This window comes from Podarcis melisellensis, assembly GCF_964234715.1.
Source record: "Podarcis melisellensis genome assembly, chromosome: 13".
NCBI classification, from domain to species: Eukaryota; Metazoa; Chordata; class Lepidosauria; order Squamata; family Lacertidae; genus Podarcis; species Podarcis melisellensis.
The window spans coordinates 13200408-13336516 of NC_138545.1; the positions used below are offsets into that span (position 1 = coordinate 13200408).

At 41.3% G+C, this 136109-nt stretch overlaps 7 protein-coding genes across 7 annotated transcripts; all 7 read right to left on the reverse strand.

Annotated features, from left to right (window-relative positions):
• Positions 1 to 18717: 18717 nt before the first annotated feature.
• LOC309356041 (vomeronasal type-2 receptor 26-like) lies at positions 18718 to 19614 on the reverse strand (the record flags this gene model as incomplete). Its single annotated transcript, XM_081887223.1, has 1 exon — positions 18718 to 19614. One exon carries the CDS (start codon positions 19612 to 19614, stop codon positions 18718 to 18720), a length of 897 nt encoding a protein of 298 aa, XP_081743349.1.
• A 32988-nt stretch (positions 19615 to 52602) lies between these two features.
• LOC309356042 (vomeronasal type-2 receptor 26-like) lies at positions 52603 to 60223 on the reverse strand (the record flags this gene model as incomplete). The annotated part of the gene is made up of 6 exons (XM_081887224.1): positions 52603 to 53504; positions 54344 to 54470; positions 56389 to 56616; positions 57617 to 58417; positions 59028 to 59319; positions 60006 to 60223. The coding sequence occupies 6 exons, from the start codon at positions 60221 to 60223 to the stop codon at positions 52603 to 52605; spliced, it is 2568 nt and encodes an 855-aa protein (XP_081743350.1).
• Positions 60224 to 63162: 2939 nt separating this feature from the next.
• LOC309356043 (vomeronasal type-2 receptor 26-like) lies at positions 63163 to 74372 on the reverse strand (the record flags this gene model as incomplete). The annotated part of the gene is made up of 6 exons (XM_081887225.1): positions 63163 to 64061; positions 65759 to 65885; positions 69648 to 69875; positions 70775 to 71575; positions 72016 to 72307; positions 74155 to 74372. The coding sequence occupies 6 exons, from the start codon at positions 74370 to 74372 to the stop codon at positions 63163 to 63165; spliced, it is 2565 nt and encodes an 854-aa protein (XP_081743351.1).
• A 1880-nt stretch (positions 74373 to 76252) lies between these two features.
• Positions 76253 to 83254, reverse strand: LOC309356044 (vomeronasal type-2 receptor 26-like; the record flags this gene model as incomplete). The annotated part of the gene is made up of 5 exons (XM_081887226.1): positions 82965 to 83254; positions 80645 to 81505; positions 79328 to 79555; positions 78150 to 78276; positions 76253 to 77154 (listed from the first exon to the last, which is right to left on the reverse strand). Exons 1-5 carry the CDS (start codon positions 83106 to 83108, stop codon positions 76253 to 76255), a joined length of 2262 nt encoding a protein of 753 aa, XP_081743352.1. The 5' UTR covers positions 83109 to 83254.
• A 5181-nt stretch (positions 83255 to 88435) lies between these two features.
• On the reverse strand, positions 88436 to 102385 carry LOC309356045 (vomeronasal type-2 receptor 26-like; the record flags this gene model as incomplete). Its single annotated transcript, XM_081887227.1, has 5 exons — positions 102326 to 102385; positions 91983 to 92843; positions 90957 to 91184; positions 89696 to 89822; positions 88436 to 89337 (listed from the first exon to the last, which is right to left on the reverse strand). The coding sequence occupies exons 2-5, from the start codon at positions 92817 to 92819 to the stop codon at positions 88436 to 88438; spliced, it is 2094 nt and encodes a 697-aa protein (XP_081743353.1). The 5' UTR covers positions 92820 to 92843; positions 102326 to 102385.
• A 3927-nt stretch (positions 102386 to 106312) lies between these two features.
• On the reverse strand, positions 106313 to 110905 carry LOC309354508 (vomeronasal type-2 receptor 26-like; the record flags this gene model as incomplete). The annotated part of the gene is made up of 4 exons (XM_081884680.1): positions 110051 to 110905; positions 109312 to 109539; positions 108657 to 108783; positions 106313 to 107214 (listed from the first exon to the last, which is right to left on the reverse strand). Exons 1-4 carry the CDS (start codon positions 110885 to 110887, stop codon positions 106313 to 106315), a joined length of 2094 nt encoding a protein of 697 aa, XP_081740806.1. The 5' UTR covers positions 110888 to 110905.
• Positions 110906 to 116552: 5647 nt separating this feature from the next.
• Positions 116553 to 121134, reverse strand: LOC309354500 (vomeronasal type-2 receptor 26-like). The gene is made up of 4 exons (XM_081884670.1): positions 120268 to 121134; positions 119517 to 119744; positions 118374 to 118500; positions 116553 to 117469 (listed from the first exon to the last, which is right to left on the reverse strand). The coding sequence occupies exons 1-4, from the start codon at positions 121102 to 121104 to the stop codon at positions 116568 to 116570; spliced, it is 2094 nt and encodes a 697-aa protein (XP_081740796.1). The 5' UTR covers positions 121105 to 121134; the 3' UTR covers positions 116553 to 116567.
• Between the last annotated feature and the right edge of the window lie 14975 nt (positions 121135 to 136109).

Sequence of the window (136109 nt, forward strand, 5' to 3'; positions counted from 1 at the left end):
GCAGCGAAGACCAGTAGGCTGAATATGAACCTTGAAAAGCATGTGGAGCAGTTCCCATTTGTCACTATGTGCATTTCAAGCGAGATAAAGCAACTATGTCATGGCCAAAGGGCAGTGAATTGAGGAAGTGGCTTTGGGGACACCTGGGGAAGATTTCAAGGGCATTGCTGCACCCACATTGCTGACCCCTGCTGTGGTTCCATAGGAAAAGTCACTATTACCAAATGTATAAAATCAAAGGCTTTTGAAACCCTTTCATCAAGGGTTTTCAGCCCATTACCTGCCACAGATATTGATTCTGAAACTTCATTCCTCCCCTGATTATTACTGGTCTGTGTTTGCCTCGGGATGTAGACATGGCATGTAAAGCATGGGCCAAAGCATAGACAGCATTGTAGATGTTGTAGCTGTGGCTGGTCATGCTCATTTCAAAAAAAAGACCAGGAAGATTCTCCAGCTTCTCTTGCCCAGTGCAAATATCTCCCGTTACACTGCCAAACACATGATTTGGAAATACACAGCCAAATGCCTGTTGCCAGAAGTCCAGAATGAAGCCATCTCCTTTTGGGCTGGAAGGGGTTTTGCTCTTGACAAACTGACGAAATCCTGGTGGATCATTTGAGTGAGTTGTGAAAGAGAGAACTCCATGGAGTATTTCTGTATCCCAAGTCCGTTGAAAGACGAAAGAGGTGAGCTCCACCTGGGCTGTCATGATCCACACTTTACCTTTTGGGGTATTTGAAATTTGTTCCAGTTCTGATAGGTAAGGCAACCACCTAAAAATTGCCAGAGCATATGATTCTCCATAAAACAAGACTACATTGGCTTTGCTATCATTTATTTTGTCATGTATTTTTGCCCCCAGTTTAAACATATTGTTAATTTCAGTAACATAAGTAAATTTGTGGCTTCTTTCTATGAAGGCAAAACAGATGCCATTCTGGGAATAAAGTGGAACCACAGTTTGCACAAATCTTTCTGCATTCTCATCATAGAAAGTAAAAATCCCAATCCATATCCAATGGAAATGCAGGAGCAAAGACAGGATCCCCTTATACTGGTGGTCTTCCTTGGGCGCCATCTGGTAGAAGAAAAGGCCTGGGGTTTTATCATTCATCACTGGAGCAGGGCCATATATGAGCTAAACATAGTTGTGAGAGTAGGAGAAAGAGACAGAAGCAACAATAACTTTTAAATATTAGTTACAGATAGGTAGCCCTGTTGGTCTGCCATAGTCAAAACAAAATAAAAAAATTCCTTCCAGTAGCACCTTAAAGACCAACTAAGTTAGTTCTTGGTATGAGCTTTCGTGTGCATGCACACTTCTTCAGATACACTGAAACAGAAGTCACCAGACCCTTCTATATAGTGAGAAGGTGGGGAGGGGTATTACTCAGAAGGGTGGTGGGAATGGGTGATTGGCAGATAGCTGTGATGAGCCTGTTGACGACTCTTAATGACTGCAATAGGTCTTACAGGAAAAAGCAAGGGGTGAGAAGGTGAAAAATGGCTTTGTCATGTATAATGAGATAAGAATCCAATGTCTTTGTTCAGACCAGGTCTCTCCATGGTTTTGGTAATAAGTTGCAATTCAGCAGCTTCTCTTTCCAGTCTATTTCTGAAATTCCTTTGTAGTAGAACAGCTACTTTGAGATCTTGTATAGAATGTCCTGGGAGATTGAAGTGTTCTCCTACTGGTTTCTCTGTCTTGTGATTCTTGATGTCAGATTTATGTCCGTTTATAAATCTGACATCAAGAATCACAAGACAGAGAAACCAGTACCAAGAACTAACTTAGTTGTGCTACTGGAAGGAATGTTTTTATTTTGTTTTAAATATTAGATTTGTGTATTACCGGCAACACTGGAACAATTTCCAATTGGGCCTTCCATACCCTCGCTATTTGGGCTGCCCATAATATTTTTGTTTAACTAAGCGACACTCACATGCCACTCAGCTGTTATCATATATCAGGCATTGGCTAGGCCCAAAGGGACATCTGAAGCAATAACATAAGTGTTATCAATACTTTATTTTTAGCTTGAAACTGTCATTAGCATGGCTGACCTGATTATTTGAAATGTACAGATTTTATTATACAAATCTATCACGATGTGCCTAGTTTCCATGACATGTCAGAGAGATATATATCTCACCTGTGGAACCTTATAGATATCCAAGATCGTTGTCACGTGAAGAGAAGTTTGGGAGTCCAGTCCCCCAATGATGGCTATTAAGTTTTTCTTGAAGTCACAGATGTAGTTGGGGACAAATGTTTCCAGTGTGGATATGAGTAACATTGTGGCATGAGAGGTCCATTTGGCATTGAAATAGCTGTCATAGATGCAGAAGCCTAAAGTGACATTGGGTAAGAGCTGAGGGTTTTCGTTGATCTCCTTCACTGCAAATTCCAAAGCCAGGATGTGCTGGTAATTCTTAGGCACCACTCTAAAAAGAAAGTTTCATTTTCTATCACAAGGCCATGTAATACTTTCTAAATTTATCACAACTAATTTCTCCATCTTCCTCCTTAGTATTATTTATTACTGCCATTATGTAAGTTTTTTTGCATGTGAGGAAACTCTTGAACAGTTATCACTACAAGTGATCCTCCTCCTTGCCTACAATAGTAGAAAAGGGATGTAGGGGGAAATTCTATGGGAGTGGATCACAGATTTTAAAATGTCCCTGATGTACATTTTTAATGCAGGCTTCATAATCTGTGTAGAAGTCCTTCCCTTATTTCATTCTCTTGAGGCCCTGAAGCAAAAGTGATGCAGTTATTTCCACAACAATATTACATATCTTTATATGATCTCTGAATGTGTAATTCGGTGGGGAAAGAGGCAACATTTTTTTAAAAAAGCTAGTGGATATCCTCCTGACCACATTTTTCCTACATCACATCTCTTTCGACCCAAACAATAGTTTTGACTCTAGGTCAAGGGTGGAGAACCATGGCCCTCCAGATGTTGTTGTACTACTATGTCCATTATTATTGATAGAACTAATGGAGTGCAACAACCACTGAAGGCCACAGTAGCCACTCTTCTTCTAAAACTGATCGCTCCATTGTCCAAAGAAGAAATCAAAATGCAGAAGAGAAATTATCCAGGTCTTACTGTAGCTCTTCCCGCAATGTTGGTAGGGGTTTTTCGGTGAAGGCTATTGAAATAGAGAGGATGATGCTGTGAGAGGCTATGCCACCAATGATGAGGTCTCCTTCCCGATGATACTGATGAAGTGGAGTGTATGGATCATGGACATGGCATTTAACATTGGGAGGTTTGCATATTGCATTAGGAAGTACAATCATCAAGAAGACCAATGATGTCATCATCCTAGGTACATTTTTTCCCTATCCAGTAAGATAACCCTAATACTCTTACAGCTTTTGAGACTGAAGTAGTCTGACCTAGTTGTCTGCTTTTAGTCTGCTCATATTTCTGAAACCCAGAGTGTGAAAACAGGGTGGGGAATAGTGATGACACTGGTGGATCCTTGCTGGTTTCAGATTCCTAAGTCCAGCTGTGATTGCTGGAGATAATATATTTTTATCAGGTTCTCCAACCTTATATCCTTCAGATATTTTGAACTATGTTTCACAGCATTCAAAGCAGGCTGCAGGTGTTGGGGTTGTGATCCAAAACAGTCCAAGGGCACCAGACTTTGAAAGATTCAATTATGGCACCTTTCACAGACTTTCTCATTAGCTTCAAAAGTGTACTGTGCAAATCCATCAGGTGGTTTGACAAGAGGGAACATTAATTATAGTTCTTTTGATAATTAAAGGGAGGAAGATAGTCACTTGTGTGTCTTTCTTTACAGAAGTTTTTATTTCCTCTTTGCTGCATAATATTTTGAACAAGAAGGAAAAAATCATGGAAACACAACCCAACAGTGGGAGGAGATGAAAATGTTTGATCATAGCACTGGCCTCTTGAAATTCTGACCTGGAAAGAAGAAACCTATGGAGTGGGGGGGCTTACACTACTTACATTGCATTCAAAGTTTACAGAAAGAAGAGCAATCACATTAGTTGGTCAACTTGTCTTGCCAAGAGATGGGAGAAAAGCACCAGCTTTTATGCTGGAGTATTGAAAATGAGGCATGGGTAATGTCTTCGCCAACACATAAATAAATTTCTTTTCTCTTTTAAGAATGTTTTATTGAACAAGCAGAGTCTTAAAATACATGCAATACCAACGAACAAACATAGAAATCATTGAGAGTATACAAAGAACAAAAAGAAATCAAAAAAGAAAAAGAGAGGAAGAGTGGCGAAAAGGGAGGAGATAAAAGAAAGAAGAATAAAAGTGTGAACAGAGTAAAAAGCATAGTAATATCTCATATTTCAGTCAGCAAAGAAAATAAACTTCTGACTATACCCATTGTACTAATTTTCAAATAAACTATTATTTACAGTTACACAATGTTGTTTTTCATTAACTTAATTTAACTTTATCTAACATGTACATTGTATTTACTATTGCAGTACCCTTTGAGATATTCCTTAATTATTAACCAATCCTCATTTACTTCTTGTATTGTATTTCCTCTTACTGACCCCGTTCTTCTTGCTAATTGTAAGTACTCTATCAGTTTGGCTTGCCATTCAATCTTTGGCAGGGTTCAATATTTCCTCTTGCTATTCTTGCATCTCCCTTTCTATTTCCCCTTTCATCACTTTTTTTCTTTTTTCCTTGACAAAATTTAAACAGTTGTGCCAGAAATATTTTATTATTTTTCCCTTTCCCTTTCTATTTGCTTTACAAATGGGAATATAATTTAAGGGCAGGCAGGTGAGAAATTCCTGGGACTTCAGGGGCTCAGCTAGGCTTTGTGTTTCCTTTTGAAGTGAGGCACAGCAGAGACTGTGGCATTTTTAGGCTATATGGTTTATTTACACATATATACAACCTGAGCCTACGATGGAGGAGTTCACAGCATTAGCACCCATACAGGATCTCGTTTTCCTCATACCTGTAGCCTTGGATTCAACAATAAATCAAACATTTCTGTTTTAAAATAAAATAAAAGAAAGCTTGCTGCTTTCCAGGTCACATCACTGCAGACTCTCAACTCTAAACCCAGGCTTTGTCCTTCCACCCAAATGATGAAGGGGCTCCAAACATTTCCTCTCCCACATAGAGCCCCCTTTCCTTTGTTCTCTTAATGACCCATCACCCAGGCAATCACCTCAACACAGGAAGGTAGCCTGGCTTATATTTTAACACTTGTTGGGGTTAGGAGGATTTCACATGCAGCCTACTTCCCCTTGTCCAAGCCCAAATTCATAACACTATATAGAATGATATAATATAATATAATATAATATAATATAATATAATATAATATAATATAATATAATATAATATAATATAATTATAATATAATATAATATAATATAACATAATATATAATATAATATAATATAATATAATATAATATAATATAATATAATATAATATAATATAATATAATATAATAATAATGCCAAAATACACAACAGCAAGGACAAGAAATAGCAGATTATGAGTTGTTTATGTATGGTGAATGATTGTATACCATTAGAAAAAGTAATATTTGAAGGTAGCAGATCCCTATATAAGAATTTTATTTCATTAGCTGTATTATTATATGACCCCACAATTCTCCAAGGGGGATCCTACTTCCATGAAAGAAGGTGGAAATGTGGAGTTCATTAAAGTTTCCTGACCTTCTGCATCAAACAGTGAAAGATGTGCTCGACTCCTCTTTCCCTAACTCACTTGAGGATTCTCATTCTTCTTAGCTCAAAAAAGATCTGTCTCTCTTTCTCATTGATAACCTAGTGCTCTTTTCCTATCCCTATTGTTCAGTTCAAGGGTCAACAAAATATTGTGCCTAAAGAGTTCTAAACCCAGAAATTCACAACACAGACAATTTCAAAAGGAAACTTTCAAAAGGAAATAAAACATTTTTATTTCACAGCCAAAAAAAAGGAGATATTGCATCTTCTTCCTCCACCAGCAACTGAGAGCAGGAGGGTTTAATCCTGCTTGGTGCCTCTATCAAATACACAAGTTTGAAAATCCAACAAGACAGAAGCATTTATCCAGCCTCTGACTACAGATAGGAAAGCAACCTGAAGATTCAAACAAGAAATGGCAAGAATGCTTTGAAGACACCTGGCACTGAAGCACTGGCGGAGGAAGAGGCGAGCGGGGGGAGTGCACCACTGTCGGCACCACGATCCCGGTGGGGTGCTATCGCGGTTGCTCCCCCATGCTGGGCACCATGCTCCTGTGGGTGGCATGCCACACCCCAGAGACATGTGCCACGCCCCTGCAGGTGGCATGCCACACCCCCGGGTCATGCATTATGCCCCCCCGGGGTGCCAACCACACCCCGCTAGCTGTCCCTGTCCTGGTGCTGGAGCATGAAGCTCCGCCACTGCACTGAAGAAGAAACCATCCCATGCTGCCCTTCCTCATGCAATTCCCCAGCTTTATTTTTTGTTTCTTTTTATTTTTATTTGGGTTCGGAGCATATTGTGAAGAAGTAGAGATCATTATTGGACTAAAAACCAGAGGAATCCAGCCCAGCCAAAAGGATTGGAATCTCAAATAACTACTCATTGAGTGTTTTGGCATATTTCTTTCACGTTGAATGAGATGGTGATTTGTTTCTTTCTCTTTCTTGAATGTGGTCATGGTAATTGTCTATCTCTGCTGCTAAGGACAAATTGTTATAAAAAGTTTTTCTTAATGTTATATTTAATGAATACAACCTTTTCCCCAATTTAAAGTGGTGCCTTGAGTCTTCCTTGGTGTTGGAGTGACGGTAAAATATTTTTACCCAGATTATTGTCAGATTTACAGTTTAGAAGACAGCAAGGGGGGAAAAGAGCAGGTCCTTCATAAACCTTATAGAACTCAATGTTTATATTTTGTGACTGTTTTTGTGTGCAGTTTTTAAAGGATTTCCACAGACTTATCCTAAAAATCTTTACAGGGATGGGGCAGCTCCACTGGAATGGGGCAGGATTGTCATGAGTGATACAGCATCCAGGGAAGCTGAATCACAGGCAGCTTAATGAAGCAGGCAGGAAGAGACAGAGTTAACTGCCAGGCAGGACGGAATGAGGAGAGTGACAACTCCCCCACCCCTAGGAAAGTGACCTGATAAGAATGGGCTGGAGAGTGAGTCAGAAACATGCTAGCACTCTCCCAATGTGAAGAGAGAAGGAAGCAGTGTAGCAGGCGGGGAAGAGACAAGGGGAAGGCCCTCAGATTGGCAGGGAGAGGCTGGAGGTGCCCCTCCCAGTCTGAGGGATTGACGAATAGCGGGGGCTGCGAGATAGGAAGCAATTTAAGAGGCGTCCAAAATAAAAATTCAGCTATTTTCGGAAGAAGAAGGATTCTTCAGAAGGGTCATTGTAGTTCGTGATGGCAGCAGCTCTGTTAGAACTGCTCGGAGCTATCTGTTTGCTTTGGCAATAAAACTTTCTTTTAATAAACTGAGCTCGTGTGTTATCAAGAAACCCTGACAGAGATGCACATTAACAGAGCCACATGCAGAAAAATAAGATGGAATTAGACAGCATAAAATTGTTCATCTCTAGTGTGTAAAAGTTGAAGAGCATCAGGACGCAATAGTACAGTGCCAAGGCCTAAGAACAACAAATGCAGAGTTCACGGTGAGCAGAGGAAAATATACAGTAGCTCTGGACTTGCTGAATATGGGGGACACAGTGTATTGAAAGAGTGCAAGTAGTGGAGATTTGCAGGTAATAGGCATCTGCATAGCCTACCTGATCTGTGGGTAAAATCTGGGGCCCTGGATTGGGCTGGCGAGGGAAACAACTGCCCTGTCCTGTATGCATCCTCAGAGCAATTTGGGGGGCAGGGATAATATTTTACTGGTGTTTTTGAAAACCTGATTAATGTTGGAAGCAGGAAGGGAAAGGAGACACACCATCTCCTTCCCACTTTCCAATTGACAGCAGAGGAGGGTTAAATCCTGTGGGGTGGTAACCTAAAGAGGAATCTAGATGGTACTCTTCAGGGATACATACAAATCCCTGAACTAGATATTATAGCCAATTACACAGACCTTTGATTTCTTCAGCAATTTCTTCTTATTAGGTGCTCCCTACTGTTCAGCTCAGGCCTCAGCAAAATAATGTAACATTTGGGGGAAAAGATGCAACCCAACAAGCCAGCACTGGAGGCTAAGATAGAGAAGATCTCCACAGCCACCATGTATTTCCCCTTTGTGCTCATGTAGGAAGGAACAAAGGACAACCAAACACTGCAAAAGACCAACATGCTGAAAGTGATGAACTTGGCTTCGTTGAAACTGTCAGGTAATTTCCGGGCAAGGAAAGCCACAGTGAAACTGACCAAAGCTAGGAAGCCCATGTAGCCCAAGACACAGTAAAAGAAGGTCACCGTCCCCTCATTGCACTCCAGTACAATTTCTTCAGCTACTGACTTCATGTCAGCATTAGGGAATGGAGGAGAGATCACCAGCCATACAGTGCAGATGAGTGCTTGGAGTAGGGAGCAGGTAAGGACAATTGAGTTTGCAAGTCTCTTCCCCACCCACTTCCTCATCCGGGATCCTGGTTTTGTGGCCATGAAAGCCAGAACCACAGTGGTGGTTTTTGCCAGCACACAAGAAACAGCCACTGAGAAGATGATGCCAAAAGCAGTTTGTCGGAGGAGACACGTCACCTTGTCAGGATATCCGATGAACAGTAATGCAGAAAGGAAGCAAAGCAGGAGGGAGAGGAGCAGAGCGTAGGTGAGGTCCCGGTTGTTGGCTTTCACAACAGGAGTGTCCCTGTGCTTCACAAATATTTCCAGTACCAGTGCTGTAATGAAAGCAAAGGAAAGAGCAGAACAGGCTAAGCTGAGGCCCAGAGGTTCTTCAAAGGACAAGAAGGTTGCACGTTTGGGAAGACATAGAGTCTTATGTTTGTTTGGATACTTTTCATCTTTACATTCATAGCAGTCATTCATGTCTGAGAAAGAAAAACATGGTTCTTCAATCCAAAAAAATGACCAACATGCCACTCCACTTCCTCTATTGTTTCTTTCTTTCAATATTTTGAACCGGTTTTTAAAAATTAAAGTTTGATCTTGTGAATACAAAAGCATATAAGGAGTTCAAAACAATTAATATTGAAAATGATGAAACCATGTTGAATACTGATGGTGTTAAAATTCAAGGGGGGGGGGCACAGATACACTTCCTGATCTACATACAGAAGCCAACTCAAATTTTCCTGTCACTGTTTCCATTGCTCCCACTTACTTACTCCTTCATTTAGGAGTGATTGTGTATTTCAGTTTTTGCAAATTTCAACATTCAATAAGCTTTGAACACCTTTCAACTGTTTTCTGGATTGAAGTATTTCACACTTCTCCAAACATCACGGCACAATTCTCTGAAGTTTCAGGGCATCAAAGTAATTGTTTAAATTTGTTTCCAGAAAGTAAGTGGACATTGAAATATTGTTTGTAAGGGAAAAATAAATGTCTAAGCACATTTCAAGAGAAAATGCAGGTTTAAGTATATGATAAATCAACCAAATAATGGGCAAAAATATGTGAAATTAAAAGGGATTCTGCCATCTCTAGTCAAAGTGTCAAAACAGATTTCAAGGACTGCTGTAGAAGATGATTTCACAAATAAGCACAAATACTATGCCAAGATGATGGTGAAATGCAATCCTGGCATAAATTAAGACAGCATAAAGTGTACCAGGTGCAAAATGCATTCAGGATCAGGGCTGCCGCTGCTTGAGCTACCCAAAGCTTGTCAGATAGAAAACAAACTTCTAAACTAGTGTTGGGGTTACACCAGCCTTTTCATTAGCTTAATTTAGGTTGGGTTTCCAAATCATGTGACCAAGCTGAATAGCTTCCATGTGTTGTATGCTAAGTACTTCCCGCACGCTGGTCTCAACCCTATTTGATATTTCCAGCTGTTACAGAATGCTCATTCTGGCTCATCTGCAAATCTACTTTGTACTAATCCTGTTCAAGCTGCTGGAGTTTGCTATAGGATTCTTCCTTAATAATAGCATTCAACACCACAGATTATCACACACACACACATACTTTCATTAGGTCCCTCTTCTGCTAGATTTCTAAATATTTCATAAGCTGTAAAAAGGAACCTTGGTGATTGCATAATTTTATATGCATGTTCTCGATTAGAGACAACAAGGTATAAATATAGACAGTAAATTTCTTACCTTCCTTATCTGAAATCTTCCCTTCTGGACATGGGATGCAATCGTAGCAGCAAAATGCTTTCCCCTCCTTGACTTTCCTGCAAAAACCAGGGCGGCAGCTCTCAGTACATACAGACTTAGGCTGTGTCTATAACAGAAATGAAAGAGAGAGATGTTTAAAATAAGTGGACTCAAATAAAGGCTAAAAGGGGAGGTTAAGCTCTTCCTTAAAAGAGATTTACAAAACAGCAACAACATTCATTTCAGCAATTCACTTAATAGGTTGTTTCAATTCCAAATTGGACTCATTTTCTGACATTTCCCATTGACACAATGTGCAAACTCCAATAAATTGTTGTTTTTTGCAGTTACTGTTGTGGATAGTAATGTTTTTAACATCCTCTTTAATCAGGGCTCTGACAAGGTATGCACTCCTCTTTCTGCCACAGTGACATTAAAGGGTTGTGGTGGTGTCGTTTAATGCAAAGCTGACATCAGATAGAGTTATACACCTGCTATTCTAAAATCTTGAATTGTGGGGTGCATAATCTGCCTTGTGAGGTCTACAAATGTGTCAAAATTCATACGAATTTTTAAAAATGCGCAACAGTTTAGAAAGTGTTGAAAATTGACATATGGACCCCCCCTTTTTAACTGAAATGTTTATTTTATTGTAATATTTATACCTGCAAGCCATAGGTTTGCTTTCTAATTTTGGTGAAAACCACTGATGCAATTTATTCAGGCTTCTCAAAAATGACACGCTTTCATTGGCTTGGCAAAGGTCAGAGTGGTTGAAACATGACTAATGTTTTAATTTTTTATTATTTTTATTTGTGAATTCTGAAAAAGGAACAGTTCAACATGATTAATTATTTCCTTGCCCATTAAAGAATATGGGAGCTAGAAGCAATCATCTATTTTTTAAAAGATCTTTTTAATTAAACGAAATATTTTGTTTAAAATTCAATCCATGTGGTCTGATCAAAAGTGTTTTTGTGCAGTGTGTATTATAGCATCCCACATTCTTGCCTTGGGTCTTTTAGCAAAGCCACAATAGAGAGACATTGCTCTCTATCCAGGAGATGGTGGCATCTAATTCTCCACTCAGCTATTCATTTGTGGGCTTAATATCAGTATCGAAGGAGGAGCATTCAGATGCCCCAGAGAATGAGTCATAGTGACAGCCAAGGGGTACTGAGGTACAGAAGCGGGTAAGGACTTCCTTGTTGATGATATTGAAAAGACTATATTAAACACCAATGACTTTACATTGTTCTTTTGTTCTGTCTAGGAATATAACAACCAGAAGTTATAGGGATTAGGTTTTTGTTACGGGGGTTATGTAAAAGCTGATGTCACATCATGTTTCTTCCTTCTCTCAGCATTGTTATAAATATAGGCACAGATGTGTGGCAGCCCAAGTATTTGAGATACTATCTAGGTTGGCCCATTGGGTGCAATTTGCATTTATATTGTTATATGCTACACCAGGCTCTGAGCAATGAGAGAATCAGGACTTAGATTTCCTTTTAAGTAAGCTCAGTGGAGACCACAGTGTCTTGAGCATATATGGCTTTATTTAAACATTTAAACATATGGCTTTATTTAAACTAGTTCTGCAAGCTTCCCTTTATGTGTTCGCCTCTCACTGATGCAGGATCCCAGAAACGGAATGGGAACCAGGATTGAATCCAGACTGATCCTCCAAACTCATAACAATATATTCAATTGAATTCAATAGAATAAACTTCTTTAAGTTGTCAATTAATACATTAATTTCCAGTGCTAAAAGAACCAGTATAGAGGCTGTGCATTCAGCTTATAACATTAATACATAGCTTGCTCTATCTTTAATCTTTACTCCAATGAAATTATATTTGCATGTTATGTTAAAATGTTCATATTGACAAATGGCTGATGTTCACCTCCTACCTGGTTAAACCAATGGTGCCATTTTATGGCTCCCTCATTGATGGTCAACGCTTGCTGTGGAGGAGCCAGGGAATCCACCCCTCCTACCTTCACTCTCTGAAAAGATTGGTTGGAGGAAAGAATCCAATTGGTAATATCAAATCCAGCCAATATCTCCCCATTCTGGTCCAAGGAAATCTTATCCCCAACGCTGTTGTTAAATGAGATACCCCTCAGATAATGATGGAGCTGGGTAGAAAGAGAAAGTATAGAAAAGGCTTCAATTTAGCAAGAGATAACCATGATATTCACTTTTTATGGCAGGTTTTCAAATATCAATCTTGGAGAAAAGCAGATTTATTTTCATATATAGCCAGGTATTTCTCACATTTGGAAGTTCATTTCAAATTACAGATTTTAAAGATCTCCTGCAGCAAATGCACACACAGCCATAAATAATTTATTAACGCAAAGTGGGTGCTCTGTTCATTTTGTTGTCTAAAATACATCACGTTGCTCTCTATAGACACTATATGCTATGCTACGTGATATATTATTCCTTTTATACACCAACTTCAGAGGTAAATAGGAAAACAATCCCATGCTCATCTAAGAGGTTACTATTAATAGTTGAAGAAACAGGTTAAAGAAGTAATGGTGATAAAGGCAAAGTCTGGCTATGTCATGCTTGGATGGAATTCATTTTCTTTAGTTCTCTTCCAGTATTTCTACTTTAAGCTGAAACCAATTAAAAGAAGAAATTTAAAATATTTAAAATAATATAAATTAGCAGTATAATGTAAGCAGATTAAAATATGTCAACACCCATGTGACTTGCCTAAACAAAAATGTTTTAAGCAGGTGCCTAAATGAATACAGTGAAGGTCTCTGTCTGATATTAATAGGCAGCGAAGTCCAGTGGGCTGAAAGTGAAGCTAGAAAAGCATGTGAAGAAGTTCCCATTTGGCTCAATGTGCATCTCATGGCCAAAGGGCAGTGAATAGAGGAAGTGGTTTTGAGGGCATTTGGAGAAGATTTCAAGACCATTGCTGCACCCACATTGCTGACCCCTGCTGTGGTTGTATAGGGATAATGACAGTTAACCAAATGGACAGATAGAAAAGGCAAACAGAACATGTTTTGAACCTCTTTGAAGAAGGGTGTTCAGCCCAGTACCTGCCACAGTGGTTGATTCTGAAACTTCACTCCTCCCCTGATCATTACTTGTCTGTGTTTGCCTCGGGATGTAGACATGGCATGTAAAGCATGGGCCACAGCATAGACAGCATTGTAGATGTTGTAGCTGTGGCTGGTCATGCTCATTTCAAAGAAAGGACCAGGAAGATTCTCCAGCTTCTCTTGCCCAGTGCAAATATCCCCCTTCACACTGGCAACAACTTGATTTGGAAATACACAGCCAAATGCCTGTTGCCAGAAGTCCAAAATGAAGCCATCTCCTTTCGGGTTGGAAGGGGTTTTGCTCTTGACAAACTGACAAAATCCTGGTGGATCATTAGAGTGAGTTGAGAATGAGAGAACCCCATGGAGTATTTCTGTATCCCAAGTCCGTTGATAGACAAAAGAAGTGAGCTCCACCTGGGCTGTCATAATCCACACTTTACCTTTTGGCTTATTTGAACTTTGTTCCAGTTCTGATAGGTAAGGCAACCATCTAAAAAATGCCAGAGCATATGATTCTCCATAAACCAACACTACATTGGCTTTGCTATCATTTATTCTGTCATTTATTTTTGCCCCCCGTTTAAACATATCATTAATTTCAGTGACATAAGTAGATTTGTGACTTCTTTCTATGAAGGCGAAACAGATGCCACTCTGGGAAAAAGGGGGAACCACTGTTTGCACAAATCTTTCTGCATTCTCATCATAGAATGTTAGGATCCCAATCCATATCCACCGGAAATGCAGTAGCAAAGACAGGATCCCCTTATACTGGTGGGCTTCCTTGGGCGCCATCTGGTAGAAGAAAAGGCCTGGGTTTTTTTCATTCATCACTGGAGCAGGGCCGTATATGAGCTAAACATAGTTGTGAGAGTAGGAGAAAGAAACAGAAGCAACAATAACGTTTGTATATGAGATTTGTGGATTAAGAGCACTGTTGGGGCATTTTCCAATTGGGACTTCTAATCCTTGCCCTTTGGGTTCCCCATGCTAAGCCCTTTTTGCTAAGCCAAGTGATACTCACCTGCCAATGAGCTGTTATCATTTATCAGGAACTGGCTAGGCCAAAAGGAATGTCTGAAGTAATAATATATGTGCTATCAATACTTGATTTCTTAACTTGGATCTGCCATTAGCGTGGCCCACGTGATTATTTGAAATGTGCACCTTCATTTATCAGAATATATTTAGATGTGTTAAATTCCTGTAAGTTGACAAAGAGATGCATATCTCACCTGTGGAACCTTATAGATATCCAAGATTGTTGCCACATGAAGGGAAGTTTGGGAGTCCAGTCCTCCAATGATGGCTATCAAGTTTTTCTTGATGTCACAGATGTAGTTAGGTACAAATGTTTTGAGTGTGGATATGAGTAACATTGTGGCATGAGAGGTCCATTTGGCATTGAAATAGCTGTCATAGATGTGGAAACCTAAAGTGACATTAGGTAAGAGCTGAGGGTTTTCGTTTATCTCCTTCACTGCAAATTGCAAGGCCAGGATGTGCTGGTAATTCTTAGTCACCACTCTAAAAAGAGAGTTTCATTTTCCATTAGAAGAGCATGTAACACCTTGTAAATTTATCACAACATGGTTCTACACCATCCTAATTAGTTTTTATATTTTAGAGCATTTATTTAACTTTTTTTTAAAGGGGAAGAAATTGCCTTTAAAATGTCCCTGATACACATTTTTTAATGCTGGCTTCATCATCTGTCTAGAAGTCCTACCCTTATTTGATTGTCTTGGAGCCCTGAGGCAAAAGTGATACAGTTATTTCAGAACAATATTACATGTCTTCATATGATACCTGAATGTTTAAATCAGTGGGGGAAGTGGCAACATTTTCTTCAAATTTGTGGAAATTCCTCCTATTCACATTTCTCTTACAACTTATTTCCTTCGACCCAAACAGTAGTTCTGCCTCTATGTCAAGGACAGAGAACTGTGGCCCTCCAGATGTTGTTGTACTACTATGTCCATTATTATTGATGGAACTGATGGAGTCCAACAACCACTGCAGGGCCAAAGTTTAGCCACTCTTCCTCTAAAACTGATCACTCCAGTGCCCAAAGAAGGAATCAGAATACAGAAGAGAAATTATTCAGTTCTTACTCTATCTCTTCAAGCAATGTTGGTGGGGGGTTTTCAGTGAATGCTATTGAACTGGAGACGATGATGCTGTTAGAGGCTATGCCACCAATGATGAGGTCTCCTTCCTGATGATACTGATGAAGTGGAGTGTATGGATCATGGACATGGCATTTAACAATGGGAGGCTTGCATATTGCATGAGGCAGTAGAATCAGCAGCAAGAGGAACAATGCCACCATCCTTGGTACAATTGCTCAGTATAATAAAAAAAAACCCCTTGTAATATTACTTCTTTTGAGATGGAATTAATTTGACCCAATTGTCCTTTTAGCCTGCTCATATGTCTGGAATCTAGACTGTGAAAACTGGAAAGCGCTGATGGATCCTTGCTGATGGTTTCTGATTCCTAAGTCTAGCTCTGATTGCTGGAGATAATATATTTTTGTCAGCCTCCTCTAACCTTGTATCCCTCAGATGTTTTGGGCTACAATTCACAGCATTCAAAGCTGGCTACATGTGATGATATTGTGATCCAGAAAAGTCCAAGGGCACCAGACTTTGAAAGGCTCAATTACAGTACCTCTCACAGACTTTCTCATTAACTTTGATATTGTACTGTGCAAGTCCATGAGGTGGTTTGATAAATGGAAACTTTAATTATAGTGCTTTTGATAATTGAAGGGTAGATAGTCACTTGTGTGTCTTTCTTTATGGACGTTTTTATTTCCACTTAGCTGCATAAGATTTTGAAGAAGAAGAAGAAAAAATACTGGAAATGTAACCCTTTGGTCTCAAGAGAGGGAGGAAATGAACGTGTTTGATCATAACACTGGCCTCTTGAAATTCTGTCTTCTCCAACATGGAACAAATTTTTAATTCATTGGCAGTGCTCAATTTTACCTCTTGTTATTCTTGTATCTCCCGTTCCTTCTCTCCTTTTGTCACTTTTTTCCTTGCCCAAATTTAAACAGTTGTGCCACAAATACATTATTATTTCCCCCTTTCCCTTTCTTTGTGCTTTACAAATAGGAATATAATTTAAGGGCAGACATACTGATTCTTGCCCACCACCCCAATCTCTAAGTGGTGTTAGATTCCTGGGACTTGAGGTGCTCAGCCAGGATTTGTGTTTACTTTTGGAATGAGGCACAGCAGAGAGTTTGGCATTTTTAGGATATATGGTTTATTTACACATTATATACATCCTGAACCTATGATGGGTGGTGGTGGTTCACAGCATTAACACCCCTAAAGTCTTTAATTTTTTCTCTCTTAGCTGTAGCCTTGGATTCAAACAGACATTCAAACATTGCTCTCTGACCCTTTCTCCTGCTTGCTGCTTTATTTCTGGCTCGAATCAGTGCAAACTTTCAACTCTAAACCCGGGCTTTTTCCTTTCAACCTCTTGAGGGAGGGGCCCCAACCATTTCCTGTCTCACATAGAGCCCCCTTTCCTTTATTCTACTAATGGCCCATCAGCCTGGCAATCACCTCAACACAGGAAGGTAGCCTGGCTTATATTTTAACACTTGCTGGATCCAGGGATTAGAAGGATCTGACATGCAGCCTACTTCTCCCTGTCCCAGTCCAAATTCATAACAGTATATAAAATGATATAATATTAAAATCTAAATTGCAAGTCAGCAAGAAGAAGAAATAGCAGAATATGGGTAATTCATGTATGATGAATGATTTTATACCATCAGAAAGAGTAATATTTGAAGGTAGCAGATCCCTGTATAGGAATTTTGTTTCATTAAATGTATCATAATGTAGCCCCAAAGCTCTCCAAGAGGGATCCTACTGCCATGCATGAAGGTGTAAATGTGGAGTTCATTGGAATCCCCTGACCTTCTGCATCAAACAGTGATGGATACTCTGGACTTCTCTTTCCCTATCGCTAACTCACTTGTGGTGCCTCTTCCTAATTGGTTCCCCAGATCTTTCTCTGTTTCTCATTGATAACTTTGTGTTCAATTCCTTGTCATGCTGTTCCAGCTTGATCAGCAAATTTATGAGAGGTGGATCTGTTTTGAGAGTCAAGCACATGGTGCCCTGAAAATGTCCCTAAACAGTTCTAAACCCAGAAATTCACAGCACAGACAATTTCAAGAACAAACTTTTATTACACATAGGTTCGGGGAAATGAAATTTCAGACACCGCATTGCAATACAATACTTACATGGGTGCATTTTAATTCTAATATTCTAATTCATTCATACTTCTTAATCTGAAGAGATAAAAGTTCATTCAGTGTGGAAAAGAAAGTGATGAAACATAACCCTTAGTTATGGAAGCCCCTATGGTGTGAACCACTCCTGGGGAACCCCACAGGATCACTAGGAGGGGGCCTCTCTTCCTGCCCGTTGCCACTAAGGATCCACCCGAATGCCCCTTCTCAGTTCTATTTTTCTAGAAAAAGAATTGCCAAAACTCTACATGAATGCCTCCTTGTTTTCTTATAATGGCAATGGCACCTACCTGAGAGGTGCCAGAACTGAGTTCCAGTGAGTTCTGGCTGAAAAAAAGCCTGACCTCTTATGTCACTTATGTTGGTATCCTGTTAACTTACAAGCAAACCATGCATATCAGCAACCAGCACAAGAGGCCTTCATGAGTGCCTGCCAGCCGAAGTCATTGCTGGTTGCAATTATGTGTACATGGTGGTGACCATATTGTGTGTTCCACTACAATAAGGTTACAATGAGGAAGGATATATATTAACACACCCACATGCAGAAAAATAAGATGGGATTAGACAGTGTAAAATTGTTCATCTCTACTGCTGAATAGTTGTGGGACAGAGCCTAAGGGCAGAATAATACACTGCACTGACTTAATAATAACAAATGCAGAGTTCATAGTCAGAAGAGAAAAATTTAAATCAGGTCTGGAATTGCTGAATATGGGGGCATCAGTGCGGTGAAAGAGGGCAAGTAGTGGAGATTTGCAGGAAATAGAAATGTGAGGTGGGCATCTGCACATACTACCTGATCTGGGGGTGAAATCTAGAGTCTTGGGTTGGGCAGGCTGAGGGAACAACTGCCCTGTATTCATCCTCAGAGCAATTTGGGGGCAGGCCTAATATTTAATTGGTATTTTAAAAATTCTGATTAAAGTTGGGAGTGGACAAGAAAAGGAAACATACCATCTCCTTCCCACTTTTTGACTGACAGCAGAGGAGGGTTAAATTGTGTGGAGTGGTAGCCTGAAGAGGATTCTGGGTGCTTCTTTTCAGGGATGCATACAAATCCCTCAACTAATATTATATCCAGTGACACAGACTGTTGATTTCTTCATCATTTTCTTCTTATTAGGTGCTCCCTGTTGTTCAGCTCAGGCCTCAGCAAAATAATGTAACATTTTGGGGAAAAGATGCAACCCAACAACCCACCACTGGAGGCTAAGATAGAGAAGATCTCCACAGCCACCATGTATTTCCCTTTTGTGCTCATGTAGGAAGGAACAAAGGATAACCAAACACTGCAAAAGACCAGCATGCTGAAAGTGATGAACTTGGCTTCGTTGAAACTGTCAGGTAATTTCCGGGCAAGGAAAGCCACTGTGAAACTGACCAAAGCTAGGAAGCCCATGTAGCCCAAGACACAGTAAAAGAAGGTCTCCGTCCCCTCATTGCACTCCAGTACAATTTCTTCAGCCACTGACTTCATGTCAGCATTAGGGAATGGAGGAGAGATAACCAGCCACGCAGTGCAGATGAGTGCTTGAATAAGGGAGCAGGAGAGGACAATAGAGTTTGCCAGTCCCTTCCCCACCCACTTCCTCATTCGGGATCCTGGTTTTGTGGCCATGAAAGCCAGAACCACAGTGATGGTTTTTGCCAGCACACAAGAAACAGCCACTGAGAAGATGATGCCAAAAGCAGTTTGTCGGAGGAGACACGTCACCTTGTCAGGATATCCGATGAACAGTAATGCAGAAAGGAAGCAAAGCAAGAGGGAGATGAGCAGAGCGTAGGTGAGGTCCCTGTTGTTGGCTTTCACAATAGGAGTGTCCCTGTGCTTCACAAATATTTTCAATACCAGTGCTGTAATGAAAGCACAGGAAAGAGCAGAACAGGCTAAGCTGAGGCCCAGAGGTTCTTCAAAGGACAAGAAGGTTGCACGTTTGGGAAGACATAGAGTCTTATGTTTGTTTGGATACTTTTCATCTTCACATTCATAGCAGTCATTCATGTCTGTGAAAGAAAAACATGGTCCTTAATCCCAAAAATATGAGCAGCATCCCACTGCCAGTAAATACATAATTAAAATGATTTTAAAAGTGTACAAGGAGTTTCAAACAATAAAAACACAACTGATGGAACCGTTCCCTTCTCACCTATCCGATGTATAATACTGATTCAGGCAAAATGCAAGAGGTAGGACCACAAAGACCCTTCCTGATCTCCAGCTAGAAGCCAACTCAAATTTTCCTATTACTGTTCAAGTTGCTCACATTTAGTTACTTCTTCATTAAGGAGTGATTGTGTAATTGAAACTTTGCAAATTTCTACATTTGAAGATTTAATCAACTCCTTTCAACTCTTCTCTGGATTTATGTATTTCAAACTTCTCCAAATATTACAGCACAATTCTCTGAAGTTTAAGGGCATCAAAATACATGTTTAATTATGTTATCAAAAATTAAATGCACATTCAAATATTATTTGTGAAGAAAAATATATATGCCTACAGACATTTTGATAGAAAATGCATGATTAAGTATGTAATCAATCAAACAAATCATGGGCAAAAATTTGTGAAAGTTACAGGGATTGAGTCAACTCTAGCCAAAGTGTCAAAACAGATTTCAAGATCTTCTGTAGAAGAACATATCGCATTTAGGGAGAAAATCCATGCCAAGAATATGACATAATGCAAGCCTGGCAGAAATTAAGATGGCATCTGGGAATCATCATGTTTTTACATGAGTAGAATGTGTCCTTTTATTTAAAATGCATCTCTGGGTTATATGTGGGGCATAGGAATTCATTCATTATTATTTTTTTCAAAATATAGTCTGTCCCCCCACATGGTCTGAGGGACAGTGGACTGACCCATGGCTGAAAAAGGTTGCTGACCCCTGGCATAAAGTACACCAGATCCAAAATCCATTCGGGATCATGGCTGCTGCTGGTTTAGTGAGCCGTAGCTTGTGAGAGAGAAAACAAGCTTTTAAAATACAGTGGTACCTCGGGTTACATACACTTCAGGTTACATATGCTTAAGGTTACAGACTCCGCTAACCCAAAAAATGTGCTTCAGGTTAAGAAATTTGCTTCAGGATGCGAACAGAAATCGTACTCCTATGGTGTGGCAGCAGCAGGAAGCCCCATTAGCTAAAGTGGTGCTTCAGGTTAAGAACAGTTTCAGGTTAAGTATGGACCTCTGGAACAAATTAAGTACTTAACCTGAGGTACCACTGTAGTGTTTTACTGGCTTAATTTATGCGGGGTTTCCAGGTCAAGTAGACCAAGCTGAATGGGCTTCATGCATTGTATTCTAAGTACACTCCCCCACTCTGGTTTCAACCCCTGTAATCCTTCCCTTTCAAGGCTGACACCGGTTTAAGAAGCATATCACTCAGCTCAGCCTGCATGAGGGACATATAATGACAAATTTCCAGCTGTTACAGAAACCTCCTGGCTCATCTGAAAATCCACTTTATACTTATCCTGTTCAACCTGGTGGATCTTGCTATAGGATTCTTCCTTAATGATAACATTCAACATCTACAATCACAAATTATCACACACACTTTCCTTAGGTCTCTTTCAGCAAGGTTTTGCAATATTTCATGAACTGTCAAAAGGAATCTTGATGAATGCATGTTATATATACTAAATTTCTTACCCTCTTGGTCTGAAATCTTCCCTTCTGGACATGGGATGCAATCATAGCAGCAAAATAATAATAATAATAATAATAATAATTTATTATTTGTACCCCGCCCATCTGGCTGGGTTTCCCCAGCCACTCTGGGCGGCTTCCATAAAAACCAGAAATACACTAAAATATCACAGATTAAAAACTTCCCTGAACAGGGCTGCCTTAAGATGTCTTCTGAATGTAAGGTAGTTATTTATCACTTTGACATCTGATTGGAGGGCGTTCCACAAGGCGGGTGCCACTACCGAGAAGGCCCTCTGCCTGGTTCCCTGTAGCTTTGCTTCTCGTAATGAGGGAACCGCCAGAAGGCCCTCGGCGCTGGACCTCAGCGTCCGGGCAGAACGGTGGGGGTGGAGACGCTCCTTCAGGTATACTGGGCCGAGGCTGTTTAGGGCTTTAAAGGTCAACACCAGCACTTTGAATTGTGCTCGGAAACGTACTGGGAGCCAATGTAGGTCTTTCAAGACCGGTGTTATGTGGTCTCGGCGGCTGCCCCCAGTCACCAGTCTAGCTGCCGCATTCTGGATTAGTTGTAGTTTCCGAGTCACCTTCAAAGGTAGCCCCACGTAGAGCGCATTGCAGTAGTCCAAGCGGGAGATAACTAGAGCATGCACCACTCTGGCGAGACAGTCCGCGGGCAGGTAGGGTCTCAGCCTGCGTACCAGGTGGAGTTGGTAGACAGCTGCCCTGGATACAGAATTGACCTGCGCCTCCATGGACAGCTGTGAGTCCAAAATGACTCCCAGGCTGCGCACCTGGTCCTTCAGGGGCACAGTTACCCCATTCAGGACCAGGGAGTCCCCCACACCAGCCCGCCCCCTGTCCCCCAAAAACAGTACTTCTGTCTTGTCAGGATTCAACCTCAATCCATTAGCCGCCATCCATCCTCCAACCGCCTCCAGGCACTCACACAGGACCTTCACCGCCTTCACTGGTTCTGATTTGAAAGAGAGGTAGAGCTGGGTATCATCTGCATATTGATGGACACCCAGTCCAAACCCCCTGATGATCTCTCCCAGTGGCTTCATATAGATGTTAAAAAGCATGGGGGAGAGGACGGAACCCTGAGGCACCCCACAAGTGAGGGCCCAGGGGTCTGAACACTCATCCCCCACCACCACTTTCTGAACACGGCCCAGGAGGAAGGAGCGAAACCACTGTATAACAGTGCCCCCAGCTCCCAGCCCCCCTAGACGGTCCAGAAGGATGTTATGGTCGATTGTATCAAAGGCCGCTGAGAGATCCAGCAGAACTAGGAAACAACTCTCACCTTTGTCCCTAGCTCGCCGGAGATCATCAACCAGCGCGACCAAGGCAGTTTCAGTCCCATGATGAGGCCTGAATCCCGATTGGAAGGGATCCAAATGGTCCGCATCCTCCAGGCGTGCCTGGAGTTGTTCAGCAACCACGCGCTCAATCACCTTGCCCAAGAATGGAAGATTTGAGACTGGGCGATAGTTGGCCATACTGGCCGGGTCTAAAGATGGTTTTTTAAGAAGCGGTTTGATGACCGCCTCTTTCAGCGGATCTGGGAATGCTCCCTCACAGAGGGAAGCATTCACCACCCCGCAGAGCCCATCGCCCAGCCCTTCCCGGCTTGCTTTTATTAGCCAGGATGGGCAAGGATCCAGGAGACAGGTGGTTGGTTTCACGCGTCCAAGCAGCCTGTCCACATCCTCGGGGGTAATGGATTGAAATCGATTCCATGCAACTTGACCAGGCAGAGCTCTAGCACTCTCCCGCCCCAGCCCTGCTCCCACGGTGGTGTCTAGCTCCTTCCGAATATGAGTGATTTTATCTGCAAAAAACTTTGCAAAATCGTTGCAGGAGATCTTGGGGTCTTTACAAAGCCCCGGTGGTAAAGGTGGTTCTGTTAAATTACGAACCACCTGAAAAAGTCTCCTGCTACTATTTTCTGCAGATGCAATAGAGGCGGTGAAGAAAGTCTTCTTCGCCGTCGCTATCGCCACTTGGTAGGCTCGACGTTGAGCTCTAACCTGTGTCCGGTCAGATTCGGAGTGAGTTTTTTGCCACCGACGCTCTAGCCGTCTCAGCGATTGTTTCATCGCCCTCAGCTCCGAAGAAAACCACGGAGCTGTCCGGGCTCCATGCAATCGGAGAGGGCGCTTCGGAGCCAGACAGTCGATAGCCCTGGTTAACTCCGCATTCCAGCGGGCCACCAGGGAATCAGCTGAAAGGCCATCAACATGGGATAAGGCATCCCCTACCACTCTCTGGAAACCATTTGGATCCATTAAGTGGCGGGGGCGGACCATCTGAATTGGTCCCACCTCCCTGCAGAGGGGAAGGGTCGCGGAGAAGTCCAGTTGCACCAGGAAGTGATCTGACCATGGCACTTCTTTTGTTTCACTTTTACTTAGTGTCAGATCACCCACGTCACTAGAGGTGAACACCAGGTCTAAGGCATGTCCATGACTATGAGTTGGGCCAAACTTATTCAGGGACAGCCCCATGGAGGCCATGCTTTCCACGAAGTCCCGAGCTGCCCCTTGTAAGGTCGTGTCGGCATGGATGTTAAAATCCCCTAGGACAACCAAACTAGGTGTCTCTAGGAGAAAATCCGCCACGACCTGAAGCAGCTCAGACAGGGAATCCTTGGTGCAGCGGGGAGGTCGGTACACCAAAAGGAATCCTGTACTGCCCCTATTGCCCAACTTCCAGAACATGCACTCAGAGAACTGGATCTTCCCAGTAGGACGCCTGGTGCAAGCTAGTGACTTCCTAAAAATCACTGCAACCCCCCCTCCCCGCCCACATGACCTGGGTTGCTGTGCGTAAGAGAAACCTGGTGGGCAAGCAGCAGCAAGGACAGGCCCATCTGCTTCCTCCAACCAGGTCTCTGTCACACATGCCAGGTCAAGTCCTCCATCCACGATCAGGTCGTGGATGGCAGTGGTTTTGTTCATCATTGACCTGGCATTACACAGCAACACCTTCAGGTCATGTGGGTTTCCCCTGTTGATTCCAGTATCCATCCGGTCAAGGCCAGACCCGGAGGCAGGGATAGTCTTCAACCAACGACTAAACCTGCCTCCTCGGTAATGACATGGTCTGGTCTTAGCGTAACTCCGCCTCCTGCCCATGATCACCGAGATCGGATGTCCTATTGCTTCCCCCCCTGTGGAACTTGTCCCAGCCATCGTGGGGCCCCACTCCCAGGCAGCCCTGATCTAGCCCCTTCAGAACACAACACAAACTATACAGAACCAATAAAACAACAACAACAACAAAAAGGAACAGAACAATTATACTAAAATTAATCCCCAACCAAATATCCATCCCACCCACCCCCAGCAATGGAAAAAAAGAAATAAAACTTTAAATTGCCACCGACTGTTTGAGGACATTTTATTTTTTTTTTTTTATAAAATTTTTTATTCATTTTAAACAGTATAGAAAACAAAATAGACAACAAAATAGAAAAGAAAAAGAAAAACATACAAACAAACATACATGACTTCCCCAAACCTTCCCATCACTGCACCCTTATTTTTTAAATTAGCTTTAAGCAATCCTTCTTTCAATTTTAAAAGAACAACTTTCTTTAAATTTTCTTAAGTTTAGATTTTAACAGCTATAAATTCTCTAATTTCATAGCCCTTGACATCTTCTCATTCCAAAATTTTACAAGAATTCTTAAGATACACTTTAAATTTTTTCCAGTCCTCTTCCACCGTCTCTCTCCTCTGGTCGCGGATTCTGCCGGTCATCTCTGCTAGTCCCATATATTCAATCACCTTGATCTGCCATTCTTCCAGAGTAGGTAACTCTTGAGTCTTCCAATACTTTGCTAGAGGAATTCTTGCTGCCGTGGTTGCATACATGAAAAAAGTTCTATCTTTCTTTGGAATCGTTTGATCGACCATGCCCAGGAGAAAGGCCTCCGGCTTCTTTGCAAATGTCCACTTTAGGACCTTCTTAATTTCATTATAGATCATTTCCCAGTAGGCCTTAATTCTTGGACAGGTCCACCAAAGATGATAAAAGGTTCCTTCACATTCATTACACTTCCAGCACTTGTTATTGGGCAGATGATATATCTTTGCAAGCTTGACTGGGGTCATGTACCACCTATAGATCATTTTCATTATGTTCTCTTTTAAGGCAGTACATGCCGTAAATTTGATGCCTGTGGTCCATAACTGTTCCCAGTCTGCAAACATAATATCATGTCCGATATCCTGTGCCCACTTAATCATTGCTGACTTTACTGTTTCATCTTGAGTGTTCCATTTCAGCAACAAATTATACATTTTAGACAAATTCTTAGTATTGGATTCCAATAGCTCTGTTTCTAACTTTGACCTCTCCTTCTGAAATCCTAGTCTCCTGTCTTGCTTAAATGTCTCATTAATCTGATGATAATGTAACCAGTCTCGAACTTTAGATTTTAGTTTCTCAAAGCTCTGTAATTTAGGCTTTTCACCATCGTATTCTATAATTTCATAATATTTTGGCCAATCTGATTCCATATTAAGTTTTTTTACCGCCTTGGCTTCCATGGGTGACAACCACCTGGGGGTTTTATTTTCCAACAAATCCTTATAACGAATCCATACATCATATAATGCTTTTCTGACAATGTGGTTTTTAAAGCCTCTATGAACCTTTACCTTGTCATACCACAAGTATGCATGCCAGCCGAAGTTATTATCATATCCCTCCAAATCCAAGACATCTGTATTCTCAAGAAGTAGCCATTGTTTCAGCCAGCAAAATGCTGCTGCCTCATAGTAAAGTCTTAAGTCCGGCAGAGCAAAGCCCCCTCTATCCTTTGAGTCAGTTAAAATCTTAAATTTTATTCTGGGTTTTTTGCCCTGCCAGACAAATTTAGATATATCTTTCTGCCACTTCTTGAAACAGTCCATCTTGTCCAAAATTTGTAGTGTCTGGAACAAAAACAACACTCTCGGCAATACGTTCATCTTAATAACAGCAATTCGGCCTAACAAGGAGAGTCTTAGTCTAGACCAAATGTCAAGATCTTTCTTCACTTCCAACCAACATTTCTCATAATTGTCCTTAAACAGATTCATATTCTTAGATGTTAAATTCACCCCCAGATATTTCACTTTTTTTGTTATTTCCAAACCCGTTTCCCTTTGGAAGCTATCTTTTTCCTCCATTGTTAAATTTTTTCCCAACACCTTTGTCTTCTGTTTGTTTAATTTAAAACCTGCCACTTGACCAAATTTTTCAATAAGTTCCAATACCCTTTTTGTACTGGCTTCTGGTTTTTGCAAAGTCAAAACTAAGTCATCTGCAAATGCTCTTAACTTATAATGTTTAGCTCCGAGCTGTATCCCTTCCACCAGCTGGTCTCTTCTAATCATGTTTAACAGTACCTCCAGGACCGATATAAACAATAGGGGGGATATTGGGCATCCCTGTCGTGTCCCTTTTTCTATCGGGATCTCATCCATCACCATACCATTCACAATTAATTTAGCCTTTTGCTCAGAGTATATTGCACCTATACCATTTTCAAATTTTTGGCCTACCCCCATCCCTTGCAGATTCTTCTTCATAAAACTCCAACTAACGTTGTCAAAGGCTTTCTCCGCGTCCACAAAGATCAAAACTGCTTTTCTGTTTATGTTCGTCTCTAAAAGCTCCAAAATGTCTATAATGTTCCTCACATTGTCTGACATATGTCTCCCTGGGAGAAAGCCTGTTTGGTCTTTATGAATCTCATCCAATAACACTTTTTTCAATCTTTTTGCTAAAATGTCTGCAAAGATTTTATAATCCACATTTAATAATGAGATAGGGCGGTAGTTCTTAACTTGGTGCTTCTCAGTTTCTGTTTTCGGTATGAGTGAGATAAATGCTTGCTTCCACGATTCAGGAGCCTTTTTCCCCTCCATGATTTGATTACACACTTCTTTCAACGGTTGTATTAGCCATTCCTTAAGTGCTTTATAGTACCTCGCGGTCAATCCATCTGGTCCTGGTGATTTCCCCAATTGCATACCCTGAATGGCACCCTCTATTTCTTGGTCTGTAATTTTCTCATTCAAAATCCTTTTATTATTTTCACTAATCTTTGAAAGTCCATATTTTTTAATAAAATCTTCTATCTCTTGTTCGTTCTTTGGCCCTTGTGCATATAATTTCTTAAAAAAACTTTGAAAACAATTACTGATCTCGTTTGGTTTACTGATGAGTTTCCCCTCTACCTCGAGGGATGTTACCGTGTTCAGCTTTTGCCTCTTTTTCAATTGCCATGACAGTAGTTTCCCACATTTATCTGCTGACTCAAAAGTCTTTTGCCTCATTTGTTTTATTTTCCATTCTATTTCTTGATTTATCAGTTCCATATACTGGGTTTGTTGGTACTTTATTTCTCTTAAAATCTCTTGAGACTTGGGTTTAGATCTCAATTTCTTTTCTCCTTCTTTCATCTGTTCCCAAATTTTTTCTTTTCTCTCATTCTGTTTTTTCCTTTTTATAGAATTTTGTTGGATTAGGAAACCACGCATCACGGCCTTGCTAGCATCCCACACTATTCTTCTTTCCACATCTGATCTTAAATTCACCTCGAAGTAGTCTTTCAATGTCTTTTGGGCCTTTTTGTAAATAGCATCATCTCCAAATAGGGTGTCATTCATTCTCCATCTGAAGTTTCCAGCTGTTGTCAGTTTCATGTCCATCCTTATTGCATTATGATCGGAGCAGGTTTTTGGGCAGATTTCTGTCTTTTTAACCCTTGGTGCCAGATTGCTAGAGATCCAAATTTGGTCAATCCTGGTCCAGGTCATCTTTGCTTCAGAGAAGAAGGTCCCCTCTCTTTCCAGGGGGTTCCTTGTTCTCCAAATATCAATCAAGTCCATGGTATCAGTCAGCTCGAAAAAGGTCTTTGGTAATCTCCCATCTTTAGAAATTATTTGTCTTTGCGCTTTGTCCATATTTGTGGAGACGACTCCGTTCATATCGCCCATCATTATGATTTTAAAGTCCATATAGTCCATTAAAGTCTCATGCAACTTCTTAAAGAACTCTGCCTTCCCCTCGTTAGGTGCATAAACTCCTACAATCAAGATCTTTTCTCCATGTATTTGAATTTCCACTGCCAGATATCTTCCTTGTTCATCCTTAAAGATCATTTTTGGTTCTAATCTTTCTTTAACATACATCACTACCCCTCTTTTCTTAACTTTGTCTGACGAAATGAATTCCAATCCTAATCTCTTGTTTATCAGTAATTTTCTATGTATCCTGGCAATGTGGGTTTCTTGCAGACATATTACATCTAGATGTTCTTTCTTTAATATGTGAAATACTTGACCTCTTTTTCGGGGGTGGTTCAGACCATTACAATTCCAACTCAGAAGTTGCAGAGACATTTTGTTACTGGGCTTCTTTTCCACCGACTGCCCCAAGTGCTTGCTCCTCGTCTGTCGGTGCTGGGGTCAGGCCAAATGATAAGTTTGTTATATCCAATACCTCCCTCTCAGTCACGGTTCCTTTTTGGAAATCCTCAGCGTTTCTTTCGAGGAATTGATCTTTCTCATGGATTGTTTTGATTTTAATTTTCTTCCCTTTGAAGTTGAAGGACAACCCCTGTGGGAACTCCCACCTGAATCGGATGTTATTTGCTTTCAGTAGGTCCACTAGGTCTTTAAATTGGGCCCTAACTTCCAAAAAGTGTTTAGGGATATCTTTGAAGATCTGTATTTGGGAATTTTTGATGATCAAAGCCTTCTGGAAGTGAAGGTTCAATAATTTATCCCTTTCTTCTTTGGATCTCAACGTGATTAAGCAGTCCCTTGGTTTCTTGCCTTGTTTCCTGCCAATCCGGAAGGCTGTGGTTATTGCAAATTCATCTTCCTCTCCTTCCAACTCATCCGTCCAGAATTCTTGGAATTTGTCTGTGAGAAATTCCCCAAGGTTGTCCTCTTCCTCCTCTGGTACCAATCTTAATTTCAGATTCTTGCTTTTTCTCTCCAATTCCAAAAGTGCCAAAGTAGCATCGTGTTCATGTACTTTCTTTGCAATAGGTGCAAATTTTCCCCTGGTTTCCTCGGCAGTGCTCCTAGCGGTCTCAGCTATTCTCCTTGTCTCAGTACTCTCCTGAATTAAACGGTTAATAGAGTCAGTATTTGAAGATATTGCCGTTGTGTTCAGGTCAAGTCTTGTTGTCAGCTCCGTCAGTTTCTTAGAGTTCTCTGTTGATTGCTTGGTAAGTGCTTCTAAGGATTGATTTATTCTGAGCAGAGCCTGTGTCATAGAATCCATTGATGCCGATGTGCCTTTTTCCTGTGCAGCTGTAGCTCCTGTTAAAGAGCCTCTTTTTTGAGCTTGCTTTTGAGCTTGTTTTGTTTTGCTTCTTGTTGATATCTCTTCCAGTGGAGTGCTCATCTCAAGGTCATTCACACAGGAAAGTTGTAAATGGAAAGTCCCACTTTCCTGCCTTGATTTTCTGTTTTAGTCCTCTAGAGGGAGAAGTTGTATCCAAATAACTGTAACAAAGAGACAGGGGAGCCAAAAGCCATGCAAAGTCCCAAAAGAAAAAGTTTATCCAACAGTCTTACTTTGTTGCTACTGAAAAGTTACAAATTTTGCCCTCTAAAGTCCCGATACTTTTGTTTCAAAAGAGATCTTACTTTGTAGCGCCGCTTTCTTTTGACAGTTCTCTCCAGGCGCTCACCTCTCAGGCAGCCCGGCCAGGGGTATCGACAGCGGAGAGTTTTCCTTTCTAAACTCTCTTCAGTTAGCAGGTTAAATTCAGTCAATCTTCTTCCCCCCCTCTCCCGCTCAAAAAAAAAGGGGGGGAGATCACCTCAGATGTCAGGCTTAACAGTTTTCAAAATAAGGGTTCCTTTTAAATATAGCTAGTTCCTTTCATTGCTACTTAAGTCGTGCAGTTCCGGGAGGCTGACTTCCTTACTTTTTTCGCCTTCCCGTTTTCAGCCAAATCTTCTTAATTTACTGAGTCCGTTAACTTTATATTTGCCGTTCTTACTCACGGGTTGTTGTTGCCAATTAGTCGTTTCAGGAAGGAATCGGCGCTCTCCGTTAATGGCGACGCGGCTTCGCTCCGCAAGCTGGGTTGCGATCCTCAGCACCGCGCTCACACCCGGTGCCGTTCCGGAGCCTTTAAAAAGGCTCTTTCACGATACCGGGGGGCGCAAAGGTGCCCACCGAATCTCCTTGTCCACAGGCTTCAGCGCCTGTGATTTTAGGGGTCCCCCGCTCGCCGTAGCGGGACAGACCCGAACTTACGGAGCAGTCCTGCTTCAGAGCTTGAAGCAAGGACCGCCATTAACGCTGGCGCCGACCGGAAGTCTTTGAGGACATTTTAAAGCACATTGACCCCCTGGAACAGGGAAGCAATGGCAGAACACTTTCCACCCTTCCCAAGAGTTTGTTCCAAAAGTTTGTTCCTGGGCCACGCCCCCTGGGCCAGTTGGAAAAGGCCCTGGAAGGGAGCAGGCCCTGCAGTCCTCACCCAGCCGATGGTCCGAGGCTTCCCTGCAGCAGGAGTCCCTTTATAGCCAGGAGAGAGGGCTTGGGCCACGCCCCCTGGGCCAGTTGGAAAAGGCCCTGGAAGGGAGCAGGCCCTGCAGTCCTCACCCAGCCGATGGTCCGAGGCTTCCCTGCAGCAGGAGTCCCTTTATAGCCAGGAGAGAGGGCTTGGGCCACGCCCCCTGGGCCAGTTGGAAAAGGCCCTGGAAGGGAGCAGGCCCTGCAGTCCTCACCCAGCCGATGGTCCGAGGCTTCCCTGCAGCAGGAGTCCCTTTATAGCCAGGAGAGAGGGACTGGGCCACGCCCCCTGGGCCAGTTGGAAAAGGCCCTGGAAGGGAGCAGGCCCTGCAGTCCTCACCCAGCCGATGGTCGGAGGCTTCCCTGCAGCAGGAGTCCCTTTGTAGCTGGGAGAGAGGGCTTGGGCCACGCCCCCTGGGCCAGTCGGAAAAGGCCCTGGAAGGGAGCAGGCCCTGCAGTCCTCACCCAGCCGATGGTCCGAGGCTTCCCTGCAGCAGGAGTCCCTTTATAGCCAGGAGAGAGGGCTTGGGCCACGCCCCCTGGGCCAGTTGGAAAAGGCCCTGGAAGGGAGCAGGCCCTGCAGTCCTCACCCAGCCGATGGTCCGAGGCTTCCCTGCAGCAGGAGTCCCTTTATAGCCAGGAGAGAGGGCTTGGGCCACGCCCCCTGGGCCAGTTGGAAAAGGCCCTGGAAGGGAGCAGGCCCTGCAGTCCTCACCCAGCCGATGGTCCGAGGCTTCCCTGCAGCAGGAGTCCCTTTATAGCCAGGAGAGAGGGCTTGGGCCACGCCCCCTGGGCCAGTTGGAAAAGGCCCTGGAAGGGAGCAGGCCCTGCAGTCCTCACCCAGCCGATGGTCCCTCCTTCACTTTCCTGCAAAAACCAGGGCGGCAGCTCTCAGTACATACAGACTTCGGCTGCGTCTATTACACAAATGAAAGAGAGAGATGTTTAAAATAAGTGGACTCAAAGAAAAGCTAAAAGGGGAAATTAAGCTCTTCCTTAAAAGGGATTTGCAAAAGAACAACATTCATTTCAGGAATTCAGTTAATAGGTTGTTTCAATTCCATTTAGACTCATTTTCTGGCATTTTCCATTGACTCAATGTGCAATAAATTGGTTGGCTGTTGTTGTTTTTTGCAGTTACTTTTGTGGATAGTAATGTTTTTAATATCTTCTATAGTTAGGGCTCCGACTAGGTATGCACACCTCTTTCTGCCAAAGTGACATTAAAGGGTTGTGGTGGTGTCGCTTAATGCAAATTAAGCCTCATTTATACATCTGTTATTCCAAACCTTGAAACATGGCATACATAATCTGCCTTGTGAGGTCTACAAATGTAAAGCCTCAGTGTTATACACTTGCTATTGCGTGACCAGGCAGCGACAGCCCCAGCCCCCAGGGATCATAAGGAAGGAATAAAGACTCTGACAACGTTATATGGGATTAAAATTAGGCCACAACTGTATTAAACTTCCAAATGTAGGAAGACCTTGGCTTAGACCTTGGGCATGTATCCCTCCACATCAGGGTAAATGGGATATGGGGGTGTTCTGTGAGATGTAAGTGTAGTAGGCAGCCAAGCCCATATCTCCACACGCAGGGTAGTTCACAGACGACCTTTCAATGTATGGCCAATGACACCCATATATAAAACCCCTTTAAGAGGGGGGCCCTGGAATCGCCGCCGCAGGGGTGTGACTCACCACTTCAGCCCCCCGCCCCACCATATAGGGAAGAAAAGACTAAAGGATTCCACCTAAGGCTATAACCTCCAAAGTTGTGACTAATTGCTACGGGGGGAAACAAACCCTGCCAATGCAGGAAAATTTCTTCCCGGTCCTTCAACAGCAACCAGACTGCATCAGCACCCACTAAACAGGAAGAAAAAGTTAACGAGCAAACAATAAAACATTAAACTAACTTGAAGCTCCTGAGCCGACCGCCTGGATAATGTCGGCTCCACCCCCTTATATATATATAGGACTGGCTCCACCTCCCAGCAATGAAACTTGACTACTGAGCCTGGGTGTGAACCTCTAAAAATGAACATTGAGAGGAAGGCCAGTCCTTGTTTGCCGGTACGTTCCCTGGGAACTGTACCACCGCATGCGATCCCGCAAAGGGCACCCACAATGTAACATGTGAGTGCTCATTCTAAAACCTTGAAACATGGCATGCATAATCTGACTTGTGAGGTGTACAAATGTTTCAAAACTTTAAACCAATTTTGTAAAAAGAGCCACAGTGGAGAAAGTGCTGAAAATTGACATATGGACCCTTTTTAAACTGAAATATTTATATCTGCAATCTAACTAGCCAATCAAAGACATTACCTTGACAAAGGAACTAGTTCAGCAAACATCCCTTTATGTATTCTCCCCACACTGATGCAGGACCCCAGAATTGTAATGTGAACCAGGGTTTCATCCAGACTGATCCTCCAAACGCATAACAATATATTTGATATAGTCAAAATCTATTTAGGATTCAGTTCTTGAAGTTGTCAGTTAACATATTCACTTTTAGTGTAACGGGAACCAGTATAGAGACTGTAAATTTAGCTTATAACATCAATTCATAGCTTGTTCTACCTTTAATCCCATGTTATAAAGATTAAACACTGTACAGTGAAATTATCTTTTTTGTTATGTTAAAGGGTTCACATTAACAAATGGCTGATGTTCGCATCCTACCTGGTTAAACCAATGGTGCCATTTTATAGCTCCCTCGTTGATGGTCAACATTTGCTCTAGAGGAGTCAGGGAATCCACCCTTCCTACCTTCACTCTCTGAAAGGATTGGTTGGAGGAAACAATCCAATTGGTAATATCAAATCCAGCCAATATCTCCCCATTCTGGTCCAGGGAAATCTTATCCCCAGCGCTGTTGTTAAATGAGATACCCTTCAGAAAATGATGGAGCTTGATAGAAAAATAAAGAGAAAGTATAGATAAGGCTTCAATTCAGCAAGAGAAAAACATGATGTTCACTTTCATGTCATGTTTCCAAATAGATATAGATATAGATGATATCTATGCCATCTATATCTATATATCTATATATCTATATATCTATATATCTATATATCTATATCTATATCTATATCTATATCTATATCTATCTATCTATCATCTATCTATCTATCATCTATCTATAATTTAAGTCAATAATTTAATACATTTGGAAGTTCATTTCAAATACAGATTTTTAAGATCTCCAGCAGCAAATGCACACACAGTGATTTAAAACTTTATTAACAGGAACGTGGGTGCTCTGTTCATTTTGTTGTCTAAAATATATCACTTTGCTCTCTATAGACTTTATATGCTGTGCTATGTGATATAGAGTTGGAAGAGACCACAAGGGCCATCAAGTCCAACCCCCTGCCAAGCAGGAAACACCATCAGAGCACTCCTGACATATGGTTGTCAAGCCTCTGCTTAAAGACCTCCAAAGAAGGAGACTCCACCACACTCCTTGGCAGCAAATTTTCTACCTTAAGATTCAGCCTACTAGACGTCCCTGCCTTTTGAGTATACCTTTGATACTCCAACTTCAGAGGTCAATGGGGAATCAGCCCCATGCTCATCTAAGAGGTCGGTATGAATAGTTGAAGCAACAGGTTGAAGAAGGGATAAAGGCAAAATCTAGAAGTTTTTCCTTCTTTTGTTCTCTTTCTTTTGTCGTTTTCTTTTGTTCTCTTTCAGTATTTCTACTTTACGTTCCGACAGTTTAAAAGAAGAGATTTAAAAGATTTAAAATTAGAAGTAAAAAGCAAGGAACGTGAACACAAAATATGTGCTTTGCCTAAACAAAAATATTTTAAGCAGGTGCCTAAATGAATACAGTGAATGTGTCTGTCTGATGTCAAAAGGCAGGGACGTCTAGTAGGCTGAATCTTAAGCTAGAAAAGCATGTGGAGAAGTTCCCATTTGGCTTTAAATGCATTTCAAGAGAGATAAAGCATCCATGTGCATCTTATGGCCAAAGGGCAGTGAATAGAGGAAGTGGTTTGGGGGCACCTGGGGAAGATTTCCAGAGCATTGCTGTCCCCACATTGCTGACCCCTGCTATGGTTGCATAGGAAAAGTTACAATTAGCAAAGGTATAGAAGCAAAGGCTTTTGAAGCTTTTTCAGGAAGGATTTTCAGCCCAGTACCTGCCACAGTTGTTGATTCTGAAACTTCACTCCTTCCCTGATCATTACTGGTCTGAGTTTGCCTCGGGATGTAGACATGGCATGTAAAGCATGGGCTACAGCATAGACAGCATTGTAGATGTTGTAGCTGTGGCTGGTCATGCTCATTTCAAAGAAAGGACCAGGAAGATTCTCCAGCTTCTCTTGCCCAGTGCAAATATCCCCCTTCACACTGCCAACAACTTGATTTGGAAATACACAGCCAAATGCCTGTTGCCAGAAGTCCAAAATGAAGCCATCTCCTTTGGGGTTGGAAGGGGTTTTGCTCTTGAGAAACTGACAAAATCCGGGTGGATCATTAGAGTGAGTTGAGAATAAGAGAACCCCATGGAGTATTTCTGTATCCCAAGTCCGTTGATAGACAAAAGAAGTGAGCTCCACCTGGGCTGTCATAATCCACACTTTACCTTTTGGCTTATTTGAACTTTGTTCCAATTCTGATAGGTAAGGCAACCATCTAAAATATGCCAGAGCATATGATTCTCCATAAGCCAACACTACATTGGCTTTGCTATCATTTATTCTGTCATGAATTTTTGCCCCCAGTTTAAACATATCATTCATTTCCGTGAGATAAGTAAGTTTGTCACTTCTTTCTATGAAGGCAAAACAGATGCCATTCTTCAAAAAAAATGGAACCACAGTTTGCACAAATCTTTCTGCATTCTCATCATAGAATGTTAGGATCCCGATCCATATCCACCTGAAATGCAGAAGCAAAGACAGGATCCCCTTATACTGGTGGTCTTCCTTGGGCACCATCTGGTAGAAGAAAAGGCCTGGGGTTTTATCATTCATCACTGGAGCAGGGCCATATATCAGCTAAATGTAGTTGTGGTAGGAGGAGAAAGAGACAGAAGCAGAAATAGCTTTTATTTTTTAATTTATGTATTGAGAGCAACATTGGGGCAACTTCACACTGGGCCTTGTAATCCTCGCCATTTGGCCTGTGCATGCTATTTTTGCTAAGCCAAGTGACACTCACCTGCCTATCAGCTGTTATCATATAGCAGTCAATGGCTAGGCCAAAGGGAACGTCTGCAGCAAAACAATACATGCTATCAAGACTTTATCTCTTAGCTTGGATAACCATAGATAAGAATGGTTATTTGAAATGTGCACAGTAAATATCCAGTGCTTTTTTAAAAAGAAAAGTTTATGGGTACTGTCATTTTGACTCAGGAAAATCACCATTTTAAAGTTCAAATCGAGAACAATAAATACAGTAAATGGACAAAAGTACAAATATTCACGCAGGTGGCGCTGTGGGTTAAAGCCTCAGCGCCTAGGACTTGCCGATCGAAAGGTCGGCGGTTCGAATCCCTGCGGCGGGGTGCGCTCCCGCTGCTCGGTCCCAGCGCCTGCCAACCTAGCAGTTCGAAAGCACCTCCGGGTGCAAGTAGATAAATAGGGACCGCTTACCAGCGGGAAGGTAAACGGCGTTTCCGTGTGCGGCTCTGGCTCGCCAGAGCAGCGATGTCACGCTGGCCACGTGACCCGGAAGTGTCTCCGGACAGCGCTGGCCCCTGGCCTCTTAAGTGAGATGGGCGCACAACCCCAGAGTCTGTCAAGACTGGCCCGTACGGGCAGGGGTACCTTTACCTTTACCTTTTACAAATATTCACAAAATATTTAGGGGTATGAGTACCCCTGCATCCACCCAGAAAAAAAGAACTGTATATATCCAAATTTATCTTGATGTGCAAAGTTCCCATAAGTTGACAGAGGTATATATATATTACCTGTGGAACCTTATAGATATCCAAGATTGTTGCCACATGAAGGGAAGTTTGGGAGTCCAGTCCCCCAATGATGGCTAGCAAGTTGTTCTTGATGTCACAGATGTAGTTGGGGACAAATGTTTCCAGTGTGGATATGAGTAACATTGTGGCATAAAAGGTCCATTTCACATTGAAATAACTGTCATAGATGCGGAAGCCTAAAGTGACATTGGGTAAGAGCTGAGGGTTTTTGTTGATCTCCTTCACTGCAAATTGCAAGGCCAGGATGTGCTGGTAGTTCTTAGGTACCACACTAAAAGAGAATTTCATTTTCTATCAGAAGAGTATGTAACACTTTGTAAAGTTATCATTTCTCAGTTCTACATAATCCTCATTAGTATTTTTTATTACTGCAATTATTTAACTATTTTCTCAGTTGAGGAAACTATTGAACAGGTATCATTACAAGTCATCCTCTTTGCCTAGAATTGTAGAAAAGGGATGGACGTGAAATTCTATGGGTGTGGAATGCAGACTTCAAAATGTTCCTGGTCTACATTTTTAAGGCAGGCTTCATAATTTGTGTAGAAGTCCTGCCCTTATTTCATTGTCTTGGGACCTGGAAGCAAAAGTGATGCAGTTATTTCCACAACAATATTACATGTCTTCATATGATACATGAATGTTTGATTTAGTGGGGAAAGTGGTACTACAATGCCTATTATTATTGATTGACACTGTTGATGGGAACTGATGGAGTCCAGAGCCACAGTTTAGCTACTGTTCTCCTATAACTAATGGCTCCGGTGTCCAAAGAAGGAATCAGAATACAGAAGAGAAATTATTCAGTTCTTACTTTAGCCCTTCAAACAATGTTGGTAGGGGTTTTTCAGCGAAGGGTACTGAACTGGAGACGATGATGATTTGAGAGGCTATGCCACCAATGATGAGGTCTCCTTCCTGATGATACTGATGAAGTGGAGTATATGGATCATGGACATGGCATTTAAGAATTTGAGGTTTGCATATTACATGAGGAGGTAGAAACAGAAGTAAGACCAATAATGCCACCATCTTTAGTACAATTTCCCCCTATACTCTTAAGATCCCCCTAGTACTATCACAGCTTTTGTCCTTTTAGTCTGCTCTTATGTCAGAAATCCAGACTGAAAACTGGAGAGAGAAAAGTGATGACACTGATGGATCCTTGCTGGTTTCTGATTCCTAAGTCTAGCTGTGATTGGTGGAGGTAATAAATTTTTATCAGGATTCTCCAACCTTGTATCCTTCAGATGTTTTGGACTACAATTCACAGCATTCAAAGCTGGCTAAAGGTGATGGGGTTGTTATCCAAAACTGTCCAAGGACACCAGGCTTTGAAAGGCTCAATTATGGCACCTTTCACAGACTTTCTCAATTAGCTTTGATAGTGTTCTGTGCAAGTCCATGAGGTGGTTAGACAAGAGGGAACATTAATTACAGTTCTTTTGATAATTGAAGGCAGGATAGTCACTTGTGTGTCTTTCTTAACAGAAGTTTTAATTTCCTCTTAGCTGCATGCAGTTTGGGCTTACAATAATGAACTATAAGAAATAAAATTCTGGAAAGACAACCCTTTGGTTGACCTCTTGAAATTCTGACCTGGAAAGAAGAAACTTACGGAGAGGTTTCTTCCACTACTTGCATGCAATGTTCACATGAAAGTACAGCAACTGCATTAGTTTGTCTCCTTATTTTGCCAACGAATGGGAGAAAAACTCCAGTTTTTATGCTGGAGAAACTAAAATGAGGCATTTGTAATGTCTCCACCAACACGGAAACACATTTCTAATTCATTGGCACTGCTCAATATTACCTCTTCTTGTGTCTCTTTTTTCTTATCTCATTTTGTCACTTCTTTCCTTGCCAAAATTTAAACGGTTGTGCCAGAAATACGTTTTTATTTTTTCCCTTTCTCTTTCTTTGCGCTTTACAAATGGGAATACAATTTAATGGCAGACATACTTATTCTTGCACACCACCCTGATCTGTATGTGCTGTGAGAGTCCTGGGGCTTCATGTGCTCACCCAGCCTTTGTGATTCCTTTTGGAATGAGGCACAGCAGAGACGGTGGCGTTTTTAGGATATATGGTTTATTTCCACATATATACGACCTGTGCCTATGATGGATGTGTTCACAGCATTAGCACCCCTTAATGGTGTACTTTTTGTCATAGCTGTAGCCTTTGGATTCAAACAGATATCAAACATTGCTCTGTGCCTCTTTCTCCAGCTTTCTGCTTTATTTCCATGTCACATACGCTGCAAACTACCAACTCTAAACCCAGGCTTTGTTCTTCCAACCAATTGAGAGAGGAGCCCCAACCATTTCATGTCTTTCATACAGCCTCCTTTCTTTTGTTCTCCTAATGGCCCATCACCCAGGCAATCATCTCAACACGGAGGTACCCTCGCTTAAATTTTATATATTTCAATACTTGCCGGATCCAGGGGATCTTACATGCAGCCTACTTCTCATTGTCCCAGCCCAAATTCATAACAGTGTATAAAATGATACAATATTAAAAGCTAAAATACACAAGACCAAGACCAAGAAATAGCAGAATACAAGCTGTTCAAGTCCAATGAATGATTGTATACCATTAGAGAGAGTAATATTTGATGGTAGAAGTTCCTTGTATAGGAATGTGCTGTTTAAGGGATAGCCACCGACTTATCCTAAAAATCTCCACTGGAGTGGGGCAGGATGTATATTAACACAGCCACATGCAGAAAAATAAGATGGGATTAGACAGGGTAAAACTGTTCAGCTCTAGTGTGGAAAAGTTGTGGGAAAGAGCATCAGGGCAGAATAGTACAGTGCTGAAGCCTAAGGGTTAAATCCTGTGGGGTGGTAGCCTGGGTGCTTCTTTTCAGAGATACATGCAAATTGCTTTTCTAGATATTATAACCAGTCACACAGATTTTTGATTTCTTCATAATTTTCTTCTTATTAGGTGCGCCCTAGTGTACAGCTCAGGCCTCAGCAAAATAATGTAACATTTTGGGGAAAAGATGCAACCCAGCAAGCCAGCACTGGAGGCTAAGATAGAGAAGATCTCCACAGCCACCATGTATTTCCCCTTTGTGCTCATGTAGGAAGGAACAAAGGATAACCAAACACTGCAAAAAACCAACATGCTAAAAGTGATGAACTTGGCTTCATTGAAACTGTCAGGTAATTTCCGGGCAAAGAAAGCCACTGTGAAACTGACCAAAGCTAGGAAGCCCATGTAGCCCAAGACACAGTAAAAGAAGGCCACAGTCCCCTCATTGCACTCCAGTACAATTTCTTCAGGCAGCGACTTCATATCAACATTAGGGAATGGAGGAGAAATCACCAGCCACAGAGTGCAGATGAGTGCTTGGATAAGGGAGCAGGAGAGGAGAATAGAGTTTGCCAGTCCTTTCCCCACCCACTTCCTCATCCGGGATCCTGGTTTTGTGGCCATGAAAGCCAGAACCACAGTGATGGTTTTTGCCAACACACAAGAAACAGCCACTGAGAAGATGATGCCAAAGGCAGTTTGTCGGAGGAGACACGTCACCTTGTCAGGATATCCGATGAACAGTAATGCAGAAAGGAAGCAAAGCATGAGGGAGAGGAGCAGAGCGTAGGTGAGGTCCCGGTTGTTGGCTTTCACAACAGGAGTGTCCCTGTGCTTCACAAATATTTCCAATACCAGTGCCGTAATGAAAGCAAAGGAAAGAGCAGAACAGGCTAAGCTGAGGCCCAGAGGTTCTTCAAAGGACAAGAAACTTCTACTCTTGGGAATACATATATTCCTATTTTTGTTCGGATACTTTTCATCTTCACATTCATAGCAGTCATTCATGTCTGAGAAAGAAAAACATGGTGCTTAATCCCCAAAATTATGACTAACATGCCACTTCTCTTCCTCTATTTTTTTTTTATTTCAAAATTTTGGACTAGTTTTTAAAAATTAAAGTAGGACCTTGATAATACATAATTAACATGATTTACAGAGTGTTCAAGGAGTTCCAAACAATAAATATTAAAAATGATAGACCCATGCCCATTTCACCTATCCTATGTAGAATACTGACAAAAAGCACGAGAGCCACAGCGACACTTCTTGATCTACAGCTAGAAGCCAACTCAAAATTTTCTGTCACTCTTCTATTATTCATTCATTCAATTTATACACCCTGTTGTGAAGGTCTTACAAATAAGTTCAACCAACGGCCTGGTTAAGAAGGCATCCCATAGATGGGGAGCCACTGCAGAGAAGGCCCATTCTCGTGTAGCCACCCTCCGGACCTCTTGAGGAGGAGACGCAAGAAAGAGGGCCTCAGAAGATGATCTCAGGGACCGGGTAGGTTCATATGAGAAGAGGCGGTCCTTGAGGTATTGTGGTCCTGAGTCATTTAAGGCTTTATAGGTCAAAACCAGCACTTTGAATTGGGCCCGGAAACTAATTGGTAGCAGGATCGGTGTAATATGCTCAAACCGTCTTGCTCCAGTGAGCAACCTGGCATCTGAATTCTGCACTAGCTGAGGTTTCTGAACCGTCTTCAGAGGCAGTCCCACATATAACACATTGCAGTAATTTAACCTTGAAGTTACCAGAGCATAGACAACAGTAGTTAGGGTATCCCAGTCTAGATAGGAGCATAGCTGGGTCACCAGCTGAAGCTGATGGAAGGCACTCTGGGCTACTGAGGCCACCTGAGCCCTGAGCGACAGCAAAGGATCCAGGAGTACCCCTATGCTACGAATCTGCTCCTTCAGAGGAAGTATAGCCCCATCAGGAGCAGGTGACCTCCCAGCCATCTTGTCTAGGGAACCACCCACTAACAGTGCCTCAGTCTTATCTGGATTGAACTTCAGTTTGTTGGCTCTCATCCAGTCCATTACCAAGGCAAGACACTGGTTCAGCACTTCCACTGCCTCATCTGCAGATGTAAAGGAGAAATAGAGCTGAGTGTCATCAGCATACTGCTGACAACGTACTCCGAACCTCTGAATAACCCCACCCAGCGGTTACGTGTAGATGTTAAACAACATGACGGATAGGATTGAGCCCTGTGGAACCCCACATTGAAGGTTTCACGGGGCTGAAAAGCATCCCCCAAGTAACACCCTCTGGGAACGACCATCCAAGAAGGACTGGAACCACCTCAAAGCTGTGCCACCCAACCTTAGTTCGGAGAGTCGCTCCACAAGAATACAATGGTATTGAAAGCTGCTGAGAGGTCGACAAGGATGAACAGGGACATGTTTCCCTTGTCTCTCTGTTGACAGAGGTCATCATAAAGCAGTTTCTGTGCCATAACCAGGCCTAAACCCCAATTGAAATGGATCCAGAAGATCAGTTTCTTCCAAAACCACCTGGATCTGGTCTGTGAGAACTCGCTCCAAAACCTTGCCCACACTTGGTAGTTGTTCACACTTACTTACTCCTTAATTAAGGAATGATCGTGTAATTCAGTCTTTGCAAATTTCTACATTTGATGACCTAATCAACACCTTTCTGTTTCACACTTCATCAAACATTACGACACAATTCTCTGAAGTTTAAGGGCATCAGAATATATGTTTAAATATGCTACCAGAAAGTAAATGCAAATTCAAATATTATTTTAAGGAAAAATATATTATTTGTAAGCCTGGATGAGGGAGATATGATTACGTACTTCCAGCTGTTACAGAACCCTCCTGGCTCATCTGAAAATCTACTTTATACTAATCCTGGTGGACCTTTCTATAGGATTCTTCCTTATTAACAGCATTCAACATCCGCAATCACAAATTATCACACACACTTTCGTTAGTCCCTCTTCAGCCAGATTTCTCAATATTTCATGAACTGTCAAATGGAATCTTGATGAATGCATCATTTCATATGAATGTTCTCGATTAGAGGCAACAAGCTATAAATATATGTAGTAAATTTCTTACCCTCTTTGTCTGAAATCTTCCCTTCTGGACATGGGATGCAATCGTAGCAGCAAAATGCTTCCCCCTCCTTCACTTTCCTGCAAAAACCAGGGCGGCAGCTCTCAGTACATACAGACTTAGGCTGTGTCTAATACACAAATGAGAGAGAGATGTTTAAAATAAGTGGGTTCAAAGAAAAGCTAAAAGGAAAAGTTAAGCTCTTCCTTAAAAGGGATTTGCAAAAGAACAACAGCATTCATTTCAGGAATTCATTTAATAGGTTGTTTCAATTCCATTTTTCTGATATTTCCCATTGACTCAATGTGCAAACTCCAATAAATTGTTGGTTTTTTTGCAGTTACTTTTGTGGAAAGGAATTTTTTTAATATTCTCTATAGCAAGCACAGGCAAACTCCGGCCCTCCAGATGTTTGGGACTACAATTCCCATCATCCCTGTTCTATAGTCAGGGCTCTGACTAGGTATGCATATCTCTTTGTTCCAGAGCAACATTAATGGGTTGTGGTGGTGTCCCTTAATGCAAATTAAGCCTCAGAATTATACACTTATTCTAAAAACTTCAAAAATGTCATGTATAATTTGCCTTGTGAGGTCTACAGAGGAGTCAAAACTTTATGCCAATTTTGTAAAAGGAGTCACAGCTTAGCAAATTCTGAAAATTGACAAATGGACCCCTGTTTTACTGAAATATTTGTACCTGCAAGCCATAGATAGATTTCTTTCTAATTTTGGTGAAAACCACTGATGCAATTTGTTCAGGCTTGTCAAGAATGACACGCTTTCATTGGCTCGGTAAAGGTCAGAGTGGTTCAAACATGACTAATGCTTCACTTTTTTATCATTTTTATTTATAGATTTTTGAGAAACAAACAATTGAAAAAGATAATTAATGTTATCCTTGCTCATTAAAGCATATGCATATACATAGCTTGTTCTATCTATAATCTTTAATCCAATCCAATTTTATAAAGGCTGAAGAATGTATTATGAAATTATCTTTGTATGTTATGTTAAAGTGTTCAAAGTCACAATTGCCTGATGTTCGCATCCTACCTGGTTAAACCAATGGTGCCATTTTATGGCTCCCTCATTGATGGACAACATTTGCTGTGGAGGAGCCAGGGAATCCACCCCTCCTACCTTCACCCTCTGAAAGGATTGGTTGGAGGAAACAATCCAATTGGTAATATCAAATCCAGCTAGTATCTCCCCATTCTGGTCCAAGGAAATCTTATCTCCAGCGCTGTTGTTAAATGAGATACCCCTCAGAAAATGATGGAGCTAGATAGAAAAATAAAGAGAAAGTATAGAAAGGCTTCAATTCAGCAAGGGACAATGATGATGTTCACTTTCATGACAAGTTTTTTTTAATAAAAAAAATATTTAATCAATTTTTCGATACAAACATCAACTGCAAAAGACATATACTACAAACACCATAATAAGAGTAATAGCACAATTTGAGAATTCAGATTTGGATATACTGATATACCTATGACTATACCTTTTTAAAAACAACAACAATACTTCCCCCCCCCTTTCTCTCCTCCCTCTACTTCCCACCACTATCCCCCTTATCACTTAAATATTCGTTCCAGATTTCTTCATATTTATCCATTCTTATTTTGCGTCAACATGCAATTTGTTAGTATGTAGCTAATCTGTCTATATTATCAACCCATGTGATCAATGGAATCTTTTTGTGGCTCTTCCAGTTCATCAAAACAAGGTTTTTTGCTTCCAATATAGCATAGTACTTCCAAATTTTTTTGACCCCTTGAAATCTCCCACGTTTCTGGAATATAATTTAGAATTAAATTCAGTTCCTGTAAATAACAATTTCTTTTTATTCCTCCTCACCTCACACCAAAACGATCTTATAATCGGGCAGTTAATCAACATGTGTATTAAGTTCACATTTTTACTCCCACATCTCCACTTGTTAGTTTCTTCTGGTATAGTTTTGCTGGAGTCCAGTGGACTCTGAATATTATTTTCTGATGAATAAGTCTTAGTCTTAGATCCACAGAGGCTATTTCTGTTGATTTTATATTTGACTCGCATATATCATTTGTTATCTGTACCCCTAACTCTTCACTCCATTTTTGTCTATCATATTCTAAATCATATTTCTTCCTGTTGAGTAGAGTTTATATAGGGCAAGTGTAGGGTTTTTTGTTTTTGTTGCAGAGATTAAATCTTGTAGCAGCATGGGTGTTTCCAATGCTGCAATAGCGTCAGGGCCAAACTGCCTTTACAACATAGGTTTCAATTGGATGTATTGCCATTGTGTTTCACTGGTTAACCCGTACTTTACTTGCAAAGTCTTATATTCGACAAATTTGTAATTTTAATCAATTAATTGATTAAATGTCAAAATACATTTTCTTCATCCAATTTTGCCAAATCATTACTTGATTTCCAATTTTTAATTTTGGGTTGGTCCATATTGTTAATTTCTCATGCTGTTAGGGAGCCATCCTTATTATTTTTATTTACATTTATCCACATTTTTATAGGTGCTTTAATAGTCTCCAGGATAATAGGATATTTCATAAAATTGGAGCCAAGTTTAGTCCACCTTACAAGAGGTTCAAAGAAACTATATTCAGGAGTAGCCCAATTGGGAATCATGCTAGCTCTCCAATAATTAGTCTTACTCAACAGGTAAGCCTGGTGATACAGTTCCAGATTTGGGAACCCAAAGCTGCCTTCCTTAATTGGAAGTTGCATTTTATGTAGTGATATTTTTGGTGGCTTTGTACCCCACAGGCATGATCTAAATAGCTGATTTATTTTTTGTAAGTATAGTTTGGGAATATATTTTGTTAATCCTCTTAGAATGTATAAAAGCTTTGGAGCAACATTCATTTTGAGGACATTAACCTTTCCCCAAAGGGAGAGGTTTAGAAGTCCCCACCTTTCAATATCAAAAGAAATCTCATTTATAATTTGATTCAAATTTAATTTTACAATTTGGTCTATATCTGATGAAATCATTATACCCAAGTATTTAATAAAGCCTTTGATATCCTAAATTGATGGGTTCTATACAATGTAGCCCTTGGCCCTATTGGTAAAATCTCTGATTTTGTCCAATTTATGGAATATCCTGCTATCCTGACAAAGATTTTTATTTTCTCCATAATTTTTGGAATTATCAATATTGGAGTAAAGCTGTTTTTTTATTTCTTCTATTTTTATATCTATAATATTTAAGCCAAGACTTTCTCACATTTTGAATTTCATTTTAAATTACAGATTTTTATGATCTCCAGCAGCAACTGCACACAGAGCCATAAAAGCTTTATTAACAAAAAGTGGATGCTCTATTATTATGGAATTAAGAATAGGGCAAAATTCCCCATTGAGATGGGGAAAATGTCAAGAGCATGGGTAGGCAAACTAAAGCCCGGGGGCTAGATCCAGCCCAATCACCTTCTATATCCGGCCCGCGGACGGTCTGGGAATCAGCGTGTTTTTACATGAGTAGAATGCATGCTTTTATTTAAAATGCATCTCTGGGTTATTTGTGGCACAAAGGAACCCCCCCCCCCAATATAGCCCAGCCCCCCACAAGATCTGAGGGAGAGTGGACGGCCCCCTGCTGAAAAAGATTGCTGACCCTTGTTCAAGAGCATTGCTGCACCGACATTGGTGACCCTTGCTGGGGTTACATAGGAAAGTGACAATAGATAGAAAAGCAAACAGAACATGTTTTGAACCTCTTTCAGGGTGTTCAGCCCATTACCTGCCACAGGAATTGATTCTGAAATTTCACTCCTCCACTGATCATTACTGGTCTGTGTTTGACTCGGGATGAAGACATGGCATGTAAAGCATGGGCCAAAGCATAGACAGCATTGTAGATGTTGTAGCTGTGGCTGGTCATGCTCATTTCAAAGAAAGGACCAGGAAGATTCTCCAGCTTCTCTTGCCCAGTGCAAATATCCCCCTTCACACTGCCAACCACTCGATTTGGAAATACACAGCCAAATGCCTGTTGCCAGAAGTCCAAAATGAAGCCATCTCCTTTTGGGCTGGAAGGGGTTTTGCTATTGACAAATTGATGAAATCCTGGTGGATCATTAGAGTGAGTTGTGAATGAGAGAACCCCATGGAGTATTTCTGTATCCCAAGTCCGTTGATAGACAAAAGAAGTGAGCTCCACCTGGGGTGTCATAATCCACACTTTACCTTTTGGCTTATTTGAACTTTGTTCCAGTTCTGATAGGTAAGGCAACCATCTAAAAAATGCCAGAGAATATGATTCTCCATACACCAACACTACATTGGCTTTGCTATCATTTATTTTGTCATGTATTTTTGCCCCCAATTTAAACATATTGTTAATTTCAGTGACGTAAGTTAATATGTGACTTCTTTCTATGAAGGCAAAACAGATGCCACTCTGGGAAAAAAGGGGAACCACAGTTTGCACAAATATTTCTGCATTCTCATCATAGAAAGTAAAAATCCCAATCCATATCCACCTGAAATGCAGAAGCAAAGACAGGATCCCCTTATACTGGTGGTCTTCCTTGGGCATCATCTGGTAGAAGAAAAGGCTTGGGGTTTTTTCATTCATCACTGGAGCAGGTCCATATATGAGCTAATCATAGTTGTGGTAGGAGGAGAAAGAGAGAGAATCAGCAATAACTGATTATTGTAATATATATAAAGGTAAAGGTAACCCAGACCTTTAGGTCTAGTCGTGACCAACTCTGGGGTTGTGCGCTCATCTCACTCTATAGGCCGAGGGAGGTGGTGTACAGCTTCCGGGTCATGTGGCGAACCAGAGCAGCACACAGAAACGTCGTTTACCTTCCCGCCAGAGCAGTACCTATTTATCTACTTGCACTTTTGACGTGCTTTCGAACTGCTAGGTTGGCAGGAGCAGGGACCGAGCAACGGGAGCTCACCCCGTTGCAGGGATTCGAACTGTCGACCTTCTGATCCTAGGCTCTGTTGTTTAACCCATAGTGCCACCCGCGTCCCTTATTGTAATATATAGTTTGTTATATATTAGATTTGTGTATTATGAGAACCATTAGGCCATTTTCCAGTTTGCCTTCAAATCCTTGCCATATGATCTGCCCATGATATTTTTGCTAAGCCAAGTGACACTCACCTGCCAATCAGCTGTTATCACATATCAGGCAATGACAAGGCCAAATGGGACGTCTGAAGCAAAAATGTACGTGCTATCAAGACTTTATTTCTTAGCTTAGATCTGCAGTTAGCAGGGCCCACCTGATTATCTGAAATGTGCACCTTTATTTATCCAAATCCGGATGTGTTAAGTTCCCTTTACTTGACAGATATATATATCTGGGTATATATATATCTCACCTGTGGAACCTTATAGATATCCAAGATTGTTGCCACATGAAGGGAAGTTTGGGAGTCCAGTCCCCCAATGATGGCTATCAAGTTTTTCTTGATGCCACAAATGTAGTTGGGGACAAATGTTTTCAGTGTGGATATGAGTAACATTGTGGCATGAGAGGTCCATTTGGCATTGAAATAGCTGTCATAGATGTGGAAGCCTAAAGTGACATTGGGTAAGAGCTGAGGGTTTTCGTTGATCTCCTTCTCTGCAAATTGCAAGGCCAGGATGTGTTGGTAATTCTTTGGCACCGCACTAAAAAGGGAGTTTTATTTCTATCAGAAGGGCATGTAACACTTCGTAAATTAATCACAACTCAGTTCTCTATTATCGTTAGTTATATCCATAACAATATTACATGTCTACATATAATACCTGAATGTTTAATTCAGTGGGGAAAACTAGTGGAGATCTTCCTGACCACATTTCTCCCACATCACATCTCTTTCGACCCAAACAGTAGTTCTGCCTCTAGGACAAGGGTAGAGAACTGTGGCCCTCCAGATTTTGCTTTACTACAATGCCCATTATTATTGATGGAACAAATGGCATCCAACAACTGCATGGCTGCAGTTTAGCCACCCTTCCTCTAAAACCTTTTTTTCCAATGTCCAAAGAAGGAATCAAAATGTAGAAGTGAAGCTATCCAACTCTTACTTTAGTTCTTCCTGCAATGTTGGTGGGGGTTTTTCGGTAAAGGCTATTGAAATGGAGATGATGATGCTGTGAGAGGCTATGCCACCGATAATGAGGTCTCCTTCCTGGTGATACTGATGAAGAGGAGTGTATGGATCATGGACATGGCATTTAACATTGGGAGGTTTGCATATTGTATGAGGAAGTAGAATCAGCAGGAAGACCATTAATGCCACCATCCTTGGTACAATTTTCCCCTATAAACTAGGATCCCCTTTGTACCATTACAGGTTTTGTGACTGAAGTAGTCTGATCTAATTGGCCTTTTAGTCTGCTTATATGTCTGAAATGCAGACTGTGAAAACTGGAGAGAAAAAAGTGATGACAGTGATGGATCCTTGCTGGTTTCTGATTCCTAAGTCTAGTTGTGATTGCTGGAGGCAATATATTTTTATCAGGCTTCTCCAACCTTGTATTCTTCAGATGTTCTGGGCAATGATTCACCGCATTCAAAACTGGCTACAGGTGATCCAAAACAGTTCAAGAGCACCAGGCTTAAAGGCTCAATTATATTACCTTTCACAGACTTTCTCATTAGCTTGGATTGTGTACTATGCATGTCCATGAGGTGGTTTGACAAGTGGACACATTAATTATAGTTATTTGTATAATTAAAGGGAAGATAGTCACTTGTGTGTCTTTCCTAACAGAAGTTTTCATTTCCTCTTAGCTACATGACATTTTGGCTTACAATAATAAACAACAAGAAGAAAATACTGGAAATACAACCCTTTGGTCTGAAGACAGGGAGGAAAGGAACATGTTTGATAATAACACTGGCCTCTGGAAATTCTGACCTGGAAAGAAGAAACCTAGGGAGAGGGGTATCCTTCCACTACTTACACTGTATTCAAAAATAACATGAAAGAACAAAAATTGCATGAGTTGCTCTCCTTGTCTTGCCAACAGATGGAAGAATAGCACCAACCATTATGCTTGATAAACTAAAATGAGGCATGAGTAATGTCTCTGCCAACACGGAAAGACATTTCTAATTCATTGGCAGTGCTAAATATTACCTCTTGTTATTCGTCCATGTCACTTTCCTTATCTCATTTTGTCTCATCTTTCCAGGCCAAAATTTAAACGATTGTGTCAGAAATACGTTATTATATTTCCCCTTCCCTTTCTTTGTGCTTTACAAATGGGAATATAATTTAAGGGCAGACATACTGATTCTTGCCCACAACCCAAATCTCTAAGTGGTGTTAGATTCCCGGGTCTTCAGACGCTCAGCCAGGATTTCTGTTTCCTTTTGGAATGAGGCACAGCAGAGAGCGTGGCATTTTTAGGATATGTGGTTTATTTACACATTATATACACCCTGAACCTATGGGGGGCATTCACAGCATTAACACCCCTACAGTCTTTAGTTTTTTCTCTCTTAGCTGTAGCCTTGGATTCCAACAGCCATTCAAACATTGCTCTCTGACTCTTTCTCCAGCTTGTTGCTTTATTTACATTTCACATAACTGCAAACTCCCAACTCTAAACCCAGGCTTTATCCTTCCAACCAATTGAGGGAGGGGCCCCAACCATTTCCTCTGTCACATCGAGCCCCCTTTCCTTTGTTCTCCTTTTTTGATGCTTTTATTAACTTATTATACCAACACCAACACAGATGTCACTCAGAAGACAAGTATACAAGAAGATATAACTACACATAGAAAACAAATGAGACACAGACATCCCTATTTCAGTTCTTATTCATTTCTATTTGACTTCCTTACCCCTCAATGCGGGTCCAGTTGTATACTTAATAAACTGTTTCTTTCTCAATTCCTCTTCTCTATTTTTCCTCTATATATTACATTTTTACACCTTATTTTATTTTGTGAATATTAGTCTAGACAAGTCCAAGTATTTATTTGAGGGCACTGCTTTTCCAGGTATTCACTATATTTTTCCCATTCTTTTTGAAATTTTTGTTTGGATTGGTCTCTAATTGCCTCTTTCAGTTTAGCCAATTCTAAATAATCAAATAAGAGGGAAGCAGGTGGGTTTGTGGTCTAAACCAAAGAGCCTAGGGCTTACTGATAAGAAGGTTGGCAGTTCGAATCCCCACGATGGGCTGAGCTCCCGTTGCTCGGTCCCTGCTCCTGCCAACCTTGCAGTTTGAAAGCACCTCAAAGTGCAAGTAGATAAATAGGTACCACTCTGGCGGGAAGGTAAACGTGTTTCTGTGTGCTGCTCTGGTTTGCCAGAAGTGGCTTTGTCATGCTGACCACATGACCTGGAAGCTGTATGCTGGCTCCCTCGGCCAATAAAGTGAGATGAGCGCCGCAACCCCAGAGTCATTCATGACTGGACCTAACGGTCAGGGGTCCCTTTATCTTTAAATAATCAAATAGCTTTTCTTGCCATTCTTTTTGTTGGGATTGTTTCATTTTTCCAATTTTTGGCAATTAGAATTCTTGCTGCTACTGTCACATTAAAAAAAATCTCTTATTTTCCTTTGTAATATCTGGATCTAATTTTCCCAGTAAAAAGGCTTAAAAAAAAAAGTTTATTTAATTTTCTTCAGCTCTCCATAAACCATATACCCAAAACTCTTAATTTTATCTCAAGTCCACCAAATATGCAGCAATGTGCCCTCTACTTCTTTGCACCTCCAACAATTTTGATTTTGCTCTATACATTATCTATACATTATAGATAGTTTCTAAGGTGTCATATACCATCTGTAGAACATCTTGAGAAGGTTTTCTTTTATCACCTCACATGCCATGAATCTCCAATTCTCTTTCCACAATTTTTCCTTTGTTTCTTAATCTGAAGAGATAAAAGTTCCTTCAATGTGGAAAAGAAAGTGGTGAAACATAACCCTTCGTTACGGAAGCCCCTATGGTGTGAACCACTCCTGGGGAACCCCAGAGGATCACTAGGAGGGGGCCCTTCTTCCTGCCCATTGCCACCAAGGATCCATCTGAATGCCCCTTCTCAGTGCTATTTTTCTAGAAAAAGAATTGCCAAAACTCTCCATGAACGCCTCCCTTGTTCTCCTATAATGGCAATGGCGCCCACCTGAGAGGTGCCAGAACTGAGTTCCTGTGAGTAGAAAAAAAGCCTGACCTCTTATGTCACTTATGTTGGTATCCTGTCAATTTCAGCAACCATGCATATCAGCAACCAACCCACGATGCCTTCATGAGTGCCTGCCAGCTGAAGTCAGTGCTGGTTGCAATTATGTGTAAAGATGGTGACCATATTGTGTGTTCCACTACAATGGGGCAGGATGTACATTAACATAGGCACATGCAGACAAATCAGATGGGATTAGACAGTGTGAAATTGTTCATCCCTACTGCCGAATATTTGTAGGAAAGAGCCTAAAGGCAGAATAATACATGGCCATGACCTAATGATAACAAATGCAGAGTTCATAGTCAGCAGAGGAAAAGTTAAATGAGGTCTGTAATTGCTGAATATGGGGGCATCAGTGTGTTGAAAGAGGGCAAGTAGTGGAGATTTGCAGGAAATAGAAATGTGAGGTGGGCATCTGCACATCCTACCTGATCTGGGGATGAAATCTAGAGTCATGGGTTGGGCAGGCTGAGGGAACAACTGCCCTGCCCTGTATTCCCCCTCAGAGCAATTTGGGGGCGGCCTAATATTTAATTGGTATTTTAAAAATTCTGATTAAAGTTGTGAGTGGACAGGGAAAGGAGACACACCATCTCCTTCCCACTTTTTGACTGACAGCAGAGGAGGGTTAAATCGTGTGATGTGGTAGCCTGAAGAGGATTCTGGGTGCTTCTTTTCAGGGATACATAGAAATGGCTTTACTAGATATTATAACCAATGACACAGACATTTCATTTCTTCAGCATTTTCTTCTTATTAGGTGTTCCCTACTGTTCAGCTCAGGCCTCAGCAAAATAATGTAACATTTTGGGGAAAAGATGCAACCCAACAAACCAGCACTGGAGGCTAAGATAGAGAAGATCTCCACAGCCACCATGTATTTCCCCTTTGTGCTCATGTAGGAAGGAACAAAGGATAACCAAACACTGCAAAAGACCAACATGCTGAAAGTGATGAACTTGGCTTCGTTGAAACTGTCAGGTAATTTCCGGGCAAGGAAAGCCACAGTGAAACTGACCAAAGCTAGGAAGCCCATGTAGCCCAAGACACAGTAAAAGAAGGTCACCGTCCCCTCATTGCACTCCAGTACAATTTCTTCAGCCACTGACTTCATGTCAACACTAGGGAATGGAGGAGAGATCACCAGCCATCCAGTGCAGATGAGTGCTTGGATAAGGGAGCAGGAAAGGACAATAGAGTTTGCCAGTCCTTTCCCCACCCACTTCCTCATCCGGGATCCTGGTTTTGTGGCCATGAAAGCCAGAACCACAGTGATGGTTTTTGCCAGCACACAAGAAACAGCCACTGAGAAGATGATGCCAAAAGCAGTTTGTCGGAGGAGATATGTCACCTTGTCAGGATATCTGATGAACAGTAATGCAGAAAGGAAGCAAAGCAGGAGGGAGATGAGCAGAGTGTAGGTGAGGTCCCGGTTGTTGGCTTTCACAATGGGAGTGTCCCTGTGCTTCGCAAATATTTTCAATACCAGTGCTGTAATGAAAGCAAAGGAAAGAGCAGAACAGGCTAAGCTGAGGCCCAGAGGTTCTTCAAAGGACAAGAAAGTTGCACTCTTGGGAATACATATATTCTTATCTTTGTTTGGATACTTTTCATCTTCACATTCATAGCAGTCATTCATGTCTGAGAAAAGAAATATGAGCAACATGCCACTACTTTTTAATATATTATTAAAATGATTTATAAAGTGTAAAAGGAGTTTCAAACAATAAAGACTAAACTGATGGAACCGTGGCCTTCTCACCTATTGGATGTTGAGTACTGATTGAGACAAAATGCAAGAGGGAGGGCCACCAAGACCCTTCCTGATTTCCGGCCTGAAGCCAACTCAAATTTTCCTGATACTGTTATAGTTGCTCACATTTACTTACTCCCTAATTAAGGAGTATTTGTGTAATTTAGTCTTTGCAGTTTTGCCATTAGATGGCCTAATCAGAACCTTTCAACAGCTTTCTGGATTTTGATATTTCATGCTTATCTGAAGTCTGTCAGAGAGAAAACAAGCTTTTAAATTATTGATGTAGTTACAGCACCCTTTTGATTGGCTTAATTTAGGCTGGGTTTCCATATCATGTTTCAAAGCTGAATATTTTCATGCATTGTCTCCTTAGTAATGCCCCCCACCCTCCTGGCTCACACACTAAACTCAGCATGGATTAAGGAGATATGGTGGCATATTTCCAGCTGTTACGGAAACCTCCTAGCTCATTTGAAAATCCACTTTACACTAATCGCCTTCAACCTTGTGGATCTTGGTATAGGATTCTTTCTTATTAACAGCAGTGCACATTCACAATCACAAATTATCACACAAACACATACACTTTCATTAGTTCCTTCTTCAGCTAGATTTCTCAATATTTTCATAAGGTGTAAAAAGGAACCTTGGTGAATGCATGATTTCATATGCATGTTCTCGATTAGAGGCAACAAACTTTAAATATATACAGTAAATTTCTTACCCTCCATGTCTGAAATCTTCCCTTCTGGACATTGGATGCAATCGTAGCAGCAAAATGCTTCCCCCTCCTTCACTTTTCTGCAAAAACCAGGGCGGCAACTCTCAGTACATAAAGAGTTAGGCTGTGTCTAAAACACAAATTAAAGAGAGAGATGTATAAAATAAGTGGACTCAAAGAAAAGCTAAAAGGGGAAGTTAAGCTCTTCCTTAAAACGGATTTGCAGAAGAATAACAATATTCATTTCATCAATTCACTTAATAGGTAAAGGTACCCCTGCCTGTACGGGCCAGTCTTGACAGACTCTGGGGTTGTGCGCTCATCTCACTTAAGAGGCCAGGGGCCAGCGCTGTCCGGAGACACTTCCAGGTCATGTGGCCAGCGTGACAAAGCTGCATCTGGTGAGCCAGCGCAGCACACGGAAACGCCGTTTACCTTCCCGCCAGTAAGCGGTCCCTATTTATCTACTTGCACCTGGGGGTGCTTTCGAACTGCTAGGTTGGCAGGCGCTGGGACCGAGCAACGGGAGCGCACACCGCCGCAGGGATTCGAACCACCGACCTTTCGATCGGCAAGCCCTAGGCGCTAAGGCTTTAACCCACAGCGCCACCCGCGTCCCAATTCACTTAATAGGTTGTTTCAATTCCATTTGGACTCATTTTCTGACAATTCCCATTGACGCAATGTGCAAACTCCAATAAATTGTTTTTTTTTTGCAGTTACCTTTGTGGATAGTAATGTTTTTAATATCCTCTATAATCAAGGCTCTGATTAGGTATTCACACCTCTTTCTGCTACAGTGACATTAAGGGCTTGTGGTGGTGTCGCTTAATGCAGATTAAGCCTCAGAGTTATACACCTGTTATTCTAAAACCTTGAAACAAGGATCCTACATCCTTGCCTTGGGCCTCTTAGCAATAGAATAGAATAGAATAGAAAGCCACTGCTCTATATCCCATAGGTGATGGCAGCTAACTCTCCACTGAGCTATTCAATTGTGGGCTTAATATCCAAATAGAAGGCGGATTACTTGTTGATGACATTACACAGAATATTTTAAACACCAAAGTCCTTAATATGTTTGTCTAGGAATATAACAACCAGAGGTTATAGGGATTAGACTTTTGTTATGGGACTTAAGTAAAAGTTGGTGTCACTTCATTTTTCTTCCTTATCAAAGAATTGTCATAAAATTAGAATATAGGCACAGATGTGTGGCGGCCCACATATTTCAGATACTATCTTGGTTAGCCCTTTGGGTGCAGTTTGAATTTATATTCTTATATGCCACACCAGACTCCAAGCAGTGAGAAAATCTGGGGTGGTTTACCCAGGGGTTTGATTTCCTTTTAATGAAGGTCAGTGGAGACCACAGAGACTTTAGTATATATAGCTTTCTTTAAACACATATAAAACCTGAGCACTGGCAAGAGGGGTCACAGTATTGACACCCCAAAAATCTTGCATTCCACTTTGGTTTCCTACAGAACTTTGAAGTCTGGCACAGAGCAAGCATGTCTCTGTTTCTTTAGCTTCTGGTTTTTTTCCACCTCGAACACACTTCCACCTCTGCAGCAACTAGGAGAGGGAGGTGGGAGAAAGGCCCAACCATTTTTTCCATTGAACACAACATCATTTTTGGTTATGCTAAATTGTAGTACTTAACTAGCCAGTTAAAGCCATTACCTTGACAAAGGATCTAGTTCAGCAAGCTTCCCTTTATGCACTCTCCCCTCACTGATGTAGGATCCAGGGATTGCAAGGGGGGACCAGGGTTGAATCCAGACCGAACACCCAAATTCATAACAATATATTCGATATCGTCATAATCTATTTAGAATTCACATCTTCAAGTTGTCAATTCATATATTCATTTTCAGTGTAACAGGAACCAGTATAGAGGCTGTGCATTTAGCTTATAACACTAATTCATAGCTTGTGCTATCTTTAATTCAATTTTTTAAAGGTTAAACAATGTACAATGAAATTATCTTTGTATGTTATGTTAAAGTGTTTTCATTCACAAATGGCTGATGGTAACATCCTACCTGGTTAAACCAATTGTGCCATTTTATGGCTCCCTCATTGATGGTCAACGCTTGCTGTGGAGGAGCCAGGGAATCCACCCCTCCTACCTTCACTCTCTGAAAGGATTGGTTGGAGGAAAGAATCCAGTTGGTAATATCAAATCCAGCTAGTATCTCCCCATTCTGGTCCAAGGAAATCTTATCCCCAGCGCTGTTGTTAAATGAAATACCCCTCAGAAAATGATGGAGCTAGATAGAAAAAGCAAGATAAAGTATAGAAAAGGCTTCAGTTCAGCAAGGGACAATCATGGTGTTCATATTCATGGCAGATTTCCAAATATCTACCTTGGAGGAAAACTGTGTGTGTGTGTGTGTGTGTGTGAGTGAGTGTTGATTAAAGCCAAGCCTTTCTCACATTTTGAAGTTACATTTTAAAATTACATTTGTAATTAAAAATTACGGAATTTTAAGATCTCCAGCAGCAAAGGCACACACAGCCATTAAAACTTTATTAACAGAAAGTGGGTGCTCTGTTCATTTTGTTATCTAAAATTAATAATCTTGCTCTGTTGATTCTCTATGCTATGCTATGTAATATATTATTCCTTTAATACTCCAACTTCAGAGATAAATGAGGAATCAGCCCCATGCTCATCTAAGTGGTTGGTATAAATAGTTGAAGCAACAGGTTAAAGAAAGAAAGATGATAAAGTCTAGAACTTGGCTATATCATGCTTAGATAGAATTCACTTTCTTTTGTTCTCTTTCAGTATTTCTGCCTTAAGTTCAAACAGTTTAAAAGAAGAAATTTAAAACTTTTAAAATAATTAAAATTAGCAGGAAATTAAAAGAGATTAAATAATGTCAACACCCATTTGACTGGGCAGGTTTGCCTAAAGAAAAATGTCTTAAGCAGGTGCCTAAATGAATTAAGTGACGAAGTCTTTCTGATGTCACTAGGCAAGGAAGTCCAGTAGGCTGAAAGTGAAGCTAGAAAAGCATGTGAAGATGTTCCCATTGGTTCTATGTGCATTTCAAGAGAGATAAAGAAATATCTCATGGCCAAAGGGCAGTGAATAGAGGAAGTGGTTTGGGGACAGCTGGAGTAGATTTCAAGAGCATTGCTGCACCCACATTGGTGACCCCTTCTGTGGGTGCATAGGAAAAGTGACATTTACCAAAGGGATAGATAGAAAAAGAAACAGAACATCGTTTGAACCTCTCTGAGGAAGGGTGTTCAGCCCATTACCTGCCACAGCAGCTGATTCGGAAGCTTCATTCCTCCCCTGATCATTATAGGTCTGTGTTTGACTCGGGATGTAGACATGGCATGTAAAGCATGGGTCACAGCATAGACAGCATTGTAGATGTTGTAGCTGTGGCTGGTCATGCTCATCTCAAAGAAAGGCCCAGGAAGATTCTCCAGCTTCTCTTGCCCTGTGCAAATATCCCCCTTCACACTGCCAAGAACTTGATTCGGAAATACACAGGCAAATGCCTGTTGCCAGAAGTCCAAAATAAAGCCGTCTCCTTTCGGGCTGGATGGGTTTTTACTCTTGACAAATTGACGAAATCCTGGTGGATCATTTGAGTGTGTTGAGAATGAGAGAACCCCATGGAGTATTTCGGTATCCCATGTCCGTTGAAAGACAAAAGAAGTGAGCTCCACCTGGGCTGTCATAATCCACACTTTACCTTTTGGCGTATTTGAACTTTGTTCCAGTTCTGATAGGTAAGGCAACCATCTAAAAAATGCCAGAGTATATGATTCTCCATACACCAACACTACATTGGCTTTGCTATCGTTTACTTTGTCATTTATTTTTGCCCCCAGTTTAAACATATCGTTAATTTCAGTGACATAAGTAAATTTGTGACTTCTTTCTATGAAGGCAAAACAAATGCCACTCTGGGAAAAAAGGGGAACCACAGTTTGCACAAATCTTTCTGCATTCTCATCATAGAAAGTCAGGATCCCAATCCATATCCACCTGAAATGCAGAAGCAAAGACAAGATCCCCATATACTGGCGGGTTTCCTTGGGCGCCATCTGGTAGAAGAAAAGGCCTGGGGTTTTATCATTCATCACTGGAGCAGGGCCATATATGAGCTAATCATAGTTGTGAGAGTAGGAGAAAGAAACAGAAGCAACAATAACTTTTAGGTATTAGATTTGTGTATTACAAGCACATCCCTGGGGCAATTTCCATTTGGGCTTTCCAATCCTCGCCATTTGGCCCATGCATGCTATTTTTGCTGAGCCAAGCGATTCTCACCTGCCAATCAGCTGATATCAAATGTCAGGAACTGGCTAGGCCAAAAGAGATGTCTGAAGCAAAACAATATGTGCTATCAAGACTTTATCTCTTAGCTTGGATCTGCCATTAGCATGGCATGCCTGATTATTTGAAATGTGCACCTTTATTTATCCAAATCCAGATGCATTAAATTCCCATAAATTGGCAGATATATATCAGGAACTGGCTAGGCCAAAAGGGACATCTGAAGCAATAACTTATGTGTTATCAAGACTTTATCTCTTAACTTGGCTCTGTCATTAGCATGGCATGCCTGATTATTTGAAATGTGCACATTGATTTATCCAAATCTATCTGGATATCTTAAGTTCCCATAACTTGACAAAGAGATGCATATCTCACCTGTGGAACCTTATAGATATCCAAGATTGTTGCCACATGAAGGGAAGTTTGGGAGTCCAATCCCCCAATGATGGCTATCAAGTTTTTCTTGATGTCACAGATGTAGTTGGGGATAAATGTTTCCTGTGTGGATATGAGTAACATTGTGGCATGAGAGGTCCATTTGGCATTGAAATAGCTGTCATAGATGCGGAAGCCTACAGTGACATTGGGTAAGAGCTGAGGGTTTTCATTTATCTCCTTCACTGCAAATTGGAAGGCAAGTATATGCTGGTAGTTCTTAGGTACAACACTAAAAAGAGATTTTCATTTTCTATCAGAAGGGCATGTAACACTTTGTAAATTTACCACAGCTCAGTTCTACATCATCCTCATTAGTATTATTTATTACTGCAATTATTTAAGGGTGTTTTGTTTTTTTTGCAGAGGAGGAATCTCTTGAACAGGTATTACTACAAGTGATCCTCCACTTTGCCTAAAATGGTAGAAAAGGGATGTAGGAGGAAATTCTATGGGAGCGGAGTGCAGACTTTAAAATGTCCCTAATACACATCTTTAATGCTGGTTTCATAATCTCTGTCCTTTTCTCATTCTCTTGGGGCCCTGAAGCAAAAATGATGCAGTTATTTACAGAACAATATTACATGTCTTCATATTATACCTGAATGTTTAATTCAGTAGGGGAACTGGCAAAAATCTCTTCAAACTAGTGGAGATCCTCCTGACCACATTTCTCCCACATCGTATCTCCTTTGATCCAAATAGTAGTTCTGCCTCTAGGACAAGGGTGGAGAACTGTGGCCTCCAGATGTTGTTGCCCAACAATATCCATTATAATTGATGGACATTCTTGGCTGGATCTCATGGAGTCGAACAACCACTGCATGGCCACAGTTTATCCACCCCTCCTCTAAAATTAATCTCCGCAGTGTCCAAAGAAGGAATCAAAACATAGAAGTGAAATTATCGAGGTCTTACTATAGCTCTTCAAGCAATGTTGGTGGGGCCTTTTCGGTGAAGGCTATTGAACTGGAGACGATGATGCTGCTAGAGGCTATGCCACCAATGATGAGGTCTCCTTCCTTATGATACTCATGAAGTGGAGTGTATGGATCATGGATGTGGCATTTAACAATGGGAGGTTTGCATATTGCACGAGGAAGTAGAATAAGCAACAAGACCAATAATGCCACCATCTTTGGCACAATTTTTCCCTACAAATTAAAATCCCCCTTGCTTTTTTACAGCATTTGAGACTGAAGTAGTCTGACCTGATTGGCCTATTAGTCTGTCCATATGTCTGAAATCCATACTGTGAAAACTAGTGAAAACAATAGTGATGACACTGAGGGATCCTTGCTGGTTTCTGATTCCTAAGTCTAGCGGTGATTGCTGGAGGTAATATATTTTTGTAAGGCTTCTCCAACCTTGTATCCATCAGATGTTTTGCACCACCATTCAAAACATTCAAAGCTGGCTGCAGGTGATGGGGTTGGGATCCAGAACAGTCCAATGGCACTAGACTTTGAAAGTCTCAGTTATAATACCTTTCACAGACTTTCTCATTAGCTTGGGTAGTGTACTTTGCAATTCCATGAAGTGCTTTGACACAAGGGAACATTAATTATAGTTCTTTGTATAATTAAAAGGAAGATAGTCACTTGTGTGTTTTTCTGAACATAAGTTTTCATTTCCTCTTAGCTGCATATGGTTTTGACTTACAGTAGTAAACAAGATGGAAAAAATACTGAAAATACAACCCTTTGGTCTCAAGAGAGGGAGGAAATGAATATGTTTGATGACAGCACTGGCCTCTTGAAATTCTGACCTGTAAAGTTCTAATATTAATAAATGTTATAAATGTTACAATATTATACGACCTGAGCCTACGATGGAGGTATTCACAGCATGAATACCCTCAAATGGTCTAGTTTTTCTCATAGCTGTAGCCTTCGGATTCAAACAGACACCCAACGTTTCTGTTTTAAAAGAAAATAAAATAAAATAAAGGTCACATCACTGCAAACTCTCAACTCTAAACCCAGGCTTTGTCCTCCAACCATTTCCTCACCCACATAGAGCCGCCTTTCCTTTATTCTCCCAATGGCCCATCACCCAAGCAATCACCTCAAGGTAGCCTGGCTTATATTTTAACACTTTCTGGATCCAGGGAATAGTAGGATCTGACATGCAGCCTACTTCCCCCCGTTCCAGCCCAAATTCGCAACCATATATAAAATACACAACAGCAAGAACAAAAATGGCAGAATATGAGCTGTTCAAGTATAATAAATGATTTTATATCATTAGAAAGAGTAATATTTGAAGGTAGCAGATCCCTGTATAGTAATTTTATTTCATTAGATGTATCATGACCCCAACGCTCTCCAACAGGGAACCTACTGCCATACATGAAAGTTTCAATATGGAGTTCCTTGGAGTCTCCTGACCTTCTGCATCAACAGTGATAGATGCGCTGGACTACTCTTTCACTACTCTTTCACTATCTCCAACTCACTTTGAGTATGTATTTCTAATTGGCTCTCCAGGTCTTTCTTTGGTTTTCATTGATAACCTCGTGTTCAGTTCCTTGTCTTTCTGTTTCAGCTTGATGAGCAAATTTGATCAATGAGTTTGATATCATAAAATGACCCCCCTCTTCAGATTCCTCATTTAGACAATGTGACAATGTCGTGGATGGACGCAAATTTCTAGCATTCTTTAACACTTCCTTCTAATTAATCGATCTCTATCGTTCAGTTCAGGTCTCAACCAAATAATGTAGTACAGATGTACCAAAATGGAAGGGAGGGAGAGAGAGGATACTCACTTAATAACAAGAAGAATTCTGGCTATGCTTTTATCCTGATGCCCAGGAAGTGTTGGGAGATGCTTGTACATGTAATCTACCTATGAACCTCTATAAACATGCACGTATGAGAGGTGGCTCTGTTTTGTGAGTCAAACACATGGTGCCCTTAAAATGTGCCTAAACAGTTCTAAACTCAGAAATTCACAACAAAAGAATTTGAAAAGCAACCTTTTATTACAGTAGGGTGGTGGGAAATGAGGTTTCAGCCACTATGTTGTTATCATTGCAATGTAATGCTTTCATGGGTTATTTTAATTCTAATATTCTAATTCATTCATACTCCATAATCTCAAGAGATAAGAGTTCATTCAAAGGGGAAAAGAAAGTGGTGAAACATAACCCTTAGTTACGGAAGCTCCTGTGGTTTCAACCACTCCACGGAAACCCGGATTACTAGACGTGGGCCCTTCCTCCTGCCCATTAGCACCAAGAATCCAGCCCACTGCCCCTTTCCCCGACTTAAAGTGCTGTCTTGAGTCTTCCTTGGTTTGAGACTGATGGCAAAACATTTTTACCCAGATTATCTGTCACATTTACAGTTTTGAAGAAAGGAAGTGTGTGGGGGGAAGATAGTGTATGTCCTTCATAAATCTTATAGTGCTCAGTGTGTTATCTTTTGTGACTGTTTTTATGTGCAGTTTTAAAAAGTTTTCCACAAACTTATCCAAAAAAATCTCCACTAGAATGGGGCTGGATATACATAAACACAGCCACATGCAGAAAAGTAAGATGGGATTAGACATGGTAAAATTGTTCATCTCTAGTGTAGAATAGTTGTGGGGAAGACTATCAGGGCAGAATAGTACAGTGCCAAGGCCGAAGAACAACAAACGCAGAGTTCACAGTGAGCCGGTACAGTAGATCTGGAATTGCTGAAGATGGTGGACTCAGTATATTGAAAGAGGACAAGTAGTGGAGATTTGCAGATAATAGGCATCTGCACAGGGAACCTGATCTGGGTGTGAAATCTGTGGCCCTGGGTTGGGCTGGCGAAGGGAACAACGGCCCTGCACTGTATCCATCCACAGAACAATTTGGGGGCAGGGCTAATATTTAATTGGTGTTTTAAAAAATCTGATTAAAGTTGGGAGTGGACAGGGAAAGGGGACACACCATCTCCTTCCCACTTTCACTGGCAGCAGAGGAGGGCTTAATCCTGTGCAGTGTTAGCCTGAAGAGGATTCTGGGTGCTTCTTTTCAGAGATGCATACAAATCCCTGAACTAAATATTATATTCAGCGACACAGACCCTTGATTTCTTCATCATTTTCTTCTTATTAGGTGTTCCCTAGTGTTCAGCTCAGGCCTCAGCAAAATAATGTAACATTTTGGGGAAAAGATGCAACCCAACAAGCCAGCACTGGAGCCTAAGATGGAGAAGATCTCCACAGCCACCATGTATTTCCCCTTTGTGCTCATGTAGGAAGGAACAAAGGACAACCAAACACTGCAAAAGACCAGCATGCTGAAAGTGATGAACTTGGCTTCGTTGAAACTATCAGGTAATTTCCGGGCAAGGAAAGCCACAGTGAAACTGACAATAGCTAGGAAGCCCATGTAGCCCAAGACACAGTAGAAGAAAGTCACCATCCCCTCATTGCACTCCAGTACAATTTCTTCAGCCACTGACTTCATGTCAGCATTAGGGAATGGAGGAGAGATCACCAGCCATACAGTGCAGATGAGTGCTTGGATAAGGGAGCAGGAAAGGGCAATAGAGTTTGCCAGTCTCTTCCCCACCCACTTCCTCATCCGGGATCCTGGTTTTGTGGCCATGAAAGCAAGAACTACAGTGATGGTTTTTGCCAACACACAAGAAACAGCCACTGAGAAGATGATGCCAAAAGCAGTTTGTCGGAGGAGACATGTCACCTTGTCAGGATATCCAATGAACAGTAATGCAGAAAGGAAGCAAAGCAAGAGGGAGATGAGCAGAGCGTAGGTGAGGTCCCGGTTGTTGGCTTTCACAACAGGAGTGTCCCTGTGCTTCACAAATATTTCCAGTACCAGTGCTGTAATGAAAGCAACGGAAAGAGCAGAACAGGCTAAGCTGATGCCCAGAGGTTCTTCAAAGGACAAGAAGGTTGCATGTTTGGGAATACAGATAGTCTTATGTTTGTTTGGATACTTTTCATCTTCACATTCATAGCAGTCATTCATGTCTGAGAAAGAAAAACTTGGTTCTTCAATCCAAAAAAATGACCAACGTGCCACTCCACTTCCTCTATTGTTTCTTTCTTTCAATATTTTGAACCGGTTTTTAAAAATTAAAGTTTGATCTTGTGAATACAAAAGCATATAAGGAGTTCAAAACAATTAATATTGAAAATGATGAAACTGTCGAAATCAAGCCTTGTCAGAGGAATGTGCCACTCTCCAGGCTTGATCTCCTTGTTGACCTCCCCGTCTTCGGCTCCCGGCAAGATACAGGCGAGGCCTCTATCAGCGATCCTCCTCAAATGTGAGAAGAACACACCACTCCTTCCCTCTCCTCCCTGCCATCCCCAGGGAGGGGAAAGAGACAGACAGAAATGTATTTACATGCCTTTATTTCTGTCTTTTGCAGCAGTACAGCGAAACATGTCTGCACTCTCTTAACACCAACAGCAGAGAGAGTTAGACTCCACCCCTGTACTTCCAGTACAGGTCAGATGTCACTCTGAGCTAACATCCGGTGCTCAGTACAGTGAATGGACTGCCCCTTTATTCCCACGGTACAGTCACAAACATCAACATCCTGTTTGGCTTTCCAGCCAGCTGCAACTGCAGCTCGCTGCTGCATTGCTCCTTTTTCGTAACAGAAACCATGTAGAATAATGATGGTGTTAAAATTCAAGGGTGGGGCACAGATACACTTCCTGATCTACATACAGAAGCCAACTCAAATTTTCCTCTCACTGTTTTTGTTGCTCCCACTTACTTACTCCTTCATTAAGGAGTGATTGTGTAATTCTGTTTTTGCAAATTTCAACATTTGATGACCTTTCAACACCTTTCAACTGTTTTCTGGATTTAAGTATTTCACACTTCTCCAAGCATTAGTGCACAATTCTCTGAAGTTTCAGGGCATCAAAATAAATGTTTAAATATGTTACCAGAATGTAAGTAGACATTGAAATATTGTTTGTAAGGGAAAAATAAATGTCTAAGCACATTTCAAGAGAAAATGCAGGATTAAGTATATAAGAAATCAACCAAATAATGGGCAAAAATATGTGAAAGTAAAAGGGATTCTGCCATCTCTAGTCAAAGTCTCAAAACAGATTTCAAGGACTGCTGTAGAAGAGGATTTCACAAATAAGCACAAATACTATGCCAAGATAATGGTGAAATGCAATCCTTAAAACAGCATGAAGTGTACCAGGTGCAAAATGCATTCAGGATCAGGGCTGCCACTGCCTGAGGTACCCAAAGCTTGTCAGATAGAAAACAAACTTTTAAAATAGTGTTGGGGTTACACCACCCTTTTCATTAGCTTAATTTAGGTTGGGTTTCCAAATCATGTGACCATGCTGAATAGCCTTCATGTGTTGTATGCTAAGTACATTCCCCACCCTGGTCTCAACCCTATTTGATATTTCCAGCAGAATGCTCATTCTGGCTCATCTGAAAATCTACTTTCTACTAATCCTGTTCAAGTTGCTGGAATTTGCTATAGGATTCTTCCTTAATAATAGCATTCAACACCGCAATTTATCACACACACACACACACACACACACTTTCATTAGGTCCCTCTTCTGCTAGATTTCTAAATATTTCATAAGCTGTAAAAAGGAACCTTGGTGATTGCATAATTTTATATGCATGCTCTTGATTAGAGGCAACAAGGTATAAATATAGACAATAAATTTCTTACCCTCCTGGTCTGAAATCTTTCCTTCTGGACATGGGATGCAATCGTAGCAGCAAAATGCTTCCCCCTCCTTCACTTTCTTGCAAAAACCAGGGCGGCAGCTCTCAGTACATACAGAGTTAGGCTGTGTCTAATACACAAATGAAAGACAGAGATGTATAAAATAAGTGGACTCAAAGAAAAGCTAAAAGGGGCAATTAAGCTCTTCTTTAAAAGGGATTTGCAAAACAAAATCTCCAGGACCGGATGGATTAACCTCCAAGTATTACAAGACTTTGAAAGACTATTTAATTCAACCATTAAAGGAGGTGTGTAACGAGATTTTGGAGGGAAAGAAGGCGCCGGAGTCGTGGAAAGAAGCTTTCATCACATTAATACCAAAATCTGAATCTGAAAAGACACAACTTAAAAACTACCGTCCCATATCCCTTTTAAATGTGGATTATAAAATTTTTGCAGATATTTTAGCCAACAGACTAAAAAGAGTTTTAAATGAAGTGATACATAAAGATCAGGCAGGCTTTCTTCCAGGTAGACATCTTTCTGACAATACAAGGAACATTATTGACATTTTGGAGTTATTGCAAACAAATATTAATACAAAAGCAGTTTTAATTTTTATTGATGCGGAGAAGGCCTTTGACAATATTTCTTGGAAATTTATGAAGAAAAATCTTAAGGGAAAGGGAGTGGGATGGGGGTTTGAAAATGGTATAGAAGCAATCTATTCAGAACAAAAAGCAAAATTGATAGTTAATAATGTGGTGTCAGAAGAGTTCAGAATAGAAAAAGGAACACAACAGGGATGCCCTATCTCTCCATTGTTATTTATCTCGGTCCTGGTGGTGCTTTTGAACATGATTAGAAGGGACCAGTTGATTCAAGGAATTAAGGTTGGAGTCAAACAATATAAACTCAAGGCATTCGCAGATGACCTGGTGTTGACATTACAGGAGCCAGAATCTAGTACGAAAAGGGTGTTAGAACTGATTGAAGAATTTGGTCATGTGGCAGGTTTTAAATTGAACAAACAAAAAACTAAGGTCCTAGAGAAAAATATGACAATAATGGAAAAAGAAAAGTTTCAGAGGGAGACAGATTTAACAGTGCTTAAGAAAGTGAAATACCTAGGGATTAACATGACGGCTAAAAATTTGAACCTGTTTAAAGATAACTATGAGAAATGTTGGATAGAAGTTAAGAAAGATTTAGCAATTTGGTCAAAATTGAAGCTTTCCTTGTTAGGCCAGATCGCTGCTATAAAGATGAATGTATTGCCAAAAATGCTGTTTTTGTTTCAAACTTTACAGATTGTGGACAAGATGGATTGTTTCAGGAAGTGGCAAAGAGATATTTCCAAATTTGTCTGGCAGGGCAAAAAGCCCATAATAAAATTTAAAATACTGACTGATGCTAAAGAAAGAGGGGGGTTTGCCCTGCCAGACATGAAGTTGTATTATGAATCAGCAGCATTCTGCTGGTTGAAAGATTGGCTACTTCTTGAGAACACTGACATTTTTGACTTGGAAGGGTTCAATAATGCTTTTGGGTGGCACGCATATCTGTGGTACGACAAGGTAAAAGCTAATCGAGCATTCAAAAATCATATTGTCAGGAAAGCTGTGTTTAATGTCTGGTTAAGATATAAAGACCTACTGGAAAACAAGACCCCAAGGTGGTTATCACCTATAGAGGCTAAGGCTTTGAAAAAACTCAATATGGAGGCCAAATGGCCGAAATATTGGGAGATACTAGAACAAGATCGAGACACACTGAAATTGCAGAGTTTTGAGAAATTAAAAGATAAAGTGTGAGATTGGTTACATTATTATCAAATTAGAGAGGCCTTTAACTTGGATAAAAAAATAGGCTTCCAGGTGGAAAAATCAAAATTAGAAACAGAATTGTTAGAACCTAAAACTAAGATACTTTCGAGAATGTATAACTTGCTGTTAAAATGGAATACACAGGATGAAACAGTCAAATCGGCTATGATTAAATGGGCACAGGACATTGGTCATAATATTATGTTTGCTGACTGGGAAAAGTTGTGGACCACCGATATGAAGTTTACGGCATGTAATGCCTTAAGAGAAAATATTATGAAAATGATCTATAGGTGGTACATGACCCCAGTCAAGCTTGCAAAAATTTATCACCTGCCTGATAACAAGTGTTGGAAATGTAAAGAAACTGAGGGAACATTCTTTCACCTTTGGTGGACATGCCCAAAGGTTAAGGCTTTCTGGGAAATGATCTATAATGAACAAAAAAGGTATTTAAATATACCTTTCCCAAGAAACCAGAGGCCTTCCTTCTGGGCATTGTCGGCCAATTGGTGCCAAAGAAAGATAGAACACTCTTTATGTATGTAACAACCGCAGCAAGAATGCTCATCGCAAAGTATTGGAAGACACAAGATTTGCCCACTCTGGAAGAATGGCAGATGCAAGTGATAGACTATATGGAATTGGCAGAAATGACTGGCAGAATCCGAGACCTGGGAGAAGAGTCGGTGGAAGAGGACTGGAAGAAGTTTAAAGAATATCTCCAAAAACATTGCAAAATGTATGAATGTTAAAATGATGTTGGATATAAAGATAATATGGCATCAGTGACATAGTAAAAAGAAATATGTAAAAATGTTTGAAGAAAAGAGGGTAAGACCAGAGTAAAAATATGTCGAAATTAAACAAAAGATATAAGGGATTAAGTTATTAAGAATATTTTAAGAATGTATTTAAAAAGAAAGGGGAAATAGAAGACATAATAGGTTGAAATATATAATATTGATTAAGATTTGAGAGAGGTTAAGGAGCTGCTAAATTTGATTGAGTAAAGGGGAACGCAGGAAAGGGAGATGTGAGGAAGTCAGGAAAGAGGGTTATAAAGATAAGAATCAAAAAACTAAGTTTTCTTTGGTTTTTGTTCTTTTTTACTTTTTCTGTTATATGTTTTTATACTGTGTTTTTATGCTGTTGTTTATTGTATTTTTCTGTTGTTTTGTTCGATTGTAATGTCTGTTTCATTACATAAAACCAAAATAAATATTTTTTTTTTTAAAGGGATTTGCAAAACAACAACATTCATTTCAGCAATTTACTTGATAGGTTGCTTCAATTCCAAATTGGTCTCATTTTCTGACATTTCCCTTTGACACAATGTGCAAACTCCAATAAATCATTGTTTTTCCCCAATTACTGTTCTGGATAGTAATGTTTTTAACATCCTCTTTAATCAGGGCTCTGACTCTGTATGCACATTTCTTTCTGCCAAAGTGACATTAAAGGGTTGTGGTGGTTTCCCTACCGCAAATTAAGCCTCAACGTTATACACCTGCTATTATAAAATTTTGAAACATGGTAAGCATAATCTGCCTTGGGAGGTGTACAAATGTGTCAAAACTTTATACCAATTTTGCAAAAGGAGCCACAGTTTAGAAAGTGCTGAAAATTGACCTATGGGCCATTTTAAAACTGAAATATTTATGCCTGCAATCCATTGGTCTTAACTAGCCAGTCAAAGCCATTACCTTGACAAAGGAACTAGTTCAGCAAAATTCCCTTTATTTATTCTCCTCTCACTGGTGCAGGACCCCAGAATTGTAATGTGAACTAGGGTTTCATCCAGACTGGTCCTCCAAACTCATAACAATATATTCAATATCATCAAAATCTATTTAGGATTCACTTCTTCAAGTTGCCAATTAACATATTCACTTTGAGTGCAACTGGAACCAGTATAGAGACTGTGCATTTAGCTTATAACATTCATTCACAGGTTGTGCTATCTTTAATCCAATTTTATAAGGCTGAAGAACGTACAATGAAATTATATTTGCATGTTATGTTAAAATGTTCATATTAACAAATGGCTGATGTTCACCTCCTACCTGGTTAAACCAATGGTGCCATTTTATGGCTCCCTCATTGATGGTCAATGCTTGCTTTGGAGGAGCCAGGGAATCCACCCCTCCTACCTTCACTCTCTGAAAGGATTGGTTAGAGGAAAGAATCCAATTGGTAATATCAAATCCAGCTAGTATCTCCCCATTCTGGTCCAAGGAAATCTTATCCCCAGCACTGTTGTTAAATGAGATACCCCTCAGATAATGATGGAGCTGGATAGAAAGAGAAAGTATAGAAAAGGCTTCAATTTAGCAAGAGATAACCATGATGTTCACTTTTTATGGCAGGTTTTCAATATCAATCTTGGAGAAAAGCAGATTTATTTTCATATATAGCCAGGAAGTTCATTTCAAATTACAGATTTTTAAGATCTCCTGCAGCAAATGCACACACAGCCATAAATAATTTATTAGTGCAAAGTGGGTGCTCTGTTCATTTTGTTGTCTAAAATACACCACGTTGCTCTCTATAGACACTATATGCTATGCTATGTGATATATTATTCCTTTTATACACCAACTTCAGAGGTAAATGGGAAAACAATCCCATGCTCATCTAAGAGGTTACTATTAATAGTTGAAGAAACAAGTTAAAGAAGTAATGGTGATAAAGGCAAAGTCTGGCTATATCATGCTTGGATGGAATTCATTTTCTTTTCTATTTCTACTTTAAGCTGAAACCAATTAAAAGAAGAAATTTAAAATATTTAAAATAATATAAATTAGCAGTATAATGTAAGCAGATTAAAATACGTCAACACCCATGTGACTTGCCTAAACAAAAATGTTTTAAGCAGGTGCCTAAATGAATACAGTGAAGGTCTCTGTCTGATATTAATAGGCAGTGAAGTCCAGTGGGCTGAAAGTGAAGCTAGAAAAGCATGTGAAGAAGTTCTCATCTGGCTCTATGTGCATCTCATGGCCAAAAGGCAGTGAATAGAGGAAGTGGTTTTGAGGGCATCTGGAGAAGATTTCAAGACCATTGCTGCACCCACATTGGTGACCCCTGCTGTGGTTGCATAGGGATAATGACAGTTAACCAAATGGACAGACAGAAAAGGCAAACAGAACATGTTTTGAACCTCTTTGAGGAAGGGTGTTCAGCCCAGTACCTGCCACAGTGGTTGATTCTGAAACTTCACTCCTCCCCTGATCATTACTGGTCTGAGTTTGCCTCGGGATGTAGACATGGCATGTAAAGCATGGGCCACAGCATAGACAGCATTGTAGATGTTGTAGCTGGGGCTGGTCATGCTCATTTCAAAGAAAGTTCCAGGAAGATTCTCCAGCTTCTCTTGCCCAGTGCAAATATCCCCCTTCACACTGCCAACCACTCGATTTGGAAATACACAGCCAAATGCCTGTTGCCAGAAGTCCAAAATGAAGCCATCTCCTTTTGGGCTGGAAGGGGTTTTGCTATTGACAAATTGATGAAATCCTGGTGGATCATTAGAGTGAGTTGAGAATGAGAGAACCCCATGGAGTATTTCTGTATCCCAAGTCCGTTGATAGACAAAAGAAGTGAGCTCCACCTGGGCTGTCATAATCCACACTTTACCTTTTGGCTTATTTGAACTTTGCTCCAGTTCTGATAGGTAAGGCAACCATCTAAAATATGCCAGAGCATATGATTCTCCATAAACTAACACTACATTAGCTTTGCTATCATTTATTCTGTCATTTATTTTTGCCCCCTGTTTAAATATATCGTTAATTTCAGTGACATAAGTAGATTTGTGACTTCTTTCTATGAAGGCAAAACAGATGCCACTCTGGGAAAAAAGGGGAACCACAGTTTGCACAAATCTTTCTGCATTCTCATCATAGAAAGTAAGGATCCCAATCCATATCCACCTGAAATGCAGAAGCAAGGACAGGATTCCCTTATACTGGTGGGTTTCCTTGGGCACCATCTGGTAGAAGAAAAGGCCTGGGGTTTTTTCATTCATGACTGGAGCAGGACCATATATGAGCTAAACATAGTTGTGGTAGGAGGAGAAAGAGACAGAGGCAAGAATAACTTTTTTATATGAGATTTGTGTATTAAGAGCACTGTTGGGACATTTTCCAATTGGGACTTCTAATCCTTGCCCTTTGGGTTCCCCATGCTAAGCCCTTTTTGCTAAGCCAAGTGATACTCGCCTGCCAATGAGCTGTTATCATTTATCAGGAACTGGCTAGGCCAAAAGGAATGTCTGAAGCAATAATATATGTGCTATCAATACTTGATTTCTTAACTTGGATCTGCCACTAGCGTGGCCCACATGATTATTTGAAATGTGCACCTTCATTTATCAGAATATATTTAGATGTGTTAAATTCCCGTAAGTTGACAAAGAGACACATATCTCACCTGTGGAACCTTATAGATATCCAAGAGTGTTGCCACATGAAGGGAAGTTTGGGAGTCCAGTCCCCCAATGATGGCTATCAAACTTTTCTTGATGTCACAGATGTAGTTGGGGACAAATGTTTCCAGTGTGGATATGAGCAACATTGTGGCATGTGAGGTCCATTTGGCATTGAAATAGCTGTCATAGATGTGGAAACCTAAAGTGACATTGGGTAAGAGCTGAGGGTTTTCATTGATCTCCTTCACTGCAAATTGCAAGGCCAGGATGTGCTGGTAATTCTTTGGCACCACACTAAAAAAAGAGTTTCATTTTCCATCAGAAGGGCATGTAACTCCAAAGGTTCCATACCTTTGGAAAGAAAAGAAGAAGGGATACAAAACTTTTGAAAATCACATCTTCCGGAAATCGCTATGGGAAGTTTGGGACAGATATAAAAACATATTGGAAGGGGGGGTGCCACATTGGTTATCACCACTAGAGGTTATGGGGGTCAAAAAAGTTAATATGAGAAGCGATTGGATTACCTATGGAGACTTAGTAGAGAAAGAAGGAGGAAAGTGGAGATTAAAACCATATGAACAAGTCAAAGAGCATGTTTTTGATTGGCTGCACTACCATCAAATAAATGAAATGTTCAAAAGGGATGTGAAAGAAAAGGGGTATAAAGAAAAAGATTCGAGATACCAAACAGAGGAAGTGAACAGCGACTCCAAAACAATTTCCAAAATGTACAAAATCTTGCTGGAATGGCACACAATAGATGAGGAAGTGAAAGTAGTAATGATTCAGTGGGCCAAAGATTTAGGATACAATATAGACTTCGACGACTGGCAGAAAATATGGAATGAGAATTTGAAATTTACGGCATGTACCACACTAAAAGAAAATGTAATGAAGATGGTTTACAGGTGGTACATGACACCAGCAAAATTGGCAAAAATGTATAAAATCTGTAACAAATGCTGGAGGTGTAAGGAGAAGGAGGGTACGTTCATACATATGTGGTGGGACTGTAAAAAAGTAAGGGGGTTCTGGGAAGCTATATACAACGAACTAAAGAAAATACTAAAATACAGTTTTGCTAAAAAGCCAGAAACCTTCCTTCTAGGTATAACAAGAACGGATATAAGTAGGAGAGATCTTAAACTGTTTCAATATGCTACTGTCGCAGCAAGGACACTGCTAGCACAAAGGTGGAAACAAGAAACGGTTCCGACTTTAGAGGAATGGAGGTCAAAACTAATAGATTACGCAGAGTTAGACAAATTAACGGGGAAAATTAGATACAAAAAGGACCAGAATTTTATTGAGGACTGGGGGAAATTTACAGAGTATTTGGAAAGTATATGTGAGGATAGTACAACGCTAGCGTGTTTTAAAGAGGCTTTGTGAAAGTAGAAGGAGTATTGTCAAAAGGCAAGCAAAGATAGAAACATAATACTTAATGGCAATATAAAATTAAGGAATGTGAAGAGAGGATTGGGAATACGAAAGATTGTCAGAAAGGTTGGGGGAGGTCCAAGTAAGGCTAAATATGTGATATATAAATGGATTTGTTTATTGCTTTTTATGGAAAACTTTAATAAAAATTTATACATAAAAAAAAAAAAACAGAAGGGCATGTAACTCTTTGTAAATTTATCACAACTCAGTTCTACACTATCCTCATTAGCACTGCTTTCTTTCTCGGGAGACGCAAGGGTACACATACCCCCAAAACATTTTGTGAATCTAAGTTTGGTCTCACTGAGGGGCAGTATTTCAATATAAGTAGGAAAATGAGGGTACAACTAAACTTTTTTTTTTAGGGAAAAAGCATTGCTCATTTGTATTTTTTATTACTGCAGTTATTTAAATTATCTTGAACAGGTATCACTACAAGTAATCCTCCTCCTTGCCTACAATTGCAGAAAAGGCAGATAGGGGGAAATTCTATCATAAGGGAGCACAGACTTAAAAATATTCCTGATATAAATTGTTAATGCTTCTATTATTATCAATGGACATTGTTGGCTGCAACTGATGAAGTCGAACAACCACTTCAGGACCACCGTTTAGCCACCCCACCTCTTAAACTGATTTGCTTCATTGTCCAAAGAAGGAATCAAAATGCAAAAGAGAAATTATCCAGGTCTTACTTTAGCTCTTCAAGCAATGTTGGTGGGGGTTTTTCAATGAAGGGTATTGAAATGGAGATGATGATGCTGTGAGAGGCGATGCCACCAATGATGAGGTCTCCTTCCTGGTGATACTGATGAAGTGGAGTGTGTGGATCATGGACATGGCATTTAACAATGGGAGATTTGCATATTGCATGAGGAAGGAGAATCAGCAGCAAGACCAATAATGCCACCATCCTTGGTACTATTTCCCCCTATGCACTAAGATGCCCCTAGTACTATTACTATTATGAAGTAGTTTGACCTAGTTGACCTTTTAGTCTGCTCATATATCTGAAATCCAGACTGTGAAAACTGTGGGTGGGTGGGAATAGTGATGACACTGATGGATCCTTGCTTCTTTATGATTCTTAGGTCTAGCTGTGATTGCTGGAGGTGATATATTTTTATCAAGCTTCTCCAACCTTTATCAAGCTTCTCCAACCTTATATCCTTCAGATATTTTAGACTGCAATTCACAGCATTCAAAGCTGACTGCATTTGATGGGTTTGTGATCCAATACAGTCCAAGGGCACCAGGCTTTGAAAGGCTCAATTATAGTACCTTTCACAGACTTCCTCATTAGCTTTGATAGTGTACTGAGCAAGTCCATGAGTTGGTTAGACAAGTGGGAACTTTAATTACAGTTATTTTGATATTTAAAGGGAAGATATCCTTTCATATCCTCTTAGCTGCATAAGATTTTGGCTTACAATAATAAACAAGAAGGAAAAAATACTGGAAATACAACCCTTTGGTCTCAAGAGAGGGAGGAAAGGAACATGTTTGACTGTAGCACTGGCCTCTGGAAATTCTGACCTGGAAAGAAGAAACCTTGGGAGAGCGGAGTTTTCCCCTAATTACATTCCTTTCAAAGTTCACATGAATGCACAACAATTGCATGAGTTGGTCTCCATGTCTTGCCAATGGATGGGAGAAAAGCATCACATTTTATGCTGGAGAAACTAAAATGAGGCATGGGTATTGTCTCCACCAACAGGGAAAGACATTTGTCATTCGTCGGCCGTGCTCAATATTACCTCTTGTTATTCCTGCGTCTCACTTTCCTTATCTCATCTTGTCACATCTTTCCTTGCCAAAATTTAAACGGCTGTGCCAGAAATATGTTTTTATTTTTCCCTTTCCCTTTCTTTGTGCTTTACAAATGGGAATATAATTTAAGGGCAGGCAAACTTATTCTTGCACTCCACCCCAATCTCTAAGTGGTGTGAGATTGCTGGGGCTTCAGGCCCTGATCCAAACTTTGTCTTTTTTTTTTGTAATTATGCACAGCAGAGACTGTGACTTTTTAAGATACATGTTTTATTTATTTATTTATACATACATACAACCTGAGCCTATGATGGAGGGGTTCACAGCATTAACATCCCTAAAGGTGTAGCCATGGATTTAAACAAACGTGAAACACTGCTGTTTTAAGACAAAGTAAAATAAAGCTTACTGCAATCTCAACTCAGAATTAGGCTTATAACCCAGGAGTTACAAGAAACTCACATGCAGCCTACATCTCCCCATGCCAGCCTGAATTCATAATAATATATAGATTGATATAATATTAAGAGCTAAAATACACAATAGCAGAATATGAGCTGCTCAGGTATGATGAATGATTTTATATCATTAGAAGGAGTAATATTTGAAGGTAGCAAATCCCTGTATGTTATTTCATTAGATGTATTATAAATGTGACCCCAACACTCTCCAAGAGGGATCCTATTTCCATGCATGAAGGCGTAAATGTGTTCATTGGAGTCTCCTGACATTCTGCATCAAACAGTGATAGATGCCCTGGACTCCTGTTTCCATATTTCCAACTCACTTGAGGTGTCTCATTATAACAGGCTCCTCAGATCCTTAGTTTTTCATTAATAATCCCTGCTCAGTTCCTTTTCTTGCTGTTCCAGCTTGATCAGCACATTTGACCAGTGGGTTTGGTTTCATACAATGACCACTCCTCCCCAGATTCCTCTTTTAGACAATGTGACTGACAATGCAATGGTTAGACACAAATTCCTGGCCTATACAATATAGAAAATAGATACTCTCATGCATTCTTCAAGACTTCCTTCTAATTAAGAGATCCCTATCATTCAGTTCAGGTCTCAGCAAAATAATGTAACATTTGGGAGAAAAGATGCAACCCAACAAACCAGCACTGGAGGCTAAGATAGAGAAGATCTCCACAGCCACCATGTATTTCCCCTTTGTGCTCAAGTAGGAAGGAACAAAGGACAACCAAACACTGCAAAAGACCAGCATGCTGAAAGTGATGAACTTGGCTTCGTTGAAACTGTCAGGTAATTTCCGGGCAAGGAAAGCCACAGTGAAACTGAGCAAAGCTAGGAAGCCCATGTAGCCCAAGACACAGTAAAAGAAGGTCACCGTCCCCTCATTGCACTCCAGTACAATTTCTTCAGCCACTGACTTCATGTCAGCATTAGGGAATGGAGGAGAGATCACTAGCCACAGAGTGCAGATGAGTGCTTGGATTAGGGAGCAGGAAAGGACAATGGAGTTTGCCAGTCCTTTCCCCACCCACTTCCTCATCCTGGATCCTGGTTTTGTGGCCATGAAAGCCAGAACCACAGTGATGGTTTTTGCCAGCACACAAGAAACAGCCACTGAGAAGATGATGCCAAAAGCAGTTTGTCGGAGGAGACACGTCACCTTGTCAGGATAGCCAATGAACAGTAATGCAGAAAGGAAGCAAAGCAAGAGGGAGAGGAGCAGAGCGTAGGTGAGGTCCCGGTTGTTGGCTTTCACAATAGGAGTGTCCCTGTGCTTCACAAATATTTCCAGTACCAGTGCTGTAATGAAAGCAAAGGAAAGAGCAGAACAGGCTAAGCTGAGGCCCAGAGGTTCTTCAAAGGACAAGAAAGTTGAATGCTTGGGAATACATATAGTCTTATTTTTACTTGGATACTTTTCATCTTCACACTCATAACAGTCATTCATGTCTGAGAAATAAAATATTTTGTATTAACCTCAATGTATTAATCTCACCAACACACTAACTTGTTTCCTTCTTTTTTTTACTTATTAAATTTTATAAAAAAATAATAAAAAACCGTTTCATGACTACGTAATTAGGATTCGGGGGGGGGGGGGGCATCAGGAGAAGAAAAATGTAAAGATGGTAAATGATGGAGCTCATACTGCTCAGACAGCCAATCAGCAGCAGGAATGTAGCAGGGTTGGAAACCCTTCCTGATCGACTTCACATAAATCAGGAACTAGCCAGGTTTTTCCAGTCGATATTCTGCAGCTTAATGTTTTAAAATCTACATCTAAATATGTTTCATGGGGGAAATGTGCATTTGAATAGGACTTTGATGAGCAATGATACAGCTAAATGCATATTGAGAGAATATGCAGATTTACATTTTTAAAACAGGATTTATTTTTTAAAATAATGCAAGTTAATGAAATGAAACTGTGTGCAAAAATATGTTAGGTTAACCATTAAGTCCATTGCTACCCAAATCTTTCTACCTTGCTTTAAAAACTGAGAAAAGAAAGCTTAGTGAATATATGTTTTTTGTCAAAGATGATTCTGGCCTCCAGCCAGTTTTACAGGTTTAATTAGTTCCATTTTTCTATTTACACACAGAGCTCTCAGAACACGTCCGGCTCATTCAGATTAGTTGCAGCAATTGGCTGCTGCTTTCGTTTTCTCCAGCATAACCACTTCCGGAGCCCTCCCCTTTTCCTTCCTCTGTTACGTGAAGGGCTAAGCCCTGGAAATTGCTCCCCCCCTCTGATTCATTGCTTCCTGACAACCCTTCGTCCTCCCCCTCCTCTGAAGAGGTACAACTACTTACGATCGGAGGCTTATCTCTGTATTTCCCCATCATTTCCCCCTTCTCAGCCCCCAATTCCCTGACAGGTTTTATACATATGTTGCTCTCAGTTTCAGGGAACCAGATATAAATCTGTACCATATATTTCTTACCCTCCTCGCCTGAAATCTTCCCTTTTGGACAAGGTGTGCAGTCATAGCAGCAAAATGGCTCTCCTTGTTTCACTTTCTTGCTAGAACCACGAAGGCAACTATCGGTACATACAGAGTTAGGCTGTGTCTAATTTGAAGTGAAAGAGGAAAATATATATAATTCTCAGAATAATACAGAATAATAAAGGAAGAACAAAACTGAATGCTCTTAGTAGGTTTTGTGTTTTACTACATTTTTTAAAAAAACCCTCAGATTACCTGTTTCTTAAGCATTCTTTCTGATTTGCTTATACGGTGATTGTCTTCTGATTATTCAGTTAGTCCACTTTCCCATGCACTTCTCCATCCCTTTCCCAAGAACTAAAAGTTATTTTTGTATAAGTGGGTTTGTTCTTCTAGGCTGATAGGGACAATCTAATAGTGCAAACCTGAAATTACTGGTATATGCTTGAATCAGTATCACAAAATAGGTAAAGGTAAAAAGGTAAAGGACCCCTGGACAGTTAAGTCCAGTCAACGGCGACTATGGGGTTTGTCCACAGACAGCTTTCAGAGTCATGTGGCCAGCATGACAAACTGCTTCTGGTGCAACAGAACACCGTGACAGAAACCAGAGTGCACAGAAATGCCATTTACCTTCCTGCCTCAGCAGTATCTATTTATCTACTAGCACTGGCATACTTTCGAACTGCTAGGTTGGCAGAAGCTGGGACAGAACAATGGGAGCTCACCCCGTCATGAGAATTTGAAGCGCTGACCTTCTGATCGGTAAGCCCAAGAGGCTCAGTAGTTTAGACCACAGTGCCACCTGCAAATATTGAAAGTCTGAAGGCACCCCAAATCTCTGTTGAGGAGTTGTGGGTGACTTCATGCAGTTTATGTTCTAGTTCTATCTAGAGATATATCAGTAAGAGGTAATAGGACTTATTGTGGATTATTGCGATCTTATCCATTTAGAATTCATTTCACAATGTCATTTAATATATTCATAGTCAATATAACAGGAACCACTATAAAAAGTTGTAGGGATAGCATCTAACAATAATTTATGTGTTGTGCTATTTTCTGTCCTAACTGTGATTTTAATAAGGGCTGTACGATGCTCACCATAATTAACTTCATATGTTATACACATTCAAAATTGGAATCTTCACAAATAGCTGACAGTTACATCCTACCTGGTTAAACCAGTTATGCCATGTTATGGCATCCTCGTTGATAGTGAAAGCTTGGTCTGGAGGAGCCTGGGGGTCCATCTTCCCAACTTTCACTCTTTTAAAGGATTGGTTTGAAAAAACAATCCAGTTGTTGACATCAAATCCAGCTACTATCTCCCCAGTCTGGTCAAAGGAAACTGTGTCCCCAGCACTATTGTTAAATGAGATACCCCTCAGAAAATGGTGGAGCTATATTGAAAAGAAAATGGCAAGAATTTAATCAAGGCTGAAATTCAGGAAGGGACAATGAGGTCTTGCATCTTTCAGGTTGAACTCTTTAAGTATCCATTCTGGATGGAAGCAATTTTCTTCTCATCTTTTGAAGTTTATTTTCAATTACAGATTTTCAAGAATTGCGGCAGTCTGTTTCAGAAATTAACAGACAACCATAAACATTGGAAAGTTAATGAAAGTGATGGCTCTGTGGATTTCATGGTGGGTGGGTGTAGTGGGTTTCTGTATCATTCCTTCTATATGCCAAGTTCAGAGATAAATTTGATTCTGTCTGTAACCAAAACAACATCACCCACATGTAAGAGGTAGGTATGAACAGGCTTGGGGGAACTTCAAAGTTTACAGAGGTACAAAGTAAGGCTTTGGGGAAAGAAACCCTGAGGAGGGCACAAGCCTCCAAACATCCCAATGAGGACTGAGAGCATTTAGGAGCCTCAGAATGCTGAGAGACTCTCTGTTAGGGAGGAGTACAGAGAAGGTACACACACAAAGAGGACAATGTTATACAGGATCTGCAAGGAATAACGCATTTCAAACTTTTCTTAGAATAGTTGTTCTCATGCATCTGTCTGTCCCTTTGGTCAGAGCTCAGATTACAGCTGCTCTCCCCCTCCTCTCTGCTTCTTCTGTTAACTGTCCTCTCCCTGTGCCTGCTTCTTCTCCTCTTGTCAGCATCTGAGCTTTGCTGACAATATGTATGCTTACATCCAATTTTTCCTTATCATCATTTTTTAAAAGTTAGGTTGCTTCACAAAGTCAATTTAGCAAGGGAAAATAGGTCAATTCTATTTTTCTTAGACATCATATTCCATTTCTTTCTAACTGACACAACTGTTTCCAGAATCTCCCAAGCTCTAACATATTTTGATCCTAATATTGTCCATCCAGCCCAAATTGCTATTATATTTATATTCTAAAGTTGCCCTGATCAGAAAATTAGTGCCAATTGTGGGCTTCTGGTATTTATTCAATTTTCAAAGGTTCCTTCTTCAGTGGTACACAGTGAAGAGGCAAACAGTTAAATGGAGATGTTCGGCTCATTACCTGCCACAAATGTTGCTGCTGAAGCTTCAGTCCTCCACTGGTTACCATTGGTCCATGTTTGACTCGGGATGTAGACATGGCATGCAAAGCTTGAGCCACAACATAGGCAGCATTGTAGATGTTGTAGCTGTGGCTGGTCATGCTCATTTCAAAGAAAGGACCAGGAAGGTTCTCCAGCTTCTCTTCCCCAGTGCAGTTATCTCCCGCCACATTGCCAGCAATGTGATTTCTGAATACGCAACCAAATGCGTGCTGCCAGAACTCCACAATAAAGCCATCTCCTTTTGGGCTGGAAGGATTTTTGCTATCAACAAATTGGTGAAATCCTGGTGGATCATTAGAATGAGTTGTGAATGAGAGAGCCCCATGGAGTATTTCGGTGTCCCAAGTCCTTTGATAGGGAAATGAAGTGAGCTCCATCTGGGCAGTCATAATCCACACCTTACCCTTTGGCTGACTTGGCATTTGTTCTCCTTCTGATAGGTATGGCAACCATCTGAAAAATGTCATAGCATACGATTCCCCATGGACAACAACTGCATTGGCTTTGCTATTCATTATATTATCATGAATTTTTGCCCCCTTGTTAAACAAATCATTAAATTCTGAGACAAAACTGATTTTCTGAGTTCTCTCTGTGAAGGCAAAACAGATACCCCTCTGGGAGAAAAGCGGAACCACAGTTTGTATAAACCTATCTCCATATTCATCATTGAAGGTAAGGGTCCCAATCCATGTCCACCTGAAATGCAGAAGGAAGTAGAGAATCCCCTGATATTGAAGGTCTTCCTTGGGGACCATCTGGTAGAATGAAAATCCTGGGGTTTTATCATTCCTCAGTGGTGCAGAGCCATATACGAACTAAAGAGAAATGTGGGGATGGAAGAAAGTGGCATACACAATAGCCATTTAAATGGACCAGTTTTAACTACTTAGTGCACTTGAAACATGTTATATCAACAGTCCTTACAACGATGCTATGATGTATATAACTGCTAGGTTTGCATGGAATGGACAGAGGGAACAATGACATTTTTTAAGAACTTCTAATAGAGTCATTGTTTAGGAGAGAACTGCAACCACACAGGACACCATTTGGCTCAAAATGCCCCATCTTTAGAGCCTTAACTATAAGAAGATAATGCATATATATCTTGCAGCAGAGGCAAAAGTTATCAGAAGATGAGAAGTTCTCTGAATTCTCTCATATTTTATCCAAATCCTACAACTGTTTAATTGTTGTTAGAATGACAAAGGTTATTCTTCAGGGGTAGGCAGCAATTTTCTATAGCTCCACCACATTCAAAATGCCTCAAATGAAGTTCTTTGTTTCGCTGGTGTGCCTACTACTGTGGTGTAGTGGTTAAGAGCGGTAGTCTCGTAATCTGGTGAACCGGGTTCGCGTCTCCGCTCCTCCACATGCAGCTGCTGGGTGACCTTGGGCCAGTCTTAGGGTAGTGATAAAGCGGGATATCAAATCAAAACTACTCTTCTTCTTCTTCTTCTTCTTCTTCTTCTTCTTCTTCTTCTTCTTCTTCTTCTTCTTCCATTTCTCCCTCACCCTCCATGTTTACATGAGTTCAGGTATTATTAACCCCCCCCCCCATGTCTGCGTGGTGTGAGATTTGAAGGATCCACGTGATTACCTGGGGTTAATGTTTGCTTTTGGAATGTAGTGGACACTGTGATGTTTTATATGATTTATATATGCATATATACAATCTGAGCCTATGATGAAGGGGTCTATAGCACTACACTCCAAGAGGGTCTCCTGCTTCTCCCATAGGTGCAGCAGTCTTGGATCCAAAACAGCAAGCAGCCATGCTCTCTGACTACTTTCTAAAGCGTGTCACAGCTTTGTTAGGTCACAACACTACCAATCACAATACCAAAAAATACCACTGGCCTTTTATCTTAGGGAGGGGCTTCATTCAATTTTGCTGACAGACACAGAATCCCCTGATGGCCCATCTGCCTACCTTTTGTTAGGTTAATGACTCAGCTATTATCAGATGACTACCTCATGCGGAAGATGGCCCATGTTATTTCCAACACTTACTGGATCCAGGGAGTTAAGAGTTTGCTTAATTTCTAACCCTTTACTGAATTCAGAGATTTAAGGGAGTCTAGACACTACCACCCCAAACTCAAGTATGAAGTGAGACGGACCACACATTAAGTGTTTATTAATGAATTATTTCTGAGACTGAGATATGTCCCTCTGGTTACTTGGAATGTACACATTTGTTTCTCCAAACTACATAATTCAACATTCATATGGTAAATTTCCATACAGGACAGAGAGTGAGAAATATCCTACCTGTGGAACCTTATAGATGTCCAAGACTGTTGCCACTTGAAGAGAAGTCTGGATGTCCAGTCCCCCAATGATGGCTAAAAGATTTTTCTTGATGTCACAGATATAGTTAGGGACAAATGTTTCCAGTGTGGATATGAGTAACATTGTGGCATGAGAGGTCCATTTGGCATTGAAATAGCTGTCATAGATGCGGAAACCTAAAGTGACATTGGGTAAGAGCTGAGGGTTTTCGTTGATCTCCTTTGCTGCAAATTCCAAAGCCAGGATGTGTTGGTAATTCTTAGGCACCGCACTAGAAAGAAAGTTGCATTTTGTATCAGAAGGATATGTCCCACTACCTAAATCTTTCACAACTATGTTCTATATCATCCTCTTAATTATAGTATTTATATAAGAATATATGCTTAAGGCAATCCTTATCATCAACACAAAGATTAGATAGGTGAAAAACAGACACATCTTATACTTTCTTGGTAATGTAGTTATTTACAGTTGGTTTTACTAAAAGAAGCTATATGATTTGAAATCCTTGGGAGATGCTATTTAATATAGAGAGACATATAAATTTATATGCATAAAATTATTATTCCACACTATAAATTACCAATAAATTACCAATATACCACAATTACCACTATAAATTACCAATAAAAAGACTCTTAAAAGATTAATGATTAATGAAGACATTATTTATTTAACAAAGTTGTAGAAGATAATGAAATCAGAGGAATGGCATGACAGAGGGTCCCAAGATAAGGTACAATATGGAGAAAGAGGACAGACCTATTTCTCCCAGTCTTGTAATACCACATCAAGGGTCAAGCCAATGGAGCTGAAAAGTGGAACACTCAGGGGGGTAGGAATGTTGTACTACATCATAAGGCTCACATTATAACTATGTGTCATGGGATAAACTTAGTTTATATTAGACAAACCCATGAAGGATAAGGGCATTTTTGAGTACTAGATGCAATGGACAAGGCTCTTTGTGATGGACCAGCCCTTCAAATATCTGCTTGGAATTTCCTCAGAAGGAATCTGAGTCCTCTTATGTGCTCTATTTTTAAAACCAATGGGGAAAAACCAAGGAGACAACCAATCCAATTTGAGGGGTCTGGAAACTTATTTGCAGATGACAGCACAACATTGCAGGTATTGCTACAAGTGATCATCCCACTTATTTACCATGGTATAAAAGGGAGAAAAGAAGGAATCAAAATGCAATATGAAAATATTAAGTCCTTACTTAAGGTCTTCAAGTAATATTGGTGGGGGTTCTTGGGTGAAGGCTATTGAATTGTAGTTGAGGATGCCATGAGATGCAATAGCCCCAATGATGAGATTACCTTCCTGGTGATACAGGTGCGATGGAGTGTGTGGATTGTGGATATGGCATTTAGCAATGTGAGTCTTGCATAGTACACAAGGAAGCAGCATCAATTTCAAGACCAGTAACACCACCATCTTGACCATTACCATCACACCAAAATCCCCCTATTTCTAACCACAGCAGTATCATTAGAGCCTCTAAGAAAAAAAACTGCCAGAACAAATATGCCATTTAGTCTGCCAATATGTGTGAATCCCAGAGTTATTATTATTTTTTAATCCTGATCATACTAGTGAATCCTTGCTGGCTTTTAGTCCCTAACACCAGTTGTCATTGCATATTTATACCAGCCTTCTCATAACACTCTCCAGATGTTTTGTACTTTAATTTCCACCATCCCTTATTGACTAGCGATGGATGTAGTCCAGAATATTTGGAGGGCACCACATCTGGGTGTCAGGAGTCAGAAACAAACGTGAGTCAAGCAATAAAGAACAGTGTCAGAGAAGTTAACTCTTAATTCAAAGAAACAAAAAGAAGCACAGGCCTAGTGATCACTGCAACTCTTCCCAGCAGGTCTTGCCCCAATGTGGCAGGGACCAAAGAAGAAGAAGAAGAGTTTGGATTTGATATCCCACTTTATCACTACCCGAAGGAGTCTCAAAGCGGCTAACATTCTCCTTTCCCTTCCTCCCCCACAACAAACACTCTGTGAGGTGAGTGGGGCTGAGAGACTTCAAAGAAGTATGACTAGCCCAAGGTCACCCAGCAGCTGCATGTGGAGGAGTGGAGACGCGAACCCGGTTCACCAGATTGCGAGTCTACTGCTCTTAAACACTACACCACACAAAGGTTCCTGCCTTCCCACAACTGCCCAAATCCCCTCCTCTCCAGGGTTTCTTTCCCTGAGTCTGGACTGCTCTTTGCCTCAGCCTCTTCCAGCTCACAAAACCCTGTTACCTCTTCAGCTTCTGACACCTCCTCCCCGCAGTCTGCTCCCTCTTCTCCCTCTAACCACTCCTCACTGCCCCACCACCAATTCCTTGGCCCCGAGCCTTCTTCCCTTGAGGGATTCCCAGCTAGTGCCTCCCACTGCTCCTCTGCATCTAGCCAGTCCATGGCAATGGGGAACGCTCATTTATACTATCATTGACAGACTGTCTCATTAGATTTGGTAGGATCTAATGCAAGTTCTTAGGGAGTGAGGAGTGTGAAAAGTGGAAGTGTTAGTTACTGTCTTTTTGATAATTACAGGGGAGATAATAATCAGCTGAAACCCGGCAATTCTCTGTGGAATTGCAAAACCAAGCTAAACTAAATTAAACTTTAACAGAAGTTTCCACTTACAGGGGCACCAGCTCCTGGGGGCTGAGCCCTTCCACTGCCATTTTTGGGGGCTGCTCCCCCAATGTCCAAAAAGCATGGAGGTGAAACCAGCTCCTGCTCTTCCTGCTGCTGCTGCTGTGGAGGGGAAGAAGGGTCAAAGCAGCCTCCCACCAGTGGCAGCTACAGAAGGAAGAGGAGGAGCTGCTGGCCATTGAAGCTCTGTATGCAGAATGATTGGCTCCATTAACTGCCCTTGCAAGCTGGTGCCTCTGTCTGATTACTTGGATGAGAGCTCAGCATTTGGGCTTACAGCTATGAAAAACACATAAAGGATACTAGACATTTTCATTGGACCATTTCCCTTCATTTGGGGCCAGTCTAATTTGAGTATTTTCAGTTCTGGGAACTCAACTTTTGCTAACTTTCTGATGTTATATGATTTTGCACATATAACTTTTTTTTTGGGGGGGGGGGGAAGACACTTGATGCTACTCATAGCAGCTGAAAGAATTTCTACATGCTCTTTCTTAGGGCAGAATACCCACAGGAAGAATATTATATTTTCAGACATCCCATAATGCATTTGGCCCAGGAAATACAGGGAGCAGGATATGGTGAACATTGTGACTTGTGCTGCAAGCCTTTTTTCCTGCAGAAAAAGAAGAAAAAAAACACCTCTGCAATCTTACAAATTGATCAAAAGTAAGCAAAGGCAAAGCTCTGCCTTGGCTGATGATTTGGGACTGGATGAATGGCAGGTGAAAACCAATATTGATTCCCAAGGGCAGTGGGTTAATTCACAGCTGTCCAGAAGCTTCTGCCCAATTGCATCATTGTAATCTATGAGATAACTTTCAGAAAACAGACTTTAAAAGGGGGCTTCCCAAGGAAGGCTGCAGATACTGAGCTAATGATATATTTTTAAACTTTTTTATTTAATGAAATGTATACACTGCTTAATTGTAACAAAAACCTCTACTATAAGTGGTTTACAAGAAATATTAAAATTATGAATAAAAACACTTAAAGACAAGTAATTAAAGACATTTTGAAAAATAATTAAAATAAGCTGTAAAGCATCAACATCTCCATGTCTGCATGGGCTTGCCAAAACAAAAGGTTTCTATGCAAGTGCTGAAAATCAAACAGTGAACAGTGATGTCAGTAGGCAGCGAGTTCCAGAATATAGCTGCTGCCACACTAAAATGACTATTTCTCAAAAGCACAGAATGGGTATTGTGTAGCATCTGCAACAGTGTCAGGCAAGGATTTCAAATTGGTTGCATTAATCAACTGCCACTTCCTTTATTCTCCTTTGCCTTCCCTGGATGTTCATGTCAAAGGGATTTCTGAATATTCAATTTCCAAATGTCAATGTGGATTCATGGTTCTAAATCAAATCAGGGACAAACCGATTCTGTCTGAGATAGGGGTGAATCACCAAATCAGGCTCCAAATTGAATGGTGGAGGTGAAGCCTGAACATATCTTGTGAAAATACCTTTTCCCTGATAAATCCAGATTGAGAATTAAGATCACATATGGATTTACTTGTAATAATATATTGACAATAATTGCTTTCAGGACTCAACTATACAGCTGGAAATAAAATGTTTCAAGTGTGTTATAAAGTGCATTATACAAATGTGAAATTGATGGCAATGGTGAGCTATGGCAATACATGTTTCAAAACATTTTTTTGGGGGAAAGGATTTTCATGTATTTTATGTGTGTCTAGATTCCACCTCAGTCTTTTTGACAATACATACTACAAGAGAATAATGTATGTGAAAATGTATTATTGTTTCCCTCAAAGCAAAGTACAGTGGTACCTCGGGTTACAGTTGCTTCAGGTTACAGACGCTTCAGGTAACAGACTCCGCTAACCCAGAAATAGTACCTCGGGTTAAGAAATTTGCTTCAGGATGAAAACAAAAATTGCGCAGCGGCAGCGCAGTGACAGCAGGAGGCCCCATTAGCTAAAGTGGTGCTTCAGGTTAAGAACAGTTTCAGGTTAAAAACGGACTTCCAGAATGAATTAAGTTTGTTTGTTTTTATTCAAAATTATAACAAGACATATTATCCAAAAATATATCATCCTTGTTTCCCCCCTATTTTTCCTCCCCCTCCCACAAAACCCACCCACCCCCACCCCACCCCCAACTTCCCTCAGCTCCAGTCTTTGGTTTCTCTGAGACTGCTGTTTTCTGCATGTTACAAAGTTGTATAGATCCTCAAACTATTTAGCTGATTATTATCAATAAAAGGTTTGTGAATGTTTATTCAAAACCTGCCAAGGAGTCCAGTTCACTTTGTTGCGTCTTCAAAGACTTTGTAAAGGGTTCCCATTCATCCTTAAAGTCACAGATATCCTTGTCCCATAGTTTATATGTCAGTTTTGCCAGTTCTGCATAGTCCATCAATTTTTCTTCCCATGATTCTTTAGTTGGGGTTTCTTCAGTCTTCCATCCTTGTGCTACCAGAACTCTCGTGGCCGTTGTCGCATACATGAAGATGTTTTTCAACTTTTTTGGCAGGTCTTTCCCTACAATCCCCAACAAAAATACCTTGGGTTTTTTTAACAAATGTTAAATGGAACGAATTAAGTTAACATTTTAAACAAATGTTAAATGGAACGAATTAAGTTCTTAACCCGAGGTACCACTGTAAGTCAATTTTACAAATGAATTTTCAACTATGGGAATTTTGACTCTAGAAAAAATTATATAAGGAAGCAGCTGAACATATATTTCCAATGTTCTACTGTACACAGAGAAAAAAGCATGAAAGACAACAAAGGGTAGGTTTATTATTTTTTAAATTTTCTTCCTTATTAGCTGTTCTCTATTATTCAGCTCAGGCCTCAGAATGATTATGTAACATTTGGGGAAGAAGATGCAACCCAGCAACCCACCACCAGAGGCTAAGATGGAGAAGATCTCCACAGCCACCATATATTTTCCCTTGGTGCTCAGATAGGAAGGAATAAAGGACAGCCAAACACTGCAGAAGACCAACATGCTGAAAGTGATAAACTTGGCTTCATTGAAACTGTCCGGTAACTTCCTGGCAAGGAAAGCCACAGCAAAACTTACAGTGGCCAGGCAGCTCATGTAGATGAGGACACAGTAAAACATTGCCACACTCCCCTCATTACATTCTAGTATGATTTCTTCCATCACAGAGTGCATGTCCACATCTGGGTATGGGGGAGAGGTTGCCAGCCACACAGTGCATATCCCTGCTTGAACTATGGAACAGGAAAGGAGAATGGAGTGGCCTAGTCCTTTCCCCACCCATTTCCTCATCCTGGATTCTGGTTTTGTAGCCATGAAGGCCAAAACCACCATGAAGGTTTTTGCCAGGACACAAGAAACAGCAGTTGAGAAGATGATGCCAAAAGCTGGTTGCCGGAGGAGACATGTGACCTTTTCAGGTTGGCCAATGAAGAGCAATGCACACAGGAAGCAGAGCAGGAGAGAGATGAGGAGAGTGTAGGTGACATTTTGGTTGTTTGCAATCACAATGGGTGTGTCATGGTGCTTCATAAATATACCTAGTACCAGAGCTGTGATCAAGGAAAGGGAAAGAGAGAAACAGGCTAAACTGATGCCCAAACTTTCTTCATAAGACAAGAAGCTTATGTTTTTGGGTAGACATGCATCATAGTTCTTGCTTGGATAGTCTTTGTCAGGGCATTTATGACAGTCATTCATATCTGGAAAAATGTAAAGAAATGAGCTCATATCATATCAGCTTACTAAAATGTTTCCTTTCTGTCTGAGAAGGAAAGAGCTGTGTTTAAATCAAAACACATGTTTAGTACTGTCTGATGCTCTATGCGGTCATGTTGAATTTAGTTGGTTCAGAGTTATGTCATCCTGTAAGTGCCACAACCAGGTCCATTGACATTTCAATGTTTATACACATTAGCCTGGGTGCAGCCTGTGTAAGTCAGAAGGATCCACATACCATCCAACTACTCTTAATTCATTGGCATTCTCATTTGATTAGCAAATTTAGACAATCTTAAAGGCAAAGAAGCAGGCTCTATTTAATCTATTTATTTCTCCTACCGTCCTGGTTTGCAATCTTCCCTTCTGCACATGGGATGCAATCGTAGCAGCAAGGTGGCTGTCCCTCCTTCACTTTCTTGCTGGATCCTGGAAGACAACGCTCAGTACAGAGAGAAAGAGGCTGAGTCTATTCCATAAATGAAAGAGCAGAATGCAGAAGAGTTCCAAATAAGGGATTTTTGAGGAATGCAATCTTGGTGAATTCCAAAACAACCAAAATTCCAGACAAATACATAAATTTTAATGAAGCTATCCAGGACCTACAGTACCCCTTGGAATGCTGCAACACAATTCTCAGCGTGTTAAGAAAAATATATACTTTTGAATACGTATTTTGAGATAACTCATTTTTAAAGACTAATGTATCCATTCCTAATGCTCAGTCACTTGCTCTTTACACCTTTCCTCTCATCTCTCTCCTTCACTCTCTCAATCTTCACCACTTCTCCTGCTTCCACTTCTTCCACTTATGAACGTAGAAGACCAGTGGTCTCCTGCACCTGCTGCTGTCGGTTCCCATTTTCTTCCTCTGGTATTATTATACCTCCCTTTCCCAACCACCTCATTCCTCCAAATTTTAGCAAGAAAGGTGAAATCTTTAGGCTTATCTATTAATGCATCCTCTTTAACTCAGTCAAAAATCAGTGTTTTCTAAATGTAAAGATATCCTAATGTTTTTGTTTATTTTAATATAGATTTCTATTTTTACTTAAAAATCACATTGCAGTCTTCCAGAAGAAAGAAAAACCCATTTAGCTACTCCAACTAACCACTTGTGTGCACTCTCCGATGTAAGATTGCTTCAAGGTCAAAAAGATCATCCATTTCATAGTTTCGTGGTCTTTCACCATGTACACCCTCTTGTGCAGGCAAAATATATGCAGAGGCCCTAATTGGCTGGGGAAAAACCCTGCACTCCCGTCTCCAGGCCTTTTCATAGAAAAACTGGTATTTGACCTAAATCAAAGCACTCATATTCAGATGAAGGCTCTCTGTTTGTGTGTCCCTAAGGTATATTTGCACTGTTAACCTTGTTTAACTGTTCTTCTGTTTTGTAACCTCCTTAATAAAATATTTGCCTTTACTTCTTGAGTGGCTTCTAGCAGTAAGCTTTTTGTATCTTAGTCTGGTACTTGGATGCATTGGTCATGTTCAACACAGTAACTTGCAGTTTAAAAGACAGTGAGTAGACATGCGGGTGAATGATCATTGCATATGCAAGATTGAATCTCTTTGGAATTATCTAACAATGTGGCCCTACCTGATTAAACCACCTATGCCATGTTATGGCATCTTCATCAAGGGTTAATTTTTGGTCTGGAGGAGCCTGTGGATCTATCCTCCCAACTCTCACTCTGTGCAAACTTTGGTTGGAGAATATAATCCAATTGACAATATTCAAGCTAGATGCTGCCTCTCCATTCTGGTTGATGAAGACCACGTCTCCTGCAGTATTGTTAAATGAGATGCTTCTCAGAAAGTGATGGAGCTAGATTGAATACAGAAAAGGCAATTTTTTGGAAATGGCTGTAGTTCTAATACAGAAGTGAGGTATCTTTTTCCTGTGGGCAGGACCTACAGCAAGTGGTGGGTGGTAATACAGTCAACTGTGAGGTAATACAGTCAACTCCAAGAATGGAGAGACCACCAACTGTCACTCTCCCACATTTTTCTTTCTCCCCCCTTTCTACAGCCTTCCTTTCTCTGCCCCCACCACACTTCTTTTCCTCTATCACATTCATCCCAGGAGACACAACATTGGTTTGTTACCACCTGCTCTGAGGCAGCATTTTGTGTATATAGGAAATAGAGAATGCTGAACATCTCTCTCGACTATTACCACTACTTGTTATCTGTGAAAGCACTAACATATCAGTGGTCTCCAAACTTCTCTCATACAAATGCCTTTTTTTTCTTTGAGAGGAATGAGCAGGCTGAAAACATTTCGGAAACCCATACTTTGTGAGGGAATAGCAAGTCCCTACCAGTCAAGGTGAGCTCCCATTGCTCAGTCCCTGCTTCTGCCCACCTAGCAGTTCAAAAGCACAAAGTGCAAGTAGATAAATAGGTACCACTCTGGCGGGGAGGTAATTGGCATTTCTGTGCATTGCTCTGGTTCGCCAGAAGGGGCTTAGTCATGCTGGCCACAAGACCCGGAAGCTGTGCGCCGGCTCCCATGGTGAGTAAAGCGAGATGAGTACCGCAACCCCAGAGTCGTCCATGACTGGCACCTAATGGTCAGGGGTCCATTTACCTTTTTAGCAGTCAAGGATGTTCAGCCTATTACCTGCCAAAACTGTAGATTCAGATTATTCTCTCTCCCTCCATACACCATTCCTCTCTGTCTGAGACTGGATGTGGACATGGCATGTAAAGCATGGGCCATGGCGTAGACAGCACTGTGGATGTTGTAACTGTGGCCTGTCATGCTCAATTCAAAAAGTGATCCGGGAAGGCTCTCCAGCTTCTCTTCTCCAGTGCACATATTCTCCTCCATCTTGTCTGAAGTGATATCTGGGAATACACATCCAAAGACCTGTTGCCAGAAGTCCTTTATAAAACCGTCCCCATCTGTGCTGGAAGGGTTTCTGTGCACAATATACTGATGAAATTCTGGTGGGTTTCTGAAGTGAATTTCAAAGGATATAGCACCACTGAATATTCCTGAATCCCAATTCCTTTGAAAGACAAATGAAGTGAACTCAACCTGGGAAGTTATTATCCATACTTTACTTTTTATCTTGTATGTCATGTCATCATGTTCTGATAGGTATGGAAGCCATCGAAAAGTTGCCATGGAATAAGATTCTCCATAGGCAACTATTACATTAGCTGTGCTGCTAAAAATCTTATGGTTTATACTTGCCCCCTGTTGTATTATGCCATTAATTTCAGATATAAAACTATAATTGGGGATTCTTTCTAAGAATGCAAAGCAGACACCACGCTTGGTAAACATTGGGGAAATGGTTTGCACAAATCTTTCTCCATTGTCATTGTCTGTTGCAATGACTCCAATCCACGTCCACCTGAAATGCAGAAGCAAAGAGAGAATTCCCTCATACTGAAGGGGTTCTGAGGCTGCCATCTGGTAGAAGGGAAGTCCTGGGCTTTTATCATTCATCACCGGAGCAGAGCCATAAATGAGCTAAAAAGTCAATGGAGGAAGAGAAGAGAGAAAGTAGATTCCTTTCACAGTATTCATATACATTATGAGGTGAACCCTGTTAGTCAAATATGCCCTTTGCCAACTTTTCACGGATTATGTGCCTCTCTCTCAATTATACAAAAGACACACATACAGATGGGCCGAAAACTGGGACCATCACATTTCTTCTCTGGAGATTCTTCTTTCTTCTTCATGATTCACATACACCATCACACAGCAAAACTGTGCTGCCTCTTCTCAGACTTTATTTCTGCACATTTATTTCACTTATGAATCAGCTGCTCACTACTGTTACTGTACTCCTGAAGAACTGGAATGTATCTACAATTTGCCATACCTCGCAGTGAATTTATTTGGTTTGGTGCATTAAAGTGGAATAATGAATGTTTTGGCACCTACCTATCAGTTTTTTTGGCTGTAAACAATTCCTGCCCCCCTTCCCCAGCAGCTTTTTTGAGAAGCCCTGATCACTAATTTTAGTACTGGCACGTACTTGTCAGCTTTTATCCTGTAAGCAATTTTCTGCATTCCCCAGCAACTCAATTCAGATACCTCCACACTAAACAGAAAATGCTGCATAACCAAAAACAGCTGGTGAGGGAAAAGCTCACATTCCCATCATTGGCATTTGGGATATCAGTGTTCTAGATGTGTGTGTAAGAAAGGACGAGTGACATATTTTTTTTCTGGTATTGCACGCTTTCTCCTTATCCAGGTTTGTTTGTTTCCTTATATTATAATTATGTACCGCCTTTATTTTCCAAGGATCTCAAGGTGGTGTACATGGTTTTCCTTCCAATTTCATCTTCACCCTGAACTGCTGATACACCCTGAACTGATGCCGAGGAACCTGCATCTTTCTCTATGCAAGCTAATAGAGGTATTGTACATAGGTGTCCTACCTGCGGAATCTTAAAGATATCCAAAACAGTGGCCACATAAAAGGAGATTTCAGAATCCAGTCCCCCAATGACCCCAGTCAGATTATTTTCAACATCACATATATAGTTAGGGACAAATTTCTCCACAACGGATAAAAGCAGCAGTGTGGCAAGATATGTGCTCCTTGCATTGTTATAGCTGTCATATAAGTGAAAGCCCAAGGTGATATTGGGTAGGATATGAGGGTCTTCGTTGATCTGCTTGACTGCAAATGCCAAGGCCAGGATGTGCTGGTAAAGCTTAGGCACCACCCTAGAATGAGAGTTGCAAACTGTATCAGCAGGAACTTTTAGATATCAACACAGTAGTTAATCATAATGAGTTGGGGGCCGGTTACACTCTGTCTGCTCTACTATTGAATAACTGTTATCAGTAGAAAGTTCATCCTGATGTTTAGTTGAAATCTCCTTTCTTATTTCTTTAATACACTTATTTGGAGCAAGAGAAAACAAGTGTGTTCCATCTTCCTGGTGACAACCCTTGAGATATTTTTCAATGGCTATCATATTTCCCCTCAGTCTCATCATAGCTAAACATACCAAACTCCCTCAACCGTTCCTCATAAGGCTTGGTTTCCAGACCATCTTTGTTGCCCTCCCTTGCATATGTTCCAGCTTGCTAATACATTTCCTTCTTAAATTGTAGTGATCAGAACTGGACACAGGACTCCAGGTGACCAAGGCTGAACAGAGCAGTACTATTACTTCCTTTGATCAGAACACTACACTTCTGTTAATGCAGATCCCTTGACCTTTTCCACATGTACTACTGGCAAGTCAAGTGTTCCTCATCTTAGATTTGTGCATTTGTCTCTGCTGAAATCCATGTTGTTACTATTGTCCCATTTTTCCAATGTTTTAAGGTTGGGTTGCTAATGTGGGGCCAATGGGACGTCTTGCCCTACACACCTGAGGTCTTTTCCTGACACTTACAATCTCTGGTCTCTCCCTGCAGTGACCTCTTTTTCATGAAGCAGGGATTGTCATTGGAATTCACTGAATTCTATACTTCATAATAAGTACCTTTCAGTGCTGAAACAGACCTTAGCCTAGATCAGAAAATGAAGCATTCAGCTTCAGAACAGGTTTTTAAAAATTCATTATTACTAATACTCTAGTAGTTTAGATAAATATAGGGATGTGGGTGGTGCTGTGGGTTAAACCACAGAGCCTAGGACTTGCCAATCAGAAGGTCAGTGGTTTGAATTCCCAAGAGGGGGTGAGCTCCTGTTGCTCTGTCCCAGCTACTGCCAACATAGCAGTTCCAAAGCACGTCATAATGCAAATAGATAAATAGGTACCGCTCCAGCGGGAAAGTAAACGGTGTTTCCGTGCACTGCTCTGGTTCGCCAGAAGTGGCTTAGTCAGGCTGGCCACATGACCCCAAAGCTGTATGCTGGCTCCCTCGGCCAATAAAGCGAGATGAGCGCTGCAACCCCAGAGTCGGCCACGACTGGACCTAATGGTCAGGGGTCCCTTTACCTTTAGTTTAGATAAAGTCTATCAAAATTGGCTTTTCAAAAGGGCTCTCCCACATACACAAACATGCATACATTTCAATACATTTATATTTATTTTCCTATCAAGAAATGGGAGCTTCTACATTATTCTCTCAATTCACAAGACATTCCTATGGATTTTTGCATCAGCACATGTCCCACTGAAATGCAAATTTGTTATTGCTAGGTAAATAGGTAGAGGTTTGCAGCCTTAGTCATTACTCTCAGGCTGTGACTCTAGGTTTGATCATTTCTCTTTTGTAATGGATGAGTGACTTAGTTCTTACACAAGCTCTTCAGGCATCGCTGGTGGGGGTTCCTCAGCAAATGTTGCTGGAGAGGAGATGAAACCACCATGGTAAACAATGCCACCAATGTTAAAATCTCCTGGCTGATGATACGTGTGAAGTGGATGGTGTGGGCCTTGGAGCCTGCATTTCGCTATGTGAGCCTCACATACATTGTAAGAAATCAGTTCCAGCAGTAAGAACACTAAAACCACCATCCTTAATACAAAGGCAACTGTCTGTTCTACATGGAACCCATGATTTCTCTGGCAATATTATAATTAGCTACTCCAAGATAAAAATTGTCTCATTTGATTGGTAATTAAGTTTCCTGAGACGATGCAATCTGGGAGTGTGTAAGATCAGACTTGTGGATCCCAGGCCCTATTTAAATTATTCTGGTTAATTTTAGTATCCTTTGTGTTCCTCTTGCAAGTGGCCCCTGAAAGTCCACAGGGATTTTTGAGGAGCAGCAGATTTAATTATAGCCCTGTTAATAACCAAGCTGGAATTCAGTTATTTATTCAATGCTTGTGAACCCCTGTGGAATTGCTGAAGAAAATGTGTTTGTCACATATTCAGAACTATTGTGTTAAATTCCCTTTCAGTGGATAATAAGGGGCCAGTGGTGTATTGGTGAAGTTAGAAGTTCATAATAGAAGAGCTTGTAAACAATGGAGACTCCCAAATGTAGTATGGTGTTGTGAGCATCTTGAATTTGGCTGAGTGGACCTGGATTCACATCAACCACGTGGCATGAGAACAATGACTGCTCACCATTTTTCCAGGGGAGACAATGGTGTTGCCTCATTCTCAGCCTCCTTCCCCGATAGCCTAGGCACACACTTTTGCTGGCCTTTGGAGGGGAATTCTCCTTGGCCGGTGGATCTCAAAAGGGAGGTGTCTTTCCAACCCAAAAGGCACCATAAATGGGCCACTCACTGGTGCCTCCTGGAGGGAAGTGCCTTGCTGGCCGTAGCCATTGGCTGCTGTCTCGTCTAGCCTGGAAGTGAGGCTTAAAAGGGCGGTTGCAGGAGGCTCTCGCAGCACGGATGGGTGAAGAGCGACACCCTCCCACCCTCCCTTTTTATTTCCATGTTTTACTGTGCTTTTATATCTGCTGTAAGCCACCCAAAGTGGCTGGAGAAATGCAGCCAGATGAGTGGGTTATAAATAATAAAATTATTATTATTATTAGTCCTACTTCCTTCCATTCCTTTCTCCGCTTGAATACCTGGACCTTCTGCAAAGGGCCATAATCTTACAGACACTCATTAACAAGCATAGTTAGCTTGCTGTATAACAGTACAGATGTCTACGCAGAAATAAGTGTTTTAAGATTTAATGGGCCTTACTCTCAGAGTGAGTACAAGCTGGCAACGTAGGCTCTGGTTTACGGTAGAAACTAAGAGAAAGCAGTGGCTTTGTGCCCTTAAGAGCTGTATAACAGGAGGTATAAATCAGAGGTTAAGCCTGGATTCTAGAAAGCTGAGCTCCATTATGGGAATACTTATGCAACCTGAAGTTTCTCTGTCCTCTTTGATTCCACTTTCAATCTGATTAAGCTCTGGTTTCCTTATATTCTCCAATCATGGTTAGGAATAATCAATTTTATCTGCTCATCAAACATTTGCTGAAGGATGCCAACAGTCAGTGGAAAGTCCAACAATATACTTGCCACAAATATAATACACATTTGTATCAAGAATATAATGTTCTGAACCATCACTTGTGTTGGTGAAAATAAAACTTTTCAGTTGTGGCTTTATCGAATGCTTTGCCCAGCGAACTGTGCATGGTTCTTTGTTGCCATCTTTTCTAAGCACCAGGGCAGAAATCTAGTTCTCTGAATTTCACCAAGGAGACCTGATTCAGACAAAATCTTGGGGGGAGGGAACCCAATTCAATGGGGGGTATATTATTTCACAGTACATAGATAAACTATGGAACTCACTGCCATAGGAAACAATGGTGGAGACAGTGCATTTGCTTTTGAATACAGTTTGAAGGTTTCCCACAGGAATCCGGTTGGTCAGTGTGAGTACAGGCTGCCGTACGCGAATGCACCATTAGTTTGACTCAAGAGGATCATCTTACATCTCTACGATCTTGAGTATGGATAGGTTGATGATGAAATCTGACTGTGAGCAGTACAGAACAATAGACCTTTAGGGTATGGTGGTTATAGGGTTAACCTCCTTGATGTTCTGTATCTGGGGGGAGGAGCGTCTACGCGACACTATTGCTATCATCACAGCCTTTGTTCTGTGAGCTGCTTTCGGTTTTAATCTGAGAGTGCTTTCTGCACAGAGAGGATGTCGGAAAGCTCTGAAGGTGATTTACTGCTGTAAATAAACACTTTATAGATAGAAGAAGCTGTCTCTGGACTTTATTACTCCTTTTTCCTCACACGGAAGGCAAACTGCTGTGTCTCTGCATATTTCCTGCTTAGTTCATATTTCCTCAGAGTGTGCACAAGAGGAAATGGCTGGACGGCAGATTTATTTACAATAGGTTATGGAAGCCAATGTTTTATTGCCAAGTGTGAGAAGGGAGTACAAAAAAGGCTGCCAGCTTTGAACTCCTGCTGGAGAGGACAAAGGCAGTTCTGAGTTCACTGGTGAAGCAGAGGAGCTAGCTGAAAGAAGCATCTTCGAGGGGCCGGCAGCTGAAACAGTGTGAGTAAGCTTTAGCCGGGGGGGGGGAGATGGCTGCAGATCAACAGCGTGAGACTTTTACTGTGCCTTTTGAAAGGCTTAATGGCTCAAACTGGGAAGACTGGGCAAGGCGGATGTACTTCTGGCTGGGAGGAAAACAGTTTTGGGAATGTACACTGGCTGACCCAGTGCCTGCTGGAGCTGGCTGCTGAGATAGAGAGGGCAGCGTGCGTACTGAGGAGGGATCAGAAAGCCATGTCCCACGTTGTGATGGCTATGGAATCATCACAACTTCCTCACATAGATGGTTTGTGAACTTGTCACCAAATTTGGTCTGCTTTGACTAGAATACACCAAAGGACCACACCTGGGGCAAAGATCTATGTCATACGTTCTCTGTTTGAGAAGAGGCTGTCTCCTCTTCTCTGTGATCACATTGCCCAGATGCTGACTGTTTTCAGCAAGCTGTGTCAGCTCAATGTGCCCTTCCCAGATGAACTTAAGGCTTATGCGTTGTTAAGCTTCTTGGACAGAAGTTATGAGAACTTAGTCCTAAAGATGGAGATGATGCCGCCAAATGATCTTACGTTGGAATATGTAAGTGGGAGATTGATTGATAAGGAATCGAAATGCCAGAGGGCTGTGAAAGAGAGCACAGGCTGCAACCCAAGAAGGAGTGGGGGGGGCAGCCAGGAGCAGTGAGGACTGTGTGAAAGCTTTTGCTTCCAAAATATGTTTTCATTGTGGAAGCAGTGGACACCTGGTCCGCAATTGTCCTCTAGAGGCCCAGGAATGCAAGGACACCAGAATGGTGGCCGGAAAGGAATATCAACAAAGCAGATAAGTGGCAGTTCGAGAACTGGTTCCCAGCAGAGACGTGGGAAATAAGGAGGCCAGAGTGAGAAAGGCAAGGAGAAGCCACTCTATCACCTCACAGCATCGATGGTGTCTTTGGGAAACAGCAAAGGCCCCAGTCGGGGGAACAGCGTCTCTATGGCAACGTTGGAAGGCAGCCAAAGAGCTACTTTGTCTTTTGTTGTGGACACTGGAGCCACACATTGTCTCGTGCCCTCTGCTGGTCTGCTTCGAAACTGCAAGTCTGTGAAAAGTGGACATTTAGTTTCACTGGATGATGGCTCCAAGAGACAATTAACTGAGACTGGTTTTTTTGTATTGTTCTTTTATAGATCATGAAGTGCAAGCATTCGTGTTTCCTGAGATAGCAAATTGTCTTTTATCTGTGTCTGCCCTCGTTGCTGACGGTTTTGATATAATGTTTGCTAATAACATGTGCTCTTTTTTCAGGGATGGCAAGAAGCTGTACAGTGCTGAGTGCAGAGATAGACTGTTCGTGGTGGAGGTGCCTATTGCTAATGTAGCTGTTGCAGAGCCCCCTGAAGAGGCACAAGTGCAGTGCCCAAACGTACCACCACATGACAATTGTTTACACTTGTGGCACAGGAGACTTCCCCATGTTCCCTGGTTTTACGTTAAGAAAGCAGCTGAGAACACGGTGGGGTGCAAGTTTAAGGGGTGTGACAAATTCCTAGATTGCAGAGCGTGCAAGCAATCAAAGGTTACCACATGTACTTGTTATCCCAGGTCAGACAGGAAGACCAGCAAACCCTTTGAGCTGGTTCATGCAGATTTGTGTGGTCCCATGCAGGTAGCTTCTTTAAGTGGATCAAAGTACATTCTTCTGATCATTGATGATTTTCGAAGAACTTGTGGCTGTTACAATTTGACACAAGAGTGAAGCAGCTGCACTGATTAGGGATTGGATCACAGCAGTAGAGCTGTGTTTTTCCACTAGTGTTGTTTCATTTCAGAGTGATCGTGGAGCGGAATTCACCGGTTCTGCACTGCAGAATATCTTCCGACAGAAGGGAATCAGCCACAGGCTAACAGCACCACACAGTCCCCAACAGAATGTTGTTGCAGAGCGTAAAAATAGAACGCTGCAGGAAGCCACTAATGCCATGCTTTATGACTCTGGTCTCCCACAGTGTTTTTGGGCGGAGAGGTATAAAACAGTGTGCTTCATACAGAATAGAATGTACAATTCAAATGTAGGGGACATGCCTTATTTTCTGCTGCACGGTAACAAGCCCAAGGTGGATTTCTTTCGTGTGTTTGACTGTGAGGCTTGGGTCCTCATCCCAAAGGCCAATCACAGAAAGGGTGAACCAAGGTCCAAGAAGATGATCTTTGTAGGCTATGTGCCAGGTTCCAAGGCATGGCATTTCACATATCCCAGTGGCAATCAGTCTCGGCTGCTTATTAGTGGAAGTGCTGAGTTCTGTGAGCAAAATGGGTAGAAATGCGTGCATGGGAACCTAGATGTTCTTTCAGAGCAGTTTGACTCAGATGAGGAAGAAGAGGAGGAGGAAGCTGAATCTGTTGCTGGGGAGCAGAGTCCGCAGCCACAGAGTTAAGAACAGGAGTCCCCAAGGGAGAGGCTCAGAACCACTCCAAAGGGAAGTTCCAAGACCCCTCCACAGTTCTGTCAAGTTTGAGCCAAAGAGTGAGCCGTCCTTGCCTACAGACCCAGTTGTGAGACACAAAAGGCACAGCAGGTCAGAGGGGGAGGTCTCTGACACAGGGGATGGTTTGACTGGCCCCAGTGAGTCAGAAGGGGGGGCAGAGTTTGCACTGAGGAGGTCAGCGAGGTCAACCAAGGGGAAGCCAGCTGACAGGTATGAAGCCACTAGTGTGCAGGTTGGTGTGGCTAGGTGTGAACCTGAATCCTTTGAAGATGTTCAGAAGTTGCCTCAGGAAGAAGCTAGCAAATGGCATGAGGTGATGCAGAAGGAGATGAACTGGAGTCTCTAGGTGTGTTCTCCCTCACACATTTGCCGGCTGGCAAACAGGTTGTTTGCTGCAGATGGGTTTATCGCCTTAAACCCACAGAGTCAGGAGAACCAGAGAACAAGGCAATGTTAGTTGCCAGAGGTTTCATGCAGAGGAAAGGAGTCCATTTCACAGAAGTGTATTCTCCGATGTCCAGAAGTGAAAATCTGTGCATGCTCTTAGCTGTTGCTGCAAAAAGAGGTTGGAAGGTGAACTATTTTGATGTGGATGTCGCCTTATAAAAGGGAGCAGCTGAACTTATATTTCCAATTATTCTACTGTAAACACAGATAAAAACAAAATACAGCAGATTACAGGTTTCTCATTTCTTTAATTTTTCTTCCTTATTAGCTGTTCTCTATTGTTCAGCTCAGGCCTCAGAATGATTATATAACATTTGGGGGGAAACCAAGCAACCCACCACCAGAGGCTAAGATGGAGAGGATCTCCACAGCCACCATGTATTTTCCCTTGGTGCTCAAGTAGGAGGGAATAAAGGACAGCCAAACACTGCAGAAGACCAACATGCTGAAAGTGATAAACTTGGCTTTGTTGAAACTGTCCGGTAACTTCCTGGCAAGGAAAGCCACTGCAAAACTGACTGTTGCCAGGCAGCTCATGTAAATGAGGACACAGTAAACTATTGTTAGAGACCCTTCATTACAACTTTGTTTCCCTCACCTCATTTCCTCTTAAGGCGCTTTGTTGTCTGCTTATGATTGGTCCGAATTACAGTTTAAACAAAGAAGTTCTGAGGGAGTATTTGATGTATATGGGATAGAGAGAATGCTGAACATCTCTCTCGACCATCACCGCTGCTTCTTATCTGTGAATGCAGTGGCATCCCAGTGATCTCCATACTTCTCCCATGGAAGTGATTTTTCTTCTCTGATATGAATGAGCAAGCTGACAACATTTTGGAAACCCACACCTTGTGGGGGAATAACAGGCCTCTTCCAGTTGAGGATGTTTAGCCTATTACCTGCCAAAACTGTGGATTCTGATTCCCTAAATACGCCATTTCTCTGTGCCTGAGTCTGGATGTGAACATGGCATGTAAAGCATGGGCCATGGCGTAGACAGCATTGTGGATACAGTAACTGTGGCCTGTCATGCTCAATTCAAAAAGTGATCCGGGAATGTTCTCCAGCTTATTTCTCCGGTGCAAATATTCCCCTCCACCTTGTTTGCAGTGATATCTGGGAATATTATACATAGGTGTCCTACCTGTGGAATCTTATAGATATCCAAAACAGTGGCCACATAAAAGGAGATTTCAGAATCCAGTCCCCCAATGACCCCAGTCAGATTATTTTCAACATCACATATATAGTTAGGGACAAATTTCTTCACCATGAATAAAAGCAGCAGTGTGGCAAGATATGTGCTCCTTGCACTGATATAGCTGTCATATAAGTGGAAGCCCAAGGTGATATTGGGTAGTATGTGAGGGTCTTCGTTGATCTCCTTGACTGCAAATGCCAAGGCCACGATGTGCTGGTAACCCTTAGGCACCACTCTAGAATGAGAGTTGCAAACTGTATCAGCAGGAATTTTAACAGGTGTATCCTTTTACACACCAACACAGTAGTTAATCATATTGTATTCAGGGGGGTGTACACTCCGTCTGTTCTACTATTTAATAGCTCTTATCAGTAGTAAGTTCTTCCTGATGTTTAGTTGAAATCTCCGTTCTTGTTACTTGGATACACTTATTTGGAGCAAGAGAAAACAAGCTTGTTCCTTCTTTCTGGTGACAGCCCTTGAGATATTTGAAAATGGCTATCATTCCTCCCCTCAGTCTCACCATAGCTAAACATATCAAACTCCCTCAACCATTCCTCATAAGGCTTGGTTTCCAGACCATCTTTGTTGCCCTCCTCTGCACATGTTTCAGCTTGCTAATATGTATCCTCCTTAAATTTTGGTGGTCACATCTGGACACAGGATTCCAGGTGACCAAGGCAGAATAGAGCAGTACTATTACTTCCTTTGATCAGGACACTACTTCTGTTGATGCAGATCCCTTGAACCTTTCCTACTACTGGGAAGCCAAGTGTTCCTCATCTTAGATTTGTACATTTGTCCCTATTGGAATTCAAGTTGTTACTTTAGTACCAATCTTTTAAGGTTAATAGTATCTAGAGTAGGGGTTCCTAATGTGGGGCTCATTGGACGTCTTCCCTTACATGTCTGAGGTCTTTTTCTGACACTTACAATGTCTCTGGTCTCTCTCTGCAGTGACTTCATTTTCGTGAGTCAGTGATGGTCGTTGGAATTCACTGAATTGTATACTTCATAATAAGTACCTTTCAGAGCTGAAACAAACTTTAGTCTAAGTTCAGAAAATGAAAGCCTAAGGACATTCAGCTTCAGAACAGCTTTTTAAAAATACATTCTTACTAATAGTCTAGTATTTCAGATAAAGTCTAGCAAAATGGGCTGCTCAAAAGGCCTCTCCCAGACACACAAACATGCATACATTTCAATACATTTATATTCATTTATCTATCCAGAAACGGGAATTTCTCCTATATTCTCTTAATTCACAAGACATTTGTTCCATTTTTTTTGCACGAGCATGAGTCCCATTCATCTCTAAAGTGGATTCCCCCAGGTAAAAGGGTAAAAGTTTGCTGCCTCGCTCATTATTCTGAGGCTGCAACTCTAGGTTTGATCATTCCTGTGCTGTAATAAATGATTGGCTTAGTTCTTACACAAGCTCTTCAGGAAGTGCTGGTGGGGGTTTCTCAGTGAATGCTGCTGGAGAGGAGAAGAAAAACAATGCCACCAATGAGGAACTCTCCTGGCTGATGATATGTGTGAAGTGGATGATGTGGACCTTGGAGCCTGCATTTTGCTATGTGAGCCTCACATACATTGTAAGAAATCAGTTCCAGCAGCAAGAACACTAAAAACACCATCCTTAATACAAAGGCAACTCTTTGTTTTATGATTCTGTTGGCAATAGTATAATTAGCTTCTCCAAGATAAAAATGGTCTCATTTAGATGGTAGATTAATTTCCTGAGAGGACACAATCCAGGAGTATTCAAAATCAGACTTGCTGATTCCAGACACTATTTAAATAATTCTGGTTAAGTTGTAGTATCCTTTGTGATATGTTGCCAGTGGCCAGAAAAAATACACAAGGATTTTTGAGGAGCAGCAGATTTAATTATAGCCCTGTTAATAACCAAGCAGGAGTGTAGTTGTTCATCCAATGCTCAGGATTCACTGTAATTCCAGAGGAAATTGCTGAAGAAAATATTCAGAACTGTTATTTCAATTTCCCTTTCATTGGATAATAATAGACCAGTGGTGTATGTGTGAAATTAGAAGTTAGAAGCTCATAATAGAAGACATTGTAGCCAGTGGAGACTCCAAAATGTAGCATGGTGGAGTCAGCATCTTGGAATTTGGCTGAGTGGACCTGAATTCACACCAGCCATTTGGCATGACTGCAATGGCCGCTCATTGCTGTTTTGGGGGTGACAGTTGTGTCCCCTTCCTCTCAGCCGCCTTCCCCTGTGCCTTGGGAATCCATATTTGCTCCAACCCTCAAAGGCAAATGCCCCTGTGATTCTGGAGAGGTTGAGTTGGTGCTCCATGTCCTCCTGTATGACTCCTTTTATAGAGCCTTGTGTAAAATCTCTTGATTCTTTCAGCCTATGTGAGCTAGAACCTTAGGGAGAGAGAGGATTATTGAAATCTCTGACCACAAAGTTCCTCCAGATGCAGCTAAGGGTGGTGATGATTCCCAATATGGGGCTATCTGTTTAGCCCTTTTTAGTGTTGGCTAAGCTCTAAAATCTTCCTGGATGTTTAACTGTGTATTGACAAATGTACTTTTTCTGACTGACGGTCGAATAAAAGGTTGATGATGATGATGACAATTCCCAAAGTTGCTGAGCCTGACTTCCTAGCCTTTTGGTGAATTTTAATTCAGTGTTCTCTGACTTCTTCTGCAAACTTATGCATTTTATGTTTTAAATATGTATTCTGCTTCACTTCCAATAGGGCAAGGGTTGGGGATGTGTGGCACTCCAGATGTTGGGGGATTCCAAAACCAACCAACCCCAGCCAGTATGGAAAATGGTCAGCAATGATGAGGGCTGTAGTCTAGCAATATCTGGAGGGCTATAGGCTTCCCATCCAAACTCTAGGGGGATTAAAAGCAGAGAACAACAAAAGAAATATGTTTTACTGTGTTTTTATATCTGCTGTAAGCCACCTAAAGTGGCTGGGGAAACGCAGCCAGATGGGTGGGTTTTAAATAATAAATTATTATTATTATTATTATTAGTCCTACTTCCTTCCATTTCTGTCTCCACTTGAATCTCTGAACCTTCTGTCAGGGGACCATAATCGTACAGACAATCATTAACAAGCATAGTTAGCTTGCTGTATAACAGTACAGATGTTTACTCAGAAATAATTTTTTTAAGGTTTAATGGGGCTTACTCTGGTTTACTTGCATTCTCCATTCATCATGGTTAGATATAATCAATTTTATCTGCTCATCAAACATTTGCTGAAGGATGCCAACAGCAGTGGAATAGCAAACAATATATTTGCCACATATATAAAACGTATATGTATTATGAATGGACCGTTCTGATCCATCACATGTGTTGGTGAATTAATACCAATTGTGGCTCTCCATCTGTCAAATGAGTGGCACAGTGAGGTCTGCAGGGTCCTTTGTTGCCATCTTTTCCAAGGACCAGGTCAGAATTCATTTACATTTTCTTATCTAGGACTCTGAATTTCTCCAAGGAGACATGATTCAGACAAAATCTTGGGGGCAGGGGAACCCAATTCAATGGGGCATATGCTATCTCACAGTACATAGATAAACTATGGAACTCACTGACATAGGAAACAATGGTGGGGAGAGTGCATTTGCAGTTGGGTACGGCCTGAAGGTTTCCCACAGGTATCTGGTTGGTCAGTGAGAGTACAGGCTGCTGGACCAGATGGCCCATTGGCCTGATTTAAGAGGATCATCTTCCATTTCAACGATCTTGGTTATGGATAGGTGGATGGCAAAAGTAAATAAGTCAATTTTACAAACGAATTTTCAATTATGGAAATTTGGAGTATATTAAAAATATATATATAAAAGGAAGCAGCTGAACATATATTTCCAAATATTCTACTGTACACACAGAAAAAAGCATGAAAGAAAGCAAAGGGCAGGCTTATTATTTCTTTAATTTTTCTTCCTTATTAGCTGTTCCCTATTGTTCAGCTCAGGCCTCCAAATAATTATATAACATTTGGGGGAAAAGATGCAACCCAGCAACCCACCACCGGAGGCTAAAATAGAGAATATCTCCACAGCTACCATGTATTTTCCCTTGGTGCTCAGGTAGGAAGGAATAAAGGACAGCCAAACACTGCAGAAGACCAACATGCTGAAAGTGATAAACTTGGCTTCGTTGAAACTGTCTGGTAACTTTCTGGCGAGGAAAGCCACAGCAAAACTTACAGTGGCCAGGCAGCCCATGTAGATGAGGACACAGTAAAACATTGTTACAGACCCTTCATTACATTCTAGTATTATTTCTTCTGTCATTGAGTGCATGTCAACATCTGGGTATGGGGGAGAGGTTGCCAGCCACACAGTACATATCCCTGCTTGAACTATGGAACAGGAAAGGAGAATGGAATGGCCTAGTCCTTTCCCCACCCATTTCCTCATCCTGGAGTCTGGTTTTGTAGCCATGAAGGCCAAAACCACCGTGAAGGTTTTTGCCAGGACACAAGAAACAGCAGTTGAGAAGATGATACCAAAAGCTGGTTGCCGGAGGAGACATATGACCTTGTCAGGTCGGCCAATGAAGAGCAAAGCACAAAGGAAGCAGAGCAGGAGAGAGATGAGGAGAGTGTAGGTGAGGTTTCGGTTGTTTGCAATGACAATGGGTGTGTCATGGTGCTTCATAAATATACCTAGTAGCAGAACTGTGATCAGGGAAAGGAAAAGAGAGAAGCAGGCCAAACTGATGCCCAAAGGTTCTTCATAAGACAAGAAGCTGATATCCTTGGGTAGACATGCATCCCGGTTCTTGCTTGGATAGTGTTTGTCTGAGCATTTATTACAGTCATTCATATCTGGGGGGAAATATATATATTCGGTCATAGTGAAAAGTTTATTTTCTGTCTGAGAAGAAAAGAGCTCTATTTAATTCAAAGCACATGTTTTGTACTCTCTGATGCTCTGTAATATGGTATTGTTGCAATCTAAGCTTTCTCTGTCTCATGGATATGCCAATTAACAACATGAGACCGTGAGGGGAAAAGAAGTCCAAAGTATTTAATTCTGCACAGAAGGTTCAGCTGGGGATAACTCCCTAAAACAACTAAACATCATACAAAGAGTTCCAAACAGTTTTTTTACGTTTGGCATATATTCCACACATTCCATTAAGTTTAATTTCCTATCCAATCAAAACACTTTGTTTGCCTCACTCCATTTCCTCCTAATGCACTTTGTTGTCTCCTTATGATTGGTCCAAATCACAGTTTAAACGAAGGAGTTTCCTCATGGTCTACTAAAATTTTATTTCAGGATTAGATTTCACCTCAGTATTGTATTTCACTCCAGTTACCGAGAATAGTCTGACTACAGTCTGAGCATACTCAGTATGTCAAAACCTTATATGGCATGATTCTCTGTACAATGGTACCTTGGGTTACAGATGCTTCAGGTTACAGACGCTTCATGTTAAAGACTCCGCTAACCCAGAAATAGTACCTCAGGATAAGAACTTTGCTTCAGAATGAGAACAGAAATTGTGCGGCAGCAGCACGGCAGCAGCGGGAGGCCCAATTATTTATAGTGGTATCTCAGGTGAAGAACAGTTTTAGGTTAAGAACGGACACCAGAACAAATTAAGTTCTTAACCTGAGGTACCACTATATTTAATTACCACAATATTTTTGAATTTAATTGGTTCAGAGTTATGTGGTCCTGTAAGTTCTACAGCCAGTGCCGTTGCCATCTGAGTGTTTATGCACACTAGCCTGGGTGCAACCTGTGTAAGTCAGAAGGAGTGCCAAGGCCCCCTCTAGATATGCTCAGGACGCAAGATAGAAATGTGCAAAGAGAAAGGCACACTTGGCCAATCCACATAATGATCAACTCTGTTCCGGAAACCAATGTCCCCACTGTGGAAGGACGTGTGGATCCAGAACTGACCTCCACAGTCACTTACAGACTCATTGTTAAAACTGTGTTTATGGAAGACAATCTTATTTGGCTATGAGTGATAAGAAGAAGAAGAAGAAGAAGAAGAAGAAGAAGAAGAAGAAGAAGAAGAAGAAGAAGAAGAAGAAGAAATGCTTTGAACCACATACCATCCAACTACTCTCAATGCATGGTCATTCTCATTTCATTGGCATATTTAGATTATCTGATAGCCAATGATCACAAAGAGGCAGGATCACACACACAGTACATTATCTATTTTGAAACGTAAACTCAACTGTCCTTACAACAGCTTTCAATTATTACTTTTGAGTCTGGATCTATTTAATCTATTTATTTTCCCTACCATACTGGATTGCAATCTTCCCCTCTGCACATGGGATGCAATCGTAGCAGCAAGGTGGCTGTCCCTCCTTCACTTTCTTGCTGGATCCTGGAAGACATCTCTCAGTACAGAGAGAAAGAGGCCGAGTCTATTCCGTAAATGAAAGAGCAGAAGGATCAGCAAGAGAACAATGAGTTTGGAAATCTTCATGTTCCGGGGCCCCACTCTATGTTACTAAGCTGATTCAGCATTCCAACAATATGTAGAATGGCTATTTTTTTTTTAGTAGTAGTAATGTTTGAAGTGATTTCATACTCCCTCTATTGTTCTGGGATGTGTAGTTGTTGTGATTACATAGCAGTTCCCCACTTTTTAGCAAGAAAGGCAAAATCTTGGGGCTTATCTATCCTCTTTTCTTCAGTTAAAAATCAGTATTTTATAATGTTAAGAAATATTTATAAAGTATTCATAAATAAAATAAAATAAAATATTTGCCTTTATTCCTTGAGTGACTTCTAGCAGTAAGCTTTTGCCTCTTAATGTGGTACTTGGATGCTTTGGTCATATTCTACACAGTAACATGTAGTTTAAAAGACAATGTGTAGACATGCAGGTGAATATTCATTGTGTATGCAAGAATGAATCTCCTTGGAATTATCTAATTATACAGTCCTACCTGATTAAACCAACTATTCCATGTTATGGCATCTTCATCAAGGATGAATGATTGGTCTGGAGAAGCCTGTGGATCTATCCTCCCGATATTCACTCTTTGCAAACTTTGGTTGGAGAATATAATCCAATTGACAATATTCAAGCTAGATACCACTTCACCATGCTGGTTGATGAAGACCACATCTCCAGCTGTATTGTTAAATGAGATACTTCTCAGAAAGTGATGGAGCTAGATTGAAAACAGAAAAAGCACGTTTGTAAAAGGCTGCAGTTCTAATACATGGCTAAGGTATCTTTATCCTGTGGGCAGGACCTACAGCAAGTGGTGGGTGGTGATACAGTCAACTGTGAGTGGAGTCAGGTCCAAGGATGGAGAGACAACCAATTTTCTCTCTCCCACATCCCTCACTTCGTTTTAACAACCTTTCTTTATCTCCCCCTCCCTACACCACTTTCCCTCTGTCCCTCTTCATCTCAGGAGACACCACAGTGGTGTGCAACCACATGCTCCGAGGGAGGATTTTGTGCATATGGGATAAAGAGAATGCTAAACATCTCTCTCGATCATTACCGCTGCTTCTTATCTGTGAATGCAGTAACATATTAGTGGTCTGCAAACTTCTACCATGGAAGTGATTTTCCTTGTCTGAGATGAATGAGCAAGTTGACAACATTTTGGAAACCCATATCTTGTGGGGGAATAACAGGCCTCTTCCAGTTGAGGATGTTTAGCCTATTACCTGCCAAAACTGTGGATTCTGATTCTTCCCTCTCCCTCTGTATGCCATTCCTCTGTGCCTGAGTCTGGATGCAAACATGGCATGTAAAGCATGGGCCATGGCGTAGACAGCACAGTGGATACTGTAACTGTGGCCTGTCATGCTCATTTCAAAAAATGATCCAGGAAGGCTCTCCAGCTTCTCTTCTCCAGTGCAAATCTTCCCCTCCACCTTGTCTGAAGAGATATCTGGAAATACACATCCAAAGGCCTGTTGCCAGAAGTCCCTGATAAAACCATCCCCATCTATGCTGGAAGGGTTTCTGTGCACAACATATTGATGAAATCCTGGTGGGTTTCTGAAGTGAATTTCAAAGGCTATAGCACCATTGAATATTCCTGCATCCCAGTTCCTTTGAATGACTAATGAAGCGAACTCAACCTGGGAAGTTGTTAACCATACTTTACTTTTTATATTGTATGTTATGTCATCATGTTCTGATAGGTATGTAAGCCATCTAAAAGTTGCCATGGAATAAGATTCTCCATAGGCAACTATTACATTAGCTGTGCTGCTAAAAATTTTATGGTTTATACTTGTCCCCTGTTGCAGCATGCCATCAATTTCAGAAATAAAACTTAAACTGGGGACTTTTTCTAGGAATGCAAAGCAGACACCACTCTTGGTAAATATTGGGGAAATGGTTTGCAAAAATCTTTCTCCGTTGTCATTGTCCATTGCAATAACTCCAATCCATGTCCACCTGAAATGCAGAAGCAAAGAGAGAATTCCCTCATACTGAAGGGCTTCTGAGGCTGCCATCTGGTAGAAGGGAAGCCCTGGGCTTTTATCATTCATCACCGGAACAGAGCCATAAATGAGCTAAAAAGTAAATGGAAGAAGAGAAGATACAAAGTAGATTCCTTTCACATTATTCATATATATTATTAGGCGAACCCTGTTAGTTAGTTTCAAGGTTTGTTTGCCTCTCTCTCAGTTTTCCAAAGACACACATGCAAATGGGCTGAAAACGGAGATCATCTCCCTTTCCTCATTTTTAAACCTTTGATTTGATGAATGTAGAGGGAAATTTGTCTGTTTTATATTATTTTTATGAACCTTGTTTACACATTGATGACTGGAGCAGGGCATTGTGTCTACTTCACTTAAAAGCAAACAAAAGTTTTTTATGTCATTGCAAAATTTGGCAGGGTCTTGTACAATGGATAAAACTGGATGGGGGAACATACCATGCCCCCAACAGCAGATTTCCTGGACATTATCTGGCTTTGTCAGAATTGCAACTTGGGTTAGATGCACATTTCTTCTCTGGAGCTTCATCTTTCTTCTTCATGATGCACATGCCCCATCACACAGCAAAGCTGTGCTGATTCTTCTCAGATTTTATTTATGAACATTTATTTCACTTGTGAATCAGCTGCTATCTACTATTACTTTTCTCCTGCGGAACTGGATTCCATCTGCAATTTCCCATAACCTCTCCGTGTCTTTAATTATGTCAGATGTGCTAAAGATGAATAGTTATTGTACTGGCTCCTAATTGTAAGGGTTTGTTTTAGCTGTAACCCTTTCCCCCACTTCCCCAGCTACTTATTTGACATGCCCTCCTCACTAATTTTTCCATTGGCACCTAAAATATCATTGCTTTTATCCAATAAGCAATTATCCCTCTCCCTCAGCAACTCATTTCAGATACCCTCCTAACTAAGCAGAAAATGATGCATAATGATAAATTGTTGGTGAGAGAGAAGCCCACTCTCCCATCAGCGGCCTTTGGCATATACTGTAAGTGATCTAAATGTGTGTGTAAGACAGGGAAGGTTACATATTTTTTCAGGTATTGCAACCTTACCCTTTATTCAGGTTTGTCTGTCTGTCTGTCTGTCTGTCTGTTTGTTTCCTTATATTACAATTATGTACCATCCGTCTTTTCCAAGGATCTCAAGGTGGTGTACATGGTTCTCCTTGCAATTTCATCTTCACCCAGAACTGATGCTGAGGAACCTCTTCCTCTACGGAAGCTAATAGAGGTATTGTACATAGGTGTCCTACCTGCGGAATCTTATAGATATCCAAAACAGTGGCCACATAAAAGGAGATTTCAGAATCCAGTCCCCCAATGACCCCAGTCAGATTATTTTCAACATCACATATATAGTTAGGGACAAATTTCTCCACCATGGATAAAAGCAGCAGTGTGGCAAGATATGTGCTCCTTGCACTGACATAGCTGTCATATAAGTGGAAGCCCAAGGTGATATTGGGCAGGATATGAGGGTCTTCGTTGATCTGCTTGACTGCAAATGCCAAGGCCACAATGTGCTGGTAACCCTTAGGCAACACCCTAGAATGAGAGTTGCAAATGTATCAGCAGGAACTTCAAAATAAGTATTATTTTACTCAACAGAGTAGTTAATCATATTGAGTTCAGTGGGGTTATCTCTCAGTCTGATGCACTATTGAATAGCTCCTATCAATAGAAGGTTCTCTCTGATGTTTATTTGAAATCTCCTTTCTTGTAAATTGAATACCCTGATTTGGAGCAAGAGAAAACAAGCGTGTTCCATCTTCCTGGTGACAGCTCTTGATATATTTTACAATGGCTATCATTCCTCTCCTCAGTCTCATCATAGATAAACATACCAAACCCCTCATCCGTTCCTCATAAGGCTTGGTTTCCAGACCATCTTTGTAGCCCTCCTCTGCACATGTTCCAGCTTGTCAATATCCTTCTTAAATTGTGGTGAGCAGAACTGGACACAGACTTCAGGTGATCAAGGCAGAATAGAGCAGGACTATTATTTCCTTTCATCAGGACACTATACTTCTGTTGATGCAGATCCCTTGAACCTTTCCACATGTACTACTGGCAAGCCAAGTTTTCCTCATCTTAGATTTGTGTTTTTGTAGGTACCGCTCTTACTTTTGTCCAAGTTTTTAAATATTTTAAACTCAGTAGTATCTAGAGTAGGGGTTGCTAATGTGGGGCTCATGGGACGTCTTCCCTTACATGTCTGAGGTCTTTTTCTGACATTTACAAAGTCTCTGGTCTCTCTGGTGTCTCTCGGCAGTGACTTCCTTTTCGTGAGTCAGTGCTGGTTGTTCTATACTTCATAATAAGTACCTTTCAGTGCTGAAACAAAGCTTAGTCTAAGTTCAGAAAATGAAAGCCTAAGGACATTCAGCCTCAGAACAGGTTTTTAAAAATACATTCTTACTTATACTCTAGTACTGTAGTTCAGATAAAGTCTAGCAAAATGGGCTGCTTATAAGGCCTCTCCCAAACACACAAACATGCATACATACATTTCTCCTATATTCTCTTAATTCACAAGACATTTGTAGCTTTTTTTTTTTGTACCGGCATAAGTCCCATTCATATCTAAAGTGGATTCCCCCAGATAAAAGGGTAAACATTTGCTGCCTCACTCATTATTCTGAGGCTGCAACTCTAGCTTTGATCATTGCTTTGATGTAATAAAATGAGTGGCTTAGTTCTTACACAAGTTCTTCAGGCAGCGCTGGTGGGGGTTCCTCAGTGAATGTTGCTGGAGAGGCGAGGAAGCCACCATGGGAAACAATGCCTCCAATGAGGAACTCTCCTCGCTGATGATATGTGTGAAGTGGATGATGTGGACCTTGGAGCCTGCATTTTGCTATGTGAGCCTCACATACATTGTAAGAAATCAGTTCCAGCAGTAAGAACACTAAAAACACCATCCTTAATGCAAAGGCAACTCTTTGTTTTATGCAGAAACAATGTTTTTTTCTGGCAATACTAGAATAGGTTTTTCCAAGATAAAAATTGTCTCATTTAAATGGTAGATTAATTTCCTGAGGGGACACAATATGGAAGTATCCAAAATTAGACTTGCTGATCCCAGACAGTATTTAAATAATTCTGGTTAAGTTGTAGTATCCTTTGTGTTATGTTGCCAGTGGCCAGAGAAAATACACAGGGATTTTTGAGGAGCAGCATATTAATTATAGCCCTTTTAATAACCAAGTAGGAGTGTAGTTGTTCATCCAATGCTCGGGATTCCCTGTGGAATTGCAGAAGAAAATTGCTGAAGAAAATATTCAGAACTGTTATTTTAATTTCCCTTTCATTAGATAATATTAGACCAGTGGTGTATGGGTGAAATTAGACGTTAGAAGCTCATAATAGAAGACCTTGTAGCCAATGGAGACTCCAAAATGTAGCATGGTGTAGTCAGCATCTTGGAATTTGGCTGAGTGGACCTGGAGTCACACCAGCATCTGGCATGACTGGAATGGCTGCTCATTGCTGTTCTGTAGCATTACAGTTGTGTCCACTAGCTCTCAGCCTCCTTCCCCTGTGCCTTGGGAATGCATGTTTGCCCAAACCCTCAAAGGCCAATGCCCCTGTGATTCTGGAGAGGTTGAGTTGGTGCTCCAGGTCCTCCTGTATGACTCCTTTTATAGAGCCTTGTGTAAAATCTCTCTTGATTCTGTCAGCCTCCATGAGCTAGAAACTTAGGGAGAAAAAGTATTCCTGAAATCTCTCAGACCCCACAGTTCATCCAGGTGCAGCTGAGGGTGGTCATGATTCCCAAAGTTGCCCAGCCTGACTTTCTAGCCTTTTGGGTGAATTTAATTCAATGTCCACCTTCATTCAGTGATGCTGATATCTCTGGCTTCTTCTGCAAACTTCTGCATTTTATTTTTTAATTATGCATTCTGCTTCACTTCCACTAGGGCAAGGGTTGGGGATGTGTGGCACTTCCAAAACCAACCAACCCCAGACAGTATGGAAAATGGTCAGCAATGATGAGGGCTGTAGTCTAGCAATATCTGGAGGACTATAGGCTTCCCAGCCAAACTTTAGGGGATTAAAAGCAGAGAACAAGAAAAGAAATAATATGTTTGCCTGTGTTTTTATATCTGCTGTAAGCCACTCAAAGTGGTCAGGGAAACTTAGCCAGGTGGGTGGGTTATAAATAATAAAATTATTATTATTATTATTATTATTATTATTATTATTATTAGTCCTTCTTCCTTCCATTTCTGTCTCCACTTGAATACCCTGGACCTTCTGCAAGGAGGGCATAATCTTACAGACAATACTTTACAAGCATAGTCCACAGATGTCCACAGAGAAATAAATGTTTTAAGGTTTAATGGGGCTTACTCTGGTTTACTTGCATTCTCCATTCATCATGGTTAGATCTAATCAATTTTATCTGCTCATCAAACATTTGATGAAGGGTGCCAACAGTCAGTGGAATATCCAACAATATACTTGTCTCATATATGATACGTATATGTATTAAGTATAGAGTGTTCTGATACATCACAAGTATTGGTGAAATAAAACTTTCCAATTGTAGCTCCCTATCTGTCAAATAATGGGATGCGGGTGGCACTGTGGGTTAAACCGCAGAGCCTAGGACTTGCCGATCAGAAGGTCAGCGGTTCGAATCCCCACAACAGAGTGAGCTCCCGTTGCTTTGTCCCTGCTCCTGCCAACCTAGCATTTCGAAAGCATGTCAAAGTGCAAGTAGATAAATAGGTACTGCTCCGGCGGGAAGGTAAACAGCGTTTCCGTGCGCTGCTCTGGTTCGCCAGAAGTGGCTTAGTCATGCTGGCCACATGACCCGGAAGCTGTACGCCGGCTCCTTTGGCCAATAAAGTGAAATGAGCACCGCAACCCCAGAGTCGTTCATTACTGGACCTAATGGTCAGGGGTCCCTTTACCTTTACTTATCTGTCAAATGCGTTGCACATTGAGGTCTGCATGGTCCTTTGCTGCCATCTTTTCCAAGAATGAGAGGGCAGAATTCATTTACATTTTCTTTGCTAGGACTCTGAATTTCTCCAACGAGACATGATTCAGAAAAAATCTTGTGGGGAGGGGAACCCGATTCAATGGCGATTATGTTATCTCACGGTACATTGATAAACTATGGAGCTCACTGACACAGGAAACAATGGTTGGGACAGTGCATTTGCAGTTGGGTACGGCTTGAAGGTTTCCCACAGGTATCTGGTTGGTCAGTGAGAGTTCAAGCTGCTGGACCACATGGGCCATTGGCCTGCTTCAAGAGGATCATCTTCCACTTATACGTTCTTGGGTATAGAAAGGTTGATGGTCAAATATGACTCTGAGCAGTACAGAACAATAATTCATAAATGGGTACTCGTATATTCCATGGCCACAATTGTACAGTTTCACAGATCCTATTATGTTGAAAGCTGTAAGACAACTTTGATCATTCAGAATTAAGGACAAATAAAGATTTACTTGGATATATTTTGACAAGAACTGCTTTGAGTCTTCTTGTCATCACATGCTACAAGAGAATAATGTATGTGGAAATGTATGATTGTTTTCCTCAAAGTAAATAAGTCAATTTTACAAAGGAAATTTCAACTATGGGAATTTGGAGTGTAGAAAAAATTATAAAAGGGAGCAGTTGAACTTATATTTCCAAATATTTTACTGTAAATACAGAGAAAAACACAAAATACAGCAGATGACAGGTTTCTCATTTCTTTATTTTTTCTTCCTTATTACCTGTTCCCTATTGTTCAGCTCAGGCCTCAGAATGATTATGTAACATTTGGGGAAGAAGATGCAACCCAGCAACGCACCACCGGAGGCTAAGATGGAGAAGATCTCCACAGCTACCATATATTTTCCCTTGGTACTCAGGTAGGAAGGAATAAAGGACAGCCAAACACTGCAGAAGACCAACATGCTGAAGGTGATAAACTTGGCTTCATTGAAACTGTCTGGTAACTTCCTGGCAAGGAAAGCAACAGCAAAACTTACAGTGGCCAGGCAACTCATATAGATGAGGACACAGTAAAACATTGTTACAGACCCTTCATTACATTCTAGTATCATTTCTGCTGTGATTGAGTGCATGTCCACATCTGGGTATGGGGGAGAGGTTGCCAGCCACACAGTGCATATCCCTGCTTGAACTATGGAACAGGAAAGGAGAATGGAGTGGCCTAGTCCTTTCCCCACCCATTTCCTCATCCTGGATTCTGGTTTTGTAGCCATGAAGGCCAAAACCACCATGAAGGTTTTTGCCAGGATGCATGAAACAGCGGTTGAGAAGATGACACCAAAAACTGTTTGTCGCAGGAGACACGTGACCTTCTCAGGTCGGCCAATGAAGAGCAATGCACACAGGAAGCAGAGCAGGAGAGAGATGAGGAGAGTGTAGGTGAGGTTTCGGTTGTTTGCAATGACAATGGGTGTGTCATGGTGTTTCATAAATGTACCTAGTACCAGAGCTGTGATCAAGGAAAGGAAAAGAGAAAATGAGGCTAAACTGATGCCCAAAGGTTCTTCATAAGACAAAAAGCTTATATCTTTGGGTAGACATGCATCACGGTTTCTGCTTGGATAGTATTTGTCTGGGCATTTATGACAGTCATTCATATCTGGGGGGAAACAAATATATTAGGTCATAGATTTCAATTTGGTGAAATATTTACTTTCTGTCTGAGAAGAAAAGAGCTCTGCTTAATTCAAAGCACATGTTTAGTACTGTTTTATGCTATGCAATGTAGTATTGTTGCAATCTAAGCTTTCTCTATGTCATGGATATGGCACTAAACCACATGAAACCATAAGGGGGAAAATGCAGTGGTACCTTGGGTTACATACACTTCAGGTTACATACGCTTCAGGTTACAGACCCAGAAATAATTCCTCGGGTTAAGAACTTTGCTTTGGGATGAGGACAGAAATTGTGCAGCGGCGCAGTGGCAGCAGAAGGCACCATTAGCTTAAGAACAGTTTAAGGGTAAGAACATATCTCCGGAATGAATTAAGTATGTAACCAGAGTTACCACTGTAGCCCAAAGTGTTTAATTCTGCACAGAAGGTTCGACTGGTCTCTGGAGACATCGAGGAGAGATGCAGGCAGGGTCCCCCGATGTGGCTTCCTCTTTGGGTGGTTTACACTTACTGACTTCCTGCAAAGGAGGCAGGAGTCTGATACAGTCCTTTGCCAATACAAAAGCCAATACCACTCAAATTTCTGTAATCAATAAAGTTGTGGCCCAAAATTTTGCCCAATAACCTTAAACCAAGATTTTGTGTCAATGTGAATTCTATTCTAACAAGGGGCTGGTTTGGGGGCCTTGCCACATACCATCCAACTACTCTGACTGCATGGTCAATCTCATTTGATTAGCATATTTAGACTATCTGAAAGGCAATGATCCAGGATCACACACACAATAGATTAACTCTTTTGAAAAGTAAACTCAGCCGTCCTTACAACACCTTTCAATTATTAGTGCTGAGTCTGGATCTATTTAATCTATTTATTTCTCCTACCATCCTGGTTTGCAATCTTCCCCTCTGCACATGGGATGCAATCGTAGCAGCAAGGGGGCTGTCCCTCCTTCACTTTCTTGCTGGATCCTGGAAGACATCTCTCAGTACAGACAGAAAGAGGCCGAGTCTATTCCATAAACGAAAGAGCAGAAGGATCAGCAAGAGAACAATGAGTTTGGAAATCTTCATGTGCCTGGGCCCCTCTCTATGTTACTAAACTGAGTCAGCACTTCAGCAATATGTAAAATGGTTTTATTTTTTTAGTACAGTGTTACCATGGCTTACATAAGCTTCAGGTTCCATATGTTTCAGGTTAAAGACTCCGCTAACCCAGAAATAGTGCTTCAGGTTTGCTTCAGAATGAGAACGGAAATCGTGCTCCGGCGGTGTGGCAGCAGCGGGAGGCCCCATTAGCTAAAGTGGTGCTTCAGGTTAAGAACAGTTTCAGGTTAAGAACAGACCTCCAGAATGAATTAAATACTTAACCCGAGGTAGCACTGTAGTAGTAATGTTTGAAGTGATGTCATACTCCCTCTATTGTTCTGGGATGTGTAGGTGTTGTGATTACATAGCAGTTCCCCACTTTTTAGCAAGAAAGGCAAAATCTTGGGGCTTATCCTCTTTTCCTCAGTTAAAACCCAGTATTTTATAATTGTTAAGAAATATTTATAAAATATTTATAAATATAATAAAATAAAATATTTGCCTTTATTCTATTAGTGACTTCTACAGTAGCAGTAAGCTTTTGGCTTTTAATCTGGTACTTGGATGAAGAAGTGTTTGGATTGGATATCCCACTTTATCACTACCCTAAGGAGTCTCAAAGTGGTTAACATTCTCCTTTCCCTTCCTTCCCCACAACAAACACTCTGTGAGGTGAGTGAAGCTGAGAGACGTCAGAGAAGTGTGATTAGCCCAAGGTCACCCAATAGCTGCATGTGGAGGAGCAGGGACACGAACCCGGTTCACCAGATTACGAGTCTACCGCTCTTAGCCACTACACCACACTGGCTCTCTGTATGCATTGGTCATGTTCTACACAGGAACATGCAGTTTAAAGGATAGTGAGTAAACATGCAGGTGAATGATCATTGCTTAGGCAATACTGGATTTCTTTGGAATTATCTAATAATGTGGTCCTACCTGATTAAACCACCTATGCCATGTTATGGCATCTTCATCAAGGATGAATGATTGGTCTTGAGAAGTTTGCGGATCTATCCTCCCAACGCTCACTCTTTGCAAACTTTGGTTGGAGAATATTATCCAATTGACAATATCTAAGCTAGATACCACCTCTCCATTCTGGTTGATGAAGACCACATCTCCGGCCGTATTGTTAAATGAGATACTTCTCAGAAAGTGATGGAGCTAGATTGAAAACAGAAAAGGCAATTGTTTGGAAAAGGCTGCAGTCTAACGGAGGGCAGAGCATTTTTTTTTCTTCCTGTAGGAAAAACCTACAGCAATTGGTGGGGGTGATTCAGTCAAGTGTCAGAGGATTCAGGTCCAAGCATGGAGAGATCACCAATTTTCTCTCTTCCACATCCCTCTCTCCGCTCTCCCCATTTTTACATCTTTCTTTATCTCCCCAGCCCCACACTTCTTTTCCTCTTTCCCTCTTCATCACAGGAGACACCACAGTGGTGTATGATCACGTGATCTGAGGGAGGATTTGGTGTATATGGGATACAGAGAATGCTGAACATCTCTCTTGACCTTTATCACTGCTTCTTATCTGTGAATGCAGTGGCATCTCAGTGGTCTGAAAATTTCTCTCATAAAAACACTTTTTCATGTCTGAGATGAATGAGCAAGGTGACAACACTGTGGAAACCCATACCTTGTGGGGGAATAACAGGCCTCTTCCAGTTGAGGATGTTTAGCCGATTACCTGCCAAAACTGTGGATTCTGATTCTTCCCTCTCCCTCTGTACGCCATTCCTCTGTGCCTGAGTCTGGATGCGAACATAGCATGTAAAGCATGGGCCATGGCATAGACAGCATTGTGGATGCTGTAACTGTGGCCTGTCATGCTCATTTCAAAAAATGATCCAGGAAGGTTCTCCAGCTTCTCTTCTCCAGTGCAAATATTCCCCTCCACCTTGTCTGAAGTGATATCTGGGAATACACATTCAAAGGCCTGTTGCCAGAAGTCCCTGATAAAACCATCCCCATCTGTGCTGGAAGGGTTTCTGTGCAGAACATACTGATAAAATCCTGGTGGGTTTCTAAAGTGAATTTCAAAGGATATAGCACCATTGAATACTCCTGCATCCCAGTTCTTTTGAATGACAAATGAAGTGAACTCAACCTGGGAAGTTGTTAACCATACTTTACTTTTTATATTGTATGTCATGTCATCATGTTCTGATAGGTATGTAAGCCATCTAAAAGTTGCCATGGAATAAGATTCTCCATAGGCAACTATTACATTAGCTGTGCTCCTAAAAATTATATGGTTTATAGTTGTCCCCTGTCGCAGCATGCCATCAATTTCAGAAATAAAGCTTAAACTGGGGACTTTTTCTAGGAATGCAAAGCAGACACCACTCTTGGTAAATATTGGGGAAATAGTTTGCACAAATCTTTCTCCGTTGTCATTGTCCATTGCAATGACTCCAATCCACGTCCACCTGAAATGCAGAAGCAAAGAGAGAATTCCCTCATACTGAAGGGCTTCTGAGGCTGCCATCTGGTAGAAGGGAAGCCCTGGGCTTTTATCATTCATCACCGGAGCAGAGCCATAAATGAGCTAAAAAGTAAATGGAAGAAGAGAAGAGACAAAGTAGATTCCTTTCACAGTATTCATATATATTATTAGGCAAACCCTGTTAGTTAGTTTCAAGGTTTGTTTGCCTCTCTCTCAGTTTTCCAAAGACACACATGCAGATGGGCTGAAAACGGGGATCATCTCCCTTTTCTCATTTTTAAACCTTTGATTTGATGAATGGAGAGGGAAATTTGTCTGTTTTATATTATTTTTATGAATCTTGTTTACACATTGATGACTGGAGCAGGGCATTGTGTCTACTTCACTTAAAAACAAACAAAAGTTATTTATGTCATTGCAAAATTTGGCAGGGTCTTGTACAATGGATGAAACTGGATGGGGGAACATACCATGCCCCCAACAGCAGAATTCCTGGACATTATCTGGCTTTGTCAGAATTGTAACTTGGGTTAAATGCACATTTCCTCTCTGGAGCTTCATCTTTCTTCTTCATGATGCACATGCCCCCTCACACAGCAAAGCTGTGCTGATTCTTCTCAGATTTTATTTATGAACATTTATTTCACTTGTGAATCAGCTGCTATCTACTATTACTTTTCTCCTGTGGAACTGGATTCTATCTGCAATTTCCCATAACCTCTCTGTGTCTTTAATTATGTCAGGTGTGCTAAAGAGGAATAGTTATTGTACTGGCTCCTAATTGTAAGGTTTTTTTTTAGCTGTAACCCTTTCCCCCACTTCCCCAGCTACTTATTTGACATGTCCTCCTCACTAATTTTTCCATTGGCACCTAAAATATCATTGCTTTTATCCAGTAAGCAATTATCCCTCTCCCTCAGCAACTCATTTCAGATACCCTCCTAACAAAGCAGAAAATGATACATAATGATAAACTGCTGGTGAGAGAGAAGCCCACTGTCCCATCAGCGGCCTTTGGCATATACTGTAAGTGATCTAAATGTGTGTGTAAGACAGGAAGGTTACATATTTTTTCAGGTATTGCAACCTTACCCTTTATTCAGGTTTGTCTGTCTGTCTGTTTGTTTCCATATACAGTATTACAATTATGTACCATCTTTCTTTTCCAAGGATCTCAAGGTGGTGTACATGGTTCTCCTTGCAATTTCATCTTCCCCCAGAACTGATGCTGAGGAACCTCTTCGTCTACACAAGCTAATAGAGGTATTGTACATAGGTGTCCTACCTGCGGAATCTTATAGATATCCAAAACAGTGGCCACATAAAAGGAGATTTCAGAATCCAGTCCCCCAATGACCCCAGTCAGATTATTTTCAACATCACATATATAGTTAGGGACAAATTTCTTCACCATGGATAGAAGCAGCAGTGTGGCAAGATATGTGCTCCTTGCACTGACATAGCTGTCATATAAGTGGAAGCCCAAGGTGATATTGGGTAAGATGTGAGGGTCTTCGTTGATCTGCTTGACTGCAAATGCCAAGGCCATGATGTGCTGGTAACCCTTAGGCACCACCCTAGAATGAGAATTGCAAAATGTATCAGCAGGAACTTCAACTTCCTTTTACACAATAGTTAATCATACTAAGTTCAGGGGGGTTTACACTCCGCCCGTTCTACTGTTGAATAACTCTTATCAGTAGAAAGTTCTTCTTGATGTTTAGTTGAAACTTGTAGCTTGAAGAAGCTGATTTTTGTCCTAACCTTCAGAGCAAGAAAAAACAAGTGTGTTCCATCTTCCTAGTGACAGCCCTTGAGATATTTGAAAATGGCTATTATTCTTCCCCTCAGTCTCACCATAGCTAAACATACTAAACCCCCTCAACCATTCCTCATAAGGCTTGGTTGCCAGACCATATTTGTTGCCCTCCTCTGCATATGTTTCAGATTGCTATTACGTATCCTTCTTAAATTGTGGTGGTCAGAACTGGATACAGGACTCCAGGTGACCAAGGCAGAATAGAGCAGTACTATTACTTCCTTTGATCAGGACACTATACTTCTGTTGAGGCAGATCCCTTGAACCTTTCCACATTTACTACCAGCAAGCCAAGTGTTCCTCATCTTAGATTTGCGCATTTGTCCCTATTGAATTTCATGTTGTTACTTTTGTCCCAGTTTTCCAATCTTTTATGGTTAGTAGTATCTAGATTAGGGGTTGCTAATAGAAAATACTAATAGAAAATGAAAGTATATGAACCTTCAGTTTCAGAACAGGTTTTTTAAAAAATCATTCTTACTAACACTCTAGTAGTTCAGATAAAGACTATCAAAATTTGCTGTTCAAAAGGGCTCGCCCAGACACACAAACATACATACATACATTTCAATACGTTTACATTCATTTCTCTATCCAGAAATGGGAATTTCAGCTGTATTCTCTTAATTCACAAGAGATTCCTTCCTATTTTTTGCCCCAGCATAATTCCATTCATATCTAAAGTGGATCTCCCTAGGTAAAAGTGTGAAAGTTTGCAGTCTCAGTCATTATTCTGAGGCTGGAACTCTAGGTTTAATCATTACATGGATGTAATAAATGAGTGGCTTAGTTCTTACACAAGCTCTTCAGGAAGTGCTGGTGGGGGTTCCTCAGCAAATGTTGCTGGAGAGGAGAAGAATCCACCATGTGAAACAATGCCACCAATGAGGAACTCTCCTGGCTGATGATATGTGTGAAGTGGATGGTGTGGACCTTGGAAGATGCATTTCGCTATGTGAGCCAGACATACATTGTAAGAAATCAGTTCCAGCAGCCAGAAAACTAAAACCACCATTTTCAATACAAAGGCAACTGTCTGTTCTACATGGAACCCATGATTTCTCTGGCAATATTATAATTAGCTTCTCCAAAATAAAAATTGTCTCATTTGAATGGTAGTTAAGTTTCTTGAGACGATGCAATCTGGGAGTATGAATGATCAGACTTGTGGATCCCAGACCCTATTTAAATTATTCTGGTTAATTTTAGTATCCTTTCCGTTACTTTTGCAAATGGCCCCTGAAAGTCCACAGGGAATTTTGAGGAGCAGCAGATTTAATTATAGCCCTGTTAATAACCAAGCCGGAATTTAGTTATTTCTTCAATGCTTGCAAACCCTTGTGGAATTGCAGAAGAAAATGTGTTTGTCACATATTCAGAACTATTGTGTTTTATTCCCTTTCAGTGGATAATAAGGGACCAGTGGTGTATTGGTGATGCTAGAAGTTCATAATAGAAGACCTTGTAAACAATGGAGACTCCAAAATGTAGTACGGTGTGTCAGCATCTTGAAATTTAACTGAGTGGACCTGGATCCACATCAACCATGTGGCAATGACCCCTCACTCTCAGCCTCCTTCCCCGATGGCCTAGGCACACACATTTGCTGGCCTTTCAAGGGGAATTCTCCTTGGCCGGTGGATCTCAAAAAGGAAGGGTCTTTCCAACCCAAAAGGCATCATAAATGGGCCACTCACTGGTGCCTCCTGGAGGGCAGTGCCTTGCTGGCTATGGCCATTGGCTGCTGTCTCGTCTGGCCTGGCAATGAGGCTTAAAAGGGAATTTGCAGGAGGCTCTCACAGCATGGCTGGATGAAGAGCGACACCCTCCCACCCTCCCTTTTTATTTCCATTCACAATTCAGGTCAATTAATTATCGTGCTTGTAAAATGTATTTTCCTTTTCAGGTCATTATCTAACATAGCTTTTCTCCCTAAGCGTCATTCCGTTTAACCACTTTATTTTTCTTCTACCTGCTGACCTTACTATGCTTGCTTACGGTTGCCATATTAAGAGCTGGGAACGAATTTGCCTGTAGACAAATTGGCTGTAGGTTTTGCCTTCCTAGTAGCAAAACTTCAAAACTTTTGGTGGTTAAGTCATTGGGTGCTGTGGTGTTTGCCTCCTAGGATGGGTCAAGGAAAGGGTTAAAATGGGTGTGATGTGATTGGCCAGTGAGAATGCAAGGGGGGAGTAAAAGATAGAGTGGGAGGTTTTGAAAGGGGAGTTGGGAGTTGAGGCTTGGGGGTTGGAGAAGCAAGAGGGTGGAATATGCAGTGGGTTGGTTGAGTTGTATTGTGAGGGAGTGAGAGGAATTGTTAGGGAGTTAGATAGATAGTTGGGAATAATTCAGTTTGAAGTTGTAGGAACTAAAATTTAAGAAACTGACAAAAGAAAAATAAACCGACACCATACGCTTATTCCTGCACTAAAAAATAAACTTGATTATTTGTTTACGTTAACAACTGTCTGGACTCCGTGTGTCCCCATGAGAAGCGGGGTGGTGGCAGCGAAGAAAGGAACCGCAGTGGTGGCACAGGGTCAATAGACCGTGAAACGTCCGGGGGCCCTGTGTGATCGCCACAGGTGCAATCCCAGTCTTCAAGTGTTGGGTGAAGTAGTGCCTCACGAAGTACCGAATGAGTGATGTATTCTGGGCACCCTGTTAGTTCTACCTGCACACAAAATTACCTTGAGTCCTGCCTGGTTGGTCACTCCAGGTTGAGGGTGTTGGAACTGTGTAAATCCTTCATATTTGTGCCATTTTCTGCACCCATTACCCAAATGACCTCACCAGGTACTGGTGCCTAAAGCTCTGTACAGCCTGGGACCTAGAAACCTGAAAGATTGTCTAATGTTGTTTTAAACTGTTTTCCATAGGGTGAAGGATGGGTGATTAATAATTAAATATCCTGGCTGTAACAAACTGGCAACCGCAGGCTCAGGGAACCTGTGGCTGTTTAGACAGAAAACTCTCCCTGGATATGGAGAGGCAATTGTTTTTGAATGAAGGGAATATGTTATTATAGCATAACACACACATCTATACTAAAAATGCAATACGTGCACAGCAATCAAAGTTTAATTTATATTTTTTGTGTTATTTCATGTATTAAAAAAGGAGATGATTTGTCCCCTTCCTCCGCCCCCAACTGAGAACAGGAATTGAATCCCGATGGGTGCTGCTTGCATAGGAGCACCATGAAACCAGCTGGATCAAATTCTCCCCCAAACCAGCTGTTAAGCAGTAGTTTCTGAAGGGAACATGGTCATGAAATAGACCCTGACAGTCTTTCCACCCACCACTCAAACCCTGAAAATTCCGGATCACACTGCGTATCTCACCCCATAATGGGACGATCTGTGCCTGTCTTTCGTGAACTTGGCCCAAGCAAAGTCTATTGTTCCAAGGTGTGCAATATAAAGAATGACTTCCTTCTCCTTCTTCTTCAAAGCATATATGGTGGGTTTTGCAAGGGGGTGACACAGATACAGACGACAGAAATCACTTTATCGATCATGAACTGGGCTGATGGAGGCAGGTAAATAAATAAACATGGCCCAAAGACATGGTGACCACAATGAGGTGAGAGGTGCATGTGGAGGCAGCCTTGGTGGTTTCTTCAGTGGGACCCTGGGAGCAGATTGTGTAGAGAATGAATCCATATGAGATGAGCAGGCCAATAAAAGAAACTAGTGACAAAATTCCATTGTTGGTGACCATCAAGACTTCCAAGGGATTTGTGTCCATGCAAGCCAACTTGATGACCACGGAGAGGTCCCAGAAGAAGCTGTCCACTTGATTTTGCCCACAGAAAGGCACATTAATGATGAAACCCAATTGCACAGTGCCATGGAGGAGCCCACCAGCCTAGGAGGCAAGGAGAAGTGCCATGCAATGAGGCCGGCTCATGAAGCATAACGGAGGAGACGGGAAATGGCCACATAGCGGTCAATTGCCATGGCTACCAGCAGGAGCATCTCACTTCCTACAAACACATGGAGATAGAATATTTGTGCCATGCAGCTCTGGAAGGAGATGATCTGATGTTGGGCAAGGAAATCCAAGAGAAATCTTGGGATGGCAAAGGAGGATAGGCAGAGGTCCAGGAAAGCCAAGTGACCTAGCAGAAAGAACATGGGTGAATCTGAAAGACAGTGATCCTGGAAAATGGCTGAGAAAATGGGAGTGTTGCTGATAGAAGACTCCAAAATTAGCATGGTGTGGTCAGCATCTTGGAATTTGGCTGAGTGGACCTGGATTCACACCAGCCATGTGGAATGTGTGCAATGGCCACTCTTGGCTGTGCTGGGGGCTCACAGTTTTGTCCCCTTCCTCTCAGCCTCCTTCCACAATGGCCTGGGCAAACACGTTTGCCCACACCCCCATGGGCAAATGCCTCTGTGACTCTGGAGAGGACCCCCAAAGTTCATCAAGATGCAGCTGAGGGTGGATAAGATTCCCAAAGTTGCTGGGCCTGACTTTCCAGCTTTTTGGTGAATTTTAATTGTGTCCAAATACATTCAGTGATGCTGATGTCTCTGGCTTCTTCTGCAAACTTCAGCATTTTATTTTTTAAATATGTATTCTGCTTCATTTTGGCTAGGGCAGGGGTTGGGGATGTGTGGCACTTCAGATGCTGATGGATTCCAAAACCCACCAACCCCAGTCATTATGGAAAATGGTGAGCAATGATGAGGGCTGTAGTCTAGCAATATCTGGAGGGCTATAGGCTTCCCATCCCTGCACTAGGGGGACGGAAAGCAGATAGCAAGATCAGAAATAATATGTTTTACAGTGTTTTTATATCTGCTGTAAGCCACCCAAAGTGGCTGGGGAAACCCAGCCAGATGGGTGGGTTATAAATAATAAAATTTTTACTATCATTATCATCATTATTTGCCCTTCTTCTGTCCATTCCTGTCACCGCTTGAATACCTGGACCTTCTGCAAGGGGGGGGGGGCATAATCTTACAGACACTCATTAACAAGCATAGTTAGCTTGCTGTATAACAGTACAGATGTCTACGCAGAAATAAGTGTTTTAAGATTTAATGGGCCTTCCTCCCAGAAAAGTGAGCACAAGCTGGCAATGTAGGCTTTGGTTTACGGTAGAAACTAAGAGAAAGCAGTGGCTTTGTGCCCTTAAGAGCTGTATAACAGGAGGTATAATTCAGAGGTTAAGCCTGGATTCTAGAAAGCTGAGCTCCATTATGGGAATACATATGCAACCTGAAGTCTCTCTGTCCTCTTTGATTCCACTTTCAATCCGATTAAGCTCTGGTTTACTTGTATTCTCCATTCATCATGGTTAGGTCTAATCAATTTTATGTGCTCATCAAACATTTGCTGAAGGATGCCAACAGTCAGTGGAAAGTTCAAAAATATACGTTCCACAAATACAATACATATTTGTGTTAAGAATATAGTGTTCTGATCCATCACTTGTGTTGGTGAAAATAAAACGTTTCAGTTTTCTTATCTAGTTCTCTGAATTTCACCAAGGAGACCTGATTCAGACAAAATCTTGGGGGGAGGGAACCCAATTCAATGGGGGGTATGTTATTTCACAGTACATAGATAATCTATGGAACTCACTGTTATAGGAAGGAATGGTGGAGACACTGCATTTGCTTTTGGATATGGCTTGAAGGTTTAATCTCACTGTAAACAAGTGGTACAGTGACAATAAAGTATTTCTATTTCCCACAGCAATCTGGTTGGTGAGTGTGAGTACAGGCTACCATACAATCAATCAATCAATCAATCAATCAATCAAACCTTTATTGCATTAGCATACAGCCCTAGCAGGATAAGACAAAAATGCTAGAGACAAGCAACCAAACAAGATTCAAAGCGATATTACTGGCGGTATGACATTTAAATTACCCTAAGACAATAATGTAAAGATTTAGTTGCTGGCGCTGGGAATCTAAAATGCGGATGTATATAAAGCATATAATGGCCCCAAAATAGGCTTGGCACGTTAGGTTAAAAAGGTAATAAAAAGAGTTAAAACAGGTCCAGTTCTAGGACACACTACCCAGTCAGAGTAGCCCTGAGTTTCAAAGCCTGCACTATAAAGATTGCCACCCCACGTGAAATTTGGGGATTTGCGTCCACAAGAAGTGATTTCAAACAGTCTTCCTTAGATGTGATGGTGGACGGGATCAAGAGGAGGAGCTTAGTTCTTATTAGTTCATAAATAGGGCAGTAGAAAAAGAAATGTATGAAGTCCTCTACTTCATTCATTGTGCATGGACATAGACGCTGAGTAATAGGGGTCTTAGAATAAATCCCCTGCAAGAAGGCCGTGGGTATAGAATGGAAACGGGCCATGGTAAACGTTCTTCTCAAATTGGGCTCCGTCAGGTCTATCAAGTAGTTGGCAAGTGATCTTACCACTTTCACTTTAGGGAGCCACATGGAGAGGCGAGCTGTGGTGGACTATGCCCGGTCCATGGCCTCGTCTCTTGTAAGAATCCAGGCCCGGATTTTATGTTGGTCCCAAGATGACAGCGTGTCAAGATCTGGGAGGGAGTAGCGTGCAGTAATAGTCTCCATGGCCTTGGACCATTTGTTGCTATGAGAACAAGTTAAAAAGGCTTGCCTGGCTAGTAGGGAATCTGGGGCTTTGATTAATTTACAATAAAAACTAATAATTCTAATGTGGGCTCTCGCAACAATGGAGGGGAGGCCCAGTTCTGTTCTTAACTGTGCAGCAACCGAGCCCTTGGGGAGACCCAGTAACTTCCGTGCAAAAGTGTTTTGTAGAATCTCGAGCCGTTGTTAATAACATCACAGCAGCCAGTTGGCACTCTCACTTTGCTCAGATGTATTCCGCCCCAGATCCTGAAGTAAACGTAGTCTCTACTCTTCCAGGATCTGCCTTGCCCACCTGGGAACCAGTTTCCCCAGAGAGATGTTTACAACTAATCAGCATGCTATCAGGGGATAAATCCCCGGGGGAGGATATGATACCACCTGAGGTATTTTTATCGAACCAGATGTGGTGGGCCCCTATCTTAGCATCTCTCTTTACCACTATTAATGCTACTCTTAAGATTCCACCTAACTGGAAACAGAGCATAGTCATCCCAATACATAAAAAGGGGGACCCACAAGATCCGCGTAACTATCGACCTATCAGCCTGCTGGACATATCATACAAGGTTTACTCTAGATTTTTGCTAGAGAAATTAATCGAGTGGGCAGAAGAAACAAAGCTATTCTACCCGGAACAGGCTGGCTTCAGTAAAGGTCATAGTACATCTGGCCAATGTCTTGTTTTATTTACCCTGATTGATAAATACCTAAACAGGTTCAACTGCAAACTACACGCGGCCTTTGTGGACCTGACCTCCGCTTTTGACTCCATCCCTAGAGATAGGCTATGGCAGAAGCTTAGTTACACCAACATAGATAAGAGACTCCTCCACCTTCTTATGGAAATTCATAATGACATATCGGCCAGAGTAAAATTTGGCCCTCTGGGAGCTCTTTCTGATTCTTTCCCTCTGAATAAAGGGGTCAAACAGGGCTGCCTCTTGGCCCCTTTTCTATTTAATTTCTACATCAATGACATCGTTACAACCATGAAGCACTTAAACCAATCTGCCCCCTCTTTACAACAGCGCAAGATCCCCATATTACTCTATGCGGACGACATGGTGATACTGACTTTAACCAAGCAGGGCTTAAACAACATGCTCAGAGGGCTCATGACATATTGTGATACCAACTCCCTCAAAATCAATTTTGCCAAAACCAAAATTCTTACTTTTGGCACGAAAATTCGGAAGCAATTTTGGAATTTTGAGGGCCACTCTATTGAATATTGTTCAGCATTCAAGTATCTGGGTATCACTTTTCAGCATGGGCTTAGCTGGTCAGCTCACCTAAATATGACCATCCTGGCTGCCCGTAGAACCATCAAAGCCTTGGAGAAATTCTTCTATGCAAAAGGCGGCCAGTTGGTTCCACCAATCAGAAAAGCATTTATCAGCAAAGTCCTCCCGATATTACTGTATGGGGTTGAAATCTGGGGGTGGAATTTAAAAACACTACAATGGCTACCATACAAGATGGCCTGACTCAAGAGAATCATCTTACATTTCTACGATCTTGAGTATGGATAGGTTGATGATGAAATCTGATGGTGAGCAGTAGAGAACAATAGACCATAAATGAATACTCAAATATTCCATGGCCTGCAATAGTACAGTTTCACATTATGCTGAAAGCTGTGAGAATTCAGGCTGGTTACAGATTTGCTTATATTTATATCTTGACAAGAATTGCTCTGTTATCTTGTCAACACATGCTACAAGAGAATAATGTTTTTCCCAGTAGTGATATATGGAAGTGAGAGCTGGACCATAAAGAAGGCTGATTGCCAAAGAATTGATGCTTTTGAATTATGGTGCTGGAGGAGACTGTTGAGAGTCCCATGGACTGCAAGCAGATCAAACGTATCCATTCTTCAGGAAATCAGCCCTGTGTGCTCACTGGAAGGACATATTGTGAAGCTGAGGCTCCAATACTTTGGCCACCTCATGAGAAGAGAAGACTCCCTGGAAAAGACTCTGATGTTGGGAAAGATTGAGGGCACTAGGAGAAGGGGATGACAGAGGACAAGATGGTTGGACGGTGTTCTCGAAGCTACAAACATGAGTCTGACCAAACTGCGGGAGGCAGTGGAAGACAGAAGTGCCTGGCGTGCTCTGGTTTATGGGGTCACAAAGAGTTGGACACGACTAAACAACAACAAATGTATGATTGTCTTCCTCAAAGCAAATAAGTCAATTTTACAAAGGAAATTTCAACTATGGGAATTTGGAGTCTAGAAAAAATTGTTAAGGGGAGCAGCTGAACTTATATTTCCAAATATTCTACTGTAAACACAGAGAAAAACACAAAATACAGCAGATGACAGGTTTCTCATTTCTTTAATTTTTCTTCCTTATTAGCTGTTCCCTATTGTTCAGCTCAGGCCTCAGAATGACAATGTAACATTTGGGGAAGAAGATGCAACCCAGCAACCCACCACCGGAGGCTAAGATGGAGAAGATCTCCACAACTACCATATATTTTCCCTTGGTGCTCAGGTAGGAAGGAATAAAGGACAGCCAAACACTGCAGAAGACCAACATGCTGAAGGTGATAAACTTGGCTTCGTTGAAACTGTCTGGTAACTTCCTGGCAAGGAAAGCAACAGCAAAACTTACAGTGGCCAGGCAGCTCATGTAGATGAGGACACAGTAAAACATGGCCAGAGACCCTTCATTACATTCTAGTATCATTTGTTCTGTCATTGAATGCATGTCCACATCTGGGTATGGGGGAGAGGTTTCCAGCCACACAGTACATATCCCTGCTTGAACTATGGAGCAGAAAAGGAGAATGGAGTGGCGTAGTCCTTTCCCCACCCATTTCCTCATCCTGGATTCTTGTTTTGTAGCCATGAAGACCAAAACCACCGTCAGGTCGGCCAATGAAGAGCAATGTTTTCCCCATCAGCCCCCATCAGCCACCCTCTATCCCTGGTGTAGCGCTGATTATCTTCCCCAGCCGGAGACCTGCCTCTCTCCTTGCTTGGCCCCTCTCCAGCATCGCTGTGGAGCCTCGCCTCCTCCGCTAGTTGAGATGGCAGTTCCCTGACATCCTCTGAATGCATGGTCATTCTCATTTGATTAGCATATTTAAACTATATGAAAGACAATGATCAGAAAGAGGCAGGATGACACACACAGTAGATTATCTTTTTTGAAAAGTAAACTCAGCCGTCCTTACAACACCTTTCAATTATTAGTGCTGAGTTTGGATCTATTTAATCTATTTATTTCTCGTACCATCCTGGTTTGCAATCTTTCCCTCTGCACATGGGATGCAATCGTAGCAGCAAGGTGGCTGTCCCTCCTTCACTTTCTTGCTGGATCCTGGAAGACATCTCTCAGTACAGAGAGAAAGAGGCCGAGTCTATTCCGTAAATGAAAGAGCAGAAGGATCAGCAAGAGAACAATGAGTTTGGAAATCTTCATGTTCCTGGGCCACTCTCTATTTTACTAAGCTGAGTCAGCATTCCAACAATATGTAAAATGGTCTTATTTTTTTAGTACAGTGGTACCTTGGGTTACATACACTTCAGGTTACATACGCTTCAGGTTACAGACTCCGCTAACCCAGAAATAGTGCTTCAGGTTAAGTACTTTGCTTCAGGATGAGAACAGAAATTTTGCTCCGGCGGCGCCACAGCAGCAGGAGGCCCAATTAGCTAAAGTGGTGCTTCAGGTTAAAAACAGTTTCAGGTTAAGAACGGACCTCCAGAACGAATTAAGTACTTAACCAGAGGTACCACTGTAGTAGTAATGTTTGAAGTGATGTCATAGTCCCTCTACTGTTCTGGGATGTGTAACTGTTGTGATTACATAGCAGTTCCCCACTTTTTAGCAAGAAAGGCAAAATCTTGCGCGTTATCCTCTTCTCCTCAGTTAAAAACCAGTATTTTATAGTTGTTAAGAAATATTTATAAAATATTTATGAATATAATAAAATATTTGCCTTTATTCCTTGAATGACTTCTAGCAGTAACCTTTTGGCTCTTAATCTGGTACTTGGATGAAGAAGTGTTTATCACTACCCTAAGGAGTCTCAAAGCGGCTAACATTCTCCTTTCCCTTCCTCCCCCACAGCAAAAACTCTGTGAGGGGGAGAGGCTTCAGAGAAGTGTGACTAGCCCAAGGTCACCCAGCAGCTGCATGTGGAGGAGCGGAGACGGGAACCCGGTTCACCAGAGTACGAGTCTACTGCTCTTAGCCACTACACCACACTGGCTCTTTGTATGCATTGGTCATGTTCTACACAGGAACATGCAGAAATACAAAAACCCCTTGGAAGCAGGAGAAGAGGGGGGAAGTTTTGGACCTAGTGAGCCTGCAGGAGAGAGTGAAAATCAAATTACCACTGCTCTGAACCTGGGAATGGGCTGCCAGATGACGTTTGGGGAATGTTCATTGACAGAACGGATTTGACAGCTAGCTAAAATAAGAAAGATACTGTTTCCATTGTCCTCTTCTGCGTTCAAAAAAGGAGGAAAAAGTAAGTGAAAACTGAAACTATTTTTATTTGCTCGAGTTGTGTTTGAAAGAATTGAAACAAGTGGATACTGTTTCCCTCTAGAGGGAGCATGTGAAACTGTTACAGGAGTGTAACAATGAAATCTCCAGCTGCAAGATAAGGATTCTGAGAACCAGAGATTGACCTCGGACCATTCAAAATGTTGATAGGAGAAGCTATTGTGACTGTATTATATAAGATAAACTACTCGCTGGAACAGCTTCATAAAAAGACAGATGACACAATCTTTAAAATTGATAACTTGGAACAGAAAGTGACTAATTTCAGTCAAAAAGCGAGTACCAACACAGAAACAATTCAAGACTCGGCACAGGAATATACCTTGGCAGGACAAATGGTGGAGGAAAAGGAGAAAGCTGTGGTTGTGAAACCTAAAGTAGTACAAGCGGGATCCTTAGTTTTTCAGAAGCAAATTGAGGATTATAAATTGAGGTCTTCCATGATTGAATCTAGCAAAAGTCAGATTTTGAGGATTGGATCCCGGCTTGGACTGAAGAAGGAAAGTTGGAAAGATCCCTCTATCCAGGGATTGACTGACTTTTGGGACATGGGCTTGGGTTTGGAGGAGCCTGAAGTTTTGGGGGCCTTTAGATTTGGAGGAATCCTGAAATACGTCCTGAAACACTTTATGGACTTTAGTTTTAACCATGGAAATTTGGCTGAACTGTCCAGAAGGAATAAAAGTACTGTTAGGTTGGAGTTTTCCTGAGATTTGCTCCTGAGCATTAAAGAATATGAAGAAGATCTGCAGAAGGGACTTGGAAAAGATTTAAGAGCCTCGGACATAAGATCTCCAAGTTGATGGACTAGTGGTGTATGGGTGAAATTAGAACTTAGACGCTCATAATAGAAGACCTTGTAGCCAAGGAAGACTCCAAAATGAAGAATGGAGTAGTCAGCATCTTGGAATTTGGCTGAGTGGATCTGGATTCACACCAGCCATATGGCATGTCTGCAATGGCTGCTTATTGCTTTTCTGTGGGATTACAGTTGTGTCCCCTGGCTCTCAGCCTCCTTCCCCTGTGCCTTGGGAAAGCATTTTTGCTCAAACCCTCAAGGGCCAATCCCCCTGTGATTCTGGAGAGGTTGAGTTGGTGCCCCAGGTCCTCCTGTATGACTCCTTTTTATTTATTTTTAATATGCATTCTGCTTCAATTCCATTAGGGCAAGGGTTGGGGATGTGTGGCACTCCAGATGTTGATTCCAAAACCAACCAACCCCAGCCAGTATGGAAAATGGTCAGCAATTACGAGGGCTGTAGTCTAGCAATATCTGGAGGGCTATTGGCTTCTCAGCCAAATTTTAGAGGATTAAAAGCAGATAACAACAAAAGAAATAATATGCCTGCCTGTGTTTTTATATCTGCTGTAAGCCACTCAAAGTGGCCGGGGAAAGCCAGGTGGGTGCGTTATAAATAATAAAATTATTATTATTATTATTATTATTATTATTATTATTATTATTATTATTATTCCTACTTCCTTCCATTCCTGTCTCCACTTGAATACCCTGGACCTTCTGCAAGGAGGGCATAATCTTACAGACAAATCTTACAGACAAGCAGATAACAAGAAAAAAATGTTTTCCTGTGTTAAAGTGGCTGGAGAACACAGCGAAATGAGTGGGTTATAAATAACAAATTTATTACTATCATTATCATTATTATTAGTCCTACTTACTTCCATTCCTGTCTCCACTTGAATACACTGGACCTTCTGCAAGGAGGGCATAATCTTACAGACAATACTTAACAAGCATAGCCCACAGATGTCCACAGAGAAATAAATGTTTTAAGGTTTAATGAGGCTTACTCTGATTTACTTGCATTTCCCATTCATCATGGTTAGATCTAATCAATTTTATCTGCTCATCAAACATTTGATGAAGGGTGCCAACAGTCAGTGGAATATCCAACAATATACTTGTCACATATATGATACGTATATGTATTAAGTGTAGAGTGTTCTGATACATCACATGTGTTGGTGAAATAAAACTTTTCAATTGTTGCTCCCCATCTGTCAAATGCGTTGCGCAGTGAGGTCTGCATGGTCCTTTGCTGCCATCTTTTCCAAGGACAAGAGGGCAGATTTCATTTACATTTTCTTGTCCAAGGAGACATGATTCA

Coding starts and splice junctions, on each gene's coding strand:
- LOC309354500 (XM_081884670.1), bottom strand. CDS start 121,104: ATGAATGATAAAAGCCCAGGGCTTCCCTTCTACCAGATGGCAGCCTCA. Junction 118,501..119,516: donor GGCATAGGTGGTTTAATCAG/GTAGGACCACAT, acceptor TTTATGGAATAG/ACTCGGCCTCTTTCTGTCTG. Junction 117,470..118,373: donor GAAGATTGCAAACCAGGATG/GTAGGAGAAATA, acceptor GTTTCCCCCCAG/ATATGAATGACTGTCATAAA.